The following is a 131,642-nucleotide window of genomic DNA, read 5'->3' as shown; positions in this document are numbered from 1 at the left end:
GGACGACCGCACCGGGAGGCCTCAATGATGACGTTTAATTACGCCGGCCCCTGTTTGCTCATGTCCATGCATCCGCCAACAACCATCTTTATCCATTGGGGGGACTAGTTCAGACACCGTAGGCCAGTGCAAATAAAGTCAATTACCGACACCCCAAACCCCAACCCTAACCCAACCCTAACCCTAACCACGACCCTAACCCTAAACTTAACCATGACCCTACCCCCGGTCCTTATCCTGAACCTAACTCTTCCCCCTTCCCCAATGAAGGCCTGCATCCCAACCCCCCTGTAGCGAGAGGCAGCTCGGGCCCACAACACACCGCCACAATTAGTTCACACCTCAACCCTACCCCGCCGCGGCACTTCATACCTCTCATCTCCACCTTTTCACACAAAATAACCGGTCTCCACCATGCCATAAAGAACAGTTTCTCCAGTCTACAGTCCCAGCACCCGGCTTTCCACAACAATAAAATCATATCCGCTTACAGAAAAAACAAGAGCCTCCACAACATACTGGTCAAATCACAATTCTCCGATCACAGACCCACACCCCAATTACAATATGCACACCACTACAGAAACAGAAAATACATCCACAACCCACACACCAACACAGCTATGCCCACCTTGGGCTCATTCTCCGTCAACACCACAAACGTCGTTTACATCATCACATGCACCCTCTGCGACAAACACTACATTGGGGAAACCCGACACTCGATACATACACGACTCTCACAACACATACACAACATCATGGTAGGCAAACTTCGTACCCCCCTAATCACACACTTCCAAACGCACCCCTCCTCCCACCTCATCATCTCTGGCCTTGAAAACAACGATCACTGGACCGTGGGGCAGAGGAAGAGAGCGGAAAAACAGTGGATCCACAAGCTCCGGACGACCGCACCGGGAGGCCTCAATGATGACGTTTAATTACGCCGGCCCCTGTTTGCTCATGTCCATGCATCCGCCAACAACCATCTTTATCCATTGGGGGGACTAGTTCAGACACCGTAGGCCAGTGCAAATAAAGTCAATTACCGACACCCCAAACCCCAACCCTAACCCAACCCTAACCATAACCCCAACCCTAACCATAACCCCAACCCTAACCCTAACCATAACCCCAACCCTAACCATAACCCCAACCCTAACCCTAACCACGACCCTAACCCTAAACTTAACCATGACCCTACCCCCGGTCCTTATCCTGAACCTAACTCTTCCCCCTTCCCCAATGAAGGCCTGCATCCCAACCCCCCTGTAGCGAGAGGCAGCTCGGGCCCACAACACACCGCCACAATTAGTTCACACCTCAACCCTACCCCGCCGCGGCACTTCATACCTCTCATCTCCACCTTTTCACACAAAATAACCGGTCTCCACCATGCCATAAAGAACAGTTTCTCCAGTCTACAGTCCCAGCACCCGGCTTTCCACAACAATAAAATCATATCCGCTTACAGAAAAAACAAGAGCCTCCACAACATACTGGTCAAATCACAATTCTCCGATCACAGACCCACACCCCAATTACAATATGCACACCACTACAGAAACAGAAAATACATCCACAACCCACACACCAACACAGCTATGCCCACCTTGGGCTCATTCTCCGTCAACACCACAAACGTCGTTTACATCATCACATGCACCCTCTGCGACAAACACTACATTGGGGAAACCCGACACTCGATACATACACGACTCTCACAACACATACACAACATCATGGTAGGCAAACTTCGTACCCCCCTAATCACACACTTCCAAACGCACCCCTCCTCCCACCTCATCATCTCTGGCCTTGAAAACAACGATCACTGGACCGTGGGGCAGAGGAAGAGAGCGGAAAAACAGTGGATCCACAAGCTCCGGACGACCGCACCGGGAGGCCTCAATGATGACGTTTAATTACGCCGGCCCCTGTTTGCTCATGTCCATGCATCCGCCAACAACCATCTTTATCCATTGGGGGGACTAGTTCAGACACCGTAGGCCAGTGCAAATGAAGTCAATTACCGACACCCCAAACCCCAACCCTAACCCAACCCTAACCCTAACCCCCTAACCCTAACCCAACCCTAACCCCTAACCCAACCCTAACCCCCCCTAACACCTAACCCTAACCCCCCAACCCTAACCGCCTTACCCCCCCTAACCCTAAACCCCCCAACCCTAACCCCCCCTAACCCTAAACCCCCTAATCCCTTAACCCTAACCCACCCTAACCCCCCCTAACCACAACCCTCCAACCCCCTAACCCCAATCAATGATAACCTAACCCTCATCAATGATAACCCAACCTAAACCGCTAACCCAGACCCTAACCCTAGAATACACCATCACTCATACCTTGTTTCCTCTTTTTCCACACAAAATTACAGCACTTCATTGTACAAACAACTTTGCCATATTACAGTCTTAACGCCCAGCTCTTCACAACCACAAAATCATCTCAGCCTACAGAAAAAGCAAGAGCCTTCAACCATTACTCACTAGATCCCAATTCGCTGACCATAGACCCACACCCCAACTGCACCATGGCCACCACTACAAAAACAGAAAATTCATCCACAATTCACATCTTTCCCCACGCTAGGCTCTTTTTCCATCACCACCACCAACCTAGTATACATCAATACATGCACACTCCGCCACAAACATGACATAGGAGAAACCAAGCACTCCATTCACACTAGCTTATCACAACACCTCTACAATATCAGGCAAGGTCGACTCAACACCACCCGGGTCAAACATTTCCAACTTCACCCCCCCCCCCACTCACCTCACAGTTTCCGGTCTAGAAAACGACCGCTGGACCGTTGAGCAGAGAGAATTTGGATCCACAGGCTTGGGACCACTGTACCAGGAGGTCTTAATGATTGAAAGATGGCCGACCCACTCCTGGTGGGGTTGTCCCTGGATCTACAATCTCGCTGCACTGATCCCCCTTTCTTAAAGATCTCAATCTTGTCTAAATCGTTGCACGAGATGACAACCCCATATTTATTTATTGATTTACCCTTTTAATTAATTGTGTTTTATTTATGAAATTTTAGGCAATTTTATGAGACTGGTTTGAAGGGGTAACTTATTTTTTGGTTTTTTATTAGAGCACGTAATCACATGGCTTATTGACTTTATTATTATTCCTATTTATTATTGTTATTTTTTACTATGCTAGCAAGTCTTCTAATACCACTATTTTTAGCACTTATAATTTAACAGTTACTCCTCCTCCAGCTTCTAGATTTTACCTCAGTATTTAACTTACAAACTCATAACTTAACCCGGGGGACCTTCTCGTCCAGGGATCCGTGTAGCCTCCCCTTTTAACCTAACTCTATTAGACCACTCCTTCCTCTGCTCTTGTACTCTGTCTGGGAATTGAACCTTCGTTCCTAGCAGGAGGGACCGCAGCCTTCTCCATCACACCATCCCTCAGATCAGGAGGCCGGTGCTACATAAATACAATGTATAACCCACAACCCCAACCCTTACCCAAAACCTAACTCTAACCCTGACCCTAAGCCCAACCCCTAAACCTGCCCAATTCCTCACTTAGAAAATAAATGTCACCCTACCTTAGTGGGAGTGCTAGCAGTGGAAGGAGGCGGATAGTTTCTTATTCATGGGTTTCACATCATGAGTGGTGCATCACACCACCATCTTCAGGACCAATGGATACCAGGATGCCTTCGATCTGTAGTGCTGTGGGTTGTGACCACAAGAAGTTACAAACAAATGGATTACAATTTTACAGAATCCCTAAAAACCATGATTGTCTAAATAAACTGATCGCAGTAATCAAAAAGGACCACTGGATTCCCACAGAACACTCCAGGCTATGAATGTTAGCTAGCTGACTACCGTGTTAACTTCATAGCCTTGTAACAAAACAGTCTTGGGGACGAGGTACACGTAAACGTCGTGAAACGGAAAATTAGGAAGATCGATAGCAGACTGAAGTGGGGTTAATTGGTCTTTGGATAGAAGGATCCAATTCTCAAAACTCGATTTTTTGCAGATAACACTGCATCTCCTCTGTGGTTAAGTGAACGATTCTGAACAGTCTTTCTAAACTTCCCGAGGACTGCGGTCCTCAAGATGGCGGTCATAGCAACAAAAACCACGTGATTGAAACCCATGAATAGGGTTGTGGCAGCTGGTTGCAAGCCTTACACAGGCCACTAGGTTGACATCTGTCATTGTGGATCTGTACTATCAAGCTGTGCTGTGTCGTTGCCCTGACGTTTAAGTCCAGCATGTCAGCAAAGTGTCACAGGTCACTGCGTTACAGCCTATTTGACAGCAGTTGGCGCTTGCTATTAAACGCCTTCACTGAGCTGATCATGTTTATCCTTTCCCTATTGTTCTAAATTCAGCTCATTTAGCGTGCTAGTGAGATCGATGAGGAATGCCAAATCCAAAAGCCACTTGTCCTCCAGTTGTGTATTATCGGCATGTTTAGCAAACCTGAGAAAATCTTTGATTTCAGGTAACTACACATTGAATCTCTCCTAAAATTTGCCTCGGCTCAGCCACCTTACACCCGTGTGCAGTAACAGTCTGTGTTCGGCTACCATCTCCACCATGTGTGCACAAAATAGACTCCTCGCCGTAACTGAGCACAATCTCCATAGCTACAGCCATTACTTCTTTCATATTTAAGATCTTCCCACACAGCGCTTGTTGGTGAATTATGCAATGATAAAGAAGTCCGGTAAAGAATCACTTTGCTTGCACAATTCCACGAACCCATTAGTACAGCCTACCATAGCAGGTGCGCCATTAGTTGCAAGGGAGAGTTTAAAAAAGGGGAAGTATAGTCTGGTTAACGAATTCCATGAATGCTTTAAAAATATATTCGCCTCTAGTCTGCCCTTTAAGCGGCAAAATGGGGAGTAGATCTTTTGCGCTCATGTCTTCAAAGAACATTCTAGTGAAAATGCATAACTGTGCCACAACTACCATATCGGTTAACTCGTCAAACTAGAAGGAAAAACACTCGCATGCATCCATGTCATTCAGTTGCTCGTTAAGATTCTCGGCCATTTCCTCACAGCGCCGTGTAACAGTATTCCGGGATAGTTGGTCTTTAATGGCAGTCAGTGTCCGTTTTATTCTTGAAATCACCTTAGAGTGCATCCGCAGCCACAACAAACGTCTTTCACAATTTCACCGTCTTGAACGATTGTATGCTTAACAAGAACGTGACTGATTGCGGTACGCTATCATCATTGCAGCCTTACCCTTGGAGTTGTCTCATAAAAATTACTTGCGCTAATTGAGACTTCAATTCCTGCTATTTTCTGGTTCTTAGAGCCGTTTCCACTGGGAAATCTGTATCATAACGTTTGTGCACCATTTTAAAATGCCGCTCCAAATTACTCTTGGTCGGCACTAGTATTGCAGATCAGACATATGGATTTTGCGTTGGAATAAAAAATAAAAATCTTCCTCCCATTCATTGTGAATGATGTTTTTGATCTTTTGGCTTCTGCCATTTTTGTTGTCGGTCATCTCCCAACACTCAGAAAATTAAAGACAAGCCAATCTTATTAACATTAGGCACAGCTCTCGTCTCCTCTTCTCCACTTACTCACCGACAGTGAATGTAAGGTTACGCCTTCATTCGTCAGAGCTTGCGAGGGAGATAATTCGCCAATAATATATTGAATCTGACTAATACAGAACTGATGCAGACCTTGCCACTTAATGGTTAGTCAGACCCATTCTTTCACAAATGTTTGTAAATGCAGGCTGCACGGCTAGCTGCTTAATTTTATACACCTATGGCAATGAATCTGAATGAAACACCTGAATTCAATGATTAGGAGGTGTGTCCCAATACTTGTACATAGCGCATATTCGTTCTGAGGAATCTTCACTGGGATCGAAAAGACAACACTAATTTATCCCAGGAAGAAATTGAAGCTCTTAAGCAACTTCAAAACAAACACATTGTTATTACACCCGCAGATAAAGGTAGTGGGGAGGTTATTTTGGATAGGGAATGTGTCAGACAGAATTCAGTAACACCAGACATTAGACCAAACTTAGTAGCCCCATTTTCCCATACACCATACCAGTAGTACACAAAATATTGGAGGTTTGATTAATACTAAATATAACATATATACACATCTATATATATATATATATATATATATATATATATATATATATATATATATATATATATATATATATATATACATACACACACATATATTTGAAGGGTAGTGACAATCCCCGCCCTAGAAGTTTATTTATTACCAAGATCCGAAATCCTGGAGTACACCCTATGAAATTCCTCCCGGTTACACAATTGTTTGACTGCAACAGTGATACTTAACAGCAGAATTTACTGAATGTTATCTTAACCCCATTTCTAACAAACATCCTAGCTACATCCAAGATACATAAGATTTCTTGGACAAAATGAAAAATCTTTCAATCGACATGCCAACCTGCTTTTCAAAGCCCTGAGGGACTATAAAAATAGAGAAACAGAAGATAGGAGAGGAACGCTACATCAATGACGGATTTTTTTTCCACGTAGCCATTTCAATTTATTTATTTTTTTACCATAAAACGTGTTATAGGCCGGCCTGAACGTCTCTTAAAAACCGAAACGTTGCAACATTCAACAGCCTAAGCAGAAACCAAGCCGATAGACGGCGCTCTGGTTTCTGGGCAAAATACCCCCCCCTCTCTCTTATTTAGAAAAAGTTTTAAAAAAAGTTTGTTTTTTTATGTTTTTTTAGACAGAGCAACATCTCAATGGCCTGTCTAAACAGAAACCAAGCCAATTGACAACGCTTTGGTTTCTGGACAAAATACTTGGAAACCCCGAATTATTTATTTATTTTTTACATTTTATCCGGACGAGTCAATCCACAGCATTATGGCGACCTAGGACATTAGAAAAAAAAACACTAAGTGGATGAACATCAACTATCGACACGGGCGTCGACAGCAGCAACGACTACGGCTCGCCAGACCAAGACTTCGACGGCCGCGTTGGAAGGGAGTACCAACCACGCAACTACCAACACCGCCTTCACCAATAGAGCTACTTAAATCAGTGACGGAACACGTTTTCCTCAACGACAAACCAACACGGGACCCCCTTACAGACGAGATGCGACTAACCGAAATGAAGGAGCCACCTACACGGATGACAGACCACGTCTTTTCCACCACCGGCAAACCTACACGGAAGCCACCGAGTGGACGACAGTCAACTACCGGTACGGGCGCCCACACCTGCGCAACGGCTATGGCTCACCAGACCGAGACTTCGACGGACTTGTGCTTCGGGGACCAGAGACGGACGCGTTGGAAAGCAAGACCAACCACAAAGCTACCAACACCACTCCCGCCAACGGAGCCACTTACGCCAACGACGGAACACGTTTTCTTCGTCGACGGACCAACGCAGGACCCAGGAGCAGACGGGATAGAGCTAGCATAAAGAAGGTGTAGGTGAGAGTATGTGGTCCAGGTGCGACAGCCGTCACCAATGTGTGTTGATCAAACAGAGGAGACAGAACTTCCCTTTACCCGTTTATTGGCAGGTATCAGAGTGGGTGGTCTACAGGAAACAAACACATGCAAGCGCCATAGAGAATCAGGTTACATGTTGTATGTTAATAACACTATGTTGGAAGCATGAAATGCCACCCAAATAACAGTACTAACTTCACATTACCTGCATTCCATGACATACTCTTAACACCAAAGTATTCACTCATTTGATCCACGCAAACATGTAATCCAAGAGGAATTAACGGTCAATTTAACTAGTAAACTTAGCTTCACTGCCCGAGTTTTTCATCACTTCCTGGTTTACTGTAGGACTGGTGCTAACCGCCTGTGGCCACTCAAGAACACCCCCCGGGGGGGGGATAAGCTCATGCAGATCACGTGGTCACAAGTCCGCTGTTACCTTAAGTGTCGCCAGGTAATTGGACGATTTTCGGTTGGATTGTACGGGTTAAAATGGCCTTGGGCAGGTGGGTGTCGTTTCGGCTGGTTTTCCATGAGTTGGACAGGTTTTTTGTATTACAAATTACAGTATATTAAAATATATATGGTTAACTAGGCTAAATAACATTTAAGCACAACATTCTGGTGAGAGGAGAAATGAGTTCTGGTACTATATGGTACTACCTACGAGACAAAGGCACATTGCAAATTTTGCAAAAGCGGCATTAGGGCTCATTTAAAAGACTAGAGATCACGGTGCAACTAGCAAACAAGGTTTGTTGCCTGTCTAGTGTGAAACCCTTTACTGTGCCCATGACGAGCAACCAGAACATCAAAGACGACCAGAAACGCCACGAGCTCAGCACAGCAACGTCTATCGCTCGCCACACTTCTATTAACGCTGTGAACGACTTCTCAGATTTACTGCAAGATGAGACAGGAGAATTTAAAACGCACAGAACCAAGTGTACGGCTGTAATCAAATCAGTACTGGCACCGCATTTCAGACAAGAGCTTAGAGAGGACAACGGTGGGTCCCCTTACTCACGTGACCTGAATGAAACCACCAACATTTCTGTAAACAAACTGCTTTGCATTTATGTGAAATGTCGCTCCAAGAAACAACAACTTTGTCAGCAATTACCTCGGCCTGGCTGAACTTTCATGTTCAGATGCCAAAGGGATTGTGGAAGCTATCATTAGGTTTTTGGAAGATAGCAGTCTAAAAATTAACAACATGGTGGGAATTGCTCCTGACGGAGCCAGGGTCATAGTTGATAAACAACATTCAGTTTACACTACTCCTAAAACAACAACCCGGTTTACAGCTAATTAGCTGTGTGTGCGCCATTCCCTTGACATCGTTGCTCACAAGGCGATGCAGCATCTCCCCAACAATCTGGATTACATACGAGTCCTACAACTGGTTCGCTCATTCAGCCAAGCGAGCTATCTACAAGACCATTAACAATGGGGAATGTCCGCTGAAAATGTTTTCACCAAGTGCTAGCCGTTGGTTAGTGACAGCTGACTGCATTGATAGAATACTTGAGCAAGAAAATAAGCTCAAGTTACACTTCACTCAGGCAACAAATTAGCACTGCTATGCGACTCCTGAATGAGATGTATAGTGACTCGACAAAGTCTTTTCATGCATTTTCTACATCCAATTCTTCAGGAGATCAAAGTTGTGATCAAGTACTTTCAGCTGGAAACAGCTTAGGCGTTTTCAGGGACCTTAACAGGCTGTTCATGTCAACACAGACGAATAATCAAGCAGATCATACGTCGCATGAACACCGATCAACAGATCAGGTAACTGGACCTACAACACCCAAACATTCATTTCACCTCTTGAGGCAGCTCTGGTGACCTCTTTTAGTCAGAAATTAGAGACCAGTACTCCGCCCCTTGAGAAGACGCAGCTCATTACAACATGCTGCATGGAGTTTCTGAAAGAAGTCCTGGTGCAGCATCAGGTGTGCTTACCTGCCTCTTTGGAAATGCTGTGGAAACTGGAGCTACTGTGCCCGGCTTTTTTTCCATGCTCACTTGAGACCCAGTGGAGAAATATGGCATCAACAAATTTCTCCCATGATCAGCCCATCGATGCCTTTTGGCTGGAGGTGGAAGCCTTTAAAGATGTCGGAGGAAACCAGTGCTTCCAGGATTTAGCACTAGGTGCAATAAGATTTCTGACCCTGCCCATCTCAACTGCGCATGTGGAAAGAACATTTCCCAAGTAACACAAGGACGATACCAGAAATTGCATGGAATTACTGCTCCTTTCTGCTCTGATGGATGTGCGCACAGGTCTAACACAGATGTACCTCAGCCATGTTCCAACCTTCCCCACAGCTGTTGGGGAGGTTTGACTCATCCATGTACTACACAGCTGTGTCAAACTGTACATAGTTCTACAAAGTTCACGTGTTTTTCACCAGTGTGTTCAAGTTGCAACCGACAGCCTGTTCTGCATCTAAAGGCAAGATATCACTCTCTCACACACACACACACACACACACACACACACACACACACACTCTGGAGTAAAAGCTAATATTGATTGTGTATGTTCACAGATAAACTATTTAAATCTACCCTGTAAAAGTGCAATGCCTGCGTGCGCTTGAGCACACTGACCACGCTCTGTGCCTCTTTGTGCTTTTGCAAAGAGGGACATAGATTTGATCGCAACATATTGTTGCTGCATTGACATGAAAACGATAATTGTTTGGTTCAGCTCTGTCTGACTTGCCGCTTCCCGAGGAGTGCTGTGGTTTGCGGTGCTGTAATTTCTCATTATAAGAGTTAGGCTATTTTGTGCGTGCTTCGGCTGTCAGTGTACATTGTTTTTATGCTGGATGGTATGGCAATTAAATAACATTACTGAACTATATATTGATTTTACATTTTGGGCAGTTTTATGTGCATCCTGGCGGTTTTTGGACAGCTTTTGGGCTGGAAACTATCAGCTGTATCTGGCAACCACGCATTCTCCACCGCCAAACCTAAGCAGAGCCTGGCTACAAATGAGATAAGAATACGTGTGCTGAACAGAGAAATGTTAAAAGACAATACAAAAATCAAAGTGTAAACCAATTTTACCTTCAGTTGCCCTTTCCACTTTTCAGTTTCAGCGTTGTGAAGATTTCTCCCGAGTGGCTGAATCAACTGGGTCGCAAAAAAACGTATCATCCAAAGCACTGTCCGGTTGTGTGGTCAGATCGTTCTCGCTATCTGGCTGTCTTTTTTAGTAATGACTGGGGGGCTTTGGCGCCAACTATGGGCAATGCTGGTGTGGATCTGCAGCATTTAACAGAGTGATTGAGTTTGCCACAATTATTGCATTGTTTATTGAATGCATAACATTTACTACAGTCAGGAGCGTGTGTTGTCCATTGCAGTTGCCACAGCGAGTTTTCTGAATAGCCTACATATCCGCTTCTTTCTTTAACTCCTTGGAGCTCTTTTCTGACTGTTCATGAAGCACACAGGTGCTTATCGCTAATTCCAGGGTGAGATTCTTTTCACCGAGTAGCTGCTTACAGACAGTCCCTTTCTATGCCACTGTGGTGATACACATTTGAGGGTAGATTCACCAGGGGCTGCTGCTCCTTTAAGGCCCTCTACAACAACAAATAGAGCTAAATGAAATTAAAGACAACGGTCTGATGACAGACTTCGGCTTAAAGACGGCGAATTTTCATAAACTGCTCACAGCAAACCATCACTCGAAAACTGCATCGGCCTCACAGCAGCCCCCAACCAACCAGCTAGTCTGGCCAACAATTTGACTACCAACATTGAACCAGCAGTCCTGAACGAAGACACGGAGAAAGATTGAGGACATTGCAAAAAAACTGGGCTGCCACAACCATGAGAATAGTACAGCAACACTACAAAAACTTGATAAAAGGAGAAATGGATAAATTCACCAACCTATACACACGGGACTAGGATGGCCCGTTCCAGGTAGCCTCATCCTCGGCAAGGAAAGGCCTGGGCTGCCACTTGCAGGAGGAGACGATTGACGACAGACAATATTCATCTCCAAATTGACAGACTTCGAGGCTGAGGACAGCCAATCGAAGCCACCAAACGCCCAAGTCAATCACCAATGGCGGGGCCATCTGGTACAACGAAGCTTGTGGTCACCCAAGTCCATGTGCCGCCGAATCGCATCACGGGGGCAGAAAACAGCAAACAACCTCCCCCACGCAAACAATGAGTGATCGCCCACAGCCGTCTACGGCCCCACAGCTGCAACTGAGGACCAGCGAGGCCGCAGAGATCAGGGGAGACTGGCCAGCTGAAAAGCAGGACTATACTCCCCACACCACCACCGCAGGCACCATCCCCAAAAGAACCACACTGGAATACCCACCCAACAGACTGATCCATATGCGAATCCAGACCAAATAAACACTCCTACAGGACGAGGCGGGACCGTCCCAACAACAACTCACCAAGCCTGACTGGTCTGACCCTCACACCAAATCACACAACAGCTAAACAGAGCTGTCTGGAAGTGGACGCCGGACGAAAAATAAACCTGACCACTATACCCCAGACTATCTGGCAAACAAACAAAACAAATGCCAAGACTAGAGGTTTAACATAAGCACAAGCAAAACTATACTGATAATGGGAGACTCAAATGCTGCCAAATTCCCACCTTTCGACTTGGCTAACCTACAAATTGACAGTTATCCGGGAGCCACATTCAGACATGTGGAGAGCACAACCAACAAAGCCACCCACTCCAACACAATGGAAGAGGTGATTGTGTCCTTTAGGCGAAGTAATAGATCACAAAAACTGAAAAAGACCACCATCAAGCAGCTTCAGGGGGCATCAGAGCAGCAAAAAGCAAATTCCCACGGGCCAATGTGCAGATACCCATGATTAACTACTCCACAAGCCTCTTGCTGGGGGAACAAACAAACCTACAAAAACTGAATGAATACATCAAAGGCAACTCCAACCATGCCACCACTAAATAGGACTCTTCGAGACTTATAGGACAATGTGCACTGGACTCCACAGACGGCAATATAATTACTGACAAAACTGGTTGGAGTATTTAAATTAAAAGTCCCCACAAGCCTGCCGATACAGGACGGGAATGAAAATGTACTAGCGAAAAACTTTCTCCCAACTTCCCCACAATTAACCCTACTGAACAGAGGAATAAAATTCATTCCAACTAAGTAACAAAAAGCATAATGGAACAGATCAGAAGGGACATTCAACAATGCCACAGAAGACTGAAACTAGCAGTGTATTACAAGGACAGCACAGATGCGGAGCCCCTGCCATTCACTCCCAAGTCGGAATAGACTCCTAACAGCACGCTGCTGGCGGAACTCGCGACCCTCATTGTGGCCAATTTGAATTATTTCGACAAATTCTTCCGCATACAGCATGTAGTAAAACCTAATAGTACAAAAGACAGAGCCTTATCGGAACTCCTCGATAACAGAAAGATTAAACCGGCCGACAAGGAGTGCAATTGTCATGGCCAGAGAACAGTATCTGTGGAAAGCATTAAGACGACAATTACTACCTAAAACTGAGGAAACCATCTATCTGGACACAGTCCCATTAGTTTGAAGCAAGCAAAATTTTATTTACATCATTTTATTTATATCACTGTTAAACACCGTTACAAAGTGCTTTACATTACATACACAAAATGCGAACAAATACAAAGTGAATGAAATCTTTAATATATATATATACACACACACACACTATATAGAACCGGTAGTAACAGACCAAGCTAAAAAAACAAAACAGAAGTCAAACGTGGGAATCCATTAAAAGATGGGTTTTTAGAAGCCGCTTAAAAGAAATCGAAGATTTAGCAAATTTAATAGATTGGGGGAGATTATTCCAGAGGCTTGGGGCTGAAACTGCAAAGGCGAAGTCATATTTTGTTTTGCAGTTGGAATAAGCAATAGATAAAAGACTGATGCCATCATGTTTACATAATTTGTAATATTCGTCTACCTTTTCCAAGACCAGTGTTATGATTGAGAGTTCATTTTAACTGCATTTGTTATATATACATCATTTCATTTATTACAAGTAATAGTACTATCATTTTGAAGTCTCAGCTTAAGGTTACGTACACATATGTATACATCAGGAAGACTCTTAAGCAGTACCGGCAAGCAATTATTGTATTACATGCAACTATGATTTGTATTGAGACTTATTTTGACAGCTGATTTTAATGTTAAGGGGCAAATCCTGTTGGGTTTCTTTCACATAAGTTAGATGAAGGGAAGATCTCCGCAAGCAAGCAACTAACAAGACTTCATGTGTAATGAAAGTTTATGTCGTATATAGCGAACTTTGAGAAGTTAATATTTACAAACAAGATTTGACGACTTCCCTGTCGAAGCATGCAGCCAACGAGGTGTAACCCCCCTGATTTTAGCTGCCCTAGAAAGAGTTAATGCATGTCCATGCAGTCCCCTGTAGAGGGCGCTAGCAGCCTGTCCAAATGGAAAATTACCAGGCCTCGTCAGATCAGAACGAGAGTAAAAGATTGACTGCAGACCTTTATTGAGCTGCAGACAAATGAACCAAAGTCCAACTCGTAGAAGCTGGAACAGAGATACAAAATGTATGCCTTTGTTACCCTTACTCATTTAAGTTTACCAGTTTAAATTAATTAATCCCGTTTGGATTGCAGAGGATTGCTTGCTTGGAAACCTGTTTTCTTTATTTGCCCGGATTCTTCAGTGAGTTTCTACAGTAGCTAACCATGTGCTAGTTTAGCCATGTTTGTCTTTTTTCTATCCATGCACTATAGTAGCATAGTAGTTGTCTTATAATGTGTAGGCCTGTTAGGCCTAGAACTGAAGAGAACCTAGAACATTTCATTACAAGAACCAAATCAGAGGATTTTCAGATAGCCTATATCCTATAGCTTAATATGAATGTGAAATGTTATATGATTCCGCTGTGATTTGTACTTGTTAGCTGCAAGGACCTTCACTAGCTTCGTTTTGTTTCCTAATTCCATTATTTGGGAATGTGAAAGATTGATTCAAATATTCTAGATCTGGTGCTTTAGAGAGTAGAGACTTATTTTCTATCCTGCGGTATGCAGGTTGGTTTCTTTGTGTACTGGATTCCTTCCCAAAGAGAAGGGAGCAGCAAGCCCTGTGACCCACGAGGCGTAGACAGCACGTGGAAGAGTGGCGTCTTGCTTCTCCATTGAGGACGACCAGGAGAGACAGACAAGACCGTTTTGGAGATCTCCATTTTTGTGAATGAACACTACACACACTACCCAGGTAGTTTCAGACTTTTATCTTTTTATATTTTCTCTTTTTGACCAGAGCTCTGAGTCTACACACTGAAAAGACATTACAGACAGACCAAAAGGGGTTTGACCCTTATTATTTTCCTTATTGACCATTCAAAGTGCACTTGTGTTGTTATTAATATGTTTAATAAATGCCGGCCGTTTCTCTTTTATAATACTGTTGTCTGAATAATATTCTTTTCAATGCTTCCTTAGCCAAACCTATTTTAGATTATTTAGCCCAGTTTGCTTTATAACCCATTTTCTGAGTCATAGGCATTTTCTTTGTCTGTATGTTACTTCAATATATGTTACGCAACATGGAGCGTATACCATTTTTTTCCACGTGAAGCTATTATGGTCTTCATGGGTCATTAATACTGTCAGTTTTCATGGTGGATTTGGAGGCGAAGACAACTTTCAAATAAACCAGTAGCGAGAAAGCCACTTGTGTCTGTGCTTTGAGGGAAATATAACTGAGGTTTGAGGATCAGAGTGGTCTGAAAGTGAAATGAGAAGATCGCAAGTATAACTGGGGGCAAGATCATGCAGTGCTTTAAATGTAATCAGTAAACTCAAGATTATTCTGAACTTTACAGGAGGCCAATGAAGAGATGCAAGAATAGGGGTAATAGGGGACCTACAACTAGTTCTAGTTAGTTTAGCAACTGCATTTTGAACCAACTGTAGATGATTTAAAGTAGCATAGTTGAGGCCAGAGTAGAGAAAGTTACATTAATCTAGAAGGGAGAAAGTGTGAATTAATTTTTCGATGTCTTTAAAAGTGATTTTTGCAATATTTTGTAGCTGAAGGAAACAGGATTGGACAACCTTAGTAACATGGTGATCAAAAGACACTGGTCAAAGATGACACCAAATTTTTAGCGGTAGGTTTCATGTTTGAATGAAGTGGACCAATAAACATTGACTTCATATATGTCTGTATAACATTTTGATTGTAAAATTTCAATAAATAAAATTTGTGAAAAAAGAAAAAAGTACCGGATCAAACATCTACTGCTCGTCATTTTACTCAGCCATTACCCGAGTCCATCACAACATCTTCTATTACAGTATTACCGTATGGTACAGCAGCACAGACAGTCAAACATGAAAAAACTGCAGCAGATTGTCAACAAGGCATCCAAAATCATAGGCAACCCATTCCCCTCAGTTGAATCTCTACATACTAACTGGACTGTAAAGCGAGCAAAGATCACCTGCGACCCCTCACATCCTGCTCATCACCTCTTCCAGCTCCTCTCAGGGAAGTGCTACAGGTCACTGTCAACTAAGACTACACGCTTTGCAGTTTTTTTCTCCCTATCCATCAAGACTCTGAATTCCACCCTATAGTCCCATCCTCACACACCATTGGCATAAATACCACCTTTCACCTGTTATACCTGATATGTTTATTTCTGCTATTGTGTAACTGTATTGTTCATGATTTGTGGAGTGTCTGTTGTTGTACATGTATATATTGTGCTGCAGAATCAAAATGTAGCAAAAACTAATTCCACCGGTTTTGCTCGTGTGGCTAATAAAATTATTTACCAAAAAGCATATCTTCAAATCAACTTGTCTCTGCCATGTTCTCTGCTCTATACCATTATATCCATCGATTATATCTAACTATACTATGTCCTATACTCTATGTTCTCTGCTCTATACTATCTAACGATTATATTACATCTATCTATACTATGTTCTATACTCTATGTTCTCTGCTCTATACTATCTAACGATTATATTACATCTATCTATACTCTATGTTCTCTGCTCTATACTGTATATTATATCTATCAAATACCATGTTGCGCACACACACACACACACACATCTCCAATACAAGTTCCTCTCACAGCTGGGGAACACAGTTAATAAATAAAGAAGGGGGGGCACATCTTTGTTAGGACCTTGGTTTGGTATGGACCCAAGTACAGAAAAAAAATAAATCAGACAGAAACCAGGCTTCAAACAATAATCCAGTCTTTCACTTGACAAACTCACCAGGAACAAACAATAAACCAGTATTTATGACTTGACAAACTATCAGGGGGAAAAAAAAATCCAGCCTTTATGACTTGACAAACTAAATCAGGAACAAATAACTCAGTCTTCATGACTTGAGACCCTAACTCAGGAACATGTGCTTGCACATTGTTTTTAATGACAATAAAACTGAAAATAATCCAGTCTTTATGACTTGACATACTAAATCTGGAACAAACAATAATCCAGTCTTTATGACCTGACAAATTAAACCAAGTACAAACAATAATCCAGTCTTTATGACTTGAGAAACTAAATCAGGAACAAATAATAATCCAGTCTTTATGACTTGACAAACTAAACCAGGAACAAACAAACCAGTCTTTGACGAGACAAACTAAATCAGGGACAAATGTCCCCCAAAGTATTTTTGGGGGACGCTGGTTTTTGTTAAAATTTGTTTGGGCACTATTTGGGTATGTGTAGTGAGGGGAGCTTGTTGCTGGTGGGTATACTGTAAAATATCACAACAACAAAGACGAACTCTTAAGCTAACAATGGCAATGACATTTCTGATGGGAAGTACCAAGCTTCTCGGAGTGACAGTTTTGGATAAAGTGTACAGATGGCTCTTTCTATATGTTGCGGTTGAGGTATGTTTTGGGTTATAGTGGAGCGGATAAAAGCCAAACTCGAGTGGAATTGTGCAAATTATGATACAAGCATGAAATTTGGTGCATTTCTTCTCCACAGGCTTCCAATCAAATCTGTCCGATTGGCCACTTGAAATTCCAAGATGGAGGCCATTTTTCAAGATGGCTGTCAAATTAGCCTCCAAAAATGGCTTTTTTTATATATATTTTGTGTCGTTTTTTTGGCTTGATTGATCTTGGTGTCAATTCCTATGTTTTCAAGCCTGTTGGGTTGGATTTTGGGATTTTTATATAGCAACACATTTTATATACCAAATTAATGAGTGGGTGTGTTTTTTTTTTTTTAATTGTACTTTTCTGCAATTTAATGTTTTTAGGGTTAGGACTAAGGTTTAGATTTGGATAAAATTGACGAATTCTTGCATTTTTTTCCCTTTTTACCACTCAGAACATGCTCCTTCCCTTGATGCTCCCATAAAAGGAACACTGAACGGTCACCAAAAGCACAGAGCTTGTGATTAAACCACTTCTCTGTACCTGCTTCGCACTCAGGAAGAAGCACCCCAGCTCATCATTGTGGGTGGCGGGACTCACACTTTAGAAAAACATTTCTCAACATGAGAACTAAAGAAATTATCCCCGAAATTAGGATGAGGTGTGGATAAACATAACGGGTGGCTCTATATCTTTCAGTTAGCGTTGGGATAAGGGTTCTATCTGCTCTGGCAGACAATCTTACAGAGCCACAGCAATACAGACTAACTCGTCGCGATAGCCAAGCTATCCATGGCAATGGCATTTCTAAAGCAAAGAACCGAGCTTTTCAGAGTAAAAGTTTTGCATAAAATTAACAGACAGCGCTTTCTACAGGTTTCACTTGAGGTAGGGTTTGGGTTAGGAATTATCTGCTCAGTCAGACAATCCCACAAAAAAAATACCACAACAGAGAATAACTCTTGACAGTAGCCAAGCTATCCATGACAAAGTCATTTCTGAGGGAAAGTACTGACCTTTTCTGAGTGAAACGTTTAGATAAAATTAAAAGATGGCTCACAGTCATGTTTTTTCTTCTTTTGTTTGTTTTTTCCTCTTTTTTTTTCTTCTTTCATTATTTCAGGATGGCTCTCCTTTTATTTATTTTTGGTATGGTTGTGCTCGTTTCGTTCGTATTCTGATTTAATGTCCATGTTATTTCAAACTGAAATACTTGTTTATATGTTTTATTATTGTGAAAAAAACTATTAAATCATAAAAAAGAAAAAAAAGATGGCTCTTTCTACATCTTTCGGTTAGGGATGAGTTAGGCTAAGAGTTTTATCTGCTCGGGCAGACAATACCTCAGCAACATCGACTAACTCTTCACAGTTGCCAAACTAACCATGGCAAAGACATTTCTGATGGAAAGTACAGAGCTTCATGGAGTGATAGTTTTGGATAAAATTAACAGATGGCTCTTTCTACACGTTTCGGTTGGGTTAGGGCAGCGGTCGGGAACCTATGGCTCGCGAGCCATATATGGCTCTTCCGGTGACGGCATATGGCTCCCAGACAATTTTGAGTTGAAAATTATTTTTTTTCAAAAAAATCAGTTTGGAACTGATTTTAAAATACTTGTGATATTTCTTAATAATACTGTGTCATTTTAAAGTAAACAGAAATTAGTTTTGAAGATAAATTTCACGGGTCACGGGTCACCCGTGGGTCGGGTCGGGAACCAATGGCTCGCGAGCATGTCCGGGTCATTGTAAAGGTGAAGAAATCAATTTTATCAGATAGCCAACTAGTTTATCCGCTTCAACCCTTGTAATGGAAAAGATGGCGAAAAGAAAAAAGGACGATGATTACCGTGCATTCCAGGCTGCGTGGACAGAGGAATTTGCATTTGTGGAGAGAGCAGGATCTGCGGTATGTCTTATATGCAATGATAAAATTGCATCGATGAAACGGTCAAATATAAAGCGGCACTTCGATACGCACCATGCTTCATTTGCATGGAAATATCCAGCGGGGGACAGCAGGAAAAGGGCATGCGAGGAGCTACAGCGGAGAGTGCAGACGAGTCAGCAGCAACTACGTGTGTGGACCAAGCAAGGTGACGGGAATTCCGCTAGCTTTGCGGGGGCTTTGGCAATAGTAAGGAATGGAAAGTCATTCACAGATGGCGAGTATGCCAAAACATTCATGCTTGATGTGGCCAATGAACTGTTTGATGACTTCCCAAATAAAGACAAGATAATCAAACGAATAAAAGACATGCCCCTGTCAGCAAGAACTGTGCACGATCGTAGCATCATGATGGCAAATCAAGTCGAGGAAACACAAATTAAGGACATAAACGCCGGGACATACTTTTCTCTCGCGTTAGATGAGTCAACAGACGTTAGCCATCTATCTCAGTGCAGTATCATTGCCAGGTATGCTGCAGGTGACACACTGCGTGAGGAAAGCTTGGCTGTTTTGCCAATGAAAGGGACAACAAGAGGAGAGGATTTATTCATGTCTTTCATGGAGTTTGCTAAAGAAAAAAAACTACCGATGGATAAACTTATTTCTGTCTGTACTGATGGTGCACCCTGTATGTTGGGGAAGAACAAAGGATTTGTAGCGCTTCTCCGTGAACATGAAAAGAGAGCCATCCTAAGTTTTCATTGCATCCTGCACCAGGAGGCGCTTTGCGCTCAGACGTGTGGCCAGGAGCTTGGTGAGGTGATGTCTCTGGTCATTCGAGTGGTCAACTTTATTGTTGCCCGAGCTTTAAATGATCGCCAGTTTAAAGCTCTGTTAGAAGAAGTTGGGAATCATTATCCCGGTCTGCTTTTACACAGCAACGTGCGTAGGTTGTCAAGGGGGAAGGTGCTCAGCCGTTTTGCAGCTTGCCTGAGTGAAATCCGGACTTTTCTTGAAATGAAAGGCGTCAAGCATCCTGAGCTAGACAACACTGACTGGCTCCTGCAGTTTCACTATCTCGTGGACATAACTGGCCATCTGAACCAGCTCAATGTGAAAATGCAAGGTATTGGAAATACAATCTCATCCCTTCAACAAGCAGTGTTTGCATTTGAAAGCAAGCTGGAAGTCTTTCTCAGGGACATTGAAACAGGTCGTCTTCTGCACTTTGAAAGACTGCAACAATTTAGAGATGCATGCTTAGCAAGTGACTCCACTCAACATCTGGATCTCCAGCAGCTAGCTGGCTTTACGTTCAATCTCCTGCAGTCATTCAAAGCACGTTTTGGAGAATTTCGTGCGCGCACTGGTCTTTTCAAGTTCATCACTCATCCACATGAGTGTGCAGTGGACAAAATCGACCTGACATGCATCCCCGGGGTCTCTATCGGAGACTTTGAGCTGGAAGTTGCTGACCTGAAGGCATCAGACATGTGGATGAGTAAGTTCAAGTCACTTAATGGAGAGTTGGAAAGTCTTGCGCGACAGCGAGCAGAGCTGGCGAGGGAACACAAGTGGACAGAAATTAAAAATCTTCAACCTGAAGACCAGCTGATTCTTAAAACTTGGAACGAGCTTCCTGTGACATACCACACAATGCAGCGTGTGAGTATTGCCGTATTGACAATGTTTGGCTCTACATATGCATGTGAACAGTCTTTCTCGCATATGAGGAACATTAAGACCAACCTACGCTCACGTTTAACTGATGGAAGCCTCAACGCCTGCATGAAGCTCAACCTCACCACGTATGAACCAGACTACAAGGCCATCAGCAAAACCATGCAGCACCAGAAGTCGCATTAAAAGTAAGACATATTTAATTTATTATACGTTAAAAATACTATATGGCTCTCAATGAAATATATTTAGAAATATTTGGCTTTTATGGCTCTCCCAGTCAAAAAGGTTCCCGACCCCTGGGTTAGGGTAAGTGTTTTATCGGTTCAGGCAGACCATCCCACAGAGAATACCACAGCAACAGAGATCAACTCTTTGCGAAAGCCAAACCAACCACAACAATGGCATTTCTGACAGAAAGTACTGAGCTTCACGGAGTGAAAAGAATAAAATTAACGGATGGCTCTTTCGACATGTTTTGCTTAGGGTAGGGGTTTATCAGCTCAGGCAGACAATCGCACAGAACACCACAGAGACCAACTAAGCAGTAGCCAGGCTATGCACAGCAATGTCATTTCTGATGAAAAGTGCCAAGCTTCTAGGAGTGATAGTTTCTGATAACATTAACGTATGCTCTCTCTACGCATTTCAGTTTGGTTAGGGTGAGGGTTTTACTTACTCAGGCAGAAAATCCCACAGAGAATACCACAGCAAAAGAGACTAACTCTTCATGGTAGCAAAGCGAACCACGGCAATGGCATTTCTGATGAAAAGTGCCAAGCTTCTAGGAGTGATAGTTTCTGATAACATTAACGTATGCTCTCTCTACGCATTTCAGTTTGGTTAGGGTGAGGGTTTTACTTACTCAGGCAGAAAATCCCACAGAGAATACCACAGCAAAAGAGACTAACTCTTCATGGTAGCAAAGCGAACCACGGCAATGGCATTTCTGATGGAAGGTACAGAGCTTCTCGGAGTGATAGTTTCGGATAAAATTAACATATGCTCTTTGTACATGTTTGGGTTGGGGTAGGGTACGGGTTTTACCTGTTCAGGCAGAAAATCCTACAGAGAATACCACTGCAAGAGAGAATACCTTCGCATACATAAGCCAACCATGGCAGTGGCATTTCAGAGGAAAAGTACAGCGCTTCTCGGAGTAAAACTTTTGGATAAAATTAAGGGTTGGCTCTTTCTACATCTTTTGGTTAGGTTTGGGATAGGGCTACGGTAAGGGTTTTATCAGCTCAGGCAAATCGATCCCACAGAAAATACCACAGCAACAGACACCAACTCTTCGTGGTAGCCAAGCTAACCACGGCAATGGCATTTCTGATGAAAAGTACCAAGCTTCTTGGAGTGATAGTTTCAGTTAAAATTAACGGACAACTCTTTCTACAGGTTTCACTTAAGAGTAATGGGTTTTATCTGCTCAGGCCAAAAATCCTACAGAGAATACCACCGCAACAGAGAATAACTTCGCTAGACAAGCTAACCACGTAAATGACATTTCAGATGGAAAGTACCGAGCTTCTTGGAGGAACAGTTTCGGATAAAATTAACGGACGGCTCTTTCTACATGTTTGTCTTAGTTGTAAGGGTTTTATCTGCTCTAGCAGACGATCCTACAAAGAATACAGCAATAGAGACAAACTCTTCACAGTAGCCAAGCTAACCACGGCAATTGCATTTCTGAAGGAAAGAACCCAGCTTTTCAAAGTAAAAGGTTTGCATAAAATTAACGGACAGCGCTTTCTACATGTTTCGCTTGAGGTAGGGTTTGGGCTTATCTACTCAGTCACACCATCTCACAACAAAATACCACAACAACAGAGAACAACTCTTAGCAGTAGCCATGCTATCTATGGCAAAGTCATTTCTGAAAGAAAGAACCAAGCTTCTTAGAGTGAAAGTTTTGGATAAAATTAATGGAGGACTCTTTCTACATCTTTCGGTTAGGGATGAGTTAGGCTAAGGTTTTTGTCTGCTCGGGCAAACAATCCAACACACAATACCACAGCAACAGAGAATAATTCTTCGCAGTAGCATTTCTGAACATGGAACGATAGTTTCAGATAAAACTAATGGATTGCTCTTTCTACATGTTTCGGTTGGGATAGGGTAAGGGTTTTACCTGCTCAGGCAGACAATCTCACAGCAACAGAGGCTAACTCTTCGCAGTAGCAAAGCTCACCATGGCCATGAAATTTCTGATGGAAAGTACCAAGCTTCTCGGAGTGACAGTTTTTCGATCTTATTAACGTATGCACTTTCTACAATGTTTAGGTTTGGTTGGCGCAAGGGATTTACCTGCTCAGGCAGACAATCCCACAGCAACAGAGAATTACTTCGTCGTAGACAAGCTAACCACAGCAATGGCACTGCTCTTCTCAAGTACCGAGCTTCTGAGTGATACTTTCGGGGCAAAAAATTGACAGAGACCGTTTCTACATGTTTCACTTAGGGTAAGGGTTTTATCAGCTCAGGCACACAATCGCAGAGAGACTACCACAGCAACAGAGACTAACTCTTCGCAGTAGCCAAGCTCATTACGGCAATGGCATTTCTGATGAAAAGTACCAAGCTTCTCGGAGTGAAAGGTTTGGATAACATTAATGGACGGCACTATCTACATGTTTCACTTATGGTAAGGGTTTTATCTGTTCAGTCAGACAATCCCGCAGCAATACAAAAGCAACAGAGACTAACTCTTCGTGGTAGCCAAGCAAACCAGGGCTATGTCATTACTGAGGGTAAGTACCAAGATTCTCGGAGTGAAAGTTTTGGATAAAATTAATGGACGGCTCTTTCTACATGTTTCGCTTAGATCTAAGGGTTTTATCGGCTCAGACAGACAATCGCACAGAGAATACCACAGCAACAGAGATTAACTCTTCATTGTAGCCAAGCTAACAACGGCAATGGCATTTCTGAAGGAAAGAACTGAGCTTCTCGGACTGAAAATTTTGGATTAAATTAACGGAGTGCTTTCTAAATGTTTCACTTAGAGTAAGGGGTTTATCTGTTTAGGCGGACAATCCCTCAGAAATACAACAGCGACAGAGACTAACTCTTCGTGGTAGCCAAGGTAACCACGGCAATGGCATTTTTGAAGGAAAAACCGAGCATCTTGGAGTGAAAGTTTTGGACAAAATTAACGGATGGCTCTTCTTACATGTTTTGGTTGGGTTAGGGTAAGTGTGTTACCTGTTTAAGCAGATAATCGCACAGAGAATACCATAACAACAGAGATCAACTTCATTGTAGCCAAACTAACCACGGCAGTGGCATTTATGATGGAAAGTAGAGGTACTCGTAGTAAACATTTTGAATAAAATTACCGAACGGCTCTTTCAACATATTTCACTTAGTATAAGGGTTTTATCAGCTCAGGCAGTCAATCGCACAGAGAATATCACAGCAATAGAGACTAACTCTTCGCAGTAGCCAAGCTAACCACGCCAATTGCATTTCTGAAGGAAAGAACCAAGCTTCTCGTAGTAAACGTTTTGGATAAAAATCAACGGATGGTCCTTGCTACATGTTTTGGTTGACGTAGTGTTTGAGTTTAGGGTCAAGTTTTTCAGCTCAGGCGGACAGTGCCCAACCGCTGGCTTAGCGATACCCCAATATGAGAGTTATGGAGAGATTGATGGGTTCAATTTGGATGTTTTTTCTTCTTTACAACTGATCTGCCACTGTCCTGTATCTTGATTAGTTTATCCCGTGCTAAACTTGAAAATCTGCTGGTGAGGTTTGGAGCATTATAAATCTTTTTTTTTTTAGTTGAAGTTCACTGCTATTGCAGTTTAATGTTTTTAGGGTTAGGTTTAAAATAAAAGTAATTGATGGCTTTCTCAATTTTTTTCTTTTACCACTCAGAGCACGCTCTTTGCCTCAAAAGGACAGAGCTTGTAATCAAATCACTTCTCTGTACCTGCTTCATGCTCAGGAAGAAGCACCGTAGCTCATCATCGTGGGTGGTGGACTCACACTTAAACATTTTTCAAACCAAGAACGACAGAAATGACCGCTGAAAGTGTAGTCTTCTGAATCTTTTGGATAAAATTAATGGCCGTCTTTTTCTACATCTTTTGGCCAGGGTTGGCGTAGGGTTACAGTGAGGGTTTTTCCTACTCAAAAGTAGTTCCACAGAGAATACCACAGCAACAGACAGTCTGCCTGAGCAGATAAAACTCTTATACTAAACCTATCCCAACCCTTACAGAAAGAGCCATCCGTTAATTATATCCAAACCTTGAGCTCCGTGACAGTATTTTCCGTCAAATACCATTGCCGTGGTTAGCTTGACTTCTGCTAAGAATTAATCCCACAAAGAATACCATAGCAACAGAGACTGTCTTGGCAGTTGCCAAGCTAACCATTGCAATGGCATTTCTGATGGAAAGTACAGAGCTTCTCGGTGTGAAAGGTTTGGATAAAAATCAACATACGGCTCTTTCAACACCTAAGGGTAGGGTTTGTGTTAAGGTAAAGGTTTTACCTGCTCGGGCAGAAAATCCCACAGCAACAGAGATTAACTCTTCATGTTAGCCACGCCAACCATGGCAATGGCATTTTTGATGGGAGATACTAGGCTTCTCCGAGTGAAAGGTAAGGGTTAGAATTGAATGCCAGAGCCAACACATGTCAACCAGGCGCCTCAACAATGCCCAAATACTGGCTTACAGATACCCCCAGGTTTAGGGTTACGAATTTGGAGAGAGTTTGATGGATTGGGTATAGGATCTATTTGGAGGTTGTTTATTCTTTACACTTGATCCCCCATTGTCTTCCCTCTTGATTAGTTTATCCCGTTTTAAACTTGAAAAGTTGTTGGTGGGGTTTGCAGCAATACAAGTGGGTTTTTTTTATTGAATTGCACTTCTACAATCGTCATGTTTTTAGGGTTTGGACTAAGTTTTAGGGGTAGGTTTAAATAAAATTGATGAATTTCTACATTTTTGCCCCTCCTTTTTACCACACCGAACATGCTCCTTCCTCTTGATAACTCCATAAAAGCAACACTGAACGGTCACCAAAAGCCCAGAGTGAGTGATTAAACCACTTCTCTGTACCTGCTTCGCGGTCAGGGATTAGCACCCCAGGCTCATCATGGTGAGTGGCGGGACTCGCACTTTAGAAAAACATTTCTCTAGATAAAAACTAAAGAAATTATCTCTGAAATTAGTATTAGGTTTTGATAAACTCAATGGATGGCTCTATATCTTTCGGTTACGGTTGGGGTAAGAGTTTTATCTGCTCTGGCAGACAATCCTACAGACAATACCACAGCAATAGAGACCAACTCGTCGCAGTAGCCAAGCTAACCACGGCAATGGTATTTCTGATGGAAAGTAGAGAGCTTCTCAGAGTAAAAGCTTTGCATAAAATTAACGGACAGCGCTTTCTACATATTTCGCTTGAGGTAGGATTTGAGTTAGGGTAAGGGCTTTATCTGCTCAGCCACACAATCCCAAAGAAAACACCACAGTAACAGAGACCATTCTTCATAGTAGCCAAACTAACCACAGCAAAGTCATTTCTGATGTTAAGTACCGAGCTTCTCGGAGTGATAGTTCCGGATGAAATTAACAGACGACTCTTTCTACATGTTTCACGTAAGAGTAAGGGTTTTATCTGCTCAGCCAGATAATCCCAAAAAATACCACAGCAACAGACAGTCTTGGTGGTAGCCAATGGCATTTCTGATGGAGAGTAGCAAGCGTCTCACAGCGATAGCTTTGGCTAAAATAAACGGATGGCTCTTTCTACATGTTTCGCTTAGCGTTTTATCAGCTCAGGCAGTCAATCACACAGAGAACACCACAGCAACAAAGACTAACTCCTCGTAGTAGCCAAGCTAACTACGGCAATGACATTCCTGATGGAAAGTACCAAGTTTCTTGCAGTGAAAGTTTTGGATAAAATTAATGAAAGGCTATTCTACATATTTCACTTATAGTAAGGGTTTTATCTATTCAGTCGGACAATCCCGCAGAAACACAATAGAAACAGAGACTAACTCTTCATGGTAGCGAAGCAAACCACAGCAATGGCATTTCTGATGGAAAGTACCAAGCTTCTCGGAGTGAAAGTTTTGGTTAACATTAATGGACGCGTCTTTCTACATGTTTCACTTATGGTAAGGGTTTTATCTGTTCAGGCGGACAATCCCGCAGAAATACAACAGCGACTGTCTGCCTAAGCAGATAAAACCCTTATACTAAACCTATCCCAACCCTTACAAAAAGAGCCAGCCGCTAATTATATCCAAACCACAAGCTCCGAAACACTCCGTATCTTCCACCAGAAATACCATTGCCGTGGTTAGCTTGGCTCCTGCTAAGAATTAATCCCACAAATAATACCATAGCAACAGAGACTGTCTTGGAGGTTGCCAAACTAATCACTGCAGTGGCATTTCTGATGCGAAGTACAGAGCTTCTCGGTATGCAAAATTTGGATAAAATTAACAGACGGCTCTTTCAACACGTTTGGGTTGGGGTTTGTATTGGGGTAGAGGTTTTACCTGCTCAGGCAGCAAATCCCACAGAAAACCCCACAGCAAGAGACCAACTCTTCGCGGTAGCCAAGCTAACCACGGCTCCGGCATTTCACACTGAACATACTAGGTTAACTTTATGGTTAGGGTTGAATGCCAGAGCCAACACATGTCAACTGAGCACCTCCGCCAACGCCCAAGTGCTGGATTAGAAATACCCCCAGGATTCGGGTTAGGGATATGGATAGAGTTTGATTGGTTAAGTCTGGGGGCAATTTGGGTGTTTATTCATTACAACTGATCTCCCAGTCTTATATCTTGATTACTTTATCCCGTTTTAAACTTGAAAAGTTGTTGGTGGGGTTTGGAACAATACAAGTGTTTGTTTTGTTTTTTTTTCAAATTGAACTTTTCTGCAATTGCAATTTAATGTTTTAAGAGTTAAGAGTAAGGTTTAGGGTTAGATCAAATTGATCAATTTCTGCACTTTTTTTCCTTTTTACCACTCAGAACATGCCCCTTCTCTTGATGCTCCCATAAAAGGAACATTGAACGTCATCTAAAGCTCAGAGCTTGTGATTAAACAACTTCTCTGTACCCGCTTAGCGCTCAGGAAGAAGCACCCCAGCTCATCATGGTGGGTGGCGGGACTCGCACTTTAGAAAAACATTTCTCAAGATAAAAACTAAAGAAATTATCCCCGAACTTAGTATTAGATTTTGATAAACTCAATGGATGGCTCCATATCTTTCGGTTACGGTTGGGGTAAGAGTTTTATCTGCTCTGGCAGACAATACCACAGCAATAGAGACCAACTCGTCGCAGTCGCCAAGCTAACCACAGCAATGGTATTTCTGATGGAAAGTACAGAGCTTCTCAGAGTAAAAGCTTTGCATAAAATTAACGGACAGTGCTTTCTACATGTTTCGCTTGAGGTAGGATTTGGGTTAGGTTAAGGGTTTTATCTGCTCAGCCACACAATCCCAAAGAAAATACCACACCAACAGAGACTAACTCTTCATAGTAGCCAAACTAACCACAGCAAAGTCATGTCTGATGGAAAGTACCGAGCTTCTCGGAGTGATAGTTCCGGATGAAATTAATAGACGACTCTTTCTACATGTTTCACGTACGAGTAAGGGTTTTTTTCTGCTCAGCCAGATAATCCCAAAGAAATACCACAGCAACAGACAGTCTTGCTGGTAGCCAAGTCAACCATGGCAATGGCATTTCTGAAGGAGAGTAGCAAGCTTCTCGCAGCGATAGTTTTGGGTAAAATAAACGGATGGCTCTTTCTACATGTTTCGCTTAGCATTTTATCAGCTCAGGCAGTCAATCACACAGAGAACACCACAGCAACAAAGACTAACTCTTCGTAGTAGCCAAGCTAACTACGGCAATGGCATTCCTGATGGAAAGTACCAAGTTTCTTGCAGTGAAAGTTTTGGATAAAATTAATGAAAGGCTATTCTACATATTTCACTTATAGTAAGGGTTTTATCTATTCAGTCGGACAATCCCGCAGAAACACAATAGAAACAGAGACTAACTCTTCATGGTAGCGAAGCAAACCAAGGCAATGTCATTACTGAGGGAAGGTACCAAGATTCTCGGAGTGAAAGTTTTGGATAAAATTACTGGACAGTTCTTTCCACATATTTCGCTTAGTGAAAGGGTTATATCAGCTTAGGCAGACAATCACACAGACAACACCACAGCAACAGAGACTAACTCTTCGCAGTAGCCAAGCTAACCATGGGAATGGCATTTCAGATGGAAAGTACCAAGCTTCTCGGAGTGAAAGTTTTGGATAACATTAATGGACAGCTCTTTGTACATGTTTCGCTTAGCATTAGTGTTTTATCAGCTCAGGCAGTCAATCGCACAGAGAACACCACAGCAACAGAGACTAAATCTTCGTAGTACCCAAGCTTACTACGGAAATGGCATTCCTGATGGGAAGTACCAAGCTTCTCGAAGTGAAAGTTTTGGATAACATTATTGGACGGCTCTTTCTACATGTTTCACTTATGGTAAGGGTTTTATCTGTTCAGTCGGACAATCGCGCAGAAATACAACAGCAACAGAGACTAACTCTTTGTGGTAGCCAAGCAAACCAGGGCAATGGCATTACTGAAGAAAAGTACCAAGATTCTCGGAGTGAAAGCTTTGGATAAAATTACTGGACAGCTCTTTCTACATGTGTCGCATAGTATAAGGGTTTTATCAGCTCAGGCAGACAATCGCACAGAGAACACCACAGCAACAGAGACTAACTCTTCGTAGTAGCCAAGCTAACTACAGCAATGGCATTCCTGATGGAAAGTACCAAGCTTCTCGGAGTGAAAGTTTTGTATAACATTAATGGACGGCTCTTTCTACATGTTTCACTTACGGTAAGGGTTTTATCTGTTCAGGCGGACAAACCCACAGAAATACAACAACAACAGAGACTAACTCTTCGTGGTAGCCAAGCTAACCACAGCAATGGCATTTCTGATGGAAAGTACCAAGCTTTTTGGAGGGAAAGATTTGGGTAAAATGAATGCCCGGCGTTTTTACATATTTCGCTTAGTGTAAGCGTTTTATCCATTTAGGCGGACAATCCCTCAGAAATACAACAGCAACAGAGACCAACTCTTCGTGGTAGCCAAGCTAACCACGGCAATGGCATTTCTGAAGGAAAGAACCGACCTTCGACTGAAAATTTTGGATGAAATAAACGGAGTGCTTTCTATATGTTTCGCTTAGAGTAATGGGTTTATCTGTTTAGGCGGACAATCCCTCAGAAATAGAACAGCGACAGAGACTTAACTCTTCGTGGTAGCCAAGGTAACCATGGCAATGGCATTTTTGAAGGAAAAACCGAGCATCTTGGAGTGAAAGTTTTGGACAAAATTTTGGTTGGGTTAGGGCAAGTGTGTTACCTGTTTAAACAGATAATCGCACAGAGAATACTATAGCAACAGAGACTAACTCTTCATTGTAGCCAAGCTAACCACAGCAATGGCATTTATGATGGAAATTAGAGGTACTCGTAGTAAAAATTTTGAATAAAATTACTGAACGGCTCTTTCAACATATTTCAGTTAGTATAAGGGTTTTATCAGCTCAGGCAGTCAATCACACAGAGACTAACTCTTCGTAGTACCCAAGCTAACTACGGCAATGGCATTCCTGATGTAAAGTACCAAGCTTCTCAGAGTGACAGTTTTGGATAACATTAATGGACAGCTCTTTCTAAATGTTTCACTTATGGTAAGGGTTTTATCTGTTCAGGCAGACAATCCCGCAGAAATACAACAGCAATAGAGACTGTCTGCCTAAGCAGATAAAACCCTTATACTAAACCTATCCCAACCCTTACAAAAACATGTAGAAAGAGCCAGCCGCTAATTATATCTGAACCAAAAGCTCCGAAACACTCAGTATATTCCACCAGAAATACCATTGCCGTGGTTAGCTTGGCTCCTGCTAAGAATTAATCCCACAAATAATACCATAGCAACAGAGACTGTCTTGGAGGTTGCCAAGCCAACAATAGCATTTCTGATGGAAAGTACAGAGCTTCTCGGTATGCAAGATTTGGATAAAACTAACAGACGGCTCTTTCAACACATTTGGGTTTGTATTAGGGTAAAGGTTTTATCTGCTCAGGCAGCAAATCCCACAGAAAACCCCTCAGCAACAGAGACCAACTCTTGGCAGTAGCCAAGCTAACCACAGCAACAGCATTTCAGATTGAAAATACTAGGTTAACTTTATGGTTAGGATTGAATGCCAGAGCCAACACATGTCAACTGAGCACCTCTGCCAATACCCAAGTGCTGGATTAGAAATACACCCAGGATTAGGGATATGGATAGATTGGTTAAGTCTAGGAGCAAATTGGGTGTTTATTCGTTATAACTGATCTCCCTTTGTCTTATATCTTGATTACTTTATCCCGTTTTAAACTTGAAAAGTTGTTGGTGGGGTTTGAAACAATGCAAGTGGTTTTTTTTTTTTTTTAATTGAACTTTTCTGCAATTGCAATTTCATGTTTTAAGAGTTAAGACTAAGGTTTAGATCAAATTGATGATTTTCTGCACTTTTTTCCTTTTTACCATTCAGAACATGCCCCTTCTCTTGATGCTCCCATGAAAGGAACATTGAACATCATCTAAAGCACAGAGCTTGTGACTAAACCACGTCTCTGTACCCGCTTAGCGCTCAGGAAGAAGTACCCCAGCTCATCGTCGTGGGTGGCGGACTCACTTTAGAAAAACATTTCTCACGATAAAACTAAAGAACCTATCCCTGAAAATAGGATTAGGTTTGGCTAAACGTAACGTATGGCTCCATATCTTTGGGTTAGGGTAAGGGTTTCATCTGCTCTGGCACACAATCCTACAGAGAATACCACAGGAAGACACCAACTCGTCGCAGTAGCAAAGCTAACCATGGCAATGGCATTTCTGATGGAAAGTACTGAGCTTTTCAGAGTAAAAGATTTGCATAAAATGAACGAAGAGAGCTTTCTACATGTTTCACTTGAGATAAGGTTTGGGTTAGGGCTTATCTGCTCAGTCAGACAATCCCACAAAAAAATACTACAACAGAGAATAACTCTTAGCAGTAGCCAAGCTATCCATGACAGTCATTTCTGATGGAAATACTGAGATTTTCCAACTGAAAGCTTTGGATAAAATTAACAGATTGCCCTTTCTACATCTTTCGTTTAGGGATGAGTTAGGCTAAGAGTATTGTCTGCTCAGGCAAACAATACAACAGACAATACCACATCAACAGCGACTACCTCTTCGCAGTAGCATTTCTGAACATGGAGTGATAGTTTCAGATAAAATTAATGGATTGCTTTTTCTAGATGTTTCGGTTGGGATAGAGTTAGGGTTTCACCTGCTAAAGCAGAAAATCTTACAAAGAATACCACTGCAACAGAGAATAACTTCGATAGACAAGCTAACCACGGTAATGGTATTTCAGATGGAATGTACCAAGCTGCTCAGAATAAAATCTTGTGATAAAATTAATGGACGGCTCCTTCTACATGTTTCACTTAGGGTAAGTGTTTTATCAGCTCAGGTAGACAATCAAACAGAGAATACCACAGCAACAGAGTCTAACTCTTCATAGTAGCCAAACTAATCACAACAAAGTCATTTCTGATGTAAAGTACCGAGCTTCTCGGAGTGATAGTTCCGGATGAAATTAACAGATGACTCTTTCTACATGTTTCACTTAAGAGAAAGGGTTTTATCTGCTCAGCCGGATAATCCCATAGAAGTACCACAGTACCAGACCGTGTTGGTGGTAGCCAAGCCAACCACGGCAATGGCATTTCTGAAGAAGAGCAGCGAGCTTGTCGCAGCGATAGTTTTGGGTAAAATAAACGGATGGTTCTTTCTACATACATGTTTCGGTTGGGTTAGGGTCAGTGTTTTGTCTGCTCAGGCAGACAATCCCACAGCGACAGAGACTACCACTTCGCGGTAGCCAAGCTAAACACTGAAATGACAATTTTGAAATAAAGTACCGAATTCTCGTAGTCAATTTTGGATCAAATTAACTGATGACTTTCTTCATGTTTTGGTTGACGCAGGGTTTGGGATTGGTTAAGGGTTTTATCTACTCAGGCAAACAATCTCAGAGCAACAGAGACTAACTCTTCGCAGTGGCCAGGCTAACCACGGCAATCGCATTTCTGATGGAAAGTACCAAGCTTCTCGGAGTGAAAGTCTTGGATAAAATTAACGGACGGCTCCTTCCATGTTTCGCTTAGTTTAAGGGTTTTATCAGCTCAGGCAGACAATCGCACAGAGAATACCATAGCAACAGAGACTAACTCTTCGCAGTAGCCAAGGAAACCACGGCAATGGCATTTCTGACAGAAAGTACCAAGCTTCTCGTAGTACAAGTTTTGGATAAAAATCAACGGATGGTCCTTGCTACATGTTTCGGTTGACGTAGTGTTTGAGTTTAGTGTCAAGTTTTTCTGCTCAGGCGGACAGTGCCCAAGCGCTGGCTTAGCGATACCCCAATATGAGAGTTATGGAGAGATTGATGGGTTCAATTTGGATATTTTTTGTTCTTTACAACTGATCTGCCACTGTCCTGTATTTTGATTAGTTTATCCCGTGTTAAACTTGAAAAATTGCTGGTGAGGTTTGGAGCATTATAAATCTTTTTTTTTTTTAATTGAAGTTCTCTGCTATGGCAGTTTGTTGTTAGAGTTATGTTTCAATAAAATAGATAGATTTCTTCATTTTACCAATCAGAGGATGCATCTTGCCTCAAAAGCACACACCTTGAGATTATCCACCGTTTATCCTGATTTAAACTTGAAAAGTTGTTGATGGGGTTTGGATCATAAGTGATTTTTTTTTTAATTGAAGTTCACTGCTATTGCAGGTTAATGTTTTTAGGGTTAGGTTTAAAATAAAAGTAATTGATGGCTTTCTCAATTTTTTTCTTTTACCACTCAGAGCGCACTCTTTGCCTCAAAAGCACAGAGCTTGTAATCAAATCACTTCGCTGTACCTGCTTCATGCTCAGGAAGAAGCACCGCAGCTCATCATCGTGGGTGGCGGACTCACACTTAAACATTTTTCAAGCCAAGAACGACAGAAATTACCGCTGAAAGTGTAGTCTTCTGAATCTTTTGGTTAGGATTAGGTTTGCATAATTTGATGGAAATGGCATTTCTGATGGAAAGTACCGAGCTTCTCGAAATGAAAGTTTTGGATAAAATTAATGGAGGTCTCTTTCTACATCTTTTGGCCAGGGTTGGCATAGGGTTACAGTGAGGGTTTTTCCTACTCAAAAGTAGTTCCACAGAGAATACCACAGCAGCAGACACTGTCTGCCTGAGCAGATAAAACTCTTATGCTAAACCTATCCCAACCCTTACAGAAAGATGTAGAAAGAGCCATCCGTTAATTATATCCAAACCTTAAGCTCCGTGACATTATTTTCCGTCAAATACCATTGCAGTGGTTAGCTTGACTTCTGCTAAGAATCAATCCCACAAAGAATACCATAGCAACAGAGACTGTCTTGGCGGTTGCCAAGCTAACCATTGCAATGGCATTTCTGATGGAAAGTACAGAGCTTCTCGGTGTGAAAGGTTTGGATAAAAATCAACATACGGCTCTTTCAACACCTAAGGGTAGGGTTTGTGTTAAGGTAAAGGTTTTACCTGCTCAGGCAGAAAATCCCACAGCAACAGAGATTAACTCTTCATGTTAGCCACGCCAACCATGGCAATGGCATTTTTGATGGGAAATACTAGGCTTCTCCGAGTGAAAGGTAAGGGTTAGAGAATTGAATGCCAGAGCCAACACATGTCGACCAGGCGCCTCAACAATGCCCAAATACTGGCTTACAGATACCCCCAGGTTTAGGGTTACGAATTTGGAGAGAGTTTGATCGATTGAGTATAGGATCTATTTGGAGGTTGTTTATTCTTTACACTTGATCCCCCATTGTCTTCCCTCTTGATTAGTTTATCCCGTTTTAAACTTGAAAAGTTGTTGGTGGGGTTTGCAGCAATACAAGTGGATTTCTTTTATTGAATTGCACTTCTACAATTGTCATGTTTTTAGGGTTAGGACTAAGTTTTAGGGCTAGGTTTAGATAAAATTGATGAATTTCTACATTTTTGCCCCTCCTTTTTACCACACCGAACAGGCTCCTTCCTCTTGATAACTCCATAAAAGCAACACTGAACGGTCACCAAAAGCCCAGAGTGAGTGATTAAACCACTTCTCTGTACCTGCTTCGCGGTCAGGGAGAAGCACCCCAGGCTCATCATGGTGAGTGGCGGGACTCGCACTTTAGAAAAACATTTCAAGATAAAAACTAAAGAAATTATCCCCGAAATTACTGTTGGGTTTTGATAAACTCAATGGATGGCTCTATATCTTTCGGTTACGGTTGGGGTAAGAGTTTTATCTGCTCTGGCAGACAATCCTACAGACATTACCACAGCAATAGAGACCAACTCGTCGCAATAGCCAAGCTAACCACGGCAATGGTATTTCTGATGGAAAGTAGAGAGTTTCTCAGAGTAAAAGCTTCGCATAAAATTAACGGACAGCGCTTTCTACATGTTTCGCTTGAGGTAGGATTTGGGTTAGGTTAAGGGTTTTATATGCTCAGCCACACAATCCCAAAGAAAATACCACACCTACAGAGACTAACTCTTCATAGTGGCCAAACTAACCACAGCAAAGTCATTTCTGATGTTAAGTACCGAGCTTCTCGGAGTGATAGTTCCGGATGAAATTAACAGACGACTCTTTCTACATGTTTCACGTAAGAGTAAGGGTTTTATCTGCTCAGCCAGATAATCCCACAGAAATACCGCAGCAACAGACAGTCTTGGTGGTAGCCAAGCCAACCATGGCAATGGCATTTCTGATGGAGAGTAGCAAGCTTCTCGCAGCGATAGTTTCGGGTAAAATAAGCGGATGGCTCTTTCTACATGTTTCGGTTGGTTTAGGGTAAGTGTTTTACCTGCTCAGGCAGACAATCCCACAAAGAATAGCAAAGCAACAGAGACTAACACTTCACGGTAGCCAAGCTAAACACAGCAATGAAAATTCTGAAATAAAGTACCGACATTCTCGTACTCAAAATTTTGGATCAAACTAACTGACCTTCTTCATGTTTTGGTTGAGGTAGGATTTGGTTAAGGGTTTTATGTGCCCAGGCAAACAATCTCACAGCAACTGAGACTAACCCTTTTCAGTAGCAAAGCTCACCACGGCAATGGCATTTCTGATGGAAAGTACCCAGCTTCTCGGAGTGACAGTTTTGGATCTTATTGACGTATGCTCTTGCTACAATGTTCCGATTAGGTTAGCGCAAGTGTTTTACCTGCTCAGACAGACAATCCCACAGCAACAGAGATTAACTCTTCATGTTAGCCACGCCAACCATGGCAATGGCATTTTTGATGGGAGATACTAGGCTTCTCCGAGTGAAAGGTAAGGGTTAGAATTGAATGCCAGAGCCAACACATGTCAACCAGGCGCCTCAACAATGCCCAAATACTGGCTTACAGATACCCCCAGGTTTAGGGTTACGAATTTGGAGAGAGTTTGATCGATTGAGTATAGGATCTATTTGGAGGTTGTTTATTCTTTACACTTGATCCCCCATTGTCTTCCCTCTTGATTAGTTTATCCCGTTTTAAACTTGAAAAGTTGTTGGTGGGGTTTGCAGCAATACAAGTGGATTTCTTTTATTGAATTGCACTTCTACAATTGTCATGTTTTTAGGGTTAGGACTAAGTTTTAGGGGTAGGTTTGGATAAAATTGATGAATTTCTACATTTTTGCCCCTCCTTTTTACCACACCGAACAGGCTCCTTCCTCTTGATAACTCCATAAAAGCAACACAGAACGGTCACCAAAAGCCCAGAGTGAGTGATTAAACCACTTCTCTGTACCTGCTTCGCGGTCAGGGAGAAGCACCCCAGGCTCATCATGGTGAGTGGCGGGACTCGCACTTTAGAAAAACATTTCAAGATAAAAACTAAAGAAATTATCCCAGAATATCAAAGCAACAGAGACTAACACTTCACGGTAGCCAAGCTAAACACAGCAATGAAAATTCTGAAATAAAGTACCGACTTTCTCGTACTCAAAATTTTGGATCAAACTAACTGACTTCATGTTTTGGTTGAGGTAGGGTTTGGGATTGGTTAAGGGTTTTATGTGCTCAGGCAAACAATCTCACAGCAACAGAGACTAACCCTTCGCAGGAGCAAGCTCACCACGCCAATGGCATTTCAGATGGAAAGTACCCAGCTTCTCGGAGTGACAGTTTTGGATCTTATTGACGTATGCTCTTGCTACAATGTTCCGATTAGGTTAGCGCAAGTGTTTTACCTGCTCAGACAGACAATCCCACAGCAACAGAGACTAACTTCATCGTAGCCAAGCTAACCACAGCAATGGCACTGCTCTTTTCAAGTACCGGGTTTGAGTGACAGCTTCGGAAAAAAATTTTCACGGAGGCCGTTTCTACATGTTTCACTCAGGGTAACGGTTTTATCAGCTTAGGCAGACAATCGCACAGAGAATACCACAGCAACAGAGACTAACTCTTCGTAGTAGCCAAGCTAACTACGGCAACAGCATTCCTGATGGAAAGTACCAAGCTTGAAAGTTTTGGATAATATTAATGGACGGCTCTTTCTAAATGTTTCATTTATAGTAAGGGTTTTATCTGTTCAGACGGACAATCCCGCAGAAATACAACAGCAACAGAGACTAACTCTTTGTGGTAGCCAAGCAAACCAGGGCAATGGCATTACTGAAGGAAAGTACCAAGATTCTCGGAGTGAAAGTTATAGATAAAATTACTGGACAGCTCTTTCTACATGTTTCGCTTAGGGTAAGGGTTTTATCAGCTCCGGCAGACAATCGCACAGAGAATACCACAGCAACAGAGACTAACTCTTCGTAGTAGCCAAGCCAACTACGGCAACAGCATTCTTGATGGAAAGTACCAAGCTTGTTGGAGTGAAAGTTTTGGATAATATTAATGGACGGCTCTTTCTAAATGTTTCATTTATAGTAAGGGTTTTATCTGTTCAGACGGACAATCCCGCAGAAATACAACAGCAACAGAGACCAACTCTTCGTAGTAGCCAAGCTAACTACGGCAATGGCAGTACTGATGGAAAGTACCAAGCTTCTCGGATTGAAAATTTTGGGTAAAATTAATAGACGGCTCTATCTACATGTTTTGCTTAGCGTTTTATATGCTCAAGCAGTCAGTCACACAGAAAACACCACAGCAACAGAGACTAACTCTTCGTAGTAGCCAAGCTAACTACGGCAATGGCATTCCTGATGGAAAGTACCAAGTTTCTCGGAGTGAAAGTCTTGGATAAAATTAATGGACGGCTCTATGTTTCGCTTAGTGTAAGGGTTTTATCAGCTCAGGCATACAATCGCACAGACAATACCACAGCAACAGAGACCAACTCCTCACAGTAGCCAGGCTAACCACAGCAATGGCATTCCTGATGGAAAGTACCAAGCCTCTCGGTGTGAAAGTTTTGGATAACATTAATGGACACCTCTTTCTAAATGTTTCACTTAGGGTAAGGGTTTTATCTGTTCAGTCGGACAATCCCGCAGAAATACAACAGCAACAGAGACTAGCTCTTCGTGGTAGCCAAGCTAACTACGGCAATGGCATTCCTGATGGAAAGTATCAAGTTTCTTGCAGTGAAAGTTTTGGATAACATTAATGAAAGGCTATTCTACATATTTCACTTATAGTAAAGGTTTTATCTGTTCAGTCGGACAATCCCGCAGAAACACAATAGCAACAGAGACTAACTCTTCATGGTAGCCAAGCAAACCAGGGCAATTGCATTACTGAAGTAAAGTACCAAGATTCTCGGAGTGAAAGTTTTGGATAAAATTACTGGACAGCTCTTTCCCATATTTTGCTTAGTGTAAGGGTTATATCAGCTTAGGCAGACAATCACACAGACAACACCACAACAACAAAGACTAACTCTTCGTAGTTGCCAAGCTTAACACAGCAATGGCATTACTGACGGAAAGTACCAAGCTGCTCAGAGTGAAAGTTTTGGATGAAATTAATGGACGGCTCTTTCTACATGTTTCGCTTAGCGTAAGGGTTTCATCAGCTCAGGCAGTCAATCGCACAGAGAATACCACAGCAACAGACACCAAGTCTTCGCAGTAGCCAAGCTAACCATGGCAATGGCATTTCAGATGGAAAGTACCAAGCTTCTCGAAGTGAAAGTTTTGGATAACATTATTGGACGGCTCTTTCTACATATTTCACTTATGGTAAGGGTTTTATCTGTTCAGTGGGACAATCGCGCAGAAATACAACAGAGACTAACTCTTTGTGCTAGCCAAGCTATCTATGGCAAAGTCATTTCTGAAAGAAAGAACCAAGCTTCTTAGAGTGAAAGTTTTGGATAAAATTAATGGAGGACTCTTTCTACATCTTTCGGTTAGGGATGAGTTAGGCTAAGATTTTTGTCTGCTCGGGCAAACAATCCAACACACAATACCACAGCAACAGAGAATAATTCTTCTCAGTAGCATTTCTGAACATGGAACGATAGTTTCAGATAAAACTAATGGATTGCTCTTTCTACATGTTTCGGTTGGGATAGGGTAAGGGTTTTACCTGCTCAGGCAGACAATCTCACAGCAACAGAGGCTAACTCTTCGCAGTAGCAAAGCTCACCATGGCCATGACATTTCTGATGGAAAGTACCAAGCTTCTCGGAGTGACAGTTTTTCGATCTTATTAACGTATGCACTTTCTACAATGTTTAGGTTTGGTTGGCGCAAGGGATTTACCTGCTCAGGCAGACAATCCCACAGCAACAGAGAATTACTTCGTCGTAGACAAGCTAACCACAGCAATGGCACTGCTCTTCTCAAGTACCGAGCTTCTGAGTGATACTTTCGGGGCAAAAAATTGACAGAGGCCGTTTCTACATGTTTCACTTAGGGTAAGGGTTTTATCAGCTCAGGCACACAATCGCAGAGAGACTACCACAGCAGCAGAGACTAACTCTTCGCAGTAGCCAAGCTCATTACGGCAATGGCATTTCTGATGAAAAGTACCAAGCTTCTCGGAGTGAAAGTTTTGGAAAAAATTGCTGGACAGCTCTTTCTACATATTTCGCTTAGTGTAAGGGTTTTATCAGGCAGACAATTGCACAGAAAATACCACAGCAACAGAGACCAACTATTCGTAGTAGCCAAGCTAACTACGGCAATGGCATTCCTGATGGGAAGTATCAAGTTTCTTGCAGTGAAAGTTTTGGATAAAATTAATGGACAGCTATTCTACATATTTCACTTATAGTAAGGGTTTTATCTGTTCAGTCAGACAATCCCGCAGAAATACAATAGCAACAGAGACTAACTCTTCGTGGTAGCCAAGCAAACCAGGGCAATGTCATTACTGAGGGTAAGTACCAAGATTCTCGGAGTGAAAGTTTTGGATAAAATTAATGGACGGCTCTTTCTACATGTTTCGCTTACATCTAAGGGTTTTATCGGCTCAGACAGACAATCGCACAGAGAATACCACAGCAACAGAGACCAACTCTTCGCAGTAGCCAAGCTAACTACGGCAACGGCATTTCTGATGGAAAGTACCAAGCTTCTCGGAGTGCAAGTTTTGGATAAAATTACTGGACAGCCCTTTCTACATATTTCGCTTAGTGTAAGGATTTTATCAGCTCAAGCAGACAATCACACAGAACATCACAGCAACAGAGTCTAACTCTTCGTAGTAGCCAAGCTAACTACGGCAATGGTATTACTGATTGAAAGTACGAAGCTTCTCAGAGTGAAAGTTTTGGATAAAATTAATGGACGGCTCTTTGTACATGTTTCGCTTAGCGTCTTATCAGCTCAGGCAGTCAATCGCACAGAGAACACCACAGCAACAGAGACTAACTCTTCATTGTAGCCAAGCTAACTACGAAAACGGAATTTCTGATGGAAAGTACCAAGCTACTCGTAAAAGTTTTGGATAAAATCGCTGGACGGCTTTTGCTATATATTTCGCTTAGTTGTAAGGGCATTATCTGCTCACGCAGACAATCGCACAGATAATACCACAGCAACAGAGACTAACTCTTCGCAGTAGCGAAGCTAACAACGGCAATGGCATTTCTGAAGGAAAGAACTGAGCTTCTCGGACTGAAAATTATGGATTAAATTAACGGAGTGCTTTCTAAATGTTTCACTTAGAGTAAGAGGTTTATCTGTTTAGGCGGACAATCCCTCAGAAATACAACAGCGACAGAGACTAACTCTTCGTGGTAGCCAAGGTAACCACGGCAATGGCATTTTTGAAGGAAAAACCGAGCATCTTGGAGTGAAAGTTTTGGACAAAATTAACGGATGGCTCTTCTTACATGTTTTGGTTGGGTTAGGGTAAGTGTGTTACCTGTTTAAGCAGATAATCGCACAGAGAATACCATAACAACAGAGATCAACTTCATTGTAGCCAAACTAACCACGGCAGTGGCATTTATGATGGAAAGTAGAGGTACTCGTAGTAAACATTTTGAATAAAATTACCGAACGGCTCTTTCAACATATTTCACTCAGTATAAGGGTTTTATCAGCGCAGGCAGTCAATCGCACAGAGAATATCACAGCAATAGAGACTAACTCTTCGCAGTAGCCAAGCTAACCACGCCAATTGCATTCCTGAAGGAAAGAACCAAGCTTCTCGTAGTAAACGTTTTGGATAAAAATCAACGGATGGTCCTTGCTACATGTTTTGGTTGACGTAGTGTTTGAGTTTAGGGTCAAGTTTTTCTGCTCAGGCGGACAGTGCCCAACCGCTGGCTTAGCGATACCCCAATATGAGAGTTATGGAGAGATTGATGGGTTCAATTTGGATGTTTTTTCTTCTTTACAACTGATCTGCCACTGTCCTGTATCTTGATTAGTTTATCCCGTGTTAAACTTGAAAATCTGCTGGTGAAGTTTGGAGCATTATAAACCTTTTTTTTTTAGTTGAAGTTCACTGCTATTGCAGTTTAATGTTTTTAGGGTTAGGTTTAAAATAAAAGTAATTGATGGCTTTCTCAATTTTTTTCTTTTACCACTCAGAGCACGCTCTTTGCCTCAAAAGGACAGAGCTTGTAATCAAATCACTTCTCTGTACCTGCTTCATGCTCAGGAAGAAGCACCGTAGCTCATCATCGTGGGTGGTGGACTCACACTTAAACATTTTTCAAACCAAGAACGACAGAAATGACCGCTGAAAGTGTAGTCTTCTGAATCTTTTGGATAAAATTAATGGCCGTCTTTTTCTACATCTTTTGGCCAGGGTTGGCGTAGGGTTACAGTGAGGGTTTTTCCTACTCAAAAGTAGTTCCACAGAGAATACCACAGCAACAGACAGTCTGCCTGAGCAGATAAAACTCTTATACTAAACCTATCCCAACCCTTACAGAAAGAGCCATCCGTTAATTATATCCAAACCTTGAGCTCCGTGACAGTATTTTCCGTCAAATACCATTGCCGTGGTTAGCTTGACTTCTGCTAAGAATTAATCCCACAAAGAATACCATAGCAACAGAGACTGTCTTGGCAGTTGCCAAGCTAACCATTGCAATGGCATTTCTGATGGAAAGTACAGAGCTTCTCGGTGTGAAAGGTTTGGATAAAAATCAACATACGGCTCTTTCAACACCTAAGGGTAGGGTTTGTGTTAAGGTAAAGGTTTTACCTGCTCGGGCAGAAAATCCCACAGCAACAGAGATTAACTCTTCATGTTAGCCACGCCAACCATGGCAATGGCATTTTTGATGGGAGATACTAGGCTTCTCCGAGTGAAAGGTAAGGGTTAGAATTGAATGCCAGAGCCAACACATGTCAACCAGGCGCCTCAACAATGCCCAAATACTGGCTTACAGATACCCCCAGGTTTAGGGTTACGAATTTGGAGAGAGTTTGATGGATTGGGTATAGGATCTATTTGGAGGTTGTTTATTCTTTACACTTGATCCCCCATTGTCTTCCCTCTTGATTAGTTTATCCCGTTTTAAACTTGAAAAGTTGTTGGTGGGGTTTGCAGCAATACAAGTGGTTTTTTTTTATTGAATTGCACTTCTACAATCGTCATGTTTTTAGGGTTTGGACTAAGTTTTAGGGGTAGGTTTAAATAAAATTGATGAATTTCTACATTTTTGCCCCTCCTTTTTACCACACCGAACATGCTCCTTCCTCTTGATAACTCCATAAAAGCAACACTGAACGGTCACCAAAAGCCCAGAGTGAGTGATTAAACCACTTCTCTGTACCTGCTTCGCGGTCAGGGATTAGCACCCCAGGCTCATCATGGTGAGTGGCGGGACTCGCACTTTAGAAAAACATTTCTCAAGATAAAAACTAAAGAAATTATCTCTGAAATTAGTATTAGGTTTTGATAAACTCAATGGATGGCTCTATATCTTTCGGTTACGGTTGGGGTAAGAGTTTTATCTGCTCTGGCAGACAATCCTACAGACAATACCACAGCAATAGAGACCAACTCGTCGCAGTAGCCAAGCTAACCACGGCAATGGTATTTCTGATGGAAAGTAGAGAGCTTCTCAGAGTAAAAGCTTTGCATAAAATTAACGGACAGCGCTTTCTACATATTTCGCTTGAGGTAGGATTTGAGTTAGGGTAAGGGCTTTATCTGCTCAGCCACACAATCCCAAAAAAAACACCACAGTAACAGAGACCATTCTTCATAGTAGCCAAACTAACCACAGCAAAGTCATTTCTGATGTTAAGTACCGAGCTTCTCGGAGTGATAGTTCCGGATGAAATTAACAGACGACTCTTTCTACATGTTTCACGTAAGAGTAAGGGTTTTATCTGCTCAGCCAGATAATCCCAAAAAATACCACAGCAACAGACAGTCTTGGTGGTAGCCAATGGCATTTCTGATGGAGAGTAGCAAGCTTCTCACAGCGATAGCTTTGGCTAAAATAAACGGATGGCTCTTTCTACATGTTTCGCTTAGCGTTTTATCAGCTCAGGCAGTCAATCACACAGAGAACACCACAGCAACAAAGACTAACTCTTCGTAGTAGCCAAGCTAACTACGGCAATGACATTCCTGATGGAAAGTACCAAGTTTCTTGCAGTGAAAGTTTTGGATAAAATTAATGAAAGGCTATTCTACATATTTCACTTATAGTAAGGGTTTTATCTATTCAGTCGGACAATCCCGCAGAAACACAATAGAAACAGAGACCAACTCTTCATGGTAGCGAAGCAAACCACAGCAATGGCATTTCTGATGGAAAGTACCAAGCTTCTCGGAGTGAAAGTTTTGGTTAACATTAATGGACGCGTCTTTCTACATGTTTCACTTATGGTAAGGGTTTTATCTGTTCAGGCGGACAATCCCGCAGAAATACAACAGCGACTGTCTGCCTAAGCAGATAAAACCCTTATACTAAACCTATCCCAACCCTTACAAAAAGAGCCAGCCGCTAATTATATCCAAACCACAAGCTCCGAAACACTCCGTATCTTCCACCAGAAATACCACTGCCGTGGTTAGCTTGGCTCCTGCTAAGAATTAATCCCACAAATAATACCATAGCAACAGAGACTGTCTTGGAGGTTGCCAAACTAATCACTGCAGTGGCATTTCTGATGCGAAGTACAGAGCTTCTCGGTATGCAAAATTTGGATAAAATTAACAGACGGCTCTTTCAACACGTTTGGGTTGGGGTTTGTATTGGGGTAGAGGTTTTACCTGCTCAGGCAGCAAATCCCACAGAAAACCCCACAGCAAGACACCAACTCTTCGCGGTAGCCAAGCTAACCACGGCTCCGGCATTTCACACTGAACATACTAGGTTAACTTTATGGTTAGGGTTGAATGCCAGAGCCAACACATGTCAACTGAGCACCTCCGCCAACGCCCAAGTGCTGGATTAGAAATACCCCCAGGATTCGGGTTAGGGATATGGATAGAGTTTGATTGGTTAAGTCTGGGGGCAATTTGGGTGTTTATTCATTACAACTGATCTCCCAGTCTTATATCTTGATTACTTTATCCCGTTTTAAACTTGAAAAGTTGTTGGTGGGGTTTGGAACAATACAAGTGTTTGTTTTGTTTTTTTTTCAAATTGAACTTTTCTGCAATTGCAATTTAATGTTTTAAGAGTTAAGAGTAAGGTTTAGGGTTAGATCAAATTGATCAATTTCTGCACTTTTTTTCCTTTTTACCACTCAGAACATGCCCCTTCTCTTGATGCTCCCATAAAAGGAACATTGAACGTCATCTAAAGCACAGAGCTTGTGATTAAACAACTTCTCTGTACCCGCTTAGCGCTCAGGAAGAAGCACCCCAGCTCATCATGGTGGGTGGCGGGACTCGCACTTTAGAAAAACATTTCTCAAGATAAAAACTAAAGAAATTATCCCCGAACTTAGTATTAGATTTTGATAAACTCAATGGATGGCTCCATATCTTTCGGTTACGGTTGGGGTAAGAGTTTTATCTGCTCTGGCAGACAATACCACAGCAATAGAGACCAACTCGTCGCAGTAGCCAAGCTAACCACAGCAATGGTATTTCTGATGGAAAGTACAGAGCTTCTCAGAGTAAAAGCTTTGCATAAAATTAACGGACAGTGCTTTCTACATGTTTCGCTTGAGGTAGGATTTGGGTTAGGTTAAGGGTTTTATCTGCTCAGCCACACAATCCCAAAGAAAATACCACACCAACAGAGACTAACTCTTCATAGTAGCCAAACTAACCACAGCAAAGTCATGTCTGATGGAAAGTACCGAGCTTCTCGGAGTGATAGTTCCGGATGAAATTAACAGACGACTCTTTCTACATGTTTCACGTACGAGTAAGGGTTTTTTTCTGCTCAGCCAGATAATCCCAAAGAAATACCACAGCAACAGACAGTCTTGCTGGTAGCCAAGTCAACCATGGCAATGGCATTTCTGAAGGAGAGTAGCAAGCTTCTCGCAGCGATAGTTTTGGGTAAAATAAACGGATGGCTCTTTCTACATGTTTCGCTTAGCGTTTTATCAGCTCAGGCAGTCAATCACACAGAGAACACCACAGCAACAAAGACTAACTCTTCGTAGTAGCCAAGCTAACTACGGCAATGGCATTCCTGATGGAAAGTACCAAGTTTCTTGCAGTGAAAGTTTTGGATAAAATTAATGAAAGGCTATTCTACATATTTCACTTATAGTAAGGGTTTTATCTATTCAGTCGGACAATCCCGCAGAAACACAATAGAAACAGAGACTAACTCTTCATGGTAGCGAAGCAAACCAAGGCAATGTCATTACTGAGGGAAGGTACCAAGATTCTCGGAGTGAAAGTTTTGGATAAAATTACTGGACAGTTCTTTCCACATATTTCGCTTAGTGAAAGGGTTATATCAGCTTAGGCAGACAATCACACAGACAACACCACAGCAACAGAGACCAACTCTTCGCAGTAGCCAAGCTAACCATGGGAATGGCATTTCAGATGGAAAGTACCAAGCTTCTCGGAGTGAAAGTTTTGGATAACATTAATGGACAGCTCTTTGTACATGTTTCGCTTAGCATTAGTGTTTTATCAGCTCAGGCAGTCAATCGCACAGAGAACACCACAGCAACAGAGACTAAATCTTCGTAGTACCCAAGCTTACTACGGAAATGGCATTCCTGATGGGAAGTACCAAGCTTCTCGAAGTGAAAGTTTTGGATAACATTATTGGACGGCTCTTTCTACATGTTTCACTTATGGTAAGGGTTTTATCTGTTCAGTCGGACAATCGCGCAGAAATACAACAGCAACAGAGACTAACTCTTTGTGGTAGCCAAGCAAACCAGGGCAATGGCATTACTGAAGAAAAGTACCAAGATTCTCGGAGTGAAAGCTTTGGATAAAATTACTGGACAGCTCTTTCTACATGTGTCGCATAGTATAAGGGTTTTATCAGCTCAGGCAGACAATCGCACAGAGAACACCACAGCAACAGAGACTAACTCTTCGTAGTAGCCAAGCTAACTACAGCAATGGCATTCCTGATGGAAAGTACCAAGCTTCTCGGAGTGAAAGTTTTGTATAACATTAATGGACGGCTCTTTCTACATGTTTCACTTACGGTAAGGGTTTTATCTGTTCAGGCGGACAAACCCACAGAAATACAACAACAACAGAGACTAACTCTTCGTGGTAGCCAAGCTAACCACAGCAATGGCATTTCTGATGGAAAGTACCAAGCTTTTTGGAGGGAAAGATTTGGGTAAAATGAATGCCCGGCGTTTTTACATATTTCGCTTAGTGTAAGCGTTTTATCCATTTAGGCGGACAATCCCTCAGAAATACAACAGCAACAGAGACCAACTCTTCGTGGTAGCCAAGCTAACCACGGCAATGGCATTTCGGAAGGAAAGAACCGACCTTCGACTGAAAATTTTGGATGAAATAAACGGAGTGCTTTCTATATGTTTCGCTTAGAGTAATGGGTTTATCTGTTTAGGCGGACAATCCCTCAGAAATAGAACAGCGACAGAGACTTAACTCTTCGTGGTAGCCAAGGTAACCATGGCAATGGCATTTTTGAAGGAAAAACCGAGCATCTTGGAGTGAAAGTTTTGGACAAAATTTTGGTTGGGTTAGGGCAAGTGTGTTACCTGTTTAAACAGATAATCGCACAGAGAATACTATAGCAACAGAGACTAACTCTTCATTGTAGCCAAGCTAACCACAGCAATGGCATTTATGATGGAAATTAGAGGTACTCGTAGTAAAAATTTTGAATAAAATTACTGAACGGCTCTTTCAACATATTTCAGTTAGTATAAGGGTTTTATCAGCTCAGGCAGTCAATCACACAGAGACTAACTCTTCGTAGTACCCAAGCTAACTACGGCAATGGCATTCCTGATGTAAAGTACCAAGCTTCTCAGAGTGACAGTTTTGGATAACATTAATGGACGGCTCTTTCTAAATGTTTCACTTATGGTAAGGGTTTTATCTGTTCAGGCAGACAATCCCGCAGAAATACAACAGCAATAGAGACTGTCTGCTTAAGCAGATAAAACCCTTATACTAAACCTATCCCAACCCTTACAAAAACATGTAGAAAGAGCCAGCCGCTAATTATATCTGAACCAAAAGCTCCGAAACACTCAGTATATTCCACCAGAAATACCATTGCCGTGGTTAGCTTGGCTCCTGCTAAGAATTAATCCCACAAATAATACCATAGCAACAGAGACTGTCTTGGAGGTTGCCAAGCCAACAATAGCATTTCTGATGGAAGGTACAGAGCTTCTCGGTATGCAAGATTTGGATAAAACTAACAGACGGCTCTTTCAACACGTTTGGGTTTGTATTAGGGTAAAGGTTTTATCTGCTCAGGCAGCAAATCCCACAGAAAACCCCTCAGCAACAGAGACCAACTCTTGGCAGTAGCCAAGCTAACCACAGCAACAGCATTTCAGATTGAAAATACTAGGTTAACTTTATGGTTAGGATTGAATGCCAGAGCCAACACATGTCAACTGAGCACCTCTGCCAATACCCAAGTGCTGGATTAGAAATACACCCAGGATTAGGGATATGGATAGATTGGTTAAGTCTAGGAGCAAATTGGGTGTTTATTCGTTATAACTGATCTCCCTTTGTCTTATATCTTGATTACTTTATCCCGTTTTAAACTTGAAAAGTTGTTGGTGGGGTTTGAAACAATGCAAGTGGTTTTTTTTTTTTTTAATTGAACTTTTCTTCAATTGCAATTTCATGTTTTAAGAGTTAAGACTAAGGTTTAGATCAAATTGATGATTTTCTGCACTTTTTTCCTTTTTACCATTCAGAACATGCCCCTTCTCTTGATGCTCCCATGAAAGGAACATTGAACATCATCTAAAGCACAGAGCTTGTGACTAAACCACGTCTCTGTACCCGCTTAGCGCTCAGGAAGAAGTACCCCAGCTCATCGTCGTGGGTGGCGGACTCACTTTAGAAAAACATTTCTCACGATAAAACTAAAGAACCTATCCCTGAAAATAGGATTAGGTTTGGCTAAACGTAACGTATGGCTCCATATCTTTGGGTTAGGGTAAGGGTTTCATCTGCTCTGGCACACAATCCTACAGAGAATACCACAGGAAGACACCAACTCGTCGCAGTAGCAAAGCTAACCATGGCAATGGCATTTCTGATGGAAAGTACTGAGCTTTTCAGAGTAAAAGATTTGCATAAAATGAACGAAGAGAGCTTTCTACATGTTTCACTTGAGATAAGGTTTGGGTTAGGGCTTATCTGCTCAGTCAGACAATCCCACAAAAAAATACTACAACAGAGAATAACTCTTAGCAGTAGCCAAGCTATCCATGACAGTCATTTCTGATGGAAATACTGAGATTTTCCAACTGAAAGCTTTGGATAAAATTAACAGATTGCCCTTTCTACATCTTTCGTTTAGGGATGAGTTAGGCTAAGAGTATTGTCTGCTCAGGCAAACAATACAACAGACAATACCACATCAACAGCGACTACCTCTTCGCAGTAGCATTTCTGAACATGGAGTGATAGTTTCAGATAAAATTAATGGATTGCTTTTTCTAGATGTTTCGGTTGGGATAGAGTTAGGGTTTCACCTGCTAAAGCAGAAAATCTTACAAAGAATACCACTGCAACAGAGAATAACTTCGATAGACAAGCTAACCACGGTAATGGTATTTCAGATGGAATGTACCAAGCTGCTCAGAATAAAATCTTGTGATAAAATTAATGGACGGCTCCTTCTACATGTTTCACTTAGGGTAAGTGTTTTATCAGCTCAGGTAGACAATCAAACAGAGAATACCACAGCAACAGAGTCTAACTCTTCATAGTAGCCAAACTAATCACAACAAAGTCATTTCTGATGTAAAGTACCGAGCTTCTCGGAGTGATAGTTCCGGATGAAATTAACAGATGACTCTTTCTACATGTTTCACTTAAGAGAAAGGGTTTTATCTGCTCAGCCGGATAATCCCATAGAAGTACCACAGTACCAGACCGTGTTGGTGGTAGCCAAGCCAACCACGGCAATGGCATTTCTGAAGAAGAGCAGCGAGCTTGTCGCAGCGATAGTTTTGGGTAAAATAAACGGATGGTTCTTTCTACATACATGTTTCGGTTGGGTTAGGGTCAGTGTTTTGTCTGCTCAGGCAGACAATCCCACAGCGACAGAGACTACCACTTCGCGGTAGCCAAGCTAAACACTGAAATGACAATTTTGAAATAAAGTACCGAATTCTCGTAGTCAATTTTGGATCAAATTAACTGATGACTTTCTTCATGTTTTGGTTGACGCAGGGTTTGGGATTGGTTAAGGGTTTTATCTACTCAGGCAAACAATCTCAGAGCAACAGAGACTAACTCTTCGCAGTGGCCAGGCTAACCACGGCAATCGCATTTCTGATGGAAAGTACCAAGCTTCTCGGAGTGAAAGTCTTGGATAAAATTAACGGACGGCTCCTTCCATGTTTCGCTTAGTTTAAGGGTTTTATCAGCTCAGGCAGACAATCGCACAGAGAATACCATAGCAACAGAGACTAACTCTTCGCAGTAGCCAAGGAAACCACGGCAATGGCATTTCTGACAGAAAGTACCAAGCTTCTCGTAGTACAAGTTTTGGATAAAAATCAACGGATGGTCCTTGCTACATGTTTCGGTTGACGTAGTGTTTGAGTTTAGTGTCAAGTTTTTCTGCTCAGGCGGACAGTGCCCAAGCGCTGGCTTAGCGATACCCCAATATGAGAGTTATGGAGAGATTGATGGGTTCAATTTGGATATTTTTTGTTCTTTACAACTGATCTGCCACTGTCCTGTATTTTGATTAGTTTATCCCGTGTTAAACTTGAAAAATTGCTGGTGAGGTTTGGAGCATTATAAATCTTTTTTTTTTTTAATTGAAGTTCTCTGCTATGGCAGTTTGTTGTTAGAGTTATGTTTCAATAAAATAGATAGATTTCTTCATTTTACCAATCAGAGGATGCATCTTGCCTCAAAAGCACACACCTTGAGATTATCCACCGTTTATCCTGATTTAAACTTGAAAAGTTGTTGATGGGGTTTGGATCATAAGTGATTTTTTTTTTAATTGAAGTTCACTGCTATTGCAGGTTAATGTTTTTAGGGTTAGGTTTAAAATAAAAGTAATTGATGGCTTTCTCAATTTTTTTCTTTTACCACTCAGAGCGCACTCTTTGCCTCAAAAGCACAGAGCTTGTAATCAAATCACTTCGCTGTACCTGCTTCATGCTCAGGAAGAAGCACCGCAGCTCATCATCGTGGGTGGCGGACTCACACTTAAACATTTTTCAAGCCAAGAACGACAGAAATTACCGCTGAAAGTGTAGTCTTCTGAATCTTTTGGTTAGGATTAGGTTTGCATAATTTGATGGAAATGGCATTTCTGATGGAAAGTACCGAGCTTCTCGAAATGAAAGTTTTGGATAAAATTAATGGAGGTCTCTTTCTACATCTTTTGGCCAGGGTTGGCATAGGGTTACAGTGAGGGTTTTTCCTACTCAAAAGTAGTTCCACAGAGAATACCACAGCAGCAGACACTGTCTGCCTGAGCAAATAAAACTCTTATACTAAACCTATCCCAACCCTTACAGAAAGATGTAGAAAGAGCCATCCGTTAATTATATCCAAACCTTAAGCTCCGTGACATTATTTTCCGTCAAATACCATTGCCGTGGTTAGCTTGACTTCTGCTAAGAATCAATCCCACAAAGAATACCATAGCAACAGAGACTGTCTTGGCGGTTGCCAAGCTAACCATTGCAATGGCATTTCTGATGGAAAGTACAGAGCTTCTCGGTGTGAAAGGTTTGGATAAAAATCAACATACGGCTCTTTCAACACCTAAGGGTAGGGTTTGTGTTAAGGTAAAGGTTTTACCTGCTCAGGCAGAAAATCCCACAGCAACAGAGATTAACTCTTCATGTTAGCCACGCCAACCATGGCAATGGCATTTTTGATGGGAAATACTAGGCTTCTCCGAGTGAAAGGTAAGGGTTAGAGAATTGAATGCCAGAGCCAACACATGTCGACCAGGCGCATCAACAATGCCCAAATACTGGCTTACAGATACCCCCAGGTTTAGGGTTACGAATTTGGAGAGAGTTTGATCGATTGAGTATAGGATCTATTTGGAGGTTGTTTATTCTTTACACTTGATCCCCCATTGTCTTCCCTCTTGATTAGTTTATCCCGTTTTAAACTTGAAAAGTTGTTGGTGGGGTTTGCAGCAATACAAGTGGATTTCTTTTATTGAATTGCACTTCTACAATTGTCATGTTTTTAGGGTTAGGACTAAGTTTTAGGGCTAGGTTTAGATAAAATTGATGAATTTCTACATTTTTGCCCCTCCTTTTTACCACACCGAACAGGCTCCTTCCTCTTGATAACTCCATAAAAGCAACACAGAACGGTCACCAAAAGCCCAGAGTGAGTGATTAAACCACTTCTCTGTACCTGCTTCGCGGTCAGGGAGAAGCACCCCAGGCTCATCATGGTGAGTGGCGGGACTCGCACTTTAGAAAAACATTTCAAGATAAAAACTAAAGAAATTATCCCAGAATATCAAAGCAACAGAGACTAACACTTCACGGTAGCCAAGCTAAACACAGCAATGAAAATTCTGAAATAAAGTACCGACTTTCTCGTACTCAAAATTTTGGATCAAACTAACTGACTTCATGTTTTGGTTGAGGTAGGGTTTGGGATTGGTTAAGGGTTTTATGTGCTCAGGCAAACAATCTCACAGCAACAGAGACTAACCCTTCGCAGGAGCAAGCTCACCACGCCAATGGCATTTCAGATGGAAAGTACCCAGCTTCTCGGAGTGACAGTTTTGGATCTTATTGACGTATGCTCTTGCTACAATGTTCCGATTAGGTTAGCGCAAGTGTTTTACCTGCTCAGACAGACAATCCCACAGCAACAGAGACTAACTTCATCGTAGCCAAGCTAACCACAGCAATGGCACTGCTCTTTTCAAGTACCGGGTTTGAGTGACAGCTTCGGAAAAAAATTTTCACGGAGGCCGTTTCTACATGTTTCACTCAGGGTAACGGTTTTATCAGCTTAGGCAGACAATCGCACAGAGAATACCACAGCAACAGAGACTAACTCTTCGTAGTAGCCAAGCTAACTACGGCAACAGCATTCCTGATGGAAAGTACCAAGCTTGTTGGAGTGAAAGTTTTGGATAATATTAATGGACGGCTCTTTCTAAATGTTTCATTTATAGTAAGGGTTTTATCTGTTCAGACGGACAATCCCGCAGAAATACAACAGCAACAGAGACTAACTCTTTGTGGTAGCCAAGCAAACCAGGGCAATGGCATTACTGAAGGAAAGTACCAAGATTCTCGGAGTGAAAGTTATAGATAAAATTACTGGACAGCTCTTTCTACATGTTTCGCTTAGGGTAAGGGTTTTATCAGCTCCGGCAGACAATCGCACAGAGAATACCACAGCAACAGAGACTAACTCTTCGTAGTAGCCAAGCCAACTACGGCAACAGCATTCTTGATGGAAAGTACCAAGCTTGTTGGAGTGAAAGTTTTGGATAATATTAATGGACGGCTCTTTCTAAATGTTTCATTTATAGTAAGGGTTTTATCTGTTCAGACGGACAATCCCGCAGAAATACAACAGCAACAGAGACCAACTCTTCGTAGTAGCCAAGCTAACTACGGCAATGGCAGTACTGATGGAAAGTACCAAGCTTCTCGGATTGAAAATTTTGGGTAAAATTAATAGACGGCTCTATCTACATGTTTTGCTTAGCGTTTTATATGCTCAAGCAGTCAGTCACACAGAAAACACCACAGCAACAGAGACTAACTCTTCGTAGTAGCCAAGCTAACTACGGCAATGGCATTCCTGATGGAAAGTACCAAGCTTCTCGGAGTGAAAGTCTTGGATAAAATTAATGGACGGCTCTATGTTTCGCTTAGTGTAAGGGTTTTATCAGCTCAGGCATACAATCGCACAGACAATACCACAGCAACAGAGACCAACTCCTCACAGTAGCCAGGCTAACCACAGCAATGGCATTCCTGATGGAAAGTACCAAGCCTCTCGGTGTGAAAGTTTTGGATAACATTAATGGACGCCTCTTTCTAAATGTTTCACTTAGGGTAAGGGTTTTATCTGTTCAGTCGGACAATCCCGCAGAAATACAACAGCAACAGAGACTAGCTCTTCGTGGTAGCCAAGCTAACTACGGCAATGGCATTCCTGATGGAAAGTATCAAGTTTCTTGCAGTGAAAGTTTTGGATAACATTAATGAAAGGCTATTCTACATATTTCACTTATAGTAAAGGTTTTATCTGTTCAGTCGGACAATCCCGCAGAAACACAATAGCAACAGAGACTAACTCTTCATGGTAGCCAAGCAAACCAGGGCAATTGCATTACTGAAGTAAAGTACCAAGATTCTCGGAGTGAAAGTTTTGGATAAAATTACTGGACAGCTCTTTCCCATATTTTGCTTAGTGTAAGGGTTATATCAGCTTAGGCAGACAATCACACAGACAACACCACAACAACAAAGACTAACTCTTCGTAGTTGCCAAGCTTAACACAGCAATGGCATTACTGACGGAAAGTACCAAGCTGCTCAGAGTGAAAGTTTTGGATGAAATTAATGGACGGCTCTTTCTACATGTTTCGCTTAGCGTAAGGGTTTCATCAGCTCAGGCAGTCAATTGCACAGAGAATACCACAGCAACAGACACCAAGTCTTCGCAGTAGCCAAGCTAACCATGGCAATGGCATTTCAGATGGAAAGTACCAAGCTTCTCGAAGTGAAAGTTTTGGATAACATTATTGGACGGCTCTTTCTACATGTTTCACTTATGGTAAGGGTTTTATCTGTTCAGTGGGACAATCGCGCAGAAATACAACAGAGACTAACTCTTTGTGCTAGCCAAGCAAACCAGGGCAATGGCATTACTTAAGAAAAGTACCAATATTCTCGGAGTGAAAGTTTTGGATAAAATTACTGGACAGCTCTTTCTACATGTTTTGCTTAGTGTAAGGGTTTTATCAGCTCAGGCAGACAATCACACAGAGAACACCACAGCAACAGAGTCTAACTCTTCGTAGTAGCCAAGCTAACTACGGCAATGGCATTTCTGATGGAAAGTACCAAGCTTTTTGGAGGGAAAGATTTGGGTAAAATTAATGCCCGGCGTTTTTACATATTTCGCTTAGTGTAAGCGTTTTATCCATTTAGGCGGACAATCCCTCAGAAATACAACAGCAACAGAGACCAACTCTTCGTGGTAGCCAAGCTAACCACGGCAATGGAATTTCTGAAGCAAAGAACCGAGCTTCTTGGACTGAATGTTTTGCATAAAATTAACGGACGGCTCTTCCTACATGTTTTGGTTGGGTTAGGGCAAGTGTGTTACCTGTTTAAGCAGACAATCGCAGAAATACAACAGCAACAGAGACCAACTCTTCATTGTAACCAAGCTAATTACGAAAATGGAATTTCTGATGTCAAGTACCAAGCTACTCGTAGTAAAAGTTTTGGATAAAATTACTGGACGGCTTTTTCTATATATTTCGCTTAGCTGTAAGGGCATTATCAGCTCAGGCAGACAATCGCACAGAACACCACAGAGACCAACTAAGCAGTAGCCAGGCTATGCACAGCAATGTCATTTCTGATGAAAAGTGCCAAGCTTCTAGGAGTGATAGTTTCTGATAACATTAACGTATGCTCTCTCTACGCATTTCAGTTTGGTTAGGGTGAGGGTTTTACTTACTCAGGCAGAAAATCCCACAGAGAATACCACAGCAAAAGAGACTAACTCTTCATGGTAGCAAAGCGAACCACGGCAATGGCATTTCAGATGGAAGGTACCGAGCTTCTCGGAGTGATAGTTTCGGATAAAATTAACATATGCTCTTTGTACATGTTTGGGTTGGGGTAGGGTACGGGTTTTACCTGTTCAGGCAGAAAATCCTACAGAGAATACCACTGCAAGAGAATACCTTCGCATACATAAGCCAACCATGGCAGTGGCATTTCAGAGGAAAAGTACAGCGCTTCTCGGAGTAAAACTTTTGGATAAAATTAAGGGTTGGCTCTTTCTACATCTTTTGGTTAGGTTTGGGATAGGGTTACGGTAAGGGTTTTATCAGCTCAGGCAAATCGATCCCACAGAAAATACCACAGCAACAGACACCAACTCTTCGTGGTAGCCAAGCTAACCACGGCAATGGCATTTCTGATGAAAAGTACCAAGCTTCTTGGAGTGATAGTTTCAGTTAAAATTAACGGACAACTCTTTCTACAGGTTTCACTTAAGAGTAATGGGTTTTATCTGCTCAGGCCAAAAATCCTACAGAGAATACCACCGCAACAGAGAATAACTTCGCTAGACAAGCTAACCACGTAAATGACATTTCAGATGGAAAGTACCGAGCTTCTTGGAGGAACAGTTTCGGATAAAATTAACGGACGGCTCTTTCTACATGTTTGTCTTAGTTGTAAGGGTTTTATCTGCTCTAGCAGACGATCCTACAAAGAATACAGCAATAGAGACAAACTCTTCGCAGTAGCCAAGCTAACCACGGCAATTGCATTTCTGAAGGAAAGAACCCAGCTTTTCAAAGTAAAAGGTTTGCATAAAATTAACGGACAGCGCTTTCTACATGTTTCGCTTGAGGTAGGGTTTGGGCTCATCTACTCAGTCACACCTTCTCACAACAAAATACCACAACAACAGAGAACAACTCTTAGCAGTAGCCATGCTATCTATGGCAAAGTCATTTCTGAAAGAAAGAACCAAGCTTCTTAGAGTGAAAGTTTTGGATAAAATTAATGGAGGACTCTTTCTACATCTTTCGGTTAGGGATGAGTTAGGCTAAGATTTTTGTCTGCTCGGGCAAACAATCCAACACACAATACCACAGCAACAGAGAATAATTCTTCTCAGTAGCATTTCTGAACATGGAACGATAGTTTCAGATAAAACTAATGGATTGCTCTTTCTACATGTTTCGGTTGGGATAGGGTAAGGGTTTTACCTGCTCAGGCAGACAATCTCACAGCAACAGAGGTTAACTCTTCGCAGTAGCAAAGCTCACCATGGCCATGACATTTCTGATGGAAAGTACCAAGCTTCTCGGAGTGACAGTTTTTCGATCTTATTAACGTATGCACTTTCTACAATGTTTAGGTTTGGTTGGCGCAAGGGATTTACCTGCTCAGGCAGACAATCCCACAGCAACAGAGAATTACTTCGTCGTAGACAAGCTAACCACAGCAATGGCACTGCTCTTCTCAAGTACCGAGCTTCTGAGTGATACTTTCGGGGCAAAAAATTGACAGAGGCCGTTTCTACATGTTTCACTTAGGGTAAGGGTTTTATCAGCTCAGGCACACAATCGCAGAGAGACTACCACAGCAGCAGAGACTAACTCTTCGCAGTAGCCAAGCTCATTACGGCAATGGCATTTCTGTTGAAAAGTACCAAGCTTCTCGGAGTGAAAGTTTTGGAAAAAATTGCTGGACAGCTCTTTCTACATATTTCGCTTAGTGTAAGGGTTTTATCAGGCAGACAATTGCACAGAAAATACCACAGCAACAGAGACCAACTATTCGTAGTAGCCAAGCTAACTACGGCAATGGCATTCCTGATGGGAAGTATCAAGTTTCTTGCAGTGAAAGTTTTGGATAAAATTAATGGACAGCTATTCTACATATTTCACTTATAGTAAGGGTTTTATCTGTTCAATCAGACAATCCCGCAGAAATACAATAGCAACAGAGACTAACTCTTCGTGGTAGCCAAGCAAACCAGGGCAATGTCATTACTGAGGGTAAGTACCAAGATTCTCGGAGTGAAAGTTTTGGATAAAATTAATGGACGGCTCTTTCTACATGTTTCGCTTACATCTAAGGGTTTTATCGGCTCAGACAGACAATCGCACAGAGAATACCACAGCAACAGAGACCAACTCTTCGCAGTAGCCAAGCTAACTACGGCAACGGCATTTCTGATGGAAAGTACCAAGCTTCTCGGAGTGCAAGTTTTGGATAAAATTACTGGACAGCCCTTTCTACATATTTCGCTTAGTGTAAGGATTTTATCAGCTCAAGCAGACAATCACACAGAACATCACAGCAACAGAGTCTAACTCTTCGTAGTAGCCAAGCTAACTACGGCAATGGTATTACTGATTGAAAGTACGAAGCTTCTCAGAGTGAAAGTTTTGGATAAAATTAATGGACGGCTCTTTGTACATGTTTCGCTTAGCGTCTTATCAGCTCAGGCAGTCAATCGCACAGAGAACACCACAGCAACAGAGACTAACTCTTCATTGTAGCCAAGCTAACTACGAAAATGGAATTTCTGATGGAAAGTACCAAGCTACTCGTAAAAGTTTTGGATAAAATCGCTGGACGGCTTTTGCTATATATTTCGCTTAGTTGTAAGGGCATTATCTGCTCACGCAGACAATCGCACAGAGAATACCACAGCAACAGAGACTAACTCTTCGCAGTAGCGAAGCTAACAACGGCAATGGCATTTCTGAAGGAAAGAACTGAGCTTCTCGGACTGAAAATTATGGATTAAATTAACGGAGTGCTTTCTAAATGTTTCACTTAGAGTAAGAGGTTTATCTGTTTAGGCGGACAATCCCTCAGAAATACAACAGCGACAGAGACTAACTCTTCGTGGTAGCCAAGGTAACCACGGCAATGGCATTTTTGAAGGAAAAACCGAGCATCTTGGAGTGAAAGTTTTGGACAAAATTAACGGATGGCTCTTCTTACATGTTTTGGTTGGGTTAGGGTAAGTGTGTTACCTGTTTAAGCAGATAATCGCACAGAGAATACCATAACAGAGATCAACTTCATTGTAGCCAAACTAACCACGGCAGTGGCATTTATGATGGAAAGTAGAGGTACTCGTAGTAAACATTTTGAATAAAATTACCGAACGGCTCTTTCAACATATTTCACTTAGTATAAGGGTTTTATCAGCTCAGGCAGTCAATCGCACAGAGAATATCACAGCAATAGAGACTAACTCTTCGCAGTAGCCAAGCTAACCACACCAATTGCATTCCTGAAGGAAAGAACCAAGCTTCTCGTAGTAAACGTTTTGGATAAAAATCAACGGATGGTCCTTGCTACATGTTTTGGTTGACGTAGTGTTTGAGTTTAGGGTCAAGTTTTTCTGCTCAGGCGGACAGTGCCCAAGCGCTGGCTTAGCGATACCCCAATATGAGAGTTATGGAGAGATTGATGGGTTCAATTTGGATGTTTTTTCTTCTTTACAACTGATCTGCCACTGTCCTGTATCTTGATTAGTTTATCCCGTGTTAAACTTGAAAATCTGCTGGTGCGGTTTGGAGCATTATAAACCTTTTTTTTTTAGTTGAAGTTCACTGCTATTGCAGTTTAATGTTTTTAGGGTTAGGTTTAAAATAAAAGTAATTGATGGCTTTCTCAATTTTTTTCTTTTACCACTCAGAGCACGCTCTTTGCCTCAAAAGGACAGAGCTTGTAATCAAATCACTTCTCTGTACCTGCTTCATGCTCAGGAAGAAGCACCGTAGCTCATCATCGTGGGTGGTGGACTCACACTTAAACATTTTTCAAACCAAGAACGACAGAAATGACCGCTGAAAGTGTAGTCTTCTGAATCTTTTGGATAAAATTAATGGCCGTCTTTTTCTACATCTTTTGGCCAGGGTTGGCGTAGGGTTACAGTGAGGGTTTTTCCTACTCAAAAGTAGTTCCACAGAGAATACCACAGCAACAGACAGTCTGCCTGAGCAGATAAAACTCTTATACTAAACCTATCCCAACCCTTACAGAAAGAGCCATCCGTTAATTATATCCAAACCTTGAGCTCCGTGACAGTATTTTCCGTCAAATACCATTGCCGTGGTTAGCTTGACTTCTGCTAAGAATTAATCCCACAAAGAATACCATAGCAACAGAGACTGTCTTGGCAGTTGCCAAGCTAACCATTGCAATGGCATCTCTGATGGAAAGTACAGAGCTTCTCGGTGTGAAAAGTTTGGATAAAAATCAACATACGGCTCTTTCAACACCTAAGGGTAGGGTTTGTGTTAAGGTAAAGGTTTTACCTGCTCGGGCAGAAAATCCCACAGCAACAGAGATTAACTCTTCATGTTAGCCACGCCAACCATGGCAATGGCATTTTTGATGGGAGATACTAGGCTTCTCCGAGTGAAAGGTAAGGGTTAGAATTGAATGCCAGAACCAACACATGTCAACCAGGCGCCTCAACAATGCCCAAATACTGGCTTACAGATACCCCCAGGTTTAGGGTTACGAATTTGGAGAGAGTTTGATGGATTGGGTATAGGATCTATTTGGAGGTTGTTTATTCTTTACACTTGATCCCCCATTGTCTTCCCTCTTGATTAGTTTATCCCGTTTTAAACTTGAAAAGTCGTTGGTGGGGTTTGCAGCAATACAAGTGGGTTTTTTTTATTGAATTGCACTTCTACAATCGTCATGTTTTTAGGGTTTGGACTAAGTTTTAGGGGTAGGTTTAAATAAAATTGATGAATTTCTACATTTTTGCCCCTCCTTTTTACCACACCGAACATGCTCCTTCCTCTTGATAACTCCATAAAAGCAACACTGAACGGTCACCAAAAGCACAGAGTGAGTGATTAAACCACTTCTCTGTACCTGCTTCGCGGTCAGGAAGAAGCACCCCAGGCTCATCATGGTGGTTGGCGGGACTCGCACTTTAGAAAAACATTTCTCAAGATAAAAACTAAAGAAATTATCTCTGAAATTAGTATTAGGTTTTGATAAACTCAATGGATGGCTCTATATCTTTCGGTTACGGTTGGGGTAAGAGTTTTATCTGCTCTGGCAGAAAATCCTACAGACAATACCACAGCAATAGAGACCAACTCGTCGCAGTAGCCAAGCTAACCACGGCAATGGTATTTCTGATGGAAAGTAGAGAGCTTCTCAGAGTAAAAGCTTTGCATAAAATTAACGGACAGCGCTTTCTACATATTTCGCTTGAGGTAGGATTTGGGTTAGGGTAAGGGCTTTATCTGCTCAGCCACACAATCCTAAAGAAAACACCACAGTAACAGAGACCAAATCTTCATAGTAGCCAAACTAACCACAGCAGTGATAGTTCCGGATGAAATTAACAGACGACTCTTTCTACATGTTTCACGTAAGAGTAAGGGTTTTATCTGCTCAGCCAGATAATCCCAAAAAATACCACAGCAACAGACAGTCTTGGTGGTAGCCAATGGCATTTCTGATGGAGAGTAGCAAGCTTCTCACAGCGATAGCTTTGGCTAAAATAAACGGATGGCTCTTTCTACATGTTTCGCTTAGCGTTTTATCAGCTCAGGCAGTCAATCACACAGAGAACACCACAGCAACAAAGACTAACTCTTCGTAGTAGCCAAGCTAACTACGGCAATGACATTCCTGATGGAAAGTACCAAGTTTCTTGCAGTGAAAGTTTTGGATAAAATTAATGAAAGGCTATTCTACATATTTCACTTATAGTAAGGGTTTTATCTATTCAGTCGGACAATCCCGCAGAAACACAATAGAAACAGAGACTAACTCTTCATGGTAGCGAAGCAAACCACAGCAATGGCATTTCTGATGGAAAGTACCAAGCTTCTCGGAGTGAAAGTTTTGGTTAACATTAATGGACGCGTCTTTCTACATGTTTCACTTATGGTAAGGGTTTTATCTGTTCAGGCGGACAATCCCGCAGAAAAACAACAGCGACTGTCTGCCTAAGCAGATAAAACCCTTATACTAAACCTATCCCAACCCTTACAAAAAGAGCCAGCCGCTAATTATATCCGAACCACAAGCTCCGAAACACTCCGTATCTTCCACCAGAAATACCATTGCCGTGGTTAGCTTGGCTCCTGCTAAGAATTAATCCCACAAATAATACCATAGCAACAGAGACTGTCTTGGAGGTTGCCAAACTAATCACTGCAGTGGCATTTCTGATGCGAAGTACAGAGCTTCTCGGTATGCAAAATTTGGATAAAATTAACAGACGGCTCTTTCAACACGTTTGGGTTGGGGTTTGTATTGGGGTAGAGGTTTTACCTGCTCAGGCAGCAAATCCCACAGAAAACCCCACAGCAAGAGACCAACTCTTCGCGGTAGCCAAGCTAACCACGGCTCCGGCATTTCACACTGAACATACTAGGTTAACTTTATGGTTAGGGTTGAATGCCAGAGCCAACACATGTCAACTGAGCACCTCCGCCAACGCCCAAGTGCTGGATTAGAAATACCCCCAGGATTCGGGTTAGGGATATGGATAGAGTTTGATTGGTTAAGTCTGGGGGCAATTTGGGTGTTTATTCATTACAACTGATCTCCCAGTCTTATATCTTGATTACTTTATCCCGTTTTAAACTTGAAAAGTTGTTGGTGGGGTTTGGAACAATACAAGTGTTTGTTTTGTTTTGTTTTTTCAAATTGAACTTTTCTGCAATTGCAATTTAATGTTTTAAGAGTTAAGAGTAAGGTTTAGGGTTAGATCAAATTGATCAATTTCTGCACTTTTTTTCCTTTTTACCACTCAGAACATGTCCCTTCTCTTGATGCTCCCATAAAAGGAACATTGAACGTCATCTAAAGCACAGAGCTTGTGATTAAACAACTTCTCTGTACCCGCTTAGCGCTCAGGAAGAAGCACCCCAGCTCATCATGGTGGGTGGCGGGACTCGCACTTTAGAAAAACATTTCTCAAGATAAAAACTAAAGAAATTATCCCCGAACTTAGTATTAGATTTTGATAAACTCAATGGATGGCTCCATATCTTTCGGTTACGGTTGGGGTAAGAGTTTTATCTGCTCTGGCAGACAATACCACAGCAATAGAGACCAACTCGTCGCAGTAGCCAAGCTAACCACAGCAATGGTATTTCTGATGGAAAGTACAGAGCTTCTCAGAGTAAAAGCTTTGCATAAAATTAACGGACAGTGCTTTCTAAATGTTTCGCTTGAGGTAGGATTTGGGTTAGGTTAAGGGTTTTATCTGCTCAGCCACACAATCCCAAAGAAAATACCACATCAACAGAGACCAACTCTTCATAGTAGCCAAACTAACCACAGCAAAGTCATGTCTGATGGAAAGTACCGAGCTTCTCGGAGTGATAGTTCCGGATGAAATTAACAGACGACTCTTTCTACATGTTTCACGTACGAGTAAGGGTTTTTTTCTGCTCAGCCAGATAATCCCAAAGAAATACCACAGCAACAGACAGTCTTGGTGGTAGCCAAGCCAACCATGGCAATGGCATTTCTGAAGGAGAGTAGCAAGCTTCTCGCAGCGATAGTTTTGGGTAAAATAAACGGATGGCTCTTTCTACATGTTTCGCTTAGCGTTTTATCAGCTCAGGCAGTCAATCACACAGAGAACATCTCAGCAACAAAGACTAACTCTTCGTAGTAGCCAAGCTAACTACGGCAATGGCAACCTGATGGAAAGTACCAAGTTTCTTGCAGTGAAAGTTTTGGATAAAATTAATGAAAGGCTATTCTACATATTTCACTTATAGTAAGGGTTTTATCTATTCAGTCGGACAATCCCGCAGAAACACAATAGAAACAGAGATTAACTCTTCATGGTAGCGAAGCAAACCAAGGCAATGTCATTACTGAGGGAAGGTACCAAGATTCTCGGAGTGAAAGTTTTGGATAAAATTACTGGACAGTTCTTTCCACATATTTCGCTTAGTGAAAGGGTTATATCAGCTTAGGCAGACAATCACACAGAGAACACCACAGCAACAGAGACTAACTCTTCGTAGTTGCCAAGCTCAACACAGCAATGGCATTACTGATGGAAAGTACCAAGCTTCTCAGAGTCTAAGTTTTGGATAAAATTAATGGACGGCTCTTTCTACATGTTTCGCTTAGCGTAAGGGTTTCATCAGCTCAGGCAGTCAATCGCACAGAGAATACCATAGCAACAGACACCAACTCTTCGCAGTAGCCAGGCTAACCATGGGAATGGCATTTCAGATGGAAAGTACCAAGCTTCTCGGAGTGAAAGTTTTGGATAACATTAATGGACAGCTCTTTGTACATGTTTCGCTTAGCATTAGTGTTTTATCAGCTCAGGCAGTCAATCGCACAGAGAACACCACAGCAACAGAGACTAAATCTTCGTAGTACCCAAGCTTACTACGGAAATGGCATTCCTGATGGGAAGTACCAAGCTTCTCGAAGTGAAAGTTTTGGATAACATTATTGGACGGCTCTTTCTACATGTTTCACTTATGGTAAGGGTTTTATCTGTTCAGTCGGACAATCGCGCAGAAATACAACAGCAACAGAGACTAACTCTTCGTGGTAGCCAAGCAAACCAGGGCAATGGCATTACTGAAGAAAAGTACCAAGATTCTCGGAGTGAAAGCTTTGGATAAAATTACTGGACAGCTCTTTCTACATGTGTCGCATAGTATAAGGGTTTTATCAGCTCAGGCAGACAATCGCACAGAGAACACCACAGCAACAGAGACTAACTCTTCGTAGTAGCCAAGCTAACTAAAGCAATGGCATTCCTGATGGAAAGTACCAAGCTTCTCGGAGTGAAAGTTTTGTATAACATTAATGGACGGCTCTTTCTACATGTTTCACTTACGGTATGGGTTTTATCTGTTCAGGCGGACAAACCCACAGAAATACAACAACAACAGAGACTAACTCTTCGTGGTAGCCAAGCTAACCACAGCAATGGCATTTCTGATGGAAAGTACCAAGCTTTTTGGAGGGAAAGATTTGGGTAAAATGAATGCCCGGCGTTTTTACATATTTCGCTTAGTGTAAGCGTTTTATCCATTTAGGCGGACAATCCCTCAGAAATACAACAGCAACAGACACCAACTCTTCGTGGTAGCCAAGCTAACCACGGCAATGGAATTTCTGAAGCAAAGAACCGAGCTTCTTGGACTGAATGTTTTGCATAAAATTAACAGACGGCTCTTCCTACATGTTTTGGTTGGGTTAGGGTAAGTGTGTTACCTGTTTAAGCAGACAATTGCAGAAATACAACAGCAACAGAGACTAACTCTTCATTGTAGCCAAGCTAACTACGAAAATGGAATTTCTGATGGAAAGTACCAAGCTACTCGTAGTAAAAGTTTTGGATAAAATTACTGGACGGCTTTTTCTATATATTTCGCTTAGTTGTAAGGGCATTATCTGCTCAGGCAGACAATCGCACAGAGAATACCACAGCAACCGAGACCAACTCTTCGCAGTAGCGAAGCTAACCACCGCAATGGCATTTCTGAAGGAAAGAACCGACGTTCGACTGAAAATTTTGAATGAAATAAACGGAGTGCTTTCTATATGTTTCGCTTAGAGTAATGGGTTTATCTGTTTAGGCGGACAATCCCTCAGAAATAGAACAGCGACAGAGACTTAACTCTTCGTGGTAGCCAAGGTAACCATGGCAATGGCATTTTTGAAGGAAAAACCGAGCATCTTGGAGTGAAAGTTTTGGACAAAATTAACGGATGGCTCTTCTTACATGTTTTGGTTGGGTTAGGGCAAGTGTGTTACCTGTTTAAACAGATAATCGCACAGAGAATACCATAGCAACAGAGACTAACTCTTCATTGTAGCCAAGCTAACCACAGCAATGGCATTTATGATGGAAATTAGAGGTACTCGTAGTAAAAATTTTGAATAAAATTACTGAACGGCTCTTTCAACATATTTCAGTTAGTATAAGGGTTTTATCAGCTCAGGCAGTCAATCACACAGAGACTAACTCTTCGTAGTACCCAAGCTAACTACGGCAATGGCATTCCTGATGTAAAGTACCAAGCTTCTCAGAGTGACAGTTTTGGATAACATTAATGGACGGCTCTTTCTAAATGTTTCACTTATGGTAAGGGTTTTATCTGTTCAGGCAGACAATCCCGCAGAAATACAACAGCAACAGAGACTGTCTGCCTAAGCAGATAAAACCCTTATACTAAACCTATCCCAACCCTTACAAAAACATGTAGAAAGAGCCAGCCGCTAATTATATCTGAACCAAAAGCTCCGAAACACTCAGTATATTCCACCAGAAATACCATTGCCGTGGTTAGCTTGGCTCCTGCTAAGAATTAATCCCACAAATAATACCATAGCAACAGAGACTGTCTTGGAGGTTGCCAAGCCAACAATAGCATTTCTGATGGAAAGTACAGAGCTTCTCGGTATGCAAGATTTGGATAAAACTAACAGACGGCTCTTTCAACACGTTTGGGTTTGTATTAGGGTAAAGGTTTTATCTGCTCAGGCAGCAAATCCCACAAAAACCTCACAGCAACAGAGACCAACTCTTCGCGGTAGCCAAGCTAACCATGGCAACAGCATTTCAGATTGAAAATACTAGGTTAACTTTATGGTTATGGCTGAATGCCAGAGCCAACACATGTCAACTGAGCACCTCTGCCAATGCCCAAGTGCTGGATTAGAAATACCCCCAGGATTAGGGATATGGATAGCGTTTGATTGGTTAAGTCTAGGGGCAATTTGGGTGTTTATTCGTTACAACTGATCTCCCATTGTCTTATATCTTGATTACTTTATCCCGTTTTAAACTTGAAAAGTTGTTGGTGGGGTTTGAAACAATACAAGTGTTTTTTGTTTGTTTGTTTTTTTTCAAATTGAACTTTTCTGCAATTGCAATTTAATGTTTTAAGAGTTAAGACTAAGGTTTAGGATTAGGGTTAGATCAAATTGATCAATTTCTGCACTTTTTTTCCTTTTTACCACTCAGAACATGCCCCTTCTCTTGATGCTCCCATAAAAGGAACATTGAACGTCATCTAAAGCACAGAGCTTGTGATTAAACAACTTCTCTGTACCCGCTTAGCGCTCAGGACGAAGCACGCCAGCTCAACATTGTGGGTGGCGGGACTCACTTTAGAAAAACATTTCTCACGATAAAACTAAAGAACTTATCCCCGAAAGTAGGATTAGGTTTGGCTAAACGTAACGGATGGCTCTATATCTTTCGGTTAGGGCAAGGGTTTCATCTGCTCTGGCACACAATCCTACAGAGAATACCACAGCAAGACACCAACTCGTCGCAGTAGCCAAGCTAACCACGGCAATGGTATTTCTGATGGAAAGTACTGAGCTTTTCAGAGTAAAAGCTCTGCATAAAATGAACGGAGAGCGCTTTCTACATGTTTCACTTGAGGTAAGGTTACGACTTATCTGCTCAATCACACAATAAAAATACAACAGAGAATAACTCTTAGCAGTAGCCAAGCTATCCATGACAAAGTCATTTCTGATGGAAAGTACTGAGATTATCCAACTGAAATGTTTGGATAAAATTAATAGATTGCTCTTTCTACATCTTTCGGTTAGGGATGAGTTAGGCTAAGAGTTTTGTCTGCTCAGGCAAACAATACAACAGACAATACCACATCAACAGGGACTACCTCTTCGCAGTGGCATTTCTGAACATGGAGTGATAGTTTCAGATAAAATTAACAGATTGCTCTTTCTAGATGTTTCGGTTGGGATAGAGTTAGGGTTTTACCTGCTAAGGCAGAAAATCCTACAGAGAATACCACTGCAACAGAGAATAACTTCGATAGACAAGCTAACCACAGTAATTGCATTTCAGATGGAATGTACCGAGCTGCTCGGAATAAAATCTTTGGATAAAATTAAGGGTTGGGTCGTTCCACATCTTTTGGTTAGAGTAGAGTTACAGTAAGGGTTTTATCTGCTCAGGCAGACAATCCCACAGAAAATACCACGGCAACAGAGACTAACTCTTTATAGTAGCCAAACTAACCACAGCAAAGTCATTTCTGATGTAAAGTACCGAGCTTCTCGGAGTGATAGTTCCGGATGAAATTAACAGCCAACTCTTTCTACATGTTTCACTTAAAACTAAGTGTTTTATCTGCTCAGCCAGATAATCCCATAGAAATACCAAAGCAACAGGCAGTCTTGGTGGTAGCCGAAGCCGACCACGGCAATGGCATTTCTGATGGAGTGTAGCGAGCTTGTCGCAGCGATAGTTTTGGGTAAAATAAACGGATGGTTCTTTCTACATGTTTCGGTTGGGTTAGGGTAAGTGTTTTACCTGCTCAGGCAGACAATCTCACAGCGACAGACACTACCTCTTCGCAGTAGCCAAGCTAAACACGGCAATGGCATTTCTGCAGGAAAGAACAGAGCTTCTCGGAATGAAAATTTTGGATGAAATTAACGGAGTGCTTTCTAAATGTTTCGCTTAGAGTAAGAGGTTTATCTGTTTAGGCGGACAATCCCTCAGAACAGCAACAGAGACCAACTCTTCATCGTAGCCAAGCTAACCATGGCAATGGCCCTGCGGATGGAACGTACCGAGCTTCTTGGCGCGATAGTTTTGGATGAAATAAACAGATGGCTCTTTCTACATGTTTCGGTTGAGTTAGGGCAAGTGTTTTACCTGCTCAGGCAGACAATCCCACAGCAACAGAGACTAACTCTTCGTGGTAGCAAAGCTCACCATGACAATGGCATTTCTGATGGAAAATACTGAGCTTCTCACAGTAAAATTTTTGGATCCAGTTAAAAAAAAGTCTTTCTACATTTCGGTTGGGGTAAAGCTCTATCTGCTCAGGCAGATAATGCCACAGAATATACCACAGAAAGTGACCAACTCTTCGCGGTCGCCAAACTAAGCACAACAATGTCATTTCTGAAGGAGAGTACTGAGCTTCTCGCAGTCAAAGTTTTGGATCAAATTAACAGATGGTTCTTTCTACATGTTTCGGTTTAGGGAGGGTTTGGGTAAAGTTTTAACTGCTCAGGTGGACAGTGCCTAAGCGCTGGCTCGGAGAAACCCTCAGGATAAGGGTTATTGAGAGAGTTTGATGGGTTAATGGTAGGTTTAATTTGGATGATTTTACTTCTTTACAATTGATCTCCCACTGTCTTGTATCTTGATTGGTTTACCCCGTTTAAACTTGAAAAATTGATGGTGGGGGTTGGAGCATTATAAATGATTTTTTTTGAAGTTCACTGCTATGGCAGTTTGTTTTTAGGGTTAGGTTTAAATAAAATTAATTGATGGCTCTCTGCATTTTACCACTCAGAGCATGCTTCTTTCCACAAAAGCACAGAAATTGCCTCCTTCTACATGATTCGGTTGAGTTAGGGTACGGGATTTATCTGCTCAGGCAGACAATACCACAGCAACAGAGACTAACTTTGCGGTAGCCAACGTAACCACGGCAATGGCTTTTATTATGGAAAGTCTTGAGCTTCTCAGAGTTTTGGATACAATTAATTGACGGATCTTTCCACACCTTTGGGTTGGGGTAGGGTTTTTGTTAGGGTAAGATTTTAGCTGCTCAGGCAGACAATCCCACAAAGAACACCACAGCAACAGAGACTAACTCTTCGCAGTACGCAAGCGAACCATGGCAATGGCATTTCTGATGGATAATACTGACCTTCTCGGAGTGAAAGTTTAGGGTTGAATGCCCAGGAAAGCACGTGTCACCAGAGTGCCTCTGCCAGTGCTGGCTTGGAGATACCCCCAGAATTAGGGTTAGGGATGTGGATAGAGTTTGATGGATTAAGGATACAGTAAATTTGGATGTTTCTTCTTTACAATTCACCTCCCATTGTCTTCCATCTTGATTAGTTTACCCTGCTTTAAGCTTGAAAAGTTATTGCTGGGGTTTAGAGTAATATAAGCTTCTCTTTTTTTTGAAGTTGTCTGCTATTGCAATTTAATGTTGTCAGAGTAAGGGTTAGGTCTGGATAAAACCGGTGGATTTCTGGATTTCCCCCCCCTTTTCAACCCCTCAGAATGCACTCCTTCCTCGAAGCTCCCATAAAGGAGCACTCAACGGTCATAAAAGCAGAGTTTGTCATTAAACAACTTCCCTGTACCCGCTTTGCGCTCAGGAAGATTCATGACAGCCCATTATCGTGGCTGGCGGGAATCTCTACTCATAGGTTTTTGTAATGTGCGCGTGTGCGTATATGTCTGTTAGTTAGTGTAGATAGCGGGACCGGAAACTAAAGCATTTATGATCCCAATTCTTTTTGGAGGTGGTAGGTATTGTCTCAGAGAGTAAATGAAAAACCCCAAAAAATTAAAATGCATAAATATGCATTTTTCTAAAAATGGCTAAAAACCACTTTTATCTGCATTTCAGATGATTCTGAGCATCTTTCATTTTTTCACCTATGTAAAAAAAAAAAAAAAATCTGGGACTTACAAATGTTTGGCATTATGCAAAATAAATGCATTTTTGCAAAAATGCACTTATGACCCTAATTTTTTTGGAGGTGGTAGGTATTGTTCCAGAGAGGACCAGAAAAATAGCAGAAAATTAAAACAATTTTAATAATTATGCAAAATATGCATTTTCTAAAAATGGCTAAAAACCACTTTTCTTGGCATTTCAGATGATTCTGAGCATTTGGGGGGAGGGAGTTGGAGTAGGGAGGTAAACCACTTTTCACAGCATTTCAGATGATTCTGAACATTTGGGGGGAGGGAGTTGGAATGGGGGGTTTAGGGCAGGCGGTTAGCTGGCAGGATGAAGAGGAGGAAGATTTAGACGGGTGGATAACCAAACCGCTACATTGCAGCAGGGTTCCCCTAGTAGAAACATATTTCAAGTTAAGAACGGCAGAAATGAGCACTGAAAATAGTCTTCTGCAGCTTTTGGTTAGCGTTAGGATAAGCTTAACGGATGGATCTTACGGTTAGGGCAGACAATCCTACAGCAGAGACTGGCTGCCTGAGCAAAAAAAAAAAAAAAAAAAAAAACTTCTTACCCTAGTTCTACCGCCAAATCCAACAGAAAAATGTAGACTGAGCTATCCGTTAATTTTATCCAAACCTTTGACACCGAGAAGCTCTGTATTTTCCATCAGAAATGCCACTGCAGTGGTTAGCTTGGCAACCGCCAAGACAGTCTGTTACTATGGTATTCTTTGTGGAATTAATTCTTAGCAGGAGCCAAACTAACCACAGCAATGTCATTTCTGAAGGAGAATACCAAGCTTCTCGTAGTCAAAGTTTTGGATCAAATTAACAGATGGTTCTTTCTACATGTTTCGGTTTAGGTAGGGTTTGGGTAAAGTTTTATCTGCTCAGGTGGACAGTGTCTAAGCGCCGGCTTGGAGAAACCCTCAGGATTAGGGTTATGGAGAGAGGTTGATGGGTTAATGGTAGGTTCAATTTGGATGATTTTTCTTCTCTACAATTTATCTCCCACTGTCTTGTATCTTGATTGGTTTACCCCGTTTAAACTTGAAAAATTGATGGTGGGGGTTGGAGCATTATAAATGATTTTTTTTTTAAGTTCACTGCTATGGAAGTTTGTTTTTAGGGTTAGGTTTAAATAAAATTAATTGATGGCTCTCTGCATTTTGCCACTCAGAGCATGCTTCTTTCCACAAAAGCACAGAACTTGTGATTAAGCCACTTCTCTGTACCTGCTTTATGCTCAGGGAGAAGCATCAGAGCTCATCATCGTGGGTAGCAGGACTCACTTTAGAAACACATTTCTCTAGAACAGCACAGCAACAGAGACTAACTCTTCGCAATAGGCAAGCGAACCACGGCAATGGTATTTCTGATGGATAATACTGACCTTCTCAGAGTGAAAGTTTAGGGTTGAATGCCCGGGTCAGCGCGTGTCACCAGAGTGCTGGCTTGGAGATACCCCCAGAATTAGGGTTAGAGATGTGGATAGAGATTGATGGATTAAGGATACGGTAAATTTGGATGTTTCTTCCTTACAATTCACCTCCCATTGTCTTCCATCTTGATTAGTTTACCCTGCTTTAAGCTTGAAAAGTTGTTGGTGGGGTTTAGAGTAATATAAGCTTTTTTTATTCTTTTTTTTTTAAAGTTGTCTGCTATTGCAATTTAATGTTTTTAGGGTAAGGATTAGGACTAAGGTTTAGGTCTGGATAAAACTGGTGGATTTCTGGATTTCCCCCCCTTTTTAACCCCTCAAAATGTGCTCCTTCCTTGAAGCTCCCATAAAGGAGCACTCAACGGTCATAAAAGCATAGTTTGTCATTAAACAACTTCCCTGTACCCACTTTGCGCTCAGGAAGATTCATGACAGCCCATTATCGTGGCTGGCGGGAATCACTTTCTACTAATAGGTTTTCGTAATGTGCGCATATGTCTGTTAGTTAGTGTAGATAGCGGGACCGGAAACTAAAGCATTTATGATCCTAATTCTTTTTGGAGGTGGTAGGTATCGTCTCAGAGAGTAAAGGAAAAATCACAGAAAATTAAAATTAAGCATTTTTCTAAAAATGGCTAAAAACCACTTTTATCTGCATTTCAGAGGATTCTGAGCATCTTTCATTTTTTCACCTATGTAAAAAAAAAATCTGGGACTTAGAAATGTTTGGCATTATGCAAAATAAATGCATTTTTGCAAAAATGCACTTATGATCCTAATTTTTTTATCAGCTCAGGCAGACAATCGCACGGAGAATACAACAGCAACAGAGACTAACTCTTCGCAGTAGCCAAGCTAACCACGGCAATGGCATTTCTGATGGAAAGTACCAAGCTTCTCGGAGTGAAAGTTTTGGATAAAATTACTGGACGGCTCTTTCTACATATTTCGCTAAGCGTAAGGGTTTTATCTGCTCAGTCAAACAATCCCACAAAAAAATACCACACCAGAGAATAACTTCGCAGTAGCCAAGCTATCCATGACAGTCATTTCTGATGGAAAGTACTGAGCTTTTCCAACTGAAAGGTTTGGATAAAATTAACAGATTGCTCTTTCGGTTAGGGATGAGTTTGGCTAAGATTTTTATCTGCTCAGGCAAACAATACCACAGCAACTTCCTCTTCGCAGAAGCATTTCTGAACATAGATAGTTTCAGATAAAACTAACAGATTGCTCTTTCTACATGTTTCGGTTGGGAGAGGGTAAGGTTTTTACCTGCTCAGGCAGACAATCCCGCAGAAAAACAACAGCAACAGAGACTGTCTGCCTAAGCAGATAAAACCCTTATAGTAAACCTATCCCAACCCTTACAAAATGTAGAAAGAGCCAGCTGCTAATTATATCCGAACCAACAGCTCCGAAACACTCAGTATCTTCCACCAGAAATAACATTGCTGTGGTTAGCTTGGCTCCTGCTAAGAATTAATCCCACAAATAATACCATAGTAACAGAGACGGTCTTGGAGGTTGCCAAGCTAACAATAGCATTTCTGATGGGAAGTACAGAGCTTTTCCAACCGTAAGGTTTGGATAAAATTAACAGATTGCTCTTTCTACATCTTTCGGTTAGGGATGAGTTTGGCTAAGAGTTTTATCTGCTCTGGCAAACAATACCACAGCAACAGCAACTACCTCTTCGCAGTAGCATTTCTGAACATAGATAGTTTCAGATAAAACTAACGGATTGCTCTTTCTACATGTTTCGGTTGGGATAGGGTAAGGGTTTTACCTGCTCAGGCAGACAATCCCACACACAATAGCACAACAACAGAGACTAACACTTCGCGGTAGCCAAGCTAAACACAGCAATGACAATTCTGAAAAAAAAGCACCTAGTTTCTCGTAGTCACCATTTTGCATCAAATTAACTGATGACTTTCTTCATGTTTTGGTTGAGGTAGGGTTTGGGATTGGGTAAGGGTTTTATCAGCTCAGGCAGACAATTGCACATAGATTACCACAGCAACAGAGACTAAGTCTTCACAGTAGCCAAGCCTAACCACGGCAATGGCATTTCTAATGGAACGTACCAAACCTCTCAGAGTAAGTTTTAGCTAAAATTAATGGACGGCTCTTTCTACAGGTTTGTCTTAGTTGTAAGGGTTTTATCAGCTCAGGCAGACAATGGCAGAGAATACAACAGCAACAGAGTCTAACTCTCCGCAGTAGCCAAGCCAACCACGGCCATGGCATTTCTGATGGAAAGTACGAAGCTTCTCGGAGTAAAAGCTTTGGATAAAATTAATTGACGGTTCTGTATACATGTTTCGCTTAGTTGTAAGGGTTTAATCAGCTCAGGCAGACAATCGCACAAAAAAATACCACAACAGAGAATATTCTTAGCAGTAGCCAAGCTATCCATGTCAAAGTCATTTCTGATGGAAAGTACTGAGCTTTTCCAACTGAAACGTTTGGATAAAATTAACAGATTGCTCATTCTACATCTTTCGGTTAGGGATGAGTTTGGCTAAGAGTTTTATCTGCTCAGGCAAACAATCCATACTGACAATACCACAGCAACAGTGACTACCTCTTCGCAGTAGCATTTCTGAACATAGATAGTTTCAGATAAAACTAACGGATCGTTCTTTCTACATGTTTCTGTGAGGATAGGGCAAGGTTTTTATCTACTCAGGCAGACAATCCCACACAGAATACCTCAGCAACAGAGTCTAACTCTTCGCAGTAGCCAAACTAACTACGGCAATGGCATTCCTGATGGAAAGTACCAAGCTTCTCAGAGTGAAAGTTTTAGATGACATTAATGGACGGCTCTTTCTACATGTTTCACTTATGGTAAGGGTTTTATCTGTTCAGTCGGACAATCCCGCAGAAATACAACACCAAAAGACTCTTCGTCGTAGCCAAGCTAATAACGACAATGGCATTTCTGATGCAAAGTACCAAACCTCTCAGAGTATACGTTTTAGATAAAATTAATCGACGGCTCTGTCTACATGTTTCGCTTAATTGTAAGGGTTTTATCAGCTCAGGCAGTCAATCGCACAGAAAATACCACAGCAACAGAGAAAAACTCGTAGTAGCCAAGCTAACTACAGCAATAGCATTCCTGATGGAAAGTACCAAACATCTCGGAGTGAAAGTTTTGCAAAACATTAATGGACGGCTCTTCCTACATGTTTCGCTTAGATGCAAGGGTTTTATCAGCTCAGGCAGACAATCGCACAGAGAATACCACAGCAACAGAGACTAACTCTTCACAGTAGCCAAGCTAACCACCGCAATGGCATTTCTGATGGAAAGTACCAAGCTTCTCGGAGTGACAGTTTTGGTTAACATTAATGGACGCCTCTTTCTACAGGTTTCACTTATGGTAAGGGTTTTATCTGTTCAGGCAGACAATCCCGCAGAAATACAACAGCGACTGTCTGCCTAAGCAGATAAAACCCTTATACTAAACCTATCCCAACCCTTACAAAAAGATGTAATAAGAGCCAGCCACTAATTATATCCGAACCAAAAGCTCCGAAACACTCAGTATCTTCCACCAGAAATACCATTGCTGTGGTTAGCTTGGCTCCTGCTAAGAATTAATCCCACAAATAATACCATAGCAACAGAGACTGTCTTGGAGATTGCCAAGCTAACAATAGCATTTCTGATGGGAAGTACAGAGCTTCTCGGTATGCAAAATTTGGATAAAATTAACAGACGGCTCTTTCAACACGTTTGGGTTGGGTTAGGGTTTGTACTAGGGTAAAGGTTTTACCTGCTAAGGCAGCAAATCCCACAGAAAACCCCACAGCAAGAGAGACCAACTCTTCGCGGTAGCCAAGCTAACCACAGCAATGGCATTTCAGACTGAAAATACTAGGTTAACTTTATGGTTAGGGTTGAATGCCAGAGCCAACACATGTCAACTGAGCACCACCGCCAATGCCCAAGTGCTGGATTAGAAATACCCCCAGGATTAGGGTTAGGGATATGGATAGGGTTTTATTGGTTAAGTCTAGGGGCAATTTGGGTGTTTATTCGTTACAACTGATCTCCCATTGTCTTATATCTTGATTACTTTATCCCGTTTTAAACTTGAAAAGTTGTTGGTGGGGTTTGGAACAATACAAGTGTTTTTTGTGTAGCCGGGTGGTAAATCTGTTAAATATGTTAAATGATTTTCCACTTAAATTTAGTATAGTTTAACTGTTAATATATGTAATTGTTACACTGTCAAGCCATGTAAAATGTCATTTGATGTATTTAAATTGTGAAGCAGATTGTGAGTGTATTTTTATAGTTTTGGTTGTCATTGCATGTTTTGACCAGTAAGTGGCAGTGGCGGACTTTTATTGTAACTCCGTGCAAGTTATCCAAGTGCATCTTGGGTATTCCTTCTTTTTTTCTTGTGTGGAGCGCCTGAAGATTGCGGTGTGACGAGGCTCTGACTCCGTAGTAAGTAAGGGTAAATATCTTGTGAAATATACCTGTAACATTATTCCAAACAATATTGTATGTCGGTAATTTGACAAGATGGTTTGATTTAGACGCTACTGGAGTTGATGTTCGGTGATTTTGGGCGCGAGCCGTCGACCGCTGTTCGCCATTGCAGGCATTACAAGGTAATGTTGGTGTGAATAAAGCCACACCATGCCATTGTATTTGGGATGTAAAGGTTTTATATGCATTTTAATTCCGTTTAAAGGTAACTGACAGAGTGAGAAGTTGCGCGATCTTCAGGAAGTTCCACATGTCTTTGTTAAACCCTGTTTAACGTATAGTCCACTGCCGTATTTTGCACCGTATTTTGTATTTATCATTTCCCTTTTTTTTTAAAAAAATCTTTTCTGTTAAACTTGCCACATCTGTGAACATTTATGAGCTGTTTGCTCGAAAGACAGGAATGTATGCACTCAGTAAAACGATCTGCATTCGAAGGTTCAAACAATAAAATTAAAGCTACAAGAACCCCGGAAGTAATTGTGTCCTGTGTGGTGTCCAATTCCACGGGCTACATAATTTTGGTACCAGGAGTGGGGTGTAGCTAAAACATTTTTTTTTTAAATTGGCAACAGAGTGGCTTATTTTTACTTAAAAAAAAAAAAGAAAATACGGCAGTGGTGAAGATTGCTGGTGACGTCCGTTGGTGTTGAGTCTGAAGCCATCCTGCTGTGGAGGTGGTGACCAGCAAGAGACGACGTGAGGGGCTCTACGAGGTTCTGGTGCTTCCTGTGTCACACGACTCAGCCGTACCAGCGCAGAGGACTCCAGCGCCAACTTCAGCTACAAAGACCAAGATTCAGCAAGGCTCCAAGTTAAAGACTGTCCTTGTAGTATCCTTGAACCAGGTTTTGAACTAAATATCCTCATTTATACTGGACTGAGTAAAGATTAATATAGCATTATGTCTAGTGATTCTGGTGATGAAGGGAGTTCACGTAATGATAATGGCCACACCTCAGGTGGCATAACGGGTATAGGTGAAGGTGCTACAAAAGAAAGGCAGACCACCATGCAAGAGCTTGCCAGACTGCGAGATGAGCTCACCAGGTTAAATGGTGAAGCAAGGGCTCAGAGAGCAAGTGATAACAGTGCACCCACACGTTCATACATCTACGTTCCAAGAGAACGCCAGATCCAAGCATTTAGTGGGGAGTGTGGTACAGACAGGAGATCTGTCGAAGAGTTTATTGAAGAGGTTGAAAGGGTTTTAAGATACAGAGAGCAAACAACAGAAGAACAATGTGACTATATACTATCTCTATTGAATGGCCCTGCATTGGAAGAGGTGCGACTATGCATGAGGGGTCAGTCAGTGGGGCCCAGTGATTTATACTCTTACCTGAGCAATGCATTTGGGGAAAAGCGCAGTTCCACACAGCTTTTGCAGACCTTTTACAACCGTAACCAGACTGATGGAGAAGACCTCCGTGACTACTCCCATGCACTATCCCAGATTTTGAGCTCTGTAGTGAAACAGTCCACAGATGTAATACCTAATGAGAAAACTGTGCTCAGAGACCGGTTTATTGAGGGTTTAAGAGAAGCAGCACTCAGGCGTGAACTCAGGAAAATGGTTAGGGACAAACCAGAGAGCAGTCTTCTAGATGCGAGGAACGAGGCCCTCCTGTGGGAGATGGACGACAGCAGGTCTCATCGTCCCAGGGTCATAAAGAGCAACCAAGTTACATCAGAGGTTCCGGAAACCCAGTGCTCTATTATTAAAACAAACAATGACCAAGGTATTGCATTAAATGATGTTCGGAGAGCAGTAGCCCATCAAGAAAAACAGCTAGCAGAGTTAGGCAAAACACTTGCTGATCTAGCCTTTGCTGTAGGTGAACTGAGTAAGCGCAGCACTCAACAGACATTCCTAGAGCCCAAGCCACGACCTAGACCCCCGCCAAAGTTCACACCAGATGGTCAGCCTATCCGTTTCAAGTGTAGAGGCATAGGTCACATTGCAAGAAAATGCTCACAGGCCAGAGGGGGTCAAGGGGACGCAACACCTAGTTCTTATGTAGTGCAGGAAAACTCGCACCCTTAGTTGTCATGAGCCACACAACTCGAGGGGAGGAAGCTGGCTCACCAAAAGAGACTCCAGACAGAAGCAGGATCTTAGAGCGTGCAGTCGGAGAATGTAAAACTGTTGAGGTGAAACTACGAGGTGTTAGTGTCCTGCTTACTTGACACCGGTAGCCAGGTCAGTACAATTTCTGAGAGTTTTCTCAGGGAACACCTGTCAGTGAAAGGTGAAGACATTCACCCGGCATTTGAGTGGTTAAAGATCACTGCAGCTAATGGATTAGACATACCCTATATGGGCTATGTGGAGCTTGATGTAGAAGCCATGGGTCTGACTATCCCAGAGCGAGGTTTTCTGATAGTTAAAGATTCTGAACACTCTTCCTCTGTTCCAGGTCTAATAGGGATGAACATTGTCAAAAAATGCAGAGAGCTAGTACACACTGAGTTTGACACCACACTGCAGGAGAGGTTTGACTCAAACTGGAGAGAGGCTTTTAATCATCTTCATGCAGTACATGCAACAGACAGACTCCCTTTCGCTAGGGTAGCTGGTAAGGATGTAGTCCATATACCTGCTTCATCTGCTGCTACAGTTATAGCTAGGGGACTCAGGACTGAGTGAGGATGGTTCTTTTTTGTTGCTGGAGTCTGTGGGTGTCCCCGTTCCTGGAGGTTTGGTTGTTGTGCCTACTTTGGTTTCATCGGGCAATCACATTTTTCCAGTCCGAGTCATGAACATGTCTGATGAAGATATCTGGCTAGGGCCACTGACTCAGGTAGACTGTGTGAAAAGTGATGAGCTTTGTGAGGTACAGTTCCAGAGAATCTCAGCAGACACTGAACAAGTATCAGTGAACACCCCGAAACACCGAGAGATGTGCAGGAAATTCTCGGCAAGCTCAATTTTTGTGGTACCCCAGAACAGCAAGCACAGCTGACTTTGTTAGTGGAGAAGTACTCTTTTGTGTTTGCAACAGAAGATGAAGATCTAGGCCACACTGACAAAGTACAACATGAGATCCATCTGACAGATGACATACCTGTAACACAGCCATACAGACGAATCCCACCCACACAGTACAGTGAAGACAGGGAACATATTGGCAAGCTGCTTAAAAAAGGGGTCATTCAAGAAAGCTCTAGTGCTTATGCTTCGCCCATAGTACTAGTGAGAAAGGCAGATGGTAGTCTGAGGCTATGTGTTGATTACAGGAAACTCAACTCAAAGACAAGACGTGATGCATTCCCGCTCCCGAGAATTGATGAGAGTTTTGATGCGCTGAGAGGGGCAAAGTTCTTTTCGACCATAGATCTGGCGAGCGGATACCACCAGGTAGCTATGCATGAGAGAGATCGGACTAAGACTGCATTTACTACACCGTTTGGTCTGTATGAGTACGTGAGAATGCCTTTTGGTGTTTGTAACGGTCCAGCTACATTTCAGAGACTTATGCAAGTTACTATGAATGATCTCATTTTTCAGATACTCCTGGTCTACCTAGATGACATCTTGGTTTTTTCAGAGACATTTGAGCAGCATTTGGAGAGACTTGAGACTGTGTTTAAGAGACTGGCAGAGACGGGCCTTAAGGTGAAGTTGCAGAAGTGTGCTTTTCTACAACAGTCAGTAAAGTTTTTGGGTCATCAGGTGTCAGCAGAAGGTATAGGAACTGACCCCTCCAAGGTCTCTGCTGTTAAGAACCGGAAGGTCCCAACCACTGCCAAAGAGCTGCAGTCGTTCTTGGGTTTCTGTAGTTACTACAGGAGATTCATTCGAGGCTTCTCACAGATTGCCGGGCCACTGCATGACCTAGTCAACAAATGTTCAGGTGTGAAAAAAACAGGGAAAGTAGGTCACCAGTTTTGTAATATGTGGACACCAGAGTGTGACTCTTCCTTTGAGCAGTTAAAGGAAAAACTTACCTCTGCTCCCATTTTGGGTTTTGCCGATTTCACACAACCATTTGTAGTTGAGACAGATGCTAGTCAGCATGGATTAGGCGCTGTATTGTGTCAGCAGCAAGGTGACACCAGACGTGTCCTAGCATATGCTAGCCGCAGACTACGCCAGGCTGAGAAGAATGACCGAAATTATAGTAGCATGAAGTTGGAGTTGCTTGCCTTAAAATTGGCAGTTGCTGAAAAATTCAGGGGTTACTTGCTTGGTTCAAAGTTTGTTGTCCTGACTGATAACAATCCCCTCTGCCACCTCAAGACAGCCAAGTTAGGTGCTATAGAGCAGAGGTGGGTAGCGCAACTGTCCGTTTTTGATTTCGAGGTTAAGTACCGTCCTGGTTGCAGTAATGCTGCCGCAGATGCTCTCTCTAGGCAGGAGTTTGCAGGGGAGCCTGAAACAGACCCTGACTCGGATTTTGACGACTGTATCACTGTGTGTAACCTGATTGAGCGAGGAACAGTTCTGGATCCTGGTCTTGTCTCTAGAGGTCTGGAGTGTTACAAAGTGAGACAGATCCGTGCTGGGGAGTTGAGGTCTGGTGAGACAGGTACTAAACAGGGCAACACCCCCACACTGCCAGGTTATACCAGAGAGGAGCTGGTAGGTTTTCAGGCCGGTGACCCCACCCTAAAAGAGTTTAGGGCATTTTGGGATCGGGGGAGGAGGCCATGTCCCAGAGAGAGAGCAGCCCTGTCTAGTCAAGTGAAAAGATTGTTGAAACAGTGGAGATGCATACAACAACGAGAAGGGTTGTTGTACAGGGTTATCACAGACCCACGTCATGGAGAAGTGTGGCAGTTACTCGTGCCTAGTTGTTTGAGGGACCAAGTTCTAGAAAATGTACATAACATGGGACATCAGGGCATAGAGCGCACTGTAAACTTGCTAAGAGGGAGGTGTTTTTGGGTAGGGCTATGCGAGGATGTTGAAAGCTGGGTTAAAAACTGCGAGCGGTGCATTTTGACCAAGATGCCTCAGCCAAAAATCCATGCTCCAGTTCAGGCATTCCTGGCCTCCCGACCTCTAGAAGTGGTGGCTGTTGATTTTACAGTGTTGGAGGCAGCTTCAGATGGCCGTGAAAATGTCCTTGTTGTGACCGATGTGTTTACAAAGTTCACACAAGCGTATGCTACCTGAAGACCAGAAGGCTGACACTACAGCTAAAGTTTTGCTCAGGGAGTGGTTCATGAAATATGGGGTCCCAGAGAGACTGCACTCAGACCAAGGTCGAAATTTCGAGAGTGAAATTATAGCAGAGCTGTGCAAACTCTATGGGGTTAAAAAGACACGGACAACTCCCTACAGGCCACAGGGAAACGGTCAGTGTGAAAGATACAATTGCACACTCCATGACTTGTTAAGGACACTCCCACCAGAGAAAAAAAAGCGTTGGCCAGAGCATCTGTCTGAAGTAGTATATGCCTATAATGTCACTCCTCATTCCACCACAGGGTACTCGCCTTATTATTTGCTTTTCGGGGTACAGCCACATCTCCCAGTAGATGATTTATTAGGGCGTGAGTGTGTGTCAGACAGGAAACAGGATTGGTTGTCTGTTCATCAGGAGAGACTCCGACAGGCACATGAGAGAGCCAGAGAGTACTCAGAGCAGAAGGCAGCTGAGAGGATCTCACTGCAAAATGAGAAGGTGTATTGTCCTCCTGTGGACATTGGTCAGTTGGTTTTCCTACGTCACAGACCCCCAGGTAGACATAAGATTCAGGACACATGGACCTCAACAGTCTACAAGGTAGTTGACATCCAGGGTACCACACACACTGTTGAACCTTTTGAGGGAGGTCCCATTAAAAGAGTTCATAGGTCAGAGTTGCGACCTTGTGCGAAACCAGTTCCCAAACCAAGAACTAGTACTAGGTTACAGACCAATACACAGCCTGTAGCTGAGGATGAGCCTGAGTCACCTGAGGCTGATTTTGTTATTGTTGAGGAAGTCATCCCTCGCCGGCTTGTGCAAGTACCTAACCTGCTTCTTGCAGCAGAAAGTGTTAGTTTACCTGTGACAGCACCCACAGATGAGAGTGACGGTGAAGGACCTGAGGAAGGTTATTCAGATATGAGAAATTGTGGCACAGAAACAGAATGTGTTAATGATGTGCATCCAGACGTTAGCGACAGTGATTTGCCCATTATTGAAAACAGGGACAGGCCCGCACTAACAGAGGATGCTGGTGGAGCAGGACGTAGAACCTATGCACCTAAACCTGCCATTAGGAAAAGCAAGCGGGAAATGGCTGGATCTCATTCAAACCCATTTCATCTGCCAAAGTCAGCCTGTAATGCAGTCTCAGTCAGCACAGACATGGTCTCTAAGGTTTTGACAAGCCTGGGTGCTGCTCTCTTTGAAAAGGCCTTGCAGGGAGTATTTGAGTCAGTTCATGTTTCGTAGTCACCGAGGACGTTGACTATATTTGCAGGGGAGTATGTAGCCGGGTGGTAAATCTGTTAAATGATTTTCCACTTAAATTTAGTATAGTTTAACTGTTAATATATGTAATTGTTACACTGTCAAGCCATGTAAAATGTCATTTGATGTATTTAAATTGTGAAGCAGATTGTGAGTGTATTTTTATAGTTTTGGTTGTCATTGCATGTTTTGACCAGTAAGTGGCAGTGGCGGACTTTTATTGTAACTCCGTGCAAGCTATCCAAGTGCATCTTGGGTATTCTCTTTTTTTCTTGTGTGGAGCGCCTGAAGATTGCGGTGTGACGAGGCTCTGACTCCGTAGTAAGTAAGGGTAAATATCTTGTGAAATATATCTAACATTATTCCAAACAATATTGTATGTCGGTAATTTGACAAGATGGTTTGATTTAGACGCTACTGGAGTTGATGTTCGGTGATTTTGGGCGCGAGCCGTCGACCGCTGTTCGCCATTGCAGGCATGACAAGGTAATGTTGGTGTGAATAAAGCCACACCATGCCATTGTATTTGGGATGTAAAGGTTTTATATGCATTTTAATTCTGTTTAAAGGTAACTGACAGAGTGAGAAGTTGCGCGATCTTCAGGAAGTTCCACATGTCTTTGTTAAACCCTGTTTAACGTACATAGTCCACTGCCGTATTTTGCACCGTATTTTGTATTTATTATTTCCCTTTTTTTTAAAAAATCTTTTCTGTTAAACTTGCCACATCTGTGAACATTTATGAGCCGTTTGCTCGAACGACACAGGAATGTATGCACTCAGTAAAACGATCTGCATTCGAAGGTTCAAACAATAAAATTAAAGCTACAAGAACCCCGGAAGTAATTGTGTCCTGTGTGGTATCTAATTCCACGGGCTACATTTGTATGTTTGTTTTTTTTTTTTGAATTGAACTTTTTGCAATTGCAATTTAATGTTTTAAGAGTTAAGACTAAGGTTTAGATCAAATTGATGAATTTCTGCACTTTTTACCACTCAGAACATGCCCCTTCTCTTGGTGCTCCCATAAAAGGAACATTGAACGTCATCTAAAGCACAGAGCTTGTGATTAAACAACTTCTCTGTACCCGCTTAGCGCTCAGGAAGAAGCACCCCAGCTCATCATCGTGGGTGGCGGGACTCACTTTAGAAAACATTTCTCACGTTAAAAACTAAAGAACTTATCCCCGAAAGTAGGATTAGGTTTGGCTAAACATAACGGATGGCTCTATATCTTTCGGTTAGGGTTGGGGCAAGGGTTTCATCTGCTCTGGCACACAATCCTACAGAGAATACCACAGCAAGACACCAACTCGTCGCAGTAGCCAAACTAACCACGGCAATGGTATTTCTGATGGAAAGTACTGAGCTTTTCAGAGTAAAAGTTCTGCATAAAATGAACGGAGAAAGCTTTCTACATGTTTCACTTGAGGTAAGGTTTGGGCTTATCTGCTCAGTCAGACAATCCCACAAAAAAAATACCACAACAGAGAATAACTTAGCAGTAGCCAAGCTATCCATGACAAAGTCATTTCTGATGGAAAGTACTGAGCTTTTCCAACTGAAAGGTTTGGATAAAATTAACAGATTGCTCTTTCTACATCTTTCAGTTAGGGATGAGTTAGGCTTAGAGTTTTATCTGCTCAAGCAAACAATACCACAGCAACAACGACTACCTCTTCGCAGTAGCATTTCTGAACATAGATAGTTTCAGATAAAACTAACGGATTGCTCTTTCTACATGTTTCGGTTGGGATAGAGTAAGGGTTTTACCTGCTCAGGCAGACATTTCTACACACAATAGCACAACAACAGACTAACACTTCGCGGTAGCCAAGCTAAACACAGCAATGACAATTCTGAAATGAAGTACCTAGTTTCTCGTAGTCACCATTTTGCATCAAATTAACTGATGACTTTCTTCAAGTTTTGGTTGAGGTAGGGTTTGGGTTTTTTCTGCTCAGGCAAACAATCTCACAGCAACAGAGACTAAATCTTCTCAGTAGCTAAGCTCACCATGGGAATGGGAGTGACAGTTTTGGATCTTATTAACGTATGCTCTTTCTACAATGTTTCGGTTTGGTTAGCGTAAGGGTTTTATCAGCTCAGGCAGACAATCGCACATAGATTACCACAGCAACAGAGACTAAGTCTTCACAGTAGCCAAGCCTAACCACGGCAATGGCATTTCTGATGGAAAGTACCAAACCTCTCGGAGTAAGTTTTAGCTAAAATTAACGGACGCCTCTTTCTACAGGTTTCACTTATGGTAAGGGTTTTATCTGTTCAGGCGGACAATCCCGCAGAAATACAACAGCAACAGAGACTGTTTGCCTAAGCAGATAAAACCCTTATACTAAACCTATCCAAACCCTTACAAAAAGATGTAGAAAGAGCCAGCCGCTAATTATATCCGAACCATAAGCTCCGAAACACTCAGTATCTTCCACCAGAAATACCATTGCCGTGGTTAGCTTGGCTCCTGCTAAGAATTAATCCCACAAATAATACCATAGCAACAGAGACTGTCTTGGAGGTTGCCAAGCTAACAATAGCATTTCTGATGGGAAGTACAGAGCTTCTCGGTATGCAAAATTTGGATAAAATTAACAGACAGCTCTTTCAATACGTTTGGGTTGGGTTAGGGTTTGTATTAGGGTAGAGATTTTACCTGCTCAGGCAGCAAATCCCACAGAAAACCCCACAGCAAGAGACCAACTCTTCGCAGTAGCCAAGCTAACCACGGCATCGGCATTTCAGACTGAAAATACTAGGTTAACTTTATGGTTAGGGTTGAATGCCAGAGCCAACACATGTCAACTGAGCACCTCCGCCAATGCCCAAGTGCTGGATTAGAACTACCCCCAGGATTAGGGATATGGATAGTGTTTGATTGGTTAAGTCTAGGGGCAATTTGGGTGTTTATTCGTTACAGCTGATCTCCCATTGTCTTATATCTTGATTACTTTATCCCGCTTTAAACTTGAAAAGTTGTTGGTGGGGTTTGTAACAATACAAGTGTTTTTTGTATATTTGTTTTGTTTGTTTTTTTTAAGTTGAACTTTTCTGCAATTTAATGTTTTAAGAGTTAAGACTAAGGTTTAGATCAAATTGATGAATTTCTGCACTTTTTACCACTCAGAACATGCCCCTTCTCTTGATGCTCCCATAAAAGGAACATTGAACGTCATCTAAAGCACAGAGCTTGTGATTAAACAACTTCTCTGTACCCGCTTAGCGCTCAGGAAGAAGCACGCCAGCTCATCATCGTGGATGGCGGGACTCACTTTAGAAAACATTTCTCACGTTAAAAACTAAAGAACTTATCTCCGAAAGTAGGATTAGGTTTGGCTAAACGTAACGGATGGCTCTATATCTTTCGGTTAGGGTTGGGGCAAGGGTTTCATCTGCTCTGGCACACAATCCTACAGAGAATACCACAGCAAGACACCAACTCGTCGCAGTAGCCAAACTAACCACGGCAATGGTATTTCTGATGGAAAGTACTGAGCTTTTCAGAGTAAAAGTTTTGCATAAAATGAACAGAGCGCTTTCTAAATGTTTCACTTGAGGTAAGGTTTGGGCTTATCTGCTCATTCAGACAATCCCACAAAAAAATACCACAACAGAGAATAACTCTTAGCAGTAGCCAAGCTATCCATGACAAAGTCATTTCTGATGGAAAGTACTGAGCTTTTCCAACTGAAAGGTTTGGATAAAATTAACAGATTGCCCTTTCTACATCTTTGGGTTAGGGATGAGTTTGACTAAGTTTTATCTGCTCAGGCAATCAAGCCATACTGACAATACCACAGCAACAGTGACTACCTCTTCGCAGTAGCATTTCTGAACATAGATAGTTACAGATAAAACTAACGGATCGATCTTTCTACATGTTTCGTTTGGGAGAGGGCAAGGTTTTTATCTACTCAGGCAGACAATCCCACACAGAATACCTCAGCAACAGAGACTAACTCTTAGCAGTAGCCAAACTAACTACGGCAATGGCATTACTGACGGAAAGTACCAAACTTCTTGAAGTGAAAGTTTTGGATAAAATTAATAGATGGCTCTTTCAACATGTTTCGCTTGGTGTAAGGGTTTTATCAGGTCAGGCAGTCAACTGCACAGAGAACACCACAGCAACAGAGACTAACTCTTTGTAGTAGCCAAGCTAACTACGGCAATGGCATTCCTGATGGAAAGTACCAAGCTTCTCGGAGTGAAAGTTTTAGATAACTAATGGACGGCTCTTTCTACATGTTTCACTTATGGTAAGGGTTTTATCTGTTCAGTCGTACAATCCCGCAGAAATACAACAGCAACAGACTGTTCGTCGTAGTCAAGCTAACCACGGCAATGGCATTTCTGATGGGAAGTACCAAGCTTCTCAGATTATACGTTTTAGATAAAATTACTGGACAGCTCTTTCTACATATTTCGCTTAGATGCAAGGGTTTTATCAGCTCAGGCAGACAATCGCACAGAGAATACCACAGCAACAGAGACCAACACTTCGTAGTAGCCAAGCTAACTACGGCAATGGCATTCCTGATCGAAAGTACCAAGCTTCTCGGAGTTAAAGTTTTAGATAACATTAATGGACGGCACTTTCTACATGTTTCACTTATGGTAAGAGTTTTGTCTGTTCAGTCGGACAATCCTGCAGAAATACAATAGCAACAGAGACTAACTCTTCGTAGTAGCCAAGCTAACTACGGCAATGGCATTACTCATGGAAAGTACCAAGCTTCTCGGAGTGAATGTTTTGGATAGCTCATCATCGTGGGTAGCAGGACTCATTTTAGAAACACATTTCTCAAGTTAAGAACTACAAAAATGATTCCTGAAATGGCACATCACGTTCTTCATAAATTGCATGTCCATTATAATTCTGTTATCCTCTTTCAATGTTGTATTATTTAAATTGCGTGAGCACAACATCCATTGCACGCTGTCCGTCTTGGGAAAGAGATCCCTCCTCCGTTGCTCCCCCTGAGATTTCTTCTTATTTTATCTCCCTGTTAAAGGAGTTTTTCTAGGGAGTTCCTTATCCAATGAGAGGGTCTAGGGACACGATGTTGTGTTGCTATTAAGCCCACTGAGGCAAATCTGTAATATTGGGCTATACAAATAAAGTTGCTTTGATTTGAAAGTAGGATCAGCTTTGGATAAACTTAATGGCTGGCTCCATTTCTTCCGATTAGGGTTGGGGTAAGGTAAGGTTTTATCTGCTCTGAAAAACAATCCTACAGAGAATACCACAGCAATAGAGACCAAGTCTTCACGGTAGCCAAGCTAACCACGGTAATTCTCAGAGTGATAGTTTTGGATAAAATTAACGGATGCCTCCTTCTACATGATTCGGTTGGGTTAGGGTACGGGATTTATCTGCTCAGGCAGGCAATACCACAGCAACAGAGACCAACTTCGCAGTAGCCAACTTAACCACCGCAATGGCTTTAATTATGGCAAGTCTTGAGCTTCTCAGAGTGAGATATGGTTAAAATTAATTGCCGGATCTTTCCACACCTTTGGGTTGGGGTAGGGTTTTTGTTAGGGTAAGATTTTATCTGCTCAGGCAGACAATCCCACAAAGAACACCACAGCAATAGAGACCAACTCTTCGCAGTACGCAAGCGAACCATGGCAATGGCATTTCTGATGGATAATACTGACCTTCTCGGAGTGAAAGTTAAGGGTTGAATGCCCGGGTCAGCACGTGTCACCAGAGTGCCTCCGCCAGTGCTGGCTTGGAGATACCCCCAGAATTAGGGTTAGGGATGTGGATAGACTTTGATGGATTAAGGATACGTTAAATTTGGATGTTTCTTCTTTACAATTCACCTCCCATTGTCTTCCATCTTGATTAGTTTACCCTGCTTTAAGCTTGAAAAGTTATTGGTGGGGTTTAGAGTAATATAAGCTTCTCTTTTTTTTGAAGTTGTCTGCTATTGCGATTTAATGTTTTTAGGGTAAGGATTAGGACTAAGGTTTAGGTCTGGATAAAACTGGTGGATTTCTGGATTTTTCCCCCCCTTTCAACCCCTCAGAAAGCACTCCTTCCTCGAAGCTCCCATAAAGGAGCACTCAACGGTCATAAAAGCAGAGTGTGTCATTAAACAACTTCCCTGTACCCGCTTTGCGCTCAGGAAGATTCACAACAGCCCAGAATCGTGGCTGGCGGGAATCAATTTCTACTCATATATTTTCATAATGTGTGTGTGTGTGTGTGTGTGTGTGTGTGTGTGTGTGTGTGTGTGTGTGTGTGTGTTAGTGTAGATAGCGGGACCGAAAACTAAAGCATTTATGATCCTAATTCTTTTTGGAGGTGGTAGGTATTGTCTCAGAGAGTAAAGGAAAAATCCCAGAAAATTAAAATTATGCATAAATATGCATTTTTCTAAAAATGGCTAAAAACCACTTATCTGCATTTCAGATGATTGGGCATCTTTCATTTTTTCACCTATGTAAAAACAAAAATTCTGGGACTTAGAAATGTTTAGCATTATGCAAAATAAATGCATTTTTGCAAAAATGCACTTATGATCCTAATTTTTTTTGGAGGTTGTAGGTATTGATCCAGAGAGGACCAGAAAAATAGTAGTAAATTAAAACAATTATGCGTCATATGCATTTTCTAAAAATGGCTAAAAACCACTTTTCTTGGCATTTCAGATGATTCTGAGCATTTGGGGGGAGGGAGTTGGAGTGGGGGGTTTAGGGGCAGGGGGAAGGCGGTTAGCTGGCAGGATGAAGAGGAGGAAGATTTAGACGGGTGGATAACCAAACCGCTACATTGCAGCAGGGTTCTTCTAGTAGAAACATTTCAAGTTAAGAACGGCAGAAATGATCGCTGAAAATAGTCTCATGCAGCTTTTGGTTAGCATTAGGTTTGGATAAACTTAACGGATGGATCTTACGGTTAGGGCTGGGGTTTGATCTGCTAGGGCAAACAATCCTACAGCAGAGACTGGCTGCCTTAGCAAAAAAAAAACAAAAAAAAAACCTCTTACCCTAGTCCTACCCCCAAGTCTAACAAAAGAAAAATGTAGACTGAGCTATCCGTTAATTTTATCCAAACCTTTCACCCCGAGAAGCTCTGTACTTTCCATCAGAAACGCCACTGCAGTGGTTAGCTTGGCAACTGCCAAGACAGTCTGTTACTATGGTATTCTTTGTGGGATTAATTCTTAGCAGGAGTCAAGCTAACCACGGCAATGGCATTTCTGATGGGAAATACTGAGTGTCTTGGAGCTTTAGGTTTGTATACAATTAACAGATGGCTCTTTTTACATTAAGGGTTGGGATAGGTTTAGTCTAAGGGTTTTATCTGCACAGGCAGACAGTCTCTGTTGCTGACCATAACCCTACGCCAACCCTGACCGAAAGATGTAGAACAAGATGGCTTTTTCTACATGTTTCGCTTAGGGTAAGGGTTTCATCAGCTCAGGTAGTCAATCGCACAGAGAATACCACAGCAACAGAGTCCAACTCCTCGCAGTAGCCAAGCTAACCACTGCAATGGCATTTCTGATGGAAAGTACCAAGCTTCTCGGAGTGAAAGTTTTGGATAAAATTACCAGAGTGCGTTCTACATGTTTCACTTAGGGTAAGGGTTTTATCCGTTTAGTCGAACAATCCCTCAGAAATCCCACAGCAACAGAGACCAACTCTCAATCGTAGCCAAGCTAATTATGGCAATGGCACTGCGGATGGAACGTACCGAGCTTCTCGGCGCGATAAACAGATGGTTCTTTCGACATGTTTCGGTTCGGTTAGGGTAAGTGTTTTACCTGCTCAGGCAGACAATCCCACAGAGAATACCACAGCAACAGAGACTAACTCTTCGTGGTAGCAAAGCTCACCATGACAATGGCATTTCTGATGGAAAATACAGAGCTTGTCAGAGTAAGATTTTTGGGTCCAGTTAAAGGAAGGCTCCTTCTACATTTAGGTTGGGGTACAGTTCTATCTGCTCGGGCAGATAATACCACAGAAAGTGACTAACTCTTCGCGGTCGCCAAACTAACCACAGCAATGTCATTTCTGAAGGAGAATACCAAGCTTCTCGTAGTCAAAGTTTTGGATCAAATTAACAGATGGTTCTTTCTACATGTTTCGGTTTAGGTAGGGTTTGGGTAAAGTTTTATCTGCTCAGGTGGACAGTGCCTAAGTGCCGGATTGGAGAAACCCTCAGGATTAGGGTTATGGAGAGAGTTTGATGGGTTAATGGTAGGTTCAATTTGGAGGTTTTTTCTTCTTTACAATTCATCTCCCACTGTCTTGTATCTTGATTGGCTTACCCCGTTTAAACTTGAAAAATTGATGATGTGGGTTGGAGCATTATAAATGATTTTTTTTTTGAAGTTCACTGCTACGGCAGTTTGTTTTTAGGGTTAGGTTTAAATAAAATTAATTGATGGCTCTCTGCATTTTACCACTCAGAGCATGCTTCTTTCCACAAAAGCACAGAACTTGTTATTAAACCACTTCTCTGTACCTGCTTTATGTTCAGGAAGAAGCATCACAGCTCATCATCGTGGGTAGCAGGACTCACTTTAGAAACACATTTCTCAAGAACACCACAACAACAGAGACTAACTCTTCACAGTAGGCAAGCGAACCATGGCAATGGTATTTCTGATGGATAATACTGACCTTCTCGGAGTGAAAGTTAAGGGTTGAATGCCCGGGCCAGCGCGTGTCACCAGAGTGCCTCCGCCAGTGCTGGCTTGGAGATACCCCCAGAATTAGGGTTAGAGATGTGGATAGAGTTTGATGGATTAAGGATACGGTAAATTTGGATGTTTCTTCTTTACAATTCACCTCCCATTGTCTTCCATCTTGATTAGTTTACCCTGCTTTAAGCTTGAAAAGTTGTTGGTGGGGTTTAGAGTAATATAAGCTTTTTTTTTTAGCTTGTCTGCGATTGCAATTTAATGTTTTTAGGGTAAGGATTAGGACTAAGGGTTAGGTCTGGATAAAACTGGTGGATTTCCCCCCCTTTTTAACCCCTCAGAATGCGCTCCTTCCTCGATGCTCCCATAAAGGAGTACTCAACGGTCATAAAAGCAGAGTGTGTCATTAAACAACTTCCCTGTACCCGCTTTGCGCTCAGGAAGATTCACAACAGCCCAGAATCGTGGCTGGCGGGAATCACTTTCTACTCATATATTTTCGTAATGTGTGTGTGTGTGTTAGTTAGTGTAGATAGCGGGACCGAAAACTAAAGCATTTATGATCCTAATTCTTTTTGTAGGTGGTAGGTATTGTCTCAGAGGGTAAAAGGAAAAATACCAGAAAATTAAAATTATGCATAAATATACAAAATATGCATTTTTCTAAAAATGGATAAAAACCAATTATCTGCATTTCAGATGATTCTGAGCATCTTTGATTTTTTTCGCCTATGTAAAAAAAAAATTCTGGGACATATGGCATTATGCAAAATAAATGCATTTTTGCAAAAATGCACTTATGATCCTAATTTTTTTTGGAGCTGGTAGGTATTGTTCCAGAGAGGACCAGACAAACAAAATAATTATGCATCATTATGCATTTTCTAAAAATGGCTAAAAACCACTTTTCTTGGTATTTCAGATGATTCTGAGCATTTGGGGGGAGGGAGTTTGAGTAGGGGGGTTTAGGGGCAGGCGGTTAGCTGGCAGGATGAAGAGGAGGAAGATTTAGACGGGTGGATAACCAAACCGCTACATTGCAGCAGGGTTCCTCTAGTAGAAACATATTTCAAGTTAAGAATGGCAGAAATGATCGCTGAAAATAGTCGTCTGCAGCTTTTGGTTAGCGTTGGGTTTGGATAAACTTAACGGATGGATCTTACGGTTAGGGCTGGGGTTTGATCTGCTAGGGCAGACAATCCTACAGCAGAGACTGGCTGCCTGAGCAAAAAAAAAAAAAAAAAAAACCTCTTACCCTAGTTCTACCCCCAAGTCTAACAAAAGAAAAATGTAGACTGAGCTATCCATTAATTTTATCCAAACCTTTCACACTGAGAAGCTCTGTATTTTCCATCAGAAACGCCACTGCAGTGGTTAGCTTGGCAACCGCCAAGACCGTCTCTCTTACTATGGTATTCTTTGTGGGATTAATTCTTAGCAGGAGTCAAGCTAACCACGGCAATGGCATTTCTGATGGGAAATACTGAGTGTTTTGGAGCTTTAGGTTTGTATACAATTAACGGATGACTCTTTTTACATTTTTAAGGGTTGGGATAGGTTTAGTCTAAGGGTTTTATCTGCACAGGCAGACAGTCTCTGTTGCTGACCATAACCCTACGCCAACCCTGACCGAAAGATCTAGAACAAGATGGCTCTTTCTACATGTTTCGCTTAGGCTAAGTGTTTTATCAGCTCAGGTAGTCAATCGCACAGAGAACACCACAGCAACAGAGTACAACTCTTCGCAGTAGCCAAGCTAACCATGGCAATGGCATTTCTGATGGATAATACTGACCTTCTCGGAGTGACAGTTAAAGGTTGAATGCCCGGGCCAGCGCGTGTCACCAGAGTGCCTCCGCCAGTGCTGGCTTGGAGATACCCCCAGAATTAGGGTTAGAGATGTGAATAGAGTTTGATGGATTAAGGATACGGTAAATTCGGATGTTTCTTCTTTACAATTCACCTCCCATCTTGATTAGTTTACCCTGCTTTAAGCTTGAAAAGTTATTGGTGGGGTTTAGAGTAATATAAGCTTCTTCTCTTTTTTTGAAGTTGTCTGCTATTGCAATTTAATATTTTTAGGGTAAGGACTAAGGTTTAGGTCTGGATTAAACTGGTAGATTTCTGAATTTTCCCCCCTTTAACCCCTCAGAATGCGCTCCTTCCTCAAAGCTCCCATAAAGGAGCACCCAACGGTCATAAAAGCAGAATTTGTCATTAAACAACTTCCCTGTACCCGCTTTACGCTCAGGAAGATTCATGACAGCCCAGAATCGTGGCTGGCGGGAATCACTTTAGAAACATATTTCAAGTTAAGAACGGCAGAAATGATCGCTGAAAATCCAGTCTTCTGCAGCTTTTGGTTAGGGTTAGATAAACTTAACGGATGGATCTTACGGTTAGGGCTGGGTTTTGATCTGCTAGGGCAGACAATCCTACAGCAGAGACTGGCTACCTGAGCAAAAAAAAACAACCTCTTACCCTAGTTCTACCGCCAAGTCTAACAAAAAAAAACATCTCTTACCCTAGTTCTACCCCCAAGTCTATCAAAAAACATCTTACCCTAGTTCTACCGCCAAGTCTAACAAAAAAAACCTCTTATCCTAGTTCTACCCCCAAGTCTAAAAAAAAAACCTCTTATCCTAGTTCTACCCCCAAGTCTAACAAAAAACATCTTACCCTAGTTCTACCGCCAAGTCTAACAAAAAACATCTTACCCTAGTTCTACCGCCAAGTCTAACAAAAAACACCTCTTACCCTAGTTCTACCGCCAGGTCTAACAAAAAACACCTCTTACCCTAGTTCTACCGCCAAGTCTAACAAAAAACCCTCTTACCCTAGTTCTACCGCCAAGTCTAACAAAAAACACCTTACCCTAGTTCTACCGCCAAGTCTAACAAAAAACACCTTACCCTAGTTCTACCGCCAACTCCAACAAAAAAAAACCTCTTACCCTAGTTCTACCCCCAAGTGTAACAAAAAAAGCCTCTTACCCTAGTTCTACCCCCAAGTATAACAAAAAAAATGTAGACTGAGCTATCCGTTAATTTTATCCAAACCTTTGACACCGAGAAGCTCTATTTTCCATCAGAAATGCCACTGCAGTGGTTAGCTTGGCGACCGCCAAGACAGTCTCTGTTACTATGGTATTCTTTGTGGGATTAATTCTTAGCAGGAGCCAAACTAACCACAGCAATGTCATTTCTGAAGGAGAATACCAAGCTTCTCATAGTCAAAGTTTTGGATCAAATTAACAGATGGTTCTTTCTACATGTTTCGGTTTAGGTAGGGTTTGGGTAAAGTTTTATCTGCTCAGGTGGACAGTGCCTGAGTGCCGGATTGGAGAAACCCTCAGGATTAGGGTTATGGAGAGAGTTTGATGGGTTAATGGTAGGTTCAATTTGGAGGTTTTTTCTTCTTTACAATTCATCTCCCACTGTCTTGTATCTTGATTGGCTTACCCCGTTTAAACTTGAAAAATTGATGATGTGGGTTGGAGCATTATAAATGATTTTTTTTTGAAGTTCACTGCTACGGCAGTTTGTTTTTAGGGTTAGGTTTAAATAAAATTAATTGATGGCTCTCTGCATTTTACCACTCAGAGCATGCTTCTTTCCACAAAAGCACAGAACTTGTTATTAAACCACTTCTCTGTACCTGCTTTATGTTCAGGAAGAAGCATCACAGCTCATCATCGTGGGTAGCAGGACTCACTTTAGAAACACATTTCTCAAGAACACCACAACAACAGAGACTAACTCTTCACAGTAGGCAAGCGAACCATGGCAATGGTATTTCTGATGGATAATACTGACCTTCTCGGAGTGAAAGTTAAGGGTTGAATGCCCGGGCCAGCGCGTGTCACCAGAGTGCCTCCGCCAGTGCTGGCTTGGAGATACCCCCAGAATTAGGGTTAGAGATGTGGATAGAGTTTGATGGATTAAGGATACGGTAAATTTGGATGTTTCTTCTTTACAATTCACCTCCCATTGTCTTCCATCTTGATTAGTTTACCCTGCTTTAAGCTTGAAAAGTTGTTGGTGGGGTTTAGAGTAATATAAGCTTTTTTTTTAGCTTGTCTGCGATTGCAATTTAATGTTTTTAGGGTAAGGATTAGGACTAAGGGTTAGGTCTGGATAAAACTGGTGGATTTCTGGATTTTCCCCCCCCTTTTAACCCCTCAGAATGCGCTCCTTCCTCGATGCTCCCATAAAGGAGCACTCAACGGTCATAAAAGCAGAGTGTGTCATTAAACAACTTCCCTGTACCCGCTTTGCGCTCAGGAAGATTCACAACAGCCCAGAATCGTGGCTGGCGGGAATCACTTTCTTCTCATATATTTTCGTAATGTGTGTGTGTGTTAGTTAGTGTAGATAGCGGGACCGAAAACTAAAGCATTTATGATCCTAATTCTTTTTGTAGGTGGTAGGTATTTTCTCAGAGAGTAAAAGGAAAAATACCAGAAAATTAAAATTATGCATAAATATACAAAATATGCATTTTTCTAAAAATGGATAAAAACCAATTATCTGCATTTCAGATGATTCTGAGCATCTTTGATTTTTTTCGCCTATGTAAAAAAAAAATTCTGGGACATATGGCATTATGCAAAATAAATGCACTTTTGCAAAAATGCACTTATGATCCTAATTTTTTTTGGAGCTGGTAGGTATTGTTCCAGAGAGGACCAGACAAACAAAATAATTATGCATCATTATGCAAAATATTCATTTTCTAAAAATGGCAAAAAACCATTTTTCTTGGCATTTCAGATGATTCTGAGCATTTGGGGGGAGGGAGTTTGAGTAGGGGGGTTTAGGGGCAGGCGGTTAGCTGGCAGGATGAAGAGGAGGAAGATTTAGACGGATGGATAACCAAACCGCTACATTGCAGCAGGGTTCCTCTAGTAGAAACATATTTCAAGTTAAGAATGGCAGAAATGATCGCTGAAAATAGTCGTCTGCAGCTTTTGGTTAGCGTAAGGTTTGGATAAACTTAACGGATGGATCTTACGGTTAGGGCTGGGGTTTGATCTGCTAGGGCAGACAATCCTACAGCAGAGACTGGCTGCCTGAGCAAAAAAAAAAAAAACCTCATACCCTAGTTCTACCCCCAAGTCTAACAAAAGAAAAATGTAGACTGAGCTATCCATTAATTTTATCCAAACCTTTCACACTGAGAAGCTCTGTATTTTCCATCAGAAACGCCACTGCAGTGGTTAGCTTGGCAACCGCCAAGACCGTCTCTCTTACTATGGTATTCTTTGTGGGATTAATTCTTAGCAGGAGTCAAGCTAACCACGGCAATGGCATTTCTGATGGGAAATACTGAGTGTCTTGGAGCTTTAGGTTTGTATACAATTAACGGATGACTCTTTCTACATTTTTAAGGGTTGGGATAGGTTTAGTCTAAGGGTTTTATCTGCACAGGCAGACAGTCTCTGTTGCTGACCATAACCCTACGCCAACCCTGACCGAAAGATGTAGAACAAGATGGCTCTTTCTACATGTTTCGCTTAGGCTAAGTGTTTTATCAGCTCAGGTAGTCAATCGCACAGAGAACACCACAGCAACAGAGTACAACTCTTCGCAGTAGCCAAGCTAACCATGGCAATGGCATTTCTGATGGATAATACTGACCTTCTCGGAGTGACAGTTAAAGGTTGAATACCCGGGCCAGCGCGTGTCACCAGAGTGCCTCCGCCAGTGCTGGCTTGGAGATACCCCCAGAATTAGGGTTAGAGATGTGAATAGAGTTTGATGGATTAAGGATACGGTAAATTCGGATGTTTCTCCTTTACAATTCACCTCCCATCTTGATTAGTTTACCCTGCTTTAAGCTTGAAAAGTTATTGGTGGGGTTTAGAGTAATATAAGCTTCTTCTCTTTTTTTGAAGTTGTCTGCTATTGCAATTTAATATTTTTAGGGTAAGGACTAAGGTTTAGGTCTGGATTAAACTGGTAGATTTCGGAATTTTCCCCCCTTTTTAACCCCTCAGAATGCGCTCCTTCCTCAAAGCTCCCATAAAGGAGCACCCAACGGTCATAAAAGCAGAATTTGTCATTAAACAACTTCCCTGTACCCGCTTTGCGCTCAGGAAGATTCATGACAGCCCTGAATCGTGGCTGGCGGGAATCACTTTAGAAACATATTTCAAGTTAAGAACGGCAGAAATGATCGCTGAAAATCCAGTCTTCTGCAGCTTTTGGTTAGATAAACTTAACGGATGGATCTTACGGTTAGGGCTGGGTTTTGATCTGCTAGGGCAGACAATCCTACAGCAGAGACTGGCTACCTGAGCAAAAAAAAAAAAAACCTCTTACCCTAGTTCTACTGCCAAGTCTAACAAAAAAAACCTCTTACCCTAGTTCTACCCCCAAGTCTAACAAAAAACATCTTACCCTAGTTCTACCGCCAAGTCTAACAAAAAACATCTTACCCTAGTTCTACCCCCAAGTCTAACAAAAAACACCTCTTATCCTAGTTCTACCGCCAAGTCTAACAAAAAACATCTTACCCTAGTTCTACCCCCAAGTCTAACAAAAAACCTCTTACCCTAGTTCTACCGCCAAGTCTAACAAAAAACATCTTACCCTAGTTCTACCGCCAAGTCTAACAAAAAACATCTTACCCTAGTTCTACCGCCAACTCCAACAAAAAAAAAAAACCTCTTACACTAGTTCTACCCCCAAGTATAACAAAAAAAACCTCTTACCCTAGTTCTACCCCCAAGTATAACAAAAAAAAATGTAGACTGAGCTATCCGTTAATTTTATCCAAACCTTTCACACCGAGGAGCTCTGTACTTTCCATCAGAAACGCCACTGCAGTGGTTAGCTTGGCAACCGCCAAGACAGTCTCTGTTACTATGGTATTCTTTGTGGGATTAATTCTTAGCAGTAGCCAAGCTAACCATGGCAATGGCATTTCTGATGGATAATACTGACCTTCTCGGAGTGAAAGTTTAGGGTTGAATACCCGGGCCAGCGCGTGTCACCAGAGTGCCTCCGCCAGTGCTGGCTTGGAGATACCCCCAGAATTAGGGTTAGGGATGTGGATAGAGTTTGATGGATTAAGGATAAGGTAAATTTGGATGTTTCTTCTTTACAATTCACCTCCCATCTTGATTAGTTTACCCTGCTTTAAGCTTGAAAAGTTATTGGTGGGGTTTAGAGTAATATAAGCTTCTCTTTTTTTGAAGTTGTATGCGATTGCAATTTAATGTTTTTAGGGTAAGGATTAGCACTAAGGTTTAAGTCTGGATAAAACTGGTGGATTTCTGGATTCCCCCCCCCCTTTTTAACCCCTCAAAATGTGCTCCTTCCTCGATGCTCCCATAAAGGAGCACTCAACAGTCATAAAAGCAGAGTTTGTCATTAAACAGCTTCCCTGTACCCGCTTTGCGCTCAGGAAGATTCACAACAGCCCAGAATCGTGGCTGGCGGGAAACTCTACTCATATTTTCGTAATGTGTGTGTGTGTGTGTATGTTGTCAGTGTAGATAGCAGGACGGAAAACTAAAGCATTTATGATCGTAATTCTTTTTGGAGGTGGTAGGTATTGTCTCAAAGAGTAAAGGAAAAATCCCAGAAAATTAAAATTATGCATAAATATGCAAAATATGCATTTTTCTAAAAAAAAAAACACACATCTGCATTTCAGATGATTCTGAGCATCTTTGATTTTTTCATCTATGTAAAAAAAAATTTTTGGGACTAGAAATGTTTTGGCATTATGCAAAATAAATGCATTTTTGCAAAAATGAACTTATGATCCAATTTTTTTTGGAGGTGGTAGGTATTTTTGCAGAGAGGACCAGAAAAATAGCGGTAAATTAAAACAATTATGCAAAATATGCATTTTCTAAAAATGGCTAAAAACCACATTTCTTGGCATTTCAGATGATTCTGAGCATTTGGGGGGGAGGGAGGTTAGCTGGCAGGATGACGAGGAGGAAGATTTAGACGGGTGGATAACCAAACCGCTACATTGCAGCAGGGTTCCTCTAAGTAGAAACATATTTCAAGTTAAGAACGGCAGAAATGATCGCTGAAAATAGTCGTCTGCAGCTTTTGGTTAGCGTAAGGTTTGGATAAACTTAACGGATGGATCTTACGGTTAGGGCTGGGGTTTGATCTGCTAGGGCAGACAATCCTACAGCAGAGACTGGCTGCCTGAGCAAAAAAAAAAACCTCTTACCCTAGTTCTACCCCCAAGTCTAACAAAAGAAAAATGTAGAATGAGCTATCCGTTAATTTTATCCAAACCTTTCACACCGAGAAGCTCTGTATTTTCCATCAGAAACGCCACTGCAGTGGTTAGCTTGGCAACCGCCAAGACCGTCTCTCTTACTATGGTATTCTTTGTGGGATTAATTCTTAGCAGGAGTCAAGCTAACCACGGCAATGGCATTTCTGATGGGAAATACTGAGTGTCTTGGAACTTTAGGTTTGTATACAATTAACGGATGACTCTTTTTACATTTTTAAGGGTTGGGATAGGTTTAGCCTAAGGGTTTTATCTGCACAGGCAGACAGTCTCTGTTGCTGACCATAACCCTACGCCAACCCTGACCGAAAGATGTAGAACAAGATGGCTCTTTCTACATGTTTCGCTTAGGCTAAGTGTTTTATCAGCTCAGGTAGTCAATCGCACAGAGAACATCACAGCAACAGAGTACAACTCTTCGCAGTAGCCAAGCTAACCATGGCAATGGCATTTCTGATGGATAATACTGACCTTCTCGGAGTGACAGTTAAAGGTTGAATGCCCGGGCCAGCGCGTGTCACCAGAGTGCCTCCGCCAGTGCTGGCTTGGAGATACCCCCAGAATTAGGGTTAGAGATGTGAATAGAGTTTGATGGATTAAGGATACGGTAAATTCGGATGTTTCTTCTTTACAATTCACCTCCCATCTTGATTAGTTTACCCTGCTTTAAGCTTGAAAAGTTATTGGTGGGGTTTAGAGTAATATAAGCTTTTTCTCTTTTTTTGAAGTTGTCTGCTATTGCAATTTAATATTTTTAGGGTAAGGACTAAGGTTTAGGTCTGGATTAAAATGGTAGATTTCGGAATTTTCCCCCCTTTTTAACCCCTCAGAATGTGCTCCTTCCTCAAAGCTCCCATAAAGGAGCACCCAACGGTCATAAAAGCAGAATTTGTCATTAAACAACTTCCCTGTACCCGCTTTGCGCTCAGGAAGATTCATGACAGCCCAGAATCGTGGCTGGCGGGAATCACTTTAGAAACATATTTCAAGCTAAGAACGGCAGAAATGATCGCTGAAAATCCAGTCTTCTGCAGCTTTTGGTTAGGGTTAGATAAACTTAACGGATGGATCTTACGGTTAGGGCTGGGTTTTGATCTGTTAGGGCAGACAATCCTACAGCAGAGACTGGCTACCTGAGCAAAAAAAAAAAAAAAACCTCTTACCCTAGTTCTACCGCCAAGTCTAACAAAAAAAATATCTCTTACCCTAGTTCTACCCCCAAGTCTATCAAAAAACATCTTACCCTAGTTCTACCGCCAAGTCTAACAAAAAACATCTTACCCTAGTTCTACCCTCAAGTCTAACAAAAAACATCTTACCCTAGTTCTACCGCCAAGTCTAACAAAAAAAACCTCTTACCCTAGTTCTACCGCCAAGTCTAACAAAAAACATCTTACCCTAGTTCTACCGCCAAGTCTAACAAAAAACATCTTACCCTAGTTCTACCGCCAAGTCTAACAAAAAAAAAACCTCTTATCCTAGTTCTACCGCCAAGTCTAACAAAAAACCCTCTTACCCTAGTTCTACCGCCAAGTCTAACAAAAAACACCTTACCCTAGTTCTACCGCCAAGTCTAACAAAAAACATCTTACCCTAGTTCTACCGCCAACTCCAACAAAAAAAAAACCTCTTACCCTAGTTCTACCCCCAAGTATAACAAAAAAAACCTCTTACCCTAGTTCTACCCCCAAGTATAACAAAAAAAATGTAGACTGAGCTATCCGTTAATTTTATCCAAACCTTTCACACCGAGGAGCTCTGTACTTTCCATCAGAAACGCCACTGCAGTGGTTAGCTTGGCAACCGCCAAGACAGTCTCTGTTACTATGGTATTCTTTGTGGGATTAATTCTTAGCAGTAGCCAAGCTAACCATGGCAATGGCATTTCTGATGGACTGACCTTCTCGGAGTGAAAGTTTAGGGTTGAATACCCGGGCCAGCGCGTGTCACCAGAGTGCCTCCGCCAGTGCTGGCTTGGAGATACCCCCAGAATTAGGGTTAGAGATGTGGATAGAGTTTGATGGATTAAGGATAAGGTAAATTTGGATGTTTCTTCTTTATAATTCACCTCCCATCTTGATTAGTTTACCCTGCTTTAAGCTTGAAAAGTTGTTGGTGGGGTTTAGAGTAATATAAGCTTTTTTTTAGCTTGTCTGCGATTGCAATTTAATGTTTTTAGGGTAAGGATTAGGACTAAGGGTTAGGTCTGGATAAAACTGGTGGATTTCTGGATTTCCCCCCCCCCTTTTAACCCCTCAGAATGCGCTCCTTCCTCGATGCTCCCATAAAGGAGTACTCAACGGTCATAAAAGCAGAGTGTGTCATTAAACAACTTCCCTGTACCCGCTTTGCGCTCAGGAAGATTCACAACAGCCCAGAATCGTGGCTGGCGGGAATCACTTTCTACTCATATATTTTCGTAATGTGTGTGTGTGTTAGTGTAGATAGCGGGACCGAAAACTAAAGCATTTATGATCCTAATTCTTTTTGTAGGTGGTAGGTATTGTCTCAGAGGGTAAAAGGAAAAATACCAGAAAATTAAAATTATGCATAAATATACAAAATATGCATTTTTCTAAAAATGGATAAAAACCAATTATCTGCATTTCAGATGATTCTGAGCATCTTTGATTTTTTTCGCCTATGTAAAAAAAAAATTCTGGGACATATGGCATTATGCAAAATGAATGCATTTTTGCAAAAATTCACTTATGATCCTAATTTTTTTTGGAGCTGGTAGGTATTGTTCCAGAGAGGACCAGACAAACAAAATAATTATGCATCATTATGCAAAATATTCATTTTCTAAAAATGGCAAAAAAACATTTTTCTTGGCATTTCAGATGATTCTGAGCATTTGGGGGGAGGGAGTTTGAGTAGGGGGGTTTAGGGGCAGGCGGTTAGCTGGCAGGATGAAGAGGAGGAAGATTTAGACGGGTGGATAACCAAACCGCTACATTGCAGCACGGTTCCTCTAGTAGAAACATATTTCAAGTTAAGAATGGCAGAAATGATCGCTGAAAATAGTCGTCTGCAGCTTTTGGTTAGCGTTGGGTTTGGATAAACTTAACGGATGGATCTTACGGTTAGGGCTGGGGTTTGATCTGCTAGGGCAGACAATCCTACAGCAGAGACTGGCTGCCTGAGCAAAAAAAAAAAACCTCTTACCCTAGTTCTACCCCCAAGTCTAACAAAAGAAAAATGTAGAATGAGCTATCCGTTAATTTTATCCAAACCTTTCACACCGAGAAGCTCTGTATTTTCCATCAGAAACGCCACTGCAGTGGTTAGCTTGGCAACCGCCAAGACCGTCTCTCTTACTATGGTATTCTTTGTGGGATTAATTCTTAGCAGGAGTCAAGCTAACCACGGCAATGGCATTTCTGATGGGAAATACTGAGTGTCTTGGAGCTTTAGGTTTGTATACAATTAACGGATGACTCTTTTTACATTTTTAAGGGTTGGGATAGGTTTAGTCTAAGGGTTTTATCTGCACAGGCAGACAGTCTCTGTTGCTGACCATAACCCTACGCCAACCCTGACCGAAAGATGTAGAACAAGATGGCTCTTTCTACATGTTTCGCTTAGGCTAAGTGTTTTATCAGCTCAGGTAGTCAATCGCACAGAGAACACCACAGCAACAGAGTACAACTCTTCGCAGTAGCCAAGCTAACCATGGCAATGGCATTTCTGATGGATAATACTGACCTTCTCGGAGTGACAGTTAAAGGTTGAATGCCCGGGCCAGCGCGTGTCACCAGAGTGCCTCCGCCAGTGCTGGCTTGGAGATACCCCCAGAATTAGGGTTAGAGATGTGAATAGAGTTTGATGGATTAAGGATACGGTAAATTCGGATGTTTCTTCTTTACAATTCACCTCCCATCTTGATTAGTTTACCCTGCTTTAAGCTTGAAAAGTTATTGGTGGGGTTTAGAGTAATATAAGCTTTTTCTCTTTTTTTGAAGTTGTCTGCTATTGCAATTTAATATTTTTAGGGTAAGGACTAAGGTTTAGGTCTGGATTAAACTGGTAGATTTCGGAATTTTCCCCCCTTTTTAACCCCTCAGAATGCGCTCCTTCCTCAAAGCTCCCATAAAGGAGCACCCAACGGTCATAAAAGCAGAATTTGTCATTAAACAACTTCCCTGTACCCGCTTTGCGCTCAGGAAGATTCATGACAGCCCAGAATCGTGGCTGGCGGGAATCACTTTAGAAACATATTTCAAGCTAAGAACGGCAGAAATGATCGCTGAAAATCCAGTCTTCTGCAGCTTTTGGTTAGGGTTAGATAAACTTAACGGATGGATCTTACGGTTAGGGCTGGGTTTTGATCTGCTAGGGCAGACAATCCTACAGCAGAGACTGGCTACCTGAGCAAAAAAAAAAAAACCTCTTATCCTAGTTCTACCGCCAAGTCTAACAAAAAAAAACATCTCTTACCCTAGTTCTACCCCCAAGTCTATCAAAAAACCTCTTACCCTAGTTCTACCGCCAAGTCTAACAAAAAAAAACCTCTTACCCTAGTTCTACCGCCAAGTCTAACAAAAAACACCTTACCCTAGTTCTACCGCCAAGTCTAACAAAAAACACCTCTTACCCTAGTTCTACCGCCAAGTCTAACAAAAAACATCTTACCCTAGTTCTACCGCCAACTCCAACAAAAAAAAAACCTCTTACCCTAGTTCTACCCCCAAGTATAACAAAAAAAACCTCTTACCCTAGTTCTACCCCCAAGTATAACAAAAAAAATGTAGACTGAGCTATCCGTTAATTTTATCCAAACCTTTCACACCGAGGAGCTCTGTACTTTCCATCAGAAACGCCACTGCAGTGGTTAGCTTGGCAACCGCCAAGACAGTCTCTGTTACTATGGTATTCTTTGTGGGATTAATTCTTAGCAGTAGCCAAGCTAACCATGGCAATGGCATTTCTGATGGATAATACTGACCTTCTCGGAGTGAAAGTTTAGGGTTGAATACCCGGGCCAGCGCGTGTCACCAGAGTGCCTCCGCCAGTGCTGGCTTGGAGATACCCCCAGAATTAGGGTTAGGGATGTGGATAGAGTTTGATGGATTAAGGATAAGGTAAATTTGGATGTTTCTTCTTTACAATTCACCTCCCATCTTGATTAGTTTACCCTGCTTTAAGCTTGAAAAGTTATTGGTGGGGTTTAGAGTAATATAAGCTTCTTCTCTTTTTTTTGAAGTTGTATGCGATTGCAATTTAATGTTTTTAGGGTAAGGATTAGGACTAAGGTTTAGGTCTGGATAAAACTGGTGGATTTCTGGACTTTTCCCCCTCAGAATGCGCTCCTTCCTCGATGCTCCCATAAAGGAGCACTCAACGGTCATAAAAGCAGAGTTTGTCATTAAACAACTTCCCTGTACCCGCTTTGCGCTCAGGAAGATTCATGACAGCCCAGAATCATGGCTGGCGGGAATCACTTTCTACTCATATTTTCGTAATGTGTGTGTGTGTGTGTGTTGTCAGTGTAGATAGCAGGACGGAAAACTAAAGCATTTATGATCCTAATTCTTTTTGGAGGTGGTAGGTATTGTCTCAGAGAGTAAAGGAAAAATCCCAGAAAATTAAAATTATGCATAAATATGCAAAATATGCATTTTTCTAAAAAAAAAACACATCTGCATTTCAGATGATTCTGAGCATCTTTGATTTTTTCACCTATGTAAAAAAAAATTTCTGGGACTAGAAATGTTTTGGCATTATGCAAAATAAATGCATTTTTGCAAAAATGAACTTATGATCCTAATTTTTTTTTGGAGGTGGTAGGTATTTTTGCAGAGAGGACCAGAAAAATAGCGGTAAATTAAAACAATTATGCAAAATATGCATTTTCTAAAAATGGCTAAAAACCACTTTTCTTGGCATTTCAGATGATTCTGAGCATTTGGGGGGGAGGGAGGTTAGCTGGCAGGATGACGAGGAGGAAGATTTAGACGGGTGGATAACCAAACCGCTACATTGCAGCAGGGTTCCTCTAGTAGAAACATATTTCAAGTTAAGAATGGCAGAAATGATCACTGAAAATAGTCTTCTGCAGCTTTTGGTTAGCGTTAGGTTTGGATAAACTTAACGGATGGATCTTACGGTTAGGGCTGGGGTTTGATCTGCTAGGGCAAACAATCCTACAGCAGACTGGCTGCCTGAGCAAAAAAAAAAAAAACATCTTACCCTAGTTCTACTGCCAAGTCTAACAAAAAAAAACCTCTTACCCTAGTTCTACCCCCAAGTCTAACAAAAAACATCTTACCCTAGTTCTACCGCCAAGTCTAACAAAAAACATCTTACCCTAGTTCTACCGCCAAGTCTAACAAAAAACATCTTACCCTAGTTCTACCGCCAAGTCTAACAAAAAACATCTTACCCTAGTTCTACCCCCAAGTCTAACAAAAAACATCTTACCCTAGTTCTACCCCCAAGTCTAACAAAAAACACCTTACCCTAGTTCTACCCCCAAGTCTAACAAAAAACACCTCTTATCCTAGTTCTACCCCCAAGTCTAACAAAAAACATCTTACCCTAGTTCTACCGCCAAGTCTAACAAAAAACCTCTTACCCTAGTTCTACCGCCAAGTCTAACAAAAAACATCTTACCCTAGTTCTACCGCCAAGTCTAACAAAAAACATCTTACCCTAGTTCTACCGCCAACTCCAACGAAAAAAAAAACCTCTTACACTAGTTCTACCCCCAAGTATAACAAAAAAAACCTCTTACCCTAGTTCTACCCCCAAGTATAACAAAAAAAATGTAGACTGAGCTATCCGTTAATTTTATCCAAACCTTCCACACCGAGGAGCTCTGTACTTTCCATCAGAAATGCCACTGCAGTGGTTAGCTTGGCAACCGCCAAGACAGTCTCTGTTACTATGGTATTCTTTGTGGGATTAATTCTTAGCAGTAGCCAAGCTAACCATGGCAATGGCATTTCTGATGGATAATACTGACCTTCTCGGAGTGAAAGTTTAGGGTTGAATACCCGGGCCAGCGCGTGTCACCAGAGTGCCTCCGCCAGTGCTGGGTTGGAGATACCCCTAGAATTAGGGTTAGAGATGTGGATAGAGTTTGATGGATTAAGGATAAGGTAAATTTGGATGTTTCTTCTTTATAATTCACCTCCCATCTTGATTAGTTTACCCTGCTTTAAGCTTGAAAAGTTGTTGGTGGGGTTTAGAGTAATATAAGCTTTTTTTTAGCTTGTCTGCGATTGCAATTTAATGTTTTTAGGGTAAGGATTAGGACTAAGGGTTAGGTCTGGATAAAACTGGTGGATTTCTGGATTTCCCCCCCCCTTTTAACCCCTCAGAATGCGCTCCTTCCTCGATGCTCCCATAAAGGAGTACTCAACGGTCATAAAAGCAGAGTGTGTCATTAAACAACTTCCCTGTACCCGCTTTGCGCTCAGGAAGATTCACAACAGCCCAGAATCGTGGCTGGCGGGAATCACTTTCTACTCATATATTTTCGTAATGTGTGTGTGTGTTAGTTAGTGTAGATAGCGGGACCGAAAACTAAAGCATTTATGATCCCAATTCTTTTTGTAGGTGGTAGGTATTGTCTCAGAGGGTAAAAGGAAAAATACCAGAAAATTAAAATTATGCATAAATATACAAAATATGCATTTTTCTAAAAATGGATAAAAACCAATTATCTGCATTTCAGATGATTCTGATTATCTTTGATTTTTTTCGCCTATGTAAAAAAAAAATTCTGGGACATATGGCATTATGCAAAATAAATGCATTTTTGCAAAAATTCACTTATGATCCTAATTTTTTTTGGAGCTGGTAGGTATTGTTCCAGAGAGGACCAGACAAACAAAATAATTATGCATCATTATGCAAAATATTCATTTTCTAAAAATGGCAAAAAAACATTTTTCTTGGCATTTCAGATGATTCTGAGCATTTGGGGGGAGGGAGTTTGAGTAGGGGGGTTTAGGGGCAGGCGGTTAGCTGGCAGGATGAAGAGGAGGAAGATTTAGACGGGTGGATAACCAAACCGCTACATTGCAGCAGGGTTCCTCTAGTAGAAACATATTTCAAGTTAAGAATGGCAGAAATGATCGCTGAAAATAGTCGTCTGCAGCTTTTGGTTAGCGTTGGGTTTGGATAAACTTAACGGATGGATCTTACGGTTAGGGCTGGGGTTTGATCTGCTAGGGCAGACAATCCTACAGCAGAGACTGGCTGCCTGAGCAAAAAAAAAAAACCTCATACCCTAGTTCTACCGCCAAGTCTAACAAAAAACATCTTACCCTAGTTCTACCGCCAAGTCTAACAAAAAACATCTTACCCTAGTTCTACCGCCAACTCCAACAAAAAAAAAACCTCTTACACTAGTTCTACCCCCAAGTATAACAAAAAAAACCTCTTACCCTAGTTCTACCCCCAAGTATAACAAAAAAATGTAGACTGAGCTATCCGTTAATTTTATCCAAACCTTTCACACCGAGGAGCTCTGTACTTTCCATCAGAAACGCCACTGCAGTGGTTAGCTTGGCAACCGCCAAGACAGTCTCTGTTACTATGGTATTCTTTGTGGGATTAATTCTTAGCAGTAGCCAAGCTAACCATGGCAATGGCATTTCTGATGGATAATACTGACCTTCTCGGAGTGACAGTTAAAGGTTGAATGCCCGGGCCAGCGCGTGTCACCAGAGTGCCTCCGCCAGTGCTGGGTTGGAGATACCCCCAGAATTAGGGTTAGAGATGTGAATAGAGTTTGATGGATTAAGGATACGGTAAATTCGGATGTTTCTTCTTTACAATTCACCTCCCATCTTGATTAGTTTACCCTGCTTTAAGCTTGAAAAGTTATTGGTGGGGTTTAGAGTAATATAAGCTTTTTCTCTTTTTTTGAAGTTGTCTGCTATTGCAATTTAATATTTTTAGGGTAAGGACTAAGGTTTAGGTCTGGATTAAACTGGTAGATTTCGGAATTTTCCCCCCTTTTTAACCCCTCAGAATGTGCTCCTTCCTCAAAGCTCCCATAAAGGAGCACCCAACGGTCATAAAAGCAGAATTTGTCATTAAACAACTTCCCTGTACCCGCTTTGCGCTCAGGAAGATTCATGACAGCCCAGAATCGTGGCTGGCGGGAATCACTTTAGAAACATATTTCAAGCTAAGAACGGCAGAAATGATCGCTGAAAATCCAGTCTTCTGCAGCTTTTGGTTAGATAAACTTAACGGATGGATCTTACGGTTAGGGCTGGGTTTTGATCTGCTAGGGCAGACAATCCTACAGCAGAGACTGGCTACTGAGCAAAAAAAAAAAACCTCTTACCCTAGTTCTACCGCCAAGTCTAACAAAAAAAAACATCTTACCCTAGTTCTACCCCCAAGTCTATCAAAAAACATCTTACCCTAGTTCTACCGCCAAGTCTAACAAAAAAAACCTCTTACCCTAGTTCTACCGCCAAGTCTAACAAAAAACATCTTACCCTAGTTCTACCGCCAAGTCTAACAAAAAAAAACCTCTTATCCTAGTTCTACCGCCAAGTCTAACAAAAAACCCTCTTACCCTAGTTCTACCACCAAGTCTAACAAAAAACACCTTACCCTAGTTCTACCGCCAAGTCTAACAAAAAACATCTTACCCTAGTTCTACCGCCAACTCCAACAAAAAAAAAACCTCTTACCCTAGTTCTACCCCCAAGTATAACAAAAAAAAACCTCTTACCCTAGTTCTACCCCCAAGTATAACAAAAAAAATGTAGACTGAGCTATCCGTTAGTTTTATCCAAACCTTTCACACCGAGGAGCTCTGTACTTTCCATCAGAAACGCCACTGCAGTGGTTAGCTTGGCAACCGCCAAGACAGTCTCTGTTACTATGGTATTCTTTGTGGGATTAATTCTTAGCAGTAGCCAAGCTAACCATGGCAATGGCATTTCTGATGGATAATACTGACCTTCTCGGAGTGAAAGTTTAGGGTTGAATACCCGGGCCAGCGCGTGTCACCAGAGTGCCTCCGCCAGTGCTGGGTTGGAGATACCCCCAGAATTAGGGTTAGAGATGTGGATAGAGTTTGATGGATTAAGGATAAGGTAAATTTGGATGTTTCTTCTTTATAATTCACCTCCCATCTTGATTAGTTTACCCTGCTTTAAGCTTGAAAAGTTATTGGTGGGGTTTAGAGTAATATAAGCTTCTTCTCTTTTTTTTGAAGTTGTATGCGATTGCAATTTAATGTTTTTAGGGTAAGGATTAGGACTAAGGTTTAGGTCTGGATAAAACTGGTGGATTTCTGGACTTGTCCCCCTCAGAATGCGCTCCTTCCTCGATGCTCCCATAAAGGAGCACTCAACGGTCATAAAAGCAGAGTTTGTCATTAAACAACTTCCCTGTACCCGCTTTGCGCTCAGGAAGATTCATGACAGCCCAGAATCATGGCTGGCGGGAATCACTTTCTACTCATATTTTCGTAGTGTGTGTGTGTGTGTGTTGTCAGTGTAGATAGCAGGACGGAAAACTAAAGCATTTATGATCCTAATTCTTTTTGGAGGTGGTAGGTATTGTCTCAGAGAGTAAAGGAAAAATCCCAGAAAATTAAAATTATGCATAAATATGCAAAATATGCATTTTTCTAAAAAAAAAACACATCTGCATTTCAGATGATTCTGAGCATCTTTGATTTTTTCACCTATGTAAAAAAAAAATTTCTGGGACTAGAAATGTTTTGGCATTATGCAAAATAAATGCATTTTTGCAAAAATGAACTTATGATCCTAATTTTTTTTTGGAGGTGATAGGTATTTTTGCAGAGAGGACCAGAAAAATAGCGGTAAATTAAAACAATTATGCAAAATATGCATTTTCTAAAAATGGCTAAAAACCCCTTTTCTTGGCATTTCAGATGATTCTGAGCATTTGGGGGGGAGGGAGGTTAGCTGGCAGGATGACGAGGAGGAAGATTTAGACGGGTGGATAACCAAACCGCTACATTGCAGCAGGGTTCCTCTAGTAGAAACATATTTCAAGTTAAGAACGGCAGAAATGATCACTGAAAATAGTCTTCTGCAGCTTTTGGTTAGCGTTAGGTTTGGATAAACTTAACGGATGGATCTTACGGTTAGGGCTGGGGTTTGATCTGCTAGGGCAAACAATCCTACAGCAGACTGGCTGCCTGAGCAAAAAAAAAAAAAAAAAAAAAAAACATCTTACCCTAGTTCTACTGCCAAGTCTAACAAAAAAAAACCTCTTACCCTAGTTCTACCGCCAAGTCTAACAAAAACATCTTACCCTAGTTCTACCCCCAAGTCTAACAAAAAACACCTCTTATCCTAGTTCTACCCCCAAGTCTAACAAAAAACACCTCTTATCCTAGTTCTACCCCCAAGTCTAACAAAAAACATCTTACCCTAGTTCTACCCCCAAGTCTAACAAAAAACACCTCTTATCCTAGTTCTACCGCCAAGTCTAACAAAAAACATCTTACCCTAGTTCTACCGCCAACTCCAACAAAAAAAAAACCTCTTACACTAGTTCTACCCCCAAGTATAACAAAAAAAACCTCTTACCCTAGTTCTACCCCCAAGTATAACAAAAAAAATGTAGACTGAGCTATCCGTTAATTTTATCCAAACCTTTCACACCGAGGAGCTCTGTACTTTCCATCAGAAACGCCACTGCAGTGGTTAGCTTGGCAACCGCCAAGACAGTCTGTTACTATGGTATTCTTTGTGGGATTAATTCTTAGCAGTAGCCAAGCTAACCATGGCAATGGCATTTCTGATGGATAATACTGACCTTCTCGGAGTGAAAGTTTAGGGTTGAATACCCGGGCCAGCGCGTGTCACCAGAGTGCCTCCGCCAGTGCTGGCTTGGAGATACCCCCAGAATTAGGGTTAGGGATGTGGATAGAGTTTGATGGATTAAGGATAAGGTAAATTTGGATGTTTCTTCTTTACAATTCACCTCCCATCTTGATTAGTTTATCCAGCTTTAAGCTTGAAAAGTTATTGGTGGGGTTTAGAGTAATATAAGCTTCTCTTTTTTTGAAGTTGTATGCGATTGCAATTTAATGTTTTTAGGGTAAGGATTAGCACGAAGGTTTAAGTCTGGATAAAACTGGTGGATTTCTGGATTTTCCCCCCCCCCCTTTTTAACCCCTCAAAATGTGCTCCTTCCTCGATGCTCCCATAAAGGAGCACTCAACAGTCATAAAAGCAGAGTTTGTCATTAAACAGCTTCCCTGTACCCGCTTTGCGCTCAGGAAGATTCACAACAGCCCAGAATCGTGGCTGGCGGGAAACTCTACTCATATTTTCGTAATGTGTGTGTGTGTGTGTGTATGTTGTCAGTGTAGATAGCAGGACGGAAAACTAAAGCATTTATGATCCTAATTCTTTTTGGAGGTGGTAGGTATTGTCTCAAAGAGTAAAGGAAAAATCCCAGAAAATTAAAATTATGCATAAATATGCAAAATATGCATTTTTCTAAAAAAAAAACATCTGCATTTCAGATGATTCTGAGCATCTTTGATTTTTTCATCTATGTAAAAAAAAATTTCTGGGACTAGAAATGTTTTGGCATTATGCAAAATAAATGCATTTTTGCAAAAATGAACTTATGATCCAATTTTTTTTTGGAGGTGGTAGGTATTTTTGCAGAGAGGACCAGAAAAATAGCGGTAAATTAAAACAATTATGCAAAATATGCATTTTCTAAAAATGGCTAAAAACCACATTTCTTGGCATTTCAGATGATTCTGAGCATTTGGGGGGGAGGGAGGTTAGCTGGCAGGATGACGAGGAGGAAGATTTAGACGGGTGGATAACCAAACCGCTACATTGCAGCAGGGTTCCTCTAAGTAGAAACATATTTCAAGTTAAGAACGGCAGAAATGATCGCTGAAAATAGTCGTCTGCAGCTTTTGGTTAGCGTAAGGTTTGGATAAACTTAACGGATGGATCTTACGGTTAGGGCTGGGGTTTGATCTGCTAGGGCAGACAATCCTACAGCAGAGACTGGCTGCCTGAGCAAAAAAAAACAAAAAAAAAAAAACCTCTTACCCTAGTTCTACCCCCAAGTCTAACAAAAGAAAAATGTAGAATGAGCTATCCGTTAATTTTATCCAAACCTTTCACACCGAGAAGCTCTGTATTTTCCATCAGAAACGCCACTGCAGTGGTTAGCTTGGCAACCGCCAAGACAGTCTCTGTTACTATGGTATTCTTTGTGGGATTAATTCTTAGCAGGAGTCAAGCTAACCACGGCAATGGCATTTCTGATGGGAAATACTGAGTGTCTTGGAGCTTTAGGTTTGTATACAATTAACGGATGACTCTTTTTACATTTTTAAGGGTTGGGATAGGTTTAGTCTAAGGGTTTTATCTGCACAGGCAGACAGTCTCTGTTGCTGACCATAACCCTACGCCAACCCTGACCGAAAGATGTAGAACAAGATGGCTCTTTCTACATGTTTCGCTTAGGCTAAGTGTTTTATTAGCTCAGGTAGTCAATCGCACAGAGAACACCACAGCAACAGAGTACAACTCTTCGCAGTAGCCAAGCTAACCATGGCAATGGCATTTCTGATGGATAATACTGACCTTCTCGGAGTGACAGTTAAAGGTTGAATGCCCGGGCCAGCGCGTGTCACCAGAGTGCCTCCGCCAGTGCTGGCTTGGAGATACCCCCAGAATTAGGGTTAGAGATGTGAATAGAGTTTGATGGATTAAGGATACGGTAAATTCGGATGTTTCTTCTTTACAATTCACCTCCCATCTTGATTAGTTTACCCTGCTTTAAGCTTGAAAAGTTATTGGTGGGGTTTAGAGTAATATAAGCTTTTTCTCTTTTTTTGAAGTTGTCTGCTATTGCAATTTAATATTTTTAGGGTAAGGACTAAGGTTTAGGTCTGGATTAAACTGGTAGATTTCGGAATTTTCCCCCCTTTTTAACCCCTCAGAATGTGCTCCTTCCTCAAAGCTCCCATAAAGGAGCACCCAACGGTCATAAAAGCAGAATTTGTCATTAAACAACTTCCCTGTACCCGCTTTGCGCTCAGGAAGATTCATGACAGCCCAGAATCGTGGCTGGCGGGAATCACTTTAGAAACATATTTCAAGCTAAGAACGGCAGAAATGATCGCTGAAAATCCAGTCTTCTGCAGCTTTTGGTTAGGGTTAGATAAACTTAACGGATGGATCTTACGGTTAGGGCTGGGTTTTGATCTGCTAGGGCAGACAATCCTACAGCAGAGACTGGCTACCTGAGCAAAAAAAAAAAAAAACCCTCTTACCCTAGTTCTACCGCCAAGTCTAACAACAAAAAAAAACATCTCTTACCCTAGTTCTACCCCCAAGTCTATCAAAAAACATCTTACCCTAGTTCTACCGCCAAGTCTAACAAAAAACATCTTACCCTAGTTCGACCCTCAAGTCTAACAAAAAACATCTTACCCTAGTTCTACCGCCAAGTCTAACAAAAAAAACCTCTTACCCTAGTTCTACCGCCAAGTCTAACAAAAAAAACCTCTTACCCTAGTTCTACCGCCAAGTCTAACAAAAAACAACCTCTTACCCTAGTTCTACCGCCAAGTCTAACAAAAAACAACCTCTTATCCTAGTTCTACCGCCAAGTCTAACAAAAAAAACCTCTTATCCTAGTTCTACCCCCAAGTCTAACAAAAAACATCTTACCCTAGTTCTACCCCCAAGTCTATCAAAAAACATCTTACCCTAGTTCTACCGCCAAGTCTAACAAAAAACATCTTACCCTAGTTCTACCCTCAAGTCTAACAAAAAACATCTTACCCTAGTTCTACCGCCAAGTCTAACAAAAAAAACCTCTTACCCTAGTTCTACCGCCAAGTCTACCAAAAAACCTCTTACCCTAGTTCTACCGCCAAGTCTAACAAAAAAAAACCTCTTATCCTAGTTCTACCGCCAAGTCTAACAAAAAACCCTCTTACCCTAGTTCTACCGCCAAGTCTAACAAAAAACACCTTACCCTAGTTCTACCGCCAAGTCTAACAAAAAACATCTTACCCTAGTTCTACCGCCAACTCCAACAAAAAAAAAAACCTCTTACCCTAGTTCTACCCCCAAGTATAACAAAAAAAACCTCTTACCCTAGTTCTACCCCCAAGTATAACAAAAAAAATGTAGACTGAGCTATCCGTTAATTTTATCCAAACCTTTCACACCGAGGAGCTCTGTACTTTCCATCAGAAACGCCACTGCAGTGGTTAGCTTGGCAACCGCCAAGACAGTCTTTGTTACTATGGTATTCTTTGTGGGATTAATTCTTAGCAGTAGCCAAGCTAACCATGGCAATGGCATTTCTGATGGATAATACTGACCTTCTCGGAGTGAAAGTTTAGGGTTGAATACCCGGGCCAGCGCGTGTCACCAGAGTGCCTCCGCCAGTGCTGGGTTGGAGATACCCCCAGAATTAGGGTTAGAGATGTGGATAGAGTTTGATGGATTAAGGATAAGGTAAATTTGGATGTTTCTTCTTTATAATTCACCTCCCATCTTGATTAGTTTACCCTGCTTTAAGCTTGAAAAGTTATTGGTGGGGTTTAGAGTAATATAAGCTTCTTCTCTTTTTTTTGAAGTTGTATGCGATTGCAATTTAATGTTTTTAGGGTAAGGATTAGGACTAAGGTTTAGGTCTGGATAAAACTGGTGGATTTCTGGACTTTTCCCCCTCAGAATGCGCTCCTTCCTCGATGCTCCCATAAAGGAGCACTCAACGGTCATAAAAGCAGAGTTTGTCATTAAACAACTTCCCTGTACCCGCTTTGCGCTCAGGAAGATTCATGACAGCCCAGAATCGTGGCTGGCGGGAATCACTTTCTACTCATATTTTCGTAATGTGTGTGTGTGTGTGTTGTCAGTGTAGATAGCAGGACGGAAAACTAAAGCATTTATGATCCTAATTCTTTTTGGAGGTGGTAGGTATTGTCTCAGAGAGTAAAGGAAAAATCCCAGAAAATTAAAAGTATGCATAAATATGCAAAATATGCATTTTTCTAAAAAAAAAAAAAAACACATCTGCATTTCAGATGATTCTGAGCATCTTTGATTTTTTCACCTATGTAAAAAAAAAATTTCTGGGACTAGAAATGTTTTGGCATTATGCAAAATAAATGCATTTTTGCAAAAATGAACTTATGATCCTAATTTTTTTTTGGAGGTGATAGGTATTTTTGCAGAGAGGACCAGAAAAATAGCGGTAAATTAAAACAATTATGCAAAATATGCATTTTCTAAAAATGGCTAAAAACCACTTTTCTTGGCATTTCAGATGATTCTGAGCATCTGGGGGGGAGGGAGGTTAGCTGGCAGGATGACGAGGAGGAAGATTTAGACGGGTGGATAACCAAACCGCTACATTGCAGCAGGGTTCCTCTAGTAGAAACATATTTCAAGTTAAGAATGGCAGAAATGATCGCTGAAAATAGTCTTCTGCAGCTTTTGGTTAGCGTTAGGTTTGGATAAACTTAACGGATGGATCTTACGGTTAGGGCTGGGGTTTGATCTGCTAGGGCAAACAATCCTACAGCAGACTGGCTGCCTGAGCAAAAAAAAAAAAAACATCTTACCCTAGTTCTACTGCCAAGTCTAACAAAAAAAACCTCTTACCCTAGTTCTACCCCCAAGTCTAACAAAAACATCTTACCCTAGTTCTACCGCCAAGTCTAACAAAAAACATCTTACCCTAGTTCTACCGCCAACTCCAACAAAAAAAAAACCTCTTACACTAGTTCTACCCCCAAGTATAACAAAAAAAACCTCTTACCCTAGTTCTACCCCCAAGTATAACAAAAAAAATGTAGACTGAGCTATCCGTTAATTTTATCCAAACCTTTCACACCGAGGAGCTCTGTACTTTCCATCAGAAACGCCACTGCAGTGGTTAGCTTGGCAACCGCCAAGACAGTCTCTGTTACTATGGTATTCTTTGTGGGATTAATTCTTAGCAGTAGCCAAGCTAACCATGGCAATGGCATTTCTGATGGATAATACTGACCTTCTCGGAGTGAAAGTTTAGGGTTGAATACCCGGGCCAGCGCGTGTCACCAGAGTGCCTCCGCCAGTGCTGGCTTGGAGATACCCCCAGAATTAGGGTTAGGGATGTGGATAGAGTTTGATGGATTAAGGATAAGGTAAATTTGGATGTTTCTTCTTTACAATTCACCTCCCATCTTGATTAGTTTACCCTGCTTTAAGCTTGAAAAGTTATTGGTGGGGTTTAGAGTAATATAAGCTTCTCTTTTTTTGAAGTTGTATGCGATTGCAATTTAATGTTTTTAGGGTAAGGATTAGCACTAAGGTTTAAGTCTGGATAAAACTGGTGGATTTCTGGATTTCCCCCCCCCCTTTTTAACCCCTCAAAATGTGCTCCTTCCTCGATGCTCCCATAAAGGAGCACTCAACAGTCATAAAAGCAGAGTTTGTCATTAAACAGCTTCCCTGTACCCGCTTTGCGCTCAGGAAGATTCACAACAGCCCAGAATCGTGGCTGGCGGGAAACTCTACTCATATTTTCGTAATGTGTGTGTGTGTGTGTATGTTGTCAGTGTAGATAGCAGGACGGAAAACTAAAGCATTTATGATCCTAATTCTTTTTGGAGGTGGTAGGTATTGTCTCAAAGAGTAAAGGAAAAATCCCAGAAAATTAAAATTATGCATAAATATGCAAAATATGCATTTTTCTAAAAAAAAAACACATCTGCATTTCAGATGATTCTGAGCATCTTTGATTTTTTCATCCATGTAAAAAAAAATTTCTGGGACTAGAAATGTTTTGGCATTATGCAAAATAAATGCATTTTTGCAAAAATGAACTTATGATCCAATTTTTTTTTTGGAGGTGGTAGGTATTTTTGCAGAGAGGACCAGAAAAATAGCGGTAAATTAAAACAATTATGCAAAATATGCATTTTCTAAAAATGGCTAAAAACCACATTTCTTGGCATTTCAGATGATTCTGAGCATTTGGGGGGGAGGGAGGTTAGCTGGCAGGATGACGAGGAGGAAGATTTAGACGGGTGGATAACCAAACCGCTACATTGCAGCAGGGTTCCTCTAGTAGAAACATATTTCAAGTTAAGAATGGCAGAAATGATCGCTGAAAATAGTCGTCTGCAGCTTTTGGTTAGCGTTGGGTTTGGATAAACTTAACGGATGGATCTTACGGTTAGGGCTGGGGTTTGATCTGCTAGGGCAGACAATCCTACAGCAGAGACTGGCTGCCTGAGCAAAAAAAAACAAAAAAAAACCTCTTACCCTAGTTCTACCCCCAAGTCTAACAAAAGAAAAATGTAGAATGAGCTATCCGTTAATTTTATCCAAACCTTTCACACCGAGAAGCTCTGTATTTTCCATCAGAAACGCCACTGCAGTGGTTAGCTTGGCAACCGCCAAGACCGTCTCTCTTACTATGGTATTCTTTGTGGGATTAATTCTTAGCAGGAGTCAAGCTAACCACGGCAATGGCATTTCTGATGGGAAATACTGAGTGTCTTGGAGCTTTAGGTTTGTATACAATTAACGGATGACTCTTTTTACATTTTTAAGGGTTTGGATAGGTTTAGTCTAAGGGTTTTATCTGCACAGGCAGACAGTCTCTGTTGCTGACCATAACCCTACGCCAACCCTGACCGAAAGATGTAGAACAAGATGGCTCTTTCTACATGTTTCGCTTAGGCTAAGTGTTTTATCAGCTCAGGTAGTCAATCGCACAGAGAACACCACAGCAACAGAGTACAACTCTTCGCAGTAGCCAAGCTAACCATGGCAATGGCATTTCTGATGGATAATACTGACGTTCTCGGAGTGACAGTTAAAGGTTGAATGCCCGGGCCAGCGCGTGTCACCAGAGTGCCTCCGCCAGTGCTGGCTTGGAGATACCCCCAGAATTAGGGTTAGAGATGTGAATAGAGTTTGATGGATTAAGGATACGGTAAATTCGGATGTTTCTTCTTTACAATTCACCTCCCATCTTGATTAGTTTACCCTGCTTTAAGCTTGAAAAGTTATTGGTGGGGTTTAGAGTAATATAAGCTTCTTCTCTTTTTTGAAGTTGTCTGCTATTGCAATTTAATATTTTTAGGGTAAGGACTAAGGTTTAGGTCTGGATTAAACTGGTAGATTTCTGAATTTTCCCCCCTTTTTAACCCCTCAGAATGCGCTCCTTCCTCAAAGCTCCCATAAAGGAGCACCCAACGGTCATAAAAGCAGAATTTGTCATTAAACAACTTCCCTGTACCCGCTTTGCGCTCAGGGAGATTCATGACAGCCCAGAATCGTGGCTGGCGGGAATCACTTTAGAAACATATTTCAAGTTAAGAACGGCAGAAATGATCGCTGAAAATCCAGTCTTCTGCAGCTTTTGGTTAGGGTTAGATAAACTTAAAGGATGGATCTTACGGTTAGGGCTGGGTTTTGATCTGCTAGGGCAGACAATCCTACAGCAGAGACTGGCTACCTGAGCAAAAAAAAAAAAAAAACCTCTTACCCTAGTTCTACCGCCAAGTCTAACAAAAAAAAAAAACATCTCTTACCCTAGTTCTACCCCCAAGTCTATCAAAAAACATCTTACCCTAGTTCTACCGCCAAGTCTAACAAAAAACATCTTACCCTAGTTCGACCCTCAAGTCTAACAAAAAACATCTTACCCTAGTTCTACCGCCAAGTCTAACAAAAAAAACCTCTTACCCTAGTTCTACCGCCAAGTCTAACAAAAAAAACCTCTTACCCTAGTTCTACCGCCAAGTCTAACAAAAAAAAACCTCTTACCCTAGTTCTACCGCCAAGTCTAACAAAAAACATCTTACACTAGTTCTACCGCCAAGTCTAACAAAAAAAAAACTTTTATCCTAGTTCTACCGCCAAGTCTAACAAAAAACACCTCTTACCCTAGTTCTACCGCCAAGTCTAACAAAAAACACCTCTTACCCTAGTTCTACCGCCAAGTCTAACAAAAAACCCTCTTACCCTAGTTCTACCGCCAAGTCTAACAAAAAACCCTCTTACCCTAGTTCTACCGCCAAGTCTAACAAAAAAATATCTTACCCTAGTTCTACCGCCAACTCCAACAAAAAAAAAACCTCTTACCCTAGTTCTACCCCCAAGTATAACAAAAAAAATGTTGACTGAGCTATCCGTTAATTATATCCAAACCTTTCACACCGAGGAGCTCTGTACTTTCCATCAGAAACGCCACTGCAGTGGTTAGCTTGGCAACCGCCAAGACAGTATCTGTTACTATGGTATTCTTTGTGGGATTAATTCTTAGCATTAGCCAAGCTAACCATGGCAATGGCATTTCTGATGGATAATACTGACCTTCTCGGAGTGAAAGTTTAGGGTTGAATACCCGGGCCAGCGCGTGTCACCAGAGTGCCTCCGCCAGTGCTGGCTTGGAGATACCCCCAGAATTAGGGTTAGGGATGTGGATAGAGTTTGATGGATTAAGGATACGGTAAATTTGGATGTTTCTTCTTTACAATTCACCTCCCATCTTGATTAGTTTACCCTGCTTTAAGCTTGAAAAGTTATTGGTGGGGTTTAGAGTAATATAAGCTTCTTCTCTTTTTTTTGAAGTTGTATGCGATTGCAATTTAATGTTTTTAGGGTAAGGATTAGGACTAAGGTTTAGGTCTGGATAAAACTGGTGGATTTCTGGACTTTTCCCCCTCAGAATGCGCTCCTTCCTCGATGCTCCCATAAAGGAGCACTCAACGGTCATAAAAGCAGAGTTTGTCATTAAACAACTCTCCTGTACCCGCTTTGCGCTCAGGAAGATTCATGACAGCCCAGAATCGTGGCTGGCGGGAATCACTTTCTACTCATATTTTCGATATGTGTGTCTGTGTATGTTGTCAGTGTAGATAGCAGGACGGAAAACTAAAGCATTTATGATCCTAATTCTTTTTGGAGGTGGTAGGTATTGTCTCAGAGAGTAAAGGAAAAATCCCAGAAAATTAAAAGTATGCATAAATATGCAAAATATGCATTTTTCTAAAAAAAAAACACATCTGCATTTCAGATGATTCTGAGCATCTTTGATTTTTTCACCTATGTAAAAAAAAAATTTCTGGGACTAGAAATGTTTTGGCATTATGCAAAATAAATGCATTTTTTCAAAAATGAACTTATGATCCTAATTTTTTTTTGGAGGTGGTAGGTATTTTTGCAGAGAGGACCAGAAAAATAGCGGTAAATTAAAACAATTATGCAAAATATGCATTTTCTAAAAATGGCTAAAAACCACTTTTCTTGGCATTTCAGATGATTCTGAGCATTTGGGGGGGAGGGAGGTTAGCTGGCAGGATGACGAGGAGGAAGATTTAGACGGGTGGATAACCAAACCGCTACATTGCAGCAGGGTTCCTCTAGTAGAAACATATTTCAAGTTAAGAATGGCAGAAATGATCGCTGAAAATAGTCTTCTGCAGCTTTTGGTTAGCGTTAGGTTTGGATAAACTTAACGGATGGATCTTACGGTTAGGGCTGGGGTTTGATCTGCTAGGGCAAACAATCCTACAGCAGACTGGCTGCCTGAGCAAAAAAAAAAAAAAAACATCTTACCCTAGTTCTACTGCCAAGTCTAACAAAAAAACCTCTTACCCTAGTTCTACCCCCAAGTATAACAAAAACATCTTACCCTAGTTCTACCGCCAAGTCTAACAAAAAACATCTTACCCTAGTTCTACCCCCAAGTCTAACAAAAAACACCTCTTATCCTAGTTCTACCCCCAAGTCTAACTAAAAACCTCTTACCCTAGTTCTACCCCCAAGTCTAACAAAAAACATCTTACCCTAGTTCTACCCCCAAGTCTAACATAAACATCTTACCCTAGTTCTACCGCCAAGTCTAACAAAAAACATCTTACCCTAGTTCTACCCCCAAGTCTAACAAAAAACACCTCTTACCCTAGTTCTACCCCCAAGTCTAACAAAAAACATCTTACCCTAGTTCTTCCGCCAAGTCTAACAAAAAACACCTCTTACCCTAGTTCTTCCGCCAAGTCTAACAAAAAACACCTCTTACCCTAGTTCTACCGCCAAGTCTAACAAAAAACATCTTACCGTAGTTCTACCGCCAAGTCCAACAAAAAAAAACCTCTTACACTAGTTCTACCCCCAAGTATAACAAAAAAAACCTCTTACCCTAGTTCTACCCCCAAGTATAACAAAAAAAATGTAGACTGAGCTATCCGTTAATTTTATCCAAACCTTTCACACCGAGGAGCTCTGTACTTTCCATCAGAAACGCCACTGCAGTGGTTAGCTTGGCAACCGCCAAGACAGTCTCTGTTACTATGGTATTCTTTGTGGGATTAATTCTTAGCAGTAGCCAAGCTAACCATGGCAATGGCATTTCTGATGGATAATACTGACCTTCTCGGAGTGAAAGTTTAGGGTTGAATACCCGGGCCAGCGCGTGTCACCAGAGTGCCTCCGCCAGTGCTGGCTTGGAGATACCCCCAGAATTAGGGTTAGGGATGTGGATAGAGTTTGATGGATTAAGGATAAGGTAAATTTGGATGTTTCTTCTTTACAATTCACCTCCCATCTTGATTAGTTTACCCTGCTTTAAGCTTGAAAAGTTATTGGTGGGGTTTAGAGTAATATAAGCTTCTCTTTTTTTTGAAGTTGTATGCGATTGCAATTTAATGTTTTTAGGGTAAGGATTAGCACTAAGGTTTAAGTCTGGATAAAACTGGTGGATTTCTGGATTTCCCCCCCCCTTTTTAACCCCTCAAAATGTGCTCCTTCCTCGATGCTCCCATAAAGGAGCACTCAGTCATAAAAGCAGAGTTTGTCATTAAACAGCTTCCCTGTACCCGCTTTGCGCTCAGGAAGATTCACAACAGCCCAGAATCGTGGCTGGCGGGAAACTCTACTCATATTTTCGTAATGTGTGTGTGTGTATGTTGTCAGTGTAGATAGCAGGACGGAAAGCTAAAGCATTTATGATCCTAATTCTTTTTGGAGGTGGTAGGTATTGTCTCAGAGAGTAAAGGAAAAATCCCAGAAAATTAAAATTATGCATAAATATGCAAAATATGCATTTTTCTAAAAAAAAAAACACATCTGCATTTCAGATGATTCTGAGCATCTTTGATTTTTTCACCTATGTAAAAAAAAAAATTCTGGGACTAGAAATGTTTTGGCATTATGCAAAATAAATGCATTTTTGCAAAAATGAACTTATGATCCTAATTTTTTTTTGGAGGTGGTAGGTATTTTTGCAGAGAGGACCAGAAAAATAGCGGTAAATTAAAACAATTATGCAAAATATGCATTTTCTAAAAATGGCTAAAAACCACTTTTCTTGGCATTTCAGATGATTCTGAGCATTTGGGGGGGAGGGAGGTTAGCTGGCAAGATGACGAGGAGGAAGATTTAGACGGGTGAATAACCAAACCGCTACATTGCAGCAGGGTTCCTCTGAGTAGAAACATATTTCAAGTTAAGAACGGCAGAAATGATCGCTGAAAATAGTCGTCTGCAGCTTTTGGTTAGCGTAAGGTTTGGATAAACTTAACGGATGGATCTTACGGTTAGGGCTGGGGTTTGATCTGCTAGGGCAGACAATCCTAAAGCAGATACTGGCTGCCTGAGCAAAAAAAAAACAACAAAAAAAAACCTCTTACCCTAGTTTTACCCCCAAGTCTAACAAAAGAAAAATGTAGAATGAGCTATCCGTTAATTTTATCCAAACCTTTCACACCGAGAAGCTCTGTATTTTCCATCAGAAACGCCACTGCAGTGGTTAGCTTGGCAACCGCCAAGACAGTCTCTCTTACTATGGTATTCTTTGTGGGATTAATTCTTAGCAGGAGTCAAGCTAACCATGGCAATGGCATTTCTGATGGATAATACTGACCTTCTCGGAGTGAAAGTTTAGGGTTGAATACCCGGGCCAGCGCGTGTCACCAGAGTGCCTCCGCCAGTGCTGGCTTGGAGATACCCCCAGAATTAGGGTTAGGGATGTGGATAGAGTTTGATGGATTAAGGATACGGTAAGTTTGGATGTTTCTTCTTTACAATTCACCTGCCATCTTGATTAGTTTACCCTGCTTTAAGCTTGAAAAGTTATTGGTGGGGTTTAGAGTAATATAAGCTTCTCTTTTTTTTGAAATTGTATGCGATTGCAATTTAATGTTTTTAGGGTAAGGATTAGCACTAAGGTTTAAGTCTGGATAAAACTGGTGGATTTCTGGATTTTCCCCCCTTTTTAACCCCTCAAAATGTGCTCCTTCCTCGATGCTCCCATAAAGGAGCACTCAACAGTCATAAAAGCAGAGTTTGTCATTAAACAGCTTCCCTGTACCCGCTTGGCGCTCAGGAAGATTCACAACAGCCCAGAATCGTGGCTGGCGGGAAACTCTACTCATATTTTCGTAATGTGTGTGTATGTTGTCAGTGTAGATAGCAGGACGGAAAACTAAAGCATTTATGATCCTAATTCTTTTTGGAGGTGGTAGGTATTGTCTCAGAGAGTAAAGGAAAAATCCCAGAAAATTAAAATTATGCATAAATATGCATTTTTCTAAAAAAAAAAACACTCCTCTGCATTTCAGATGATTCTGGGCATCTTTGATTTTTTCACCCATGTAAAAAAAAAAAATTCTGGGACTTGTTTTGGCATTATGCTAAATAAATGCATTTTTGCAAAAATGCACTTATGATCCTAATTTTTTTTTTGGAGGTGGTAGGTATTTTTGCAGAGAGGACCAGAAAAATAGCGGTAAATTAAAACAATTATGCAAAATATGCATTTTCTAAAAATGGCTAAAAACCACTTTTCTTGGCATTTCAGATGATTCTGAGCATTTGGGGGGGAGGGAGGTTAGCTGGCAGGATGACGAGGAGGAAGATTTAGACGGGTGGATAACCAAACCGCTACATTGCAGCAGGGTTCCTCTAGTAGAAACATATTTCAAGTTAAGAACGGCAGAAATGATCGCTGAAAATAGTCTTCTGCAGCTTTTGGTTAGTGTTAGGTTTGGATAAACTTAACGGATGGATCTTACGGTTAGGGCTGGGGTTTGATCTGCTAGGGCAGACAATCCTACAGCAGACTGGCTGCCTGAGCAAAAAAAAAACAAAAAAAAAACCTCTTACCCTAGTTCTACCGCCAAGTCTAACAAAAGAAAAATGTAGAATGAGCTATCCGTTAATTTTATCCAAACCTTTCACACCGAGAAGCTCTGTATTTTCCATCAGAAACGCCACTGCAGTGGTTAGCTTGGCAACCGCCAAGACAGTCTCTGTTACTATGGTATTCTTTGTGGGATTAATTCTTAGCAGGAGTCAAGCTAACCACGGCAATGGCATTTCTGATAGGAAATACTGAGTGTCTTGGAGCTTTAGGTTTGTATACAATTAACGGATGACTCTTTCTACATTTTTAAGGGTTGGGATAGGTTTAGTCTAAGGGTTTTATCTGCACAGGCAGATAAAATTCTCTGTGGGATCTTCAGCCTAAGCAGCCCAACCCCATGCGAAAGAGCAATCCGTTACTTTTATCCAAACCTTTCACTCCGAGAAGCTCGGTACTTTCCATCAGAAATGCCACTGCGAAATTAGTCTGTTGCTGTGGGATTGTCTAACTGAGCAGGTAAAACCCTTACCCTCATTTCCTCGTCGTTTCCTCTATCCACTGCACTGCTAACATTACTGCAAGCATTTCTGCTGTGTATACTGATATTTCCCCATTGATCCTTTTCCCCTACTTTAATATGAAATTCTGGAACAATAAACTATTTACTGAACTCTTTGATGCATCTGTATAAATCTGGATGCAACTGTGGTAATTATCAATGTAAGCCTGTATTTTATGTCAATCATAATTCAAATCCTTACATTTGTTCTTTTCTAATAATGTGAAATCTACTGAGGAATCTGGAAATATCCAAGGTGGTATTGCTGGCAAAGGCACTGTTGGCTCAATGTTTAATTGATCTACTTCAAATTCTATTGCTTGCCGTGTCATTGTCCATCCAAAGCTTTTTGTTTCCCTTCTCTCCTTTTCCCAACAAGGGACTGAAGTGTCTAGTGTTGGATGATCCCGACTATGGCCCTGTAAATTAGCCCAGTAGTTCAAGGATAACTATCCTTCTCATTTCTAGTGGCATGTCCCCCATTTCTACCTGTAATGCTGCTGTTGGGCTCGTTTTAAATGCACCTGTGCATTATCTCAAAGCCTGATACTGCACGTTATCTCTTTTTTTTCCCCAATGTTGGCTGCTGACCCACACACTACACAGCCATAATCTAATACTGACCGAAGTAAACCATTCTATATGGCCTTCAAAGCAGTTCCATCTGCCCCATTCACTTCCAACTAAACACCATTACATTTAGTACCTTCTTACATTTGTCCACTACTTTCTGAATGGATAAGCCATGTAATTCTTTCATCGAACCATATCCTTAAAAACTGAAAGGGTTCCACTTTTCCAATTCTTGATTACATAATTCGTATTATTTCATTATCAGTTCTTTTCCTTGTAAAGAACATTGTTTTTGTCTTAACTGAACATTTAAAATCCCATATATGACAACTCTACTTTCATAATAGCCCCCTGCAGTTTCTGAAGGCAGCAATCATCGTCGTCAGTTTACGTGCCAGTGGGAGGGCTCTCTGGTGTGTCTCCAGGCAGATTTGGAGTTTGGGTATGCTTTTTTTTTTCAAAAAAAAAAATTCTGTAACTAGACATTATCTCTCTCCCACAGACTATGCGCTTTGGGCCGTCTCAGATGACTAAACGTGGCGATATGTTTGGTCGGGGTTCTAAAAGTGGTCTTACGTTGCACTGCGAGACAGGTTCAAAGATGGCCATAATTCCAGTCTTACGACCGAAGATAACCTGGGACAAAAGTCTGACAGTGTCAAAGTTAGGATGACCATCTCACAATGTGACCGTTAGTACGAGCTACGTCTACTAACCAACCAACGGAAATTATGCACTGATCAACGCGACGCAAAATCTGAAGAGGTGGCACGTTGGCTCTCTGCATGATGAAGACTCGTCTCGTTAAGCTAGCTGGCTAGCTAGTATAGCTAATGTTAGTGTTAAAAGCCATGTTACTTCACGTTATGAGCTGTAACATTTTCTGTTTTGAAATACATTTTCTCTTGATCAATCAATTATTAATGGCATTGGACATATTCACAACCATCCTGTTCACATTCCATATGTGCCCTAACTTTACAATGTTAAACCAGAGCCTGTCTGCCATTTGGAAATTCTTTGCTTAAACGTCGCATTGTTGTCATGGTGACATGTATGGCTGGAGATAGTGTTGCTGCCGAATACTAAAGTTTGGAGAACACCGGAGGATTTGATACTTGAATTTGTGAAAGATTTCTACAACTTGTCTATGCCTGCATGCCCAATGTGGATTGCATTCAAATTAATTGGAACAAGTTGTGGGTTTGTTGGATCTTGTAATGCTACCATGGATGGCTTTCTTCAAAGGTAGCAGACTTGTACACCCCAGCAAGCAACTGCCCTCACTGAACTAGTCCTAGTTACCCATTCATTAAAAATACATTTTTAAATGAAGGTCTCATCTTTATCGTTACCGCATGCCTAAAACAACCTCAAGCTACATTTGAAAGCAGACAGATAAGAGCCATTGAGTAACTGTGCGAGTCATAATCTGAATAATCGATTATTTGTATCAATCATCGATAAGTTATTCGACTGTCAAAATAGTTGTTAGCTGCAGCCCTACATGAGACAACTGTTAAGTTAACTTTTGTTGGTGCCTATAATACAGTTAATACAGTAGCCTGTTTTGTTAGTCACTTCTACTGCAGTCTTTACAGTAACCCTCCTGTTAGGAGGAAGGTGCGCTGTTAGTGAAAGGCACTTGTTGAAATGTTCGGTAGGCTGTGGCCACTTGCTGTTGAGAGCGCAAATAAAGTTCAGTTAAATAAGTACAGTCGTCTTATTTGAAACTAACAACAACTACATCAACCAAGTAAGAACAACAAGTACATTTAATAACTGTCTGCTGCAGGGGTAGCGAGCTGTATGTGGCCATATGAAATAAGTCACTCATCTCTATACCATGAACAGAAAAGATGGGGCAAATGGAATGTAGGCATAAACCGGTATCAAAAATCCAAATAGTTTAATCATAGAAAACAAGCCTTAAAAAGAGCTGTAATTGCTTATGTGAGATGTTGTCACTTAATTATATTCAAATTCATACCCAACTGAAAGTGAATTAGTAAATTGTCTTCAGATGAAGTTTGTAGGTTATTGCTAAGGTAGGACTACATGACAGGCTAAATCTGGCATATTTATGATTTAATTAATATGCACTCCCAAAAAAGAAAAACAATTAAAGAGTACTACAACTACTTACATTTCTTGGTGACTGATTGTTGAGATCCGTGACAGAGTTTGTCATAAAGAGGTGGCCTGTGTTTGGATCTGGGTATTTGGGCCTCCGTCCAAGTTCTTCTTTAAGAGAATGTACCATATATTTTGCTACCTGTTTTGACAAGACCTAATCGCAAGGAACAAGACAAGGCTTACATTAATGCAAGTATATGTCAATGCATGAATTCTTTTGTTATCCATGCATCGATTATCCAAACTGCTTATCCTGCTCTCAGGATCGCGGGGATACTGGAGCCTATAAATTAGATATGTACATTGGCATTTTTATAGTGCTTCCCTTTTGTACACACGTCAACCATACAATCATAAAACTAAACGCTAAATAACTGAACAACTGCAGCTCAAAACTCAGGAACATTTATTCAAACAGAGAGTAGTTTTTAATTACCTTTCTTGTGGGCTGTCCCTTCTGTGAGGGTGTTGAGTCCTTCAATTCCAGCGCCTGCAAATTAAATACAACCATCTTTATACAGGAGCATTAGCAATTTGCTAGTCCAGGTAGGCCGACACCTGGATAGAAACATATTGCACCAAGAAAACCTCATCGACTACATTTCAGCACATACAGATAGTGTGCGTTTCTGGACAATAGAGGACACTCCATCCTCCCCCAATACTCACAGCAGAATGAAAGTTTTCCTTGCTTCCCTGCCATTTATATTAGCGATCTCTCACTGCAGTGCTGCATCAGGTTGGATGAAATATAAAGCCTTGAAACTACTTTAAAAATGTTTAGCAGGTAGTGAGTGCTGCTCAGTGCATTAACTAGAAGAACTCCGCTACAATGTAGCGGTTTGGTCATCCACTCGTCTAAATCTCCCTCTTCATCCTGCCAGCTAACCGCCTTCCCCACCCCCCCCCCCACTCCCTCCCCCCAAATGCTCAGAATCATCTGAAATGCCGAGAAGTGGTTTTTAGCCATTTTTAGAAAATGCATATTTTGCATAATTATTATAATTTCTGGTCCTCTCTGGAACAATACCTACCACCTCCCAAAAAAAAAATTAGGATCCTAAGTGCATTTTTGCAAAAATGCATTCATTTTGCATAATGCCAAAACATTTCTAAGTCCCAGAAAAAACTTTTTTTTTATATAGCTGAAAAAAAAAGATGCTCAGAATCAGCTGAAATGCCGAGAAAAGTGGTTTTTAGCCATTTTTAGAAAAATGCCTAATTTTAATTTTCTGGGATTTTTCCCTTACTCTCAGACAATACCTACCACCTCCAAAAAGAATTATCATAAATGCTTTAGTTTTCGGTCCCGCTATCTACACCAACTAATTAACACACACAACGAAAATATATACGAGTAGATTTCTGTACTTTGACAAGCATGTGTTTTTTTCTGTACATTTACAACAAAATATAAAATGGGGGGGCATCCGTTTACATTAATCTGTTTTAAAATGGGGGGCCTCTGTTTGCATTAAACAGTTTTAACCAAGCGCCACATCAGCAGTTGCAGCAACAATATCGCTTGCAGAGGTTTTTTTTTTTTTTTTTTTTAAAGATACTTGCAAATCCGACACTTCTTCACTAAAGATTACATATTAAGAACCATGAATGCCACCTCACCATCTCCCTCAACTCCACTCTGAGGGAGACGGTGAGGCGGCATTGGACAGGTAGGTCACCAGTGCCTCTGGCTGGTTAAGACTGTCTGTCAGGGTCGCTGCATCTCCAGCCTGGACTTTGCAAACATTCAACACCTTTGACTTGACCACTACAGTTCCAGTCTGATCTGGACCCAGATAGCTGCAGAACACCAAGTAACACTATTGTCACTCTGTTTCTAGCTGCACCATGAGTCAGTTTGGTCATATTTGAACATTTTACTTGCCTCACAACAAGATCCAACTGTTTGGTGACAGAGATGCACATCTGTTGTTGCCTCAACCATTATGTCCCAGGCTGGAGACTTGGACACCTCCGTCACCAATTGGCAGTCGAGCATCTTGCTGATTAGCTTCCAGCATCTCTACATGGTTTAGCACCCCTCATACCTATCTGACAGCTTATCCGATTATGTTCCCAAGCCTGTGTCTTAGATCCTCTGGTGCTGGCCCGCTCAATGTCCCTAGAATGAACTACAAAAAGTATGGCGAAGCAGCATTTAGTTTTTACGCACCGACAGCTTGGAATGGACTCCCAACAAATAAGAGAAGCAACGTCCATAGATAATTTTAAGAATCGGCTCAAGACCCATTTTTATGCTCTTGCTTTGAATAAATTCCATTTTATTTCTTTTACCTTGTACTGTGGTTTTATTTCTTGCCTAGGTCTGCGTTTTATTACTTTTAACTTATCTGTATTGTTGAGTTCTATCGTTACCCTTATTTTTAATGTAAAGCACTTTAAGCTGCATTGTATGTATGAAAGGTGCTATACAAATAAAGTCGATTATTATTATCTATGATGTGACTGCTGGTGTAGGTGGCGTTGGAGCCAGCTTTAAAGTCAATTGTAGTCGTCACTCTTAATAGCTTTTCGAAAACAGATTGTCGTATAAGAGCTATTGAAATTTAAATATTGACAACTTACAATGATAGTATTACCAAAGTGTTTATATCTCTTCCAAAACATTCCCATCCTAATTAAAAACCCTTGATAAAAGTATCATCTCGTTCATAGGGGGGAATAAGCCTAGCCGAAGCAGAAAAACCCATCTCCAAAGACCAATGCGTTCAGGAGGCCTGGCTTTGCCCAATTTCCTTTATGATTGGTTAGCAATATTCAGAAAATAATTCACTGGTTTGAAGACAAACCAATTGCAGGAAAGGCAGACTGGGTACGATTAGAGTGCTCATCATGCCAACACCATTTGGGCTCAGTTGTTGGTGCAGCCTTGACCCTTCCGTACAGACGCTGCATTTACTTTATGGTTTAACAAAGGGATTAGATCAATCCATACATAAGACATATTTGCATCGTTTCCTCAATTATCCAAAGTCTGACTTACCTGAGAACCACCTCTTTCGTTATTTACAGACCAGGAGTTTTGTACAAAAGACATTTACCTCATTTCCATACAAACCCATGAATTAGAAAAAAAAAAACAACATGTCAACCATTTCCTGGAATTGACTTCAGACCATAGAGGATTGACATCCCAGATGCATGAGTTCATTAACATCAAGCAACATTCCATGGAAAATTTAAAACTGGCATGGAACACCTTTAACAGATGACCAATGGGATTCCATTTTAAATTTGATAAACACCGTCTACAGCTGTACAACTTTCAGTTGTATTAAGTCATGTTTAGCAGAGTACATTTTACTAATGCTAGATTGGCAAAGATTTATCCAGACATCGAGCCTTCATGCCCTCGATGTAGAGGCCAGCCGGCAGATTTAATGCACACGTTTTGGCTGTGTCCGAATCTCTCCACCTTTTCGATAACACTTTCATCTATAATGCCTCGACCCCTATGTGACTAGAGTGCACTCGTGCCAACATTTTGAGGCAGAGTAATGAGTTTCACCTTTGAATACTGAGCTCCTCCTTAAATGCCA

At 41.6% G+C, this 131,642-nt stretch overlaps 26 non-coding genes and 20 pseudogenes across 26 annotated transcripts; all 46 read right to left on the bottom strand.

Annotated features, from left to right (window-relative positions):
- Positions 1-17,925: 17,925 nt before the first annotated feature.
- Positions 17,926-18,140, bottom strand: LOC130113519 (small nucleolar RNA U3). Its single transcript, XR_008810308.1, has one exon. It is a non-coding gene; the product is annotated as a small nucleolar RNA U3 (small nucleolar RNA).
- Positions 18,141-24,926: 6,786 nt separating this feature from the next.
- LOC130113538 (small nucleolar RNA U3) lies at positions 24,927-25,102 on the bottom strand (annotated as a pseudogene).
- A 930-nt stretch (positions 25,103-26,032) lies between these two features.
- LOC130113535 (small nucleolar RNA U3) lies at positions 26,033-26,253 on the bottom strand. Its single transcript, XR_008810323.1, has one exon. It is a non-coding gene; the product is annotated as a small nucleolar RNA U3 (small nucleolar RNA).
- A 1,806-nt stretch (positions 26,254-28,059) lies between these two features.
- LOC130113523 (small nucleolar RNA U3) lies at positions 28,060-28,277 on the bottom strand. The gene has a single exon (XR_008810312.1). It is a non-coding gene; the product is annotated as a small nucleolar RNA U3 (small nucleolar RNA).
- A 3,385-nt stretch (positions 28,278-31,662) lies between these two features.
- On the bottom strand, positions 31,663-31,873 carry LOC130113546 (small nucleolar RNA U3). Its single transcript, XR_008810329.1, has one exon. It is a non-coding gene; the product is annotated as a small nucleolar RNA U3 (small nucleolar RNA).
- Positions 31,874-34,034: 2,161 nt separating this feature from the next.
- LOC130113544 (small nucleolar RNA U3) lies at positions 34,035-34,210 on the bottom strand (annotated as a pseudogene).
- Positions 34,211-35,233: 1,023 nt separating this feature from the next.
- LOC130113539 (small nucleolar RNA U3) lies at positions 35,234-35,447 on the bottom strand. Its single transcript, XR_008810324.1, has one exon. It is a non-coding gene; the product is annotated as a small nucleolar RNA U3 (small nucleolar RNA).
- A 1,466-nt stretch (positions 35,448-36,913) lies between these two features.
- LOC130113542 (small nucleolar RNA U3) lies at positions 36,914-37,124 on the bottom strand. Its single transcript, XR_008810327.1, has one exon. It is a non-coding gene; the product is annotated as a small nucleolar RNA U3 (small nucleolar RNA).
- Positions 37,125-42,200: 5,076 nt separating this feature from the next.
- LOC130113537 (small nucleolar RNA U3) lies at positions 42,201-42,376 on the bottom strand (annotated as a pseudogene).
- A 930-nt stretch (positions 42,377-43,306) lies between these two features.
- LOC130113533 (small nucleolar RNA U3) lies at positions 43,307-43,527 on the bottom strand. Its single transcript, XR_008810321.1, has one exon. It is a non-coding gene; the product is annotated as a small nucleolar RNA U3 (small nucleolar RNA).
- A 1,806-nt stretch (positions 43,528-45,333) lies between these two features.
- On the bottom strand, positions 45,334-45,551 carry LOC130113522 (small nucleolar RNA U3). The gene has a single exon (XR_008810311.1). It is a non-coding gene; the product is annotated as a small nucleolar RNA U3 (small nucleolar RNA).
- Positions 45,552-48,935: 3,384 nt separating this feature from the next.
- Positions 48,936-49,146, bottom strand: LOC130113545 (small nucleolar RNA U3). The gene has a single exon (XR_008810328.1). It is a non-coding gene; the product is annotated as a small nucleolar RNA U3 (small nucleolar RNA).
- A 2,161-nt stretch (positions 49,147-51,307) lies between these two features.
- LOC130113543 (small nucleolar RNA U3) lies at positions 51,308-51,483 on the bottom strand (annotated as a pseudogene).
- A 1,023-nt stretch (positions 51,484-52,506) lies between these two features.
- On the bottom strand, positions 52,507-52,717 carry LOC130113541 (small nucleolar RNA U3). The gene has a single exon (XR_008810326.1). It is a non-coding gene; the product is annotated as a small nucleolar RNA U3 (small nucleolar RNA).
- Positions 52,718-59,631: 6,914 nt separating this feature from the next.
- On the bottom strand, positions 59,632-59,807 carry LOC130113536 (small nucleolar RNA U3; annotated as a pseudogene).
- Positions 59,808-60,737: 930 nt separating this feature from the next.
- On the bottom strand, positions 60,738-60,958 carry LOC130113520 (small nucleolar RNA U3). Its single transcript, XR_008810309.1, has one exon. It is a non-coding gene; the product is annotated as a small nucleolar RNA U3 (small nucleolar RNA).
- Positions 60,959-62,731: 1,773 nt separating this feature from the next.
- On the bottom strand, positions 62,732-62,949 carry LOC130113524 (small nucleolar RNA U3). The gene has a single exon (XR_008810313.1). It is a non-coding gene; the product is annotated as a small nucleolar RNA U3 (small nucleolar RNA).
- A 3,984-nt stretch (positions 62,950-66,933) lies between these two features.
- On the bottom strand, positions 66,934-67,145 carry LOC130113526 (small nucleolar RNA U3). The gene has a single exon (XR_008810315.1). It is a non-coding gene; the product is annotated as a small nucleolar RNA U3 (small nucleolar RNA).
- A 2,835-nt stretch (positions 67,146-69,980) lies between these two features.
- Positions 69,981-70,158, bottom strand: LOC130113556 (small nucleolar RNA U3; annotated as a pseudogene).
- A 1,411-nt stretch (positions 70,159-71,569) lies between these two features.
- Positions 71,570-71,739, bottom strand: LOC130113557 (small nucleolar RNA U3; annotated as a pseudogene).
- A 412-nt stretch (positions 71,740-72,151) lies between these two features.
- Positions 72,152-72,333, bottom strand: LOC130113550 (small nucleolar RNA U3; annotated as a pseudogene).
- Positions 72,334-83,755: 11,422 nt separating this feature from the next.
- On the bottom strand, positions 83,756-83,967 carry LOC130113521 (small nucleolar RNA U3). The gene has a single exon (XR_008810310.1). It is a non-coding gene; the product is annotated as a small nucleolar RNA U3 (small nucleolar RNA).
- Positions 83,968-85,897: 1,930 nt separating this feature from the next.
- Positions 85,898-86,109, bottom strand: LOC130113525 (small nucleolar RNA U3). Its single transcript, XR_008810314.1, has one exon. It is a non-coding gene; the product is annotated as a small nucleolar RNA U3 (small nucleolar RNA).
- Positions 86,110-88,808: 2,699 nt separating this feature from the next.
- LOC130113552 (small nucleolar RNA U3) lies at positions 88,809-88,985 on the bottom strand (annotated as a pseudogene).
- A 2,218-nt stretch (positions 88,986-91,203) lies between these two features.
- On the bottom strand, positions 91,204-91,373 carry LOC130113548 (small nucleolar RNA U3; annotated as a pseudogene).
- A 404-nt stretch (positions 91,374-91,777) lies between these two features.
- On the bottom strand, positions 91,778-91,951 carry LOC130113555 (small nucleolar RNA U3; annotated as a pseudogene).
- Positions 91,952-93,588: 1,637 nt separating this feature from the next.
- LOC130113528 (small nucleolar RNA U3) lies at positions 93,589-93,795 on the bottom strand. The gene has a single exon (XR_008810316.1). It is a non-coding gene; the product is annotated as a small nucleolar RNA U3 (small nucleolar RNA).
- Positions 93,796-95,038: 1,243 nt separating this feature from the next.
- LOC130113547 (small nucleolar RNA U3) lies at positions 95,039-95,208 on the bottom strand (annotated as a pseudogene).
- A 412-nt stretch (positions 95,209-95,620) lies between these two features.
- On the bottom strand, positions 95,621-95,843 carry LOC130113549 (small nucleolar RNA U3). The gene has a single exon (XR_008810330.1). It is a non-coding gene; the product is annotated as a small nucleolar RNA U3 (small nucleolar RNA).
- A 1,591-nt stretch (positions 95,844-97,434) lies between these two features.
- On the bottom strand, positions 97,435-97,641 carry LOC130113529 (small nucleolar RNA U3). Its single transcript, XR_008810317.1, has one exon. It is a non-coding gene; the product is annotated as a small nucleolar RNA U3 (small nucleolar RNA).
- A 1,106-nt stretch (positions 97,642-98,747) lies between these two features.
- LOC130113563 (small nucleolar RNA U3) lies at positions 98,748-98,940 on the bottom strand (annotated as a pseudogene).
- Positions 98,941-100,534: 1,594 nt separating this feature from the next.
- On the bottom strand, positions 100,535-100,741 carry LOC130113532 (small nucleolar RNA U3). The gene has a single exon (XR_008810320.1). It is a non-coding gene; the product is annotated as a small nucleolar RNA U3 (small nucleolar RNA).
- Positions 100,742-101,963: 1,222 nt separating this feature from the next.
- LOC130113551 (small nucleolar RNA U3) lies at positions 101,964-102,183 on the bottom strand. The gene has a single exon (XR_008810331.1). It is a non-coding gene; the product is annotated as a small nucleolar RNA U3 (small nucleolar RNA).
- A 1,588-nt stretch (positions 102,184-103,771) lies between these two features.
- On the bottom strand, positions 103,772-103,978 carry LOC130113534 (small nucleolar RNA U3). Its single transcript, XR_008810322.1, has one exon. It is a non-coding gene; the product is annotated as a small nucleolar RNA U3 (small nucleolar RNA).
- Positions 103,979-105,007: 1,029 nt separating this feature from the next.
- Positions 105,008-105,182, bottom strand: LOC130113564 (small nucleolar RNA U3; annotated as a pseudogene).
- Positions 105,183-107,029: 1,847 nt separating this feature from the next.
- On the bottom strand, positions 107,030-107,203 carry LOC130113554 (small nucleolar RNA U3; annotated as a pseudogene).
- Positions 107,204-108,689: 1,486 nt separating this feature from the next.
- Positions 108,690-108,896, bottom strand: LOC130113531 (small nucleolar RNA U3). Its single transcript, XR_008810319.1, has one exon. It is a non-coding gene; the product is annotated as a small nucleolar RNA U3 (small nucleolar RNA).
- A 1,097-nt stretch (positions 108,897-109,993) lies between these two features.
- On the bottom strand, positions 109,994-110,211 carry LOC130113565 (small nucleolar RNA U3). The gene has a single exon (XR_008810333.1). It is a non-coding gene; the product is annotated as a small nucleolar RNA U3 (small nucleolar RNA).
- A 1,632-nt stretch (positions 110,212-111,843) lies between these two features.
- On the bottom strand, positions 111,844-112,079 carry LOC130113562 (small nucleolar RNA U3; annotated as a pseudogene).
- Positions 112,080-113,640: 1,561 nt separating this feature from the next.
- On the bottom strand, positions 113,641-113,847 carry LOC130113530 (small nucleolar RNA U3). Its single transcript, XR_008810318.1, has one exon. It is a non-coding gene; the product is annotated as a small nucleolar RNA U3 (small nucleolar RNA).
- Positions 113,848-115,390: 1,543 nt separating this feature from the next.
- Positions 115,391-115,565, bottom strand: LOC130113560 (small nucleolar RNA U3; annotated as a pseudogene).
- Positions 115,566-117,076: 1,511 nt separating this feature from the next.
- Positions 117,077-117,310, bottom strand: LOC130113561 (small nucleolar RNA U3; annotated as a pseudogene).
- A 1,558-nt stretch (positions 117,311-118,868) lies between these two features.
- On the bottom strand, positions 118,869-119,075 carry LOC130113540 (small nucleolar RNA U3). Its single transcript, XR_008810325.1, has one exon. It is a non-coding gene; the product is annotated as a small nucleolar RNA U3 (small nucleolar RNA).
- Positions 119,076-120,386: 1,311 nt separating this feature from the next.
- Positions 120,387-120,567, bottom strand: LOC130113559 (small nucleolar RNA U3; annotated as a pseudogene).
- Positions 120,568-122,454: 1,887 nt separating this feature from the next.
- On the bottom strand, positions 122,455-122,681 carry LOC130113566 (small nucleolar RNA U3; annotated as a pseudogene).
- Positions 122,682-123,944: 1,263 nt separating this feature from the next.
- Positions 123,945-124,161, bottom strand: LOC130113558 (small nucleolar RNA U3). Its single transcript, XR_008810332.1, has one exon. It is a non-coding gene; the product is annotated as a small nucleolar RNA U3 (small nucleolar RNA).
- Positions 124,162-131,642: the final 7,481 nt, after the last annotated feature.

The sequence above is a fragment of the Lampris incognitus genome, chromosome 5 (assembly GCF_029633865.1).
Source record: "Lampris incognitus isolate fLamInc1 chromosome 5, fLamInc1.hap2, whole genome shotgun sequence".
In the NCBI taxonomy this organism is placed as follows: domain Eukaryota; kingdom Metazoa; phylum Chordata; class Actinopteri; order Lampriformes; family Lampridae; genus Lampris; species Lampris incognitus.
The sequence above is the reverse complement of the archived record's forward strand: the minus strand, read 5'-3'. Positions and strand labels throughout refer to the sequence as shown.